Raw genomic sequence first — 129086 nt, 5'->3', positions numbered from 1 at the left:
ATCTCACGGAATACATGGAGAACTAGCCATTTGGATACAGAACTGGCTCAAAGGTATAAGACTGAGGGTAGTGGTGGAGGGTTGTTTTTCAGACTGGAGGTCTGTGACCAATGGAGTGCCACAAGGATCGGTGCTGGGTCCTCTACGTTTTATCATTTACATAAATGATTTGGATGTGAGCATAAGACGTACAATTAGTAAGTTTGCAGATGACACCAAAATTGGAGGTGTAGTGGACAGCGAAGAGGGTTACCTCAGATTACAACAGGATCTTGACCAGATGGGCCAATGGGCTGAGAAGTGGCAGATGGAGTTTAATTCAGATAAATGCGAGGTGCTGCATTTTGGGAAAGCAAATCTTAGCAGGACTTATACACTTAATGATAAGGTCTTAGGGAATGTTGCTGAACAAAGGGATCTTGGAGTGCAGGTTCATAGCTCCTTGAAAGTGTAGTCGCAGGCAGATAGGATAGTGAAGAAGGTGTTTGGTATGCTTTCCTTTATTGGTCAGAGTATTGAGTACAGGAGTTGGGAGATCATGTTGCGGCTGTACAGGATATTGGTTAAGCCACTGTAGGAATATTGCATGCAATTCTGGTCTCCTTCCTATCGGAAAGATGTTGTGAAACTTGAAAGGGTTCAGAAAAGATTTACAAGGATATTGCCAGGGTTGGAGGATTTGAGCTATAGGGAGAGGCTGAACAGGCTGGGGCTGTTTTCCCTGGAGCGTCGGAGGCTGAGGGGTGACCTTATAGAGGTTTACAAAATTATGAGGGGCATGGATAGGGTAAACAGGCAAAGTCTTTTCCCTGGGGTCGGGGAGTCCAGAACTGGAGGACATAGGTTTAGGGTGAGAGGGGAAAGATATGAAAGAGACCTACGGTGCAACTTTTTCACACAGAGAGTGGTACGTGTATGGAATGAGCTGCCAGAGGAAGTGGTGGAGGCTGGTACAATTGCAACATTTAAGAGGCATTTGGATGGATATATGAATAGGAAGGGTTTGGTGGGAAATGGGCTGGATGCTGGCAGGTGGGACTAGATTGGGTTGGGACATCTAGTCCGCATGGTCGGGTTGGACCGAAGGGTCTGTTTCCATGCTGTACAATTCTATCACTCTATAACTTACTGGTCATACCTCCTATATTCAGATCTAGACATACACTATAAAACAGCAAAGGGACCCAGCACTGAACCCTGTGGCATGCCACTGGAGGAAAGGGGCAAGGAGACTGAGTATCAGTCAGCACAGTAATAACAATTTCCTATGGTTTTTACACAATGTGGCTTGTGTTGCAATCATTGAAATGAGGCCCCTCTGTCAAAAGTCCATGTAGAGACATTCCATGGCCCTTCTTGTCAGAGTTTTCTTTTTCCCACTGTATTGACGAATACACTAAACTCTCAAGGACAGTTATTTTACAAAGATGGTTATTGGGAGACAAGGGTTACCCTCTGCACAGTTATCAGCTCCATTAGGCATCAAGGGTAAATACCATGCAGCTCACTTTGACTACTTTGGCCATATGGATCAGATTATAGGCTTGTTGAATGTGCGGTTTTGATGCTTGGATTGGTTTGGAGAACTTCAGATAGAGGGTCCTGCATAACCCTTGCATGCTGTGCTCTGCACAATGGAAAAGGCAAAGTGGGGATGTGATGGATGCTGAAAAGCTGGGAGAGTTGCAGCAGTCCTTCAAAAAGGAAAATGAGGGTATTGAACAGGAGGAACATCATCTTCTGGCATGATGGAGCACTGCAGCATCAGGTGCAACAGGCCAAACAGGACCTAACTTACACCCCATGCACTAAATGAGAGTTGGGTGCAGGGATCACTCATTGACAGTAAACTTGTTTCCGCTCAAAGGGCAAATAGTCCCTGTCTGTTCTTAGAAGACAAGTGGTCTCAGTATGTGCTCAGAACCAAATGCAACTTTTGTTGGTTGTTTCTTTATTTCTACTGCTGCTGAGTAGGAAGTGAGTGTTTTCAGCTGTCTGAAGGTTTTCTAGTGCAATGTGGCCCCATGTTGAACAATGAGAAAACAGAAAGCTACAATGGACATTGATGAAAAAGTAGCCCTCTCTAGTTGGAGTTCTAAGAAGCGATGACAATAAGAACAGGTAACCTGTGTAGCTTCAAATAGCTACGAATGTGCACTTTTATTTTGCAATGAAGTGTCAACCTTGCCACACATGTGCATTCCCACTATGTGTAGAGTGAAGGACAACTCCAGACTGGACTTTAAGGATGAGACTGGGCATCGGGAATCCCAGGAGATCGCGGCCATGTCAAGTACTTCTGCTGTTTGCAAGGAGAAAGATAGAGGAAAAGCACTGTGGAGGAGTGGTGCATTGCTAATGAAATGAGTTGTGGAAAACAGTGTGAGAAAACTCACTAAATGTTCATGGGGAGAAACCATACCTGAAACTTGCCAAAGATTACACTTATCCAATTTCTTGTAAAATTCAGCCCAATGGACCAAATAGCTATCTTCTACACCATGACAATAGTGTGATTCTACTATATGATTCAGTGGCAAATTTTACTCTATTAATGCTGCTGTGAAGTCCTTTGGGGCACTTTATTAATTAAAGACATCATGTAAATACAAGCTTCATAAAGAATAGAGAGTAAAGATAAATAACATCTAAATGGGCATGGAAATTTTGTCTCCACTTATTTGGAAACCCTATTATGATCTCTCAGAGACCATTAACTTAAAAAAAAACAAATATCCAATTGATAGCTAAAAGCACCACTGACTAAAGATTGATGTTGCAGGCAACTTATAGTTTAAACTACAGAACAGAACTTGCCCTTTTTGGTTGTGTAAGCAAGTTAAAAAAATCTGCTTCATAGGTAAACCTTACAATGTCTCATAATTAGTCATTTGATTTCTCTGGACACAATCCAAAGTGGTTCTTAACTCCTGAGAGTTCAGTTCTATTTCCCAACTTTGTACCTTTTAACCCTTTCATGATGAGAATTTGTTTTTGGAGCTTCTCCCTTGAGCTAAAGCTAGATGAATCTTCTAGCCTCCTATTAAATCCTCACAAATTTGGTCTTTTTAATCCAAACACGAGCAACTATTGTCCATTCTTTCAGTGTAAGCCATAGACTTTTGTATTCTCATGGCTCTATCTCTCAAATCTTGGTAAACTGTGTCTGAGAGCTTGTGTTATCTTAGAAATCTTTCCCCTCTCAAAGCACAACTGCATGACGACTTGAATCACCTGAGCTTTGCAAAGCTTATAACCGTACATACTTGTGTATAGGTCAAATTTTGAAGATTTTTTTTAAAGCTGAAATTAAGAGGTCGACTAATATGAGGTATTGTTTTCGAGGGAATGAAATTCATGCTTGGTATGAAGCAAAAAATGGACAAACAAGAGCCATATCTTTATATAAAATAAAAAACAACACAACGAAAAAGAATTATACCAATTATTGAATATTTATCTACAAAATAACTGTCTTCATTCTGTCTGCTATAGTAGAACAGTACTGTCGTACCATATTCCAGTTACCGGTACTATAAAGTATATGTAGGTCTACACATATGTACAAAGGTTAATAGGCATTCCAGCTGGTGGCCAGGCCATCTATCAGGGGGTATTCGTACAGCACACACTTCATGAAATAAAAACAGAAGAGCAGTAAGACAAACTACAAATACTGATAGTATTTTATTAGAAAATACCACATTGAAACTGTCAATAATATAAGATAAAAACTTTACATCAAAAAACTGGTATTAATAGCAAAAAACTTTCCTTACTGTATATCACAAATATTATGGGATAGCTGCTTAAAACAAAAGTTGCATGCAAAAATCCATTAGAATCCTTCAACTTCACTGTCTTCATCACTTGCACCACTGAGTAATTCCTTCCAGTGATCTGGGTCAAGTATATCGTTGTATGGATCATCTTCATCTGCAGTCCCAAGAGGATCATCAATTGATTTGTCATCACTTCCATCTGACCATAAATAGTCATCCTCTGTACCATCTAAAACATTAGAAGTTCCACATTTTTGAAGGCTTTCACAATAATTTCAGTTTTCATCTCCTTCCAGGACTCAACAATCCACTCACATACAGTTGCAAGTAATGGAGTAAGCGTGTTGCCACCCTTTGTGAAGCGTTTTTTCCCCTTCTTACATCTAAATGTTCCATTAAGTCCTTAAAAGGTTTTTTGATACTCATAAGGCCTCCAGGAATCATTGCAATGTCAGTATTGTTAACTCAAAGTTCACTGATAAGACTTTTCACTCTGGGTGATCTGAACATATCCCAAACCAGGAAGCCTTTTTCCTTTCTAAGTCCATCTCGTTGCATATTCCAGACCTACCTAATCCAATTCTTGCAGCCACCTTCATCCATCCACCCTTTTTCATGGATGAGGGCAATAATGCCTTTCAGAAATTTCTGTTTGTGCAGTTTTCTGATTAAAACTCATCAAAGATTTTGTTCCATCTGCCGTACAACCAAGTACCACAGTGAATTGGCTCAAAGGTAGAGGACAGAGGGTGGTGGTGGAGTGTTGTTTTTCAGACTGGAGATCTGTGATCAGTGGAGTGCCACAAGGATCGGTGCTGCACCCTCTACATTTTGTCATTTACATAAATGATTTGGATGTGAGCATAAGAGGTATAGTTAGTAAGTTTGCAGATGACACCAAAATTGGAGGGTGTAGTGGACAGCGAAGAGGGTTACCTCAGATTACAACAGGATCTGGACTAGATGGGCCAATGGGCTGAGGAGTGGCAGATGGAGTTTAATTCAGATAAATGCGAGGTGCTGCATTTTGGGAAGGCAAATCTTAGCAGGACTTATACACTTAATGGTAAGGTCCTAGGGAGTGTTGTTGAACAAAGAGACATTGGAGTGCAGGTTCATAGCTCCTTGAAAGTGGAGTCGCAGGCAGATAGGATAGTGAAGAAGGCGTTTGGTATGCTTTCCCTTATTGGTCAGAGTATTGAGTACAGGAGTTGGGAGGTCATGTTGCAGCTGTACAGGACATTAGTTAGGCCACTGTTGGAATATTGCATACAATTCTGGTCTCCTTTCTGTCGGAAAGATGTTGTGAAACTTGAAAGGGTTCAGAAAAGATTTACAAGGATATTGCCAGGATTGGAGGATTTGAGCTATAGGAAGAGGCTGAACAGGCTGAGGCTGTTTTCCCTGAGTGTTGGAGACTGAGGGGTGACCTTATAGAGGTTTACAAAATTATGAGGGGCATGGATAGGATAAATAGGCAAAGTCTTTTCCCTGGGATTGGGGAATCCAGAACTAGAGGGCATAGGCTTAGGGTGAGAGGGGAAAGATATAAAAGAGAACTAAGGGGCAACTTTTTCATGCAGAGGGTGGTACGTATATGGAATGAGCTGCCAGAGGATGTGGTGGAGGCTGGTACAATTGCAACATTTAAGAGACATTTGGATGGGTATATGAATAGGAAGGGTTTGGAGGGACATGGGCCGGGTGCTGGCAGGTGGGACTAGATTGGGTTGGGATACCTGGCTGGTGTGGATGGGTTGGATCGAAGGATCTGTTTCCATGCTGTACATCTCTATGAGTCGATGCTCCATTCATGGTCAGTAGTCTTAGCCAAAACTGTTTTTGATCCAATCTTGTCCATAGTTCTGTACCCTGGCATATCAAAGTTCATTGGGATTTTGTCCATATTGCCGATGCATGAGAATCTGTACCCATTTTTCTTCTAACTTCTGATTACAAAGCAATGGAACTCAATTAACGTTCTGCTGGTAGACAATGGGCAATCTTGGTTTTCTGTCTAAGCACTAAATCATACCTTTTCAAAAACCTATTGCACCACCTAGCACTGGCTTTGAAATCACTGAATCCACCTTTTTTTGCTTCATTTTTGTCGAGTCACTATGCTTCCGTTCTGATGACACTGAATTACCCAGGCAGCAATCTTTTCTTCTAGCTGTGGCCACTTGTTCGGCTTTCCTTGTTTGGCATACTTCTGTTTTGGATAAGCCTTTAACTGTGTGGCTTTTTTCCTCCAATCTCAAACAAATTTTTCATGTCCTCATTACTTGCCCCACCGAATAATTCCTTTCAGTCGTTTGGGTCAAGTATATCGTCACATGGATCATCTTCATTTGCTGTCCCAAGGGGATCATCAATTGATTTGTCATCACTTCCATCTGACCATAAATAGTCATCCTCTGCATCATCTAAAATATGTTGTCATTTCAGAAATACAGAAATCCCTTGCAGCCACGCTATTGTTGTTCTTCTCTGCAACTTTAATAACTTTTAGTTTAAACTGTACTTGTTTCTTCATGATGCCATTTTGTCAGAAAAATTTGGGGGAGTTTTACAATAGGTTCAGAGCACAACTGTACACGACACCTACTACTAAAGAAACTGAGGCAACAGCGAGAAGACAAGGTCAAGGGCTGCCATAAGGTAGATATTTGCATGCGCAGGTTAAATATATGTATGTAAATATTACATAAATAAATATACACTATACAGTGCGGAAACAGGCTGTTCTTGATACTTTGTCTTGGAAGTAAATAGATAATTTAAAGCATAATTTTTTTTAATGAAATAGTCTCAAAACCTTTCTGGGACTTTGCAAACACAGGTGTTGCTGTGAATACCTTGAAGCTTCCCAGCAAAACAATCTAGACAGCCCCCTCACCCCAATCTATTATCAAGTAGTCTTCAGACGTGGTTACATGACAAATTAATTTTATCCTCAATTAAAGTTTGGGAGAAGATTTGTAGCTCAGGTGCTCGTTGTTGTGGTTCTGTTCGCCGAGCTGGGAATTTGTGTTGCAGACGTTTCGTCCCCTGTCTAGGTGACATCCTCAGTGCTTGGGAGCCTCCTGTGAAGCGTTCTGTGATCTTTCCTCCGGCATTTATAGTGACCTGTATCTGCCGCTTCCGGTTGTCAGTTCCAGCTGTCCGCTGCAGTGGCCGGTATATTGGGTCCAGGTCGATGTGCTTATTCATTGAATCTGTGGATGAGTGCCATGCCTCTAGGAATTCCCTGGCTGTTCTCTGTTTGGCTTGTCCTATAATAGTAGTGTTGTCTCAGTCGAACTCATGTTGCTTGTCATCTGAGTGTGTGGCTACTAAGGATAGCTGGTCGTGTCGTTTCGTGGCTAGTTGGTGTTCATGGATGCGGATCGTTAGCTGCCTTCCTGTTTGTCCTATGTAGTGTTTTGTGCAGTCTTTGCATGGGATTTTGTACACTACATTGATTTTTCTCATGCTGGATATTGGTCCTTTGTCCTGGTGAGTTGTTGTCTGAGAGTGGCTGTTGGTTTGTGTGCTGTTATGAGTCCTAGTGGTCGCAGTAGTCTGGCTATCAGTTCAGAAATGTTTTTGATGTATGGTAGTGTGGCTAGTCCTTTGGGTTGCAGCATGTCCTCATTCCGTTATCTTTCCCTTAGGTATCCATTGATGAAATTGCGGGGGTATCCGTTTTTGGCGAATACATTGTCTAGGTGTTCTTCTTCCTCTTTTTGCAGTTCTGGTGTACTGCAGTGTGTTGTGGCCCTTTTGAACAGTGTCTTGATGCAACTTCTTTTGTGTGTGTTGGGGTGGTTGCTTTTGTAGTTGAGGACTTGGTCTGTGTGTGTGGCTTTCCTATATACCTTTGTGGTGAATTCTCCGTTCAGTGTTCTCTGTACCATCACGTCTAGGAATGGGAGTTGGTTGTACTTTTCTTCCTCTCTAGTGATAACCAGGTTTGACCTACAGAGAATGAAACCTGAAAGCAACAACACCCCCAGATTCTATGGACTACCTAAAGTGCACAAATCAGACATCCCACTCAGACCCATAGTATCACTACCAGGGACACCATCACACAAACTGGCTAAAGAACTACAGCAGAAACTAAAACACCTGATCAGCGGATCCAGACACTCTATACAGTCAACACAGGAATTCTTGGACATCATCAGAAATATACACATAGACAAGGAAGAAACTATGGTCTCATTCGATGTAACGGCACTGTTCACCTCTATTGACAAAACTCTAGCCAGAGAAACAATAGCCAACCTGCCTGACATACAGAACAGACAACAAGAAGGGGAACCTATCAACAAAGACGGCATATTCAAACTACTGGACCTGTGCCTCACAACACACTTCACATTCAACAACCAAATATATGAACAAATCACCCATCTCTGGACTCATAGCAGAAGCAGTAATGCAAAGGTTAGAACAAGCAGTCTTACTGCAAATTCAACCCAAACTCTGGGTCAGATATGTGGATGACACCTTTGTAATCATTAAAAACACAGAAATAGAGAAAACACACTGGATCATCAACGCCACACTCACAGGAATCCAATTCAGTAGAGAGGAAGAAAAGGACAACCATTCCTAGACGTGATGGTACAGAGAACACCGAATGGAGAATTCACCACAAAGGTATTCAGGAAAGCCACACACACAGACCAAGTCCTAAACTACGAAAGCAACAACCCCAACACATTTAAAAGAAGTTGCATCAAGACACTGTTCAAAAGGGCCACAACACACTGCAGTACACCAGAACTGCAAAAAGAGGAAGAAGAACACCTATACAATGTATTCGCCAAAAACGGATACCCCTGCAATTTCATCAACAGATGCCTAAGGGAAAGACAACGGAACGAGGACATGTCACAACCCAAAGGACTAGCCACACTACCATACATCAAAAACATTTCCGAACTGACAGCCAGACTACTGCGACCACTAGGACTCATAACAGCACACAAACCATCAGCCATTCTCAGACAACAACTCACCAGGACGAAGGACCTGATACCCAGCATAAGAAAAACCAATGTAGTGTACAAAATCCCATGCAAGGACTGCACAAAACACTACATAGGGCAAACAGGAAGGCAGCTAACGATCCGCATTCATGAACACCAACTAGCCACGAAATGACATGACCAGCTATCCTTAGTAGCCACACACTCAGATGACAAGCAATATGAGTTCAACTGGGACAACACTACTATTATAGGACAAGTGAAACAGAGAACAGGGAATTCCTAGAGGCATGGAACTCATCCACAGATTCAATGAATAAGCACATCGACCTGGACCCAATATACCCGCCACTGCAGCGGACAGCTGGAACTGACAACCGGAAGCGGCAGATACAGGTCACTATAAATGCCGGAGGAAAGATCACAGAACGCTTCACAGGAGGCTCCCAAGCACTGAGGATGTCACCTAGACAGGGGCCGAAACGATCCAGTTTTGCACATGTTCTCTGCGAAGCTCCTATTTCGCAAAATGAATCACAAAATTCTGATTTGTCAAATGAAATGTGCTTATCCAACTTGTGTGGGGGTCGCTGTGGCACTGTGGCATTGTCATGTTCATGTGGTGCTGTTATATAGGAACAATTGAGGCAATGTCAATTCTCCACATGTGTGTCAATGATACAATCCTGTGATTGGCCTCTGCAGATTCTGTTACATTTTTCATCATCCAATGTCTCCAAAGTTCTTAAAAGAAATACCACTGTCAGGAATTGGATTAATGTACTATTTTAGACTTAGTAAAAATGTTCAACGTGTGATAGACTGAGAAGATGGCAAAGATAGATACTGAAGAGAGTAAAAGATCAATGAAATACAAAATGGAGAATACTCGTACAAAAGTAATTTAAAAACTAAAGATGAGAGATAGATGCTATCCGTAATCTGGACGTTACAGCTGCAAATATCAGGCGTGACTGAGGCCATGAAAACATTGCTAGAACAGCAGTACAACACATTTTAAAATGTAGATGTGGAACTTCACATACTTTGATCGCCATTCTTTTAGAGCAATGCAACCCATTCACAGGACTGAAGATTTTTCTCTTATGAACAATAATGGATATGAGGCCATATTATAAACTCAGAAATAAAAAGTTTGCTAAAATTGGAAATCTGTAATTAACACAATGTTGGAAATAAACAGTAGCTTTTGAAACTGTGAAATGAAAAGATAGATTAACTTTGGGGAGGCCTTTAGTTCTTCTGGAGAGTCCATAGTCAAAACATGACTAACATATTGTAGTTATGTAAATGTTTCTTTTATACCAGAACTCTACATTGTACAGATACTTTGTGAAGAATTAGAATTAGATTTTATTGTCACATGTACTCAGAACAGGAGTACAGTGAAAAGTGTAGAAAGTCATTATTCTATGGTGCCATCTTAAAATACAAAAACAAAACTAGAATTTTTTTAAAAAGAGAAGACATAAAGGAAACAGAGCCAAGCACTGCCACAGAGTGTGATTGAGTTTTGAGAAGATTTGTAGCTCTGGTTGAGGTTCTGGATGTAAGAGAGCAAACCTACATCCAGAACAGAGTGTGGTGCAGGCAGATTCAATCAAGATATTAAAAAAGGAATTAGACTTACTTGAAAAGGAGAAAAATATACAAGGCTATGGGGAGAAAGTAGTGCGATTTTCATTTGGAAAGCTGACATAGACATAATGTCTCGTTTTGTGCTATAATACATCAGTGATTCTGATGTATACAATAAAGGAAATATTATATAGGGCATCTTTCAGGGTATCTCAAAACACTACAGAGCCAAGAGCTGTAGTTCCTGCTGTTATATGGGAAGCATAGTAGCCAACTCATACACAGCAAGGCCCCTGAAACAGAAACATTATTAGGACATTTATTTGACTCTTGTGAGATGTTAACCAGAATAATGGGAAAACTCTATCCTTTTCTTCAGAAGATTCTACATAATCTTTGAAACATAGAAACTCACTTCACCTGACAATGGAACAGTGCTCCAAAAGCGTGTGATTCCAAATATACTTCTTGGACTATAACCTGGGGTTTTGTGACTTCTGTCCACCCCTGTCCAACACCAGCACCTCCACATCTTTGAAACATCGAAGCCAGGAGCAGCCATTCAACCCTTTGAGCTTGCTCAGCCATTCTTTATAATCAAGGCTGATCATGAAGCTCAATTCCCTGATCCTGTCTACAACCTCCCTTGCACTACCCCCATATCCCTTGATCCCTTTAGCTGTGAGAGCTATATCTATCTTCTTCTTGAATACACGTAGTCTTTTGGTCTCAGCCACCTTGTGTCACTTTGTCTCACCCTCTGTCGGTGAAGAAATTCCTCCTCATCTCAGTCCTAAAAAGTTTGTCCTTTAACCTTAACACCCAGTCTGGACTCTCCCACTATCAGTAACATCCTCCCTATACCTAAACTGTCTGGTCCTGTTAGGATTTCATAGGTTTTTAAGTACAGGGTTGCTTTTCGGACTGAAGGACTGAGAAGAGTGGTGTGTGACGAAGATTGGTGCTGAATCCATTGTTTTTTGTCATTTATATAACTGATTTGGATGTGAATATAGGAGCTATGGATAATAAGTTTGCAGATGACACCAAAATAGATGGTGTAGTGGACAGCAAACAAGGTCCCCTCAGAGTACAATGGGACTTTGATCAGATGGGCCAATGGGGTGCGGAGTGGCAGAAGGAGTTTAATTTAGATAGATGCTTGGTGCTGCATTTTGGAAAGACAGATCAGAGCTGGACTTCATGATAATGTCATAAGTGTTGCTGAACAAAGAAACCTTAAAGGACCTGAGGGGCAACTTTTTCTTTGAAAGTGTAGTCCCAGGTAGACAGGGTGGTGAAGAAGGCGCTTGATACACTTGCCATTATTGGTCAGAACACTGTATATAGGAGGAGGGAGGTCATGTTGCAGCTGTACAGGACATTGGTGAGGTCATGTTTGGAACACTATGTACAATTATGGTCGCCTTTCTATAGGAAGGATGTTAGGAGAAAGTGAGGACTGCAGATGCTGGGGTTCAGCGTTGAAAATTGTGATGCTGGAAAAGCACAGCTGGTCAGGCAGCATCTGAGGTGCAGAAGATTCAATGTTTTGAGCATAAGCTGTTCATCAGATATTGAAGTGGAGGGAACAAGGGGGCTGAGAGAAGGAAGGATGTTGTTAAATTTGAAAGGGTTCAGAAAAGATTTACAAGGATGTTGCCAGGACATCCTTGGCACATTGGAGGCTGAGGGGTGACTTTATTGAGGTTCTGGGTGTAAGTTTGTTCGCTGAGCTGGAAGGATTGTTTTCAGATGTTTCATCACCATACTAGGTAACATCATCAGTGAGCCTCTGGTGAAGTGCCGGTGTTATGTCCTGCTTTCTATTTATGTGTTTAGGTTTCCTTGGGTTGGTGAAGTCATTTCTGCATCAGTGATGTTATTTTCTGTGTCGGTGATGTCATTTCATGTTCAGTTCCACTGAGAAAAAGAACAGGAAATGACATTACCAAATGGGAAATTACATCATCAGCCCAAGGAAACCTAAGTACATAAATAGAAAGCGGGACATACCATCAGTGCTTCACCAGAGGCTCACTGATGATGTTACCTAGCATGGTGATGAAATATCTAAAGACAGACTTTCCAGCTCAGCGAACAAGCTTACATCCAGAACCTCAATCTGAGCTACAAATCTTCTCAAAACTCGCTAACTTTATAGGGGTTTATAAAATCATAAGGGGCATGGATAGGGTGAATAGCCTAGGGTGGGAGGGTCCAAAACTAGAGGAAGTAGATTTAACATGAGAGGGGAAAGATTTAAAAAGGACCTGAGGGGCAACTTTTTCATGCAGAGGGTGCTGCATGTATAGAACGAGCTGTCAAAGGTATTGGTACATTTAAAAGGCATCTGGATTGGTGTATTGAATAGGAAGGGTATAGAGGGAAATAGGCCAAATGCTGGCAAATTGGATGAGGTCTAGTCAGTGCAGACAGGTTGGACCAAAGAGTATGCTTACTTATCCTATGACTTTGAGATCTGAGAGTCCTCCATTCTTCGAAACTCCAATGAATACAATCTGAACTGACTCAATCTCTCCTCACACATCAGTCCTGCCACCCCAGCAGTCAATTTGGTAAACCTATATTTTACTTTCATTTCCAATTGTAGACAGGCCAAGGATACAATATAATACATATGCTGTAAACAGAAAGTGCATATATGGTTATTGTGTACAGGTTATATAACACTATAATATTATATGGAGAACAAGCAGACAGCATCTATACTGTAGAGCACCATTCCCTCAAAGCTGTGTGGCTACATGTATGTACAGCTGCTCCAAAGGTCCACATACGCTGATCACAGCATTGTCTTTCAGCTCCAGATGTTCCTGCCATGCCGGGATCTTGGAGGCCTGCACAGCTGGGATGAGAATTACAGAGAATGCTACAGTGGAGCATAATGCTGTAACTTTATATAAAAGTGTAGACATCTAACATAATGCAGACAGAGAAAAATAAGTTATATAATATCTCTCAGGACAGTCCCAAGCAATTATGGCCAATTAAATAGTTTTGAATGTAGTCACAGCTGTAACATAGGAGATGTAGCAGCAAATTTATGCAAAGCTCTCACAAATGGCAATATGATAATGACTAGAAAACATGTATTAATAACATTGTTTTAGGGGTAAATATGGACCAGAATACCCAGTATATCTCTTCTGCTCTTCTTTGAAATAGCCTCCTGAGATCTTTTACACTCATCTGAAAGGTGGGACCTTGGTTTAATGCTTCAATTGAAAAGATTACATCTTGAACTATGCAACACTTCCTCAGTACTGCATTGGAGTGTGAGAAATGTTAATGTCCTCAAGTCTTGGTTTTGCTCCAGGCATTACAGCTTTGATCTAAATATGGACAATTGAGCTGAATTATCGAGCTGAGCTGAAAGTGATTGCCATTGGTATCAAAACAAACATTGATCAAGTGTGTTATCAAAGAATCCTAATAAACTAAATGTCAGTAGGAACTGAAACAAAACTCTCTGCTGACTGCAATCATACCTACAAGGCATAAGTCAAGGGTCTAATGGAATACTTTGCAGTTGCCTTAATAAGTGAAGCTCCAACAATACAAGCAACACAACAGGCATTGCAGTCCACTTGAACACTACTCTTTCCACCAACTTAAACATCAACTCCCTTCAGAACTGAAGCACAGTGGCAGCATTAATCGTTCACAAGGTATGGGTGTCATTAGCCAGGCCAGCATTTATGACCCATCCTTAATTGTCATTGAGAAAGTGATGGTGAGTTGCTTTCTTGAATTACTGCAGTCCATAGGGTGTGCAGCCACAATGCTGTTAAGAGTTCGAAGGTTTTAACCCAATGACAGTGAAGGAACATGATACAGTTACAAATCAGGATGGTATGTGGTTGGAGAACATGTAGGTAGTAGTGTTCACATAGTACAAAATACTCTGCTCTTACTACAGCTTCATCCAATCTATGGCCTTCTTACGGAGACAGCAAAGACAGGAGCACACCACCACCTGCAATATCCTATCTAAGTCACGCAAAATCTTGATTTGGATATATCTGGTTTACTCTGCTTCACTGTTGCTTGGGTAAAATCTTGGAACTTTCTCTCCAAGAGCACAGTGGGTGCACCTCTATATCTGGACGTAAGAAGTCCACAATTTTTCACCCAAGCAAGGCTGTACAGTAATCTATGGAAAATAAACAGACTTTCTTTTTTGAGTAGATGATATAGTATTTGAAACACGATTAGATGACGAACCACAAAGTACATAACTATAAAGATTGGAATACACAAAATATAATGAGTCGCTAAATGTAAACTCTGTTCCTACTGTAAAAATTCCAGGTCCTTATTTCTTAGTCACAAGCAGAGTGAGAGTTGCAGGAATTAGGGGAGTTTTTACCGAGTGGCGAGCTGGGGAAATTGGGACCATGGTGGTGATTCCTCCACCTCCCTCTAGCGGCGATCCCCTGCCGCCGACCGCAAATTGGGAAACTCTCAGCGCCAAAGGGCAACCGGATGATGTTGTACAAACAACACTTGCACCAGTGACATAGCTCGTTGGATTCAGGGCAAACTGTACCGCGCATTGCTGGGAAGTAAAAACACAGCCACGTCGCCTTCATTTCTCCAGGACCGGTTCGGGGCCATAAACTCTTATCTCAGAACTGTACTAATTTCACCTGTAACAAATCCTGACTCACTGAAATCTTATCTATAATCATAATATTGTGTATTATTTTAAAGAGTGTGTGGCCTGTGCCACACGACTATGTAATCCATGCAGTGAAGAAAAGTGGGTGCTGATCATCGGGGAGTGAATTCAGGGATGGTGAGTGAGTAATGGACATTGGGGGGTGAATGCAGTGATGGAGAGTTAGTGATGGTCATTGGGGAGTGAATTCAGGGATGGTGAGTGAGTAATGGATATTGGGGGGTGAATTCAGGGATGGTGAATGAGTGATGGTCATTTCTGGTCGGTACATGTTAGCAATCATAGGTAAAGGGGCTCAAACTGACCTACTTTGATTTTAAAATACTTTCTCAAACTCTTAATACGTTAATTACAGTTAGGAATGTTTGATCTATTTCTGATTGCCTTTAAGATGATGCCATTCTCAACCTGACTACAGGATTCATTAAGTAACTGCTCATAGATTAATGTTTTGAGCAGACCTTTCTGTGTTCAAATAAGACAGAACTTTCCAGTCACTTGCTTGTTTTTTTCAGCAATTGCACTGGTGACTTTTCAGTTGTGGTTTTTAATATTTGTCATGCAGATCATTGGAACTCACTCGTACTTCCAGTATCGTGAACATTTTACTTTCACTTCTTTCTCTTGTCATTTCCCAACTTTGTGGAGCACATTTTAATTTAACTCTTTAGAATCGCTGAAGTGTCCTTCAGGTAAAACAACTCAGACATTTTTTTAAATTGGAGATTTAGAATCATAAAATCCCTATGGTATGGAAACAGGCCGTTTGGGAAGCTAGCTACAAATGCAATAATGGAAAGCAAGAGTCAGTCTCATTTGTTTTTCTAAGGGTACATAACTCTCCAGTGATTGAACTGTAGCTTCAACAAAATGCATCTCAAAACTCTACTGCTATTTCCATCGAAAAGCATAGACATAACATTATGGGACTACTAATCTCAATGAATGACATGTTGGACATACATGCTTGGAAAGCTGTGGACCTATCCAATGGACCATTGGATTTCTATCCAATGAAGGCTTATAAACTGAAATTTGTGATACAATTGATTTTGCTGCCATTTTAGACTGTATTTGTATAAATATAAAATGTTGCTATTGCTTTTTCTCTCCTGGGAATGTCAAATTAGGCAGTATAAGCAGTGGTGAAGCAATTAACTTGGCTATATTCAAAGTAAGGTCAAACACTTGAGTAAGAAAGTAGGAGGATAACATGTTTTATAGGTTTACACAGAAAATATGTCATTTAAAAGGGCCATTTGGATTAACCAATTCATGCTGGTATTCAAGATTCACTCAAGCCTCTTCTCATCTTTTATCATCTTCGTCTACCTTATAACCATTATTCTCATCTCCATCTTATGCCTGTCTAATTTCCCTGTAAACAAATCTGTACTATTCACTTCAACCAATCAAATTCCAAATTCCTATCATTTGTTGGCAAATATGTTTCTTTCGAGTTTCCTATTAGATTTCTTGGTGACTATCTTATATTCATAGCCTCAAGTTATACTCTTTTCCACAAGAAGAAACATTTTCTCTGTTCTTGTTCTGTTAAAACTTTTCAGAAGTTTAAAGGCTTTCAGTACATTACCTCTCCGACCTTTAGTTTCTTGGAGAAAAGTGAACCAGTCTGTCAAACTTTTCCTGACATGCCTCCATACACGTTTCTGAGATCATCTAGAGAAATCTTTTCTACACCTTATCTCAGTGTCTCTATAGTCTATACTTTTTTAAATAATATGATGACTAGAATGGCACGCAGTATTCTAAGCATGGTTCATATAAAGTTTAACACAGTGATATAAAGGGGAATTACTATAGATGTTAGAGATTTGAAATAAAAACAGGAAGTGCTGGAGAAATTCAGCAGATCTGGCAGTGTCTGTGGGGAGAGAAATAGAGTTTCTAGCATTTGAATGATGTGAGACATGGTGAGAAATTTTGGACATTGAGAAAATCAGGTAAGACATCACACAAGGACTTTCCAGATAGAAACTAGTTGCCAGGAATTTCTGACATAAAAGTCAGAGCAGTTACTTAGTAACACCCACTCGCCATTTGTTCCTCTGAATCTCCACCTTAGATCCTTAGAAACTTTCTGGAATACACTACATCAAAGCCATTAGTGGGATTGATTCATAATGTTGCATGATGTTTTAAAGAGTGCTTCAGGCCAGGATATGTACTCACACAGTAGGTCAATATGTAAGGCCTCCATTCCTGATGAAAGGCTTTTGCCCGAAACGTCGATTTTCCTGCTCCTCGGATGCTGCCTGACCTGCCGTGCTTTTCCAGCACCACTCTAATCTGGACTCTGGTTTCCAGCATCTGCAGTCCTCACTTTTGACTAGTTGATTTTAGCCTCTCAATGTGTAAGGTTCACATAGAGCATTTTGTGATCACAGGTGTCTTTCACCTACTCTGTCTAGTGTCTGTTTAATTGCCCTTCAAGATGGCAGAGATCACATGAAAGTGGAGCCCTTCCCTCATTTACTCTATCACTCAGGGTGTGGGGCAGTCATTTTCATCTCCACACTTTCTGGTTTGATGTTGATGAAAGGAGACAGCAGTTGCAGTGTGTAACAGACTCAGCTTCTCAATCTTGGTGACCTCTGAAATCTTCAAATCTCCTTCTTGGTTGCCCTCTCTGACAAACTTATCAGCTTTGGTCTTCCCAAGTTCCCACCAATCAACATTTATTTAAATGTTCATTTTCCCACTTTCATTTCTGAGCCCCAGGCATTCCACACTGTGATGTCAGGCATGTTAGTGCACTATGGCACCATCAATGGTAGTGCTGACTATTGATTTCCCCCAAACCACTCTCCATACACAAATACATTGCCCCTTTCCCTTCCATCTATATTATTTCCACCATACATTTTGAGTTGCCCTTCTTCAGAATTGTCACTCCTCATTCTAGCATGGTACCTCCAATCCCCACTATTGAGTTCCACAGCTTCTCTACCAGAACAGCAGCCTCGAGAAGCCCTTCCTTTAACAGTTTGTGGACAGATTCCCAGGATTGACCATGAGCCAATACCTTGACTAACTTGGATGGATAGTTCCAAATGATGACTGACCAGACTTCTGACTGCTGTCTGTGCAGTTCCCTGATTTACTACAACTCCCCAACCTGGTTGCATTGGCCCTACAGGGCTGAACATGACCACTCTCTGGACAGTAATGTTATCTGACTGTCCCAAGTGACCAATTGACTGTGTTCATGCTCCTAGACTGACAGCAGACACTGCCTTTGATTTACTGTGTTGCGACTCTCTGACTGGAGACTGGATCCTGACTTGAATGAGTTCTACTCATTCATTGAGATGTGTCGATTGGATGAAGCACATACAGTTTGTTTGTCAAGGTGTAAGATTAATATAGCACTGTGCCATACAGCAATAGTCCAACCTCATGACTTTTGAAAAAATTGACAGGTTGTTTGGCTTTGTGCTCACAGTAAATGGCAAGGCAAGACAGAAGGGCTGTGAATATTTAAGCTGTGGCCATGCAGCAACAAGCAACACAATTAAGACAAGGCAAGACAGAGATTCTGAGAGCATCTAAGCAGGCACAAAGTCAGTAAGTATTAAGAGTTTAGGAGAGGAATCCTGAGATGTAGTCTGTTACACTCAATGAGTTGGGTAATTCATCCAGCCCCACTGCCGTATTACAATGAAAATTGATGGTGTGCTCCAAGCTGCAACATTGAAGTGCAGATTCATGTTGTAAGTGAGTCAGAAATGTTCTATGAGTGTGTGGTCAGCTGGTACAAGTCCAATGTCAACATTCATGTAAGGAGGTTGCATGTACTTGGAGTCGAGGGAATGTGCCCTTAGATGTTGGTGACTGCTGTACAGTATGGAGTCCTGGAGAAACAAGCAGTGAGCTGGAGTCACCAGGCACTCACTCGGACTTGCATGACAGGAATTGTTGCCATCTAGTTCCTGTTGAGTGGGTGGGAAACTGCATATTAGTGAGGTAAGATTAGGTATTAATAGTATCCAATAAACCTATTGGCGCTCCATAGCAAGATTCTCATCTCACCATTCAGCGTTTGGTTGGAGAATTAGTCTTTTTCTTCTTGATGTTGAAAAGCTCATTTCAGTCAATCTCACCTTATTTTCCTAACTCATTCACCAAGGCATGGATGGGATGGGTGGACAGGGTCTTTTCCCTGGGGTGGGGGAGTCCAGAACTAGAGGTCATAGGTTTGGAGTAAGAGGGGAAAGATATAGGAGAAACCTAAGGGGCGGCTTTTTCACGCAGGGGTGGTACGTGTATGGAATGAGCTGCCAGAAGAAGTGGTGGAGGCTGGTACAATTGCAACATTTAAAAGGGTAATATGAATAGGAAGGGTTTGGAGGGATATGGGCCAGGTGCTGGCAGGTGGGACTAGATTGGGTTGGAATATCTGCGTCGGCAAGGACGGGTTGGAACGAAGGGTCTGTTTCCATGCTGTACATCTCTATGACTGTAATACCTGTGCTGTTCAAGAGCTGGGAAAATTCTGTCTATGATCTATTAAACCAGATTTCATTTTGGAATCTGACTGGTTAAGTTGTATCATCAGCTGAATCTTACACACAATTGTAAGCAATTTAAAGGACAAATCATCAGTGTTTAAGCTCTGAGTCTAATTTAATCTGACCAAACATGGAAAATACAATTAAAAATGTTTTATCCGTTATAATTTAAAAGAAAGTTCTTGCACAAACAGTTTACCAAGAAAAGCAGAGTAGCATTCCAACTCTCACCATATCTAACACCCCAGGCAAGAAAACCCAGGCACATGATATAAATGCAGGTAAAAGGCTGCAAAATCCTTTCTGATGTTACTTTCAGTAAAGAATGGGCACGATCAAATGTTTAAAAACTATGAAGCTTGTCTGCAGGCTGACCTGGAGTGTGCAGCAGGGCTGGCAGCTTTTACTGCATTAGCAGCACAACTCATTTACCTGGGACTCCCGAGTTCCGTAGTTCAACAGCACTATGGTACAGTTAAGTTAATCTACTGTATCCTCAATTACAGCTGGATTGTGGAGTGGAGGTGGGGTTTTGATTGGGATATTGAAGGGAGAGAGAGTGGAAGTTGCAGAGACACTGGCAATAATCTTCCAATCTTCTCTAGATTCAACAGTGGTGCTGGAAAACTGGAGACTTGCAAACATTTTGCCCTTGTTAAATAAAGATTGTAAAGATAGGCCCAGCAATTACAGACTAGTCAGTTTAACATCAGTGGTGAGGAAAACATCTAAAAACAAATATTTGGGATAGAATGAATAGTGACATGAAAGGATTTTTTAATAAACGTTTGTTTATATTTTACTAGTTATCTTACTATTAATTGTTATGATCTGTGTGCACAGATGTACAACAAGTCTAGTAGACAAAGAGAGTAGATTAAGAGTGCTTCAGTCTTGAACTGATTTGTGCTTTACTTTCTTCCTCTTCGGTCGAGTCTTCCTTTTGGTTTTCCAGTCAACAATCTGCTGTGATTGCTGTTTTAACACTGCTCTTGTGACAATGTCACCACTTTCATCACTGCTGTTGCCATCATCGTCGTCATCATCAATATCATCATCATCATCATCATCATCTGCAATCAGAAAACTTGGTTACACATCACTGAACAAGAAAGAATGCAGGAAAAAGAAACTGATAGAAAAGTAAGGAGGCAGAGAGAGACGCACACAGGTATAATCTGTCTTCTATTCATTTACAGTATGGAAATGTTCCTCCTGACACTAGTAGTGGAAGACAGAGAAACAGACTAGGTCAAAAAAACTGGCATTGGCTAGCATGCTAATTTTGCAATGCTGGTCAATGTTCAGGAATGTAGAAACAGGGGAATACCTGCCAGATTCCCCCAATTATGACCAACAAAGGCCCTTCGAGAATTCAATAAGAACATACTAACAAGTGCTGTTGTGAAGGAGTAGAGAGTGGGGACTGCAGATACTGGACATCAGAGTTGAAAACTGTGGCGTTGGAAAAGCACAGCAGGTCAGGCAGCATCTGAGGAACAGGAGAATCAAAGTTTCAGGCATAAGCCCTTCGAAACGTCGACTGTCCTGCTCCTCAGATGCTGCCTGACCTGCTGTGCTTTTCCAACATCACACTCTCAACTCTGTATCAGGGTAAAGGTGAGGTAGGTTGGAGGGGAAACGTGGGTTACATGCTCTGTTGGAGCAGACCTGATGAAGGGAGCCAGTCATGACTATTCCAGGGAATTACCCTGGAGACATAAGCATTTAAATATTACAAAGGAGGATATAGTTCAAGACAAGCAGAGTGGGACAGCAAGGAACAGAAAGTTTAACCATAATTGTATATTGCTGAGTAAGGCTCATGAAGGGAATAGGGAACAGGGATTGGTTAGCTTTAGCTGATGCAGAACAATGCATATATTATGGGTTCAATTCCTGCACTGGCTGAGGTCACATGACAGCCCTGCCTTCTCAACCTCATCCCTCATCTGAGGCGCAGTGACTCTCAGGTTAAACTAACCATCGGACCTCTCATTAAAGAGAGAGCAGCCTTATGGTCCTCTAGGGACTGTGGTAGCTTTATGATGCAGAGAATAATAGCAAAAAAAACCTAAAGTCTCTTTATCTGAATGCGTGAAGGATCCACAATAAGACTGATGAACAAGTGGCATAAACAGAGGTTTACATTTAATTACTATTTTAGAGGTCTGGTTACAAGGTATAATAAATAAACTGGGGGTGGACAACATTTCATAAAGACAGATGGAATGGCAAAGGAAGAGAGGTACCCATGACAGTAAAGAATGACATTATTGAAAAAGAATCCTTTCTTACAAATTAACCAAGTGGGATTAGAGAAGTTAGGTGTTTGTTTTTGACCAGATCAGACTTGATGAGCCAAAGGGCCTTTTTCTATGCTGTAGACTTCTATGACTCCATGAAGTTGAATAAGTATAAATAAAAATCAGGAATAGCAAGGATCAGAAAAACACTGGTAAGAGTAGTTTATACTCACCTGTGCCTTTGGACACAGCAGTAAACAAAAAATTATTGGAGCTTTTAATACAGGCAGAAATGGAGAATTTTAATTTTCATATAGATTGGAACGATCAAATGGCAAAAGTAGTCTAGAAAACAAGTTTGTAAAATATTTTCGGGATAGTTTGCAGCATGTTGTGAATGGACTAGAAAAAAGTTACATTGGATCTAGTGTTGTGTAATGAGGAGTATTAATTAGTAATGTCATAGAGGGAAATGGTGACATAGTGGTAATATCATTGGATTAGAAATCCAGTAATCCATAACAATGCTCTGGGATATGCATTAAAATCCCACCGATGTAGCTACTGAAATTTAAAATCCCAGCAATGTAGCTACTGAAATTTAAAATCTCACCAATGTAGCTACTGAAATTTAAATTCTATGAATAAAACCTAGAATTGAAAACTAATTTCTGTTGTAGTGATCATGAAAGTATAATCAATTGTCATAAAACACATCAAATCCACTAATATCCTTTAGTGAAGGAAGTCTGCTGTCCTTATATGTTCTGGTCTACATGTGATTATAGATCCACAACATGGTTGACTCTGTAATGGTCTAAAAAAACTCAGTTGTATCAAACTGATATAAAGACTAAAATGAATCGGACGAACAACCTGGTATTACCAAAGCCAACAACAGCTAAATCAGCTCTGATGACCGTGCAAATTCCTCCTTCCAAATATCTGGGGGACTATGCTAAATTGGGAGAGCTGTTGCACAGACTAGTGGGAAAGCAAATGCTTGACCGTAGAGAAACTCAACAAATTGTGCCTTATAGACAACAACCCCAGGGCTTGCAGCACAATGGTAAACAGTTGGGCATGAGTTGAGAGTGTGGATCTGGAAAAGCATAGCAGGTCAGGCAGCATCCGAGGAGCAGGAAAATTGACATTTCGGGCAAAAGCCCTTCATGAGGAATGAGGCTGGGACCCTCAGGAGTAGAGAGATAAATGGGAGGGGGGATTGGGGATGAGGGGGAGGTAGCTGAGAGTGCAATAGATAGATGGAGGTGGGGGTAATGGTGATAGGTCGGAGAGGAGGGTGGAGCGGATAGGTGCGAAGGAAGATGGACAGGCAAGACAGGTCATGAGGGTGGTGCTGAGCTGAAAGGTTGGGATAAGGTTGGGGGAGAGGAAATGAGGAAACTGGTGAAATCCACATTGATGCCATGGGGGTGGAGTGTCTGAGGTGGAAGATGAGGCGTTCTTCCTCCAGGCATCAGATGGTTAGGGAGTGGTGGTGGAGGAGGCCCAGGACCTGCATGTCTTTGGCGGATTGGGAAGGGGAGTTGAAATGTTTGGCCATGGGGCGATGGGGTTGGTTGGTGCGCGTGTCCCAGAGATGTTCTCTGGAGCGCTCTGCGAGTAGGTGTCCTGGCTCCCCAATGGGAAGCAGTCTGAAATACCATCTGAAGCTAATGCCATTTGTTCAAAATATAACCTTAAATATTTAAAGTTTTCTTTCTGGTGAAACTCCGAGGTTTTGTTGTTATTGTGGAGAAATTCTTAATTTTCCTCACCATTACATACCACTTTTTCTCTAATGGCAGCAATGAACGGGGTCCCAATGTTTGGTTTAAAATATCATTATTTATGGATTGCCGAGAAAGAGAAAGAATGCATAGAGACAGTAAGAAGATATATCAGTGGCCCTGGGATTCAGGGGCCTCCACTCTTAATTTACTTGACGTGGTGTTCCTCTTCTGGCCTTACAGGAGATGGAGGCAGCCTGCTAATTTATTTCTGCTAGCAACTAAGATGCATGTGGTAGTTGTCCTTATTGTGAAGATGCCTGTAGGGACATCAAGAAGTTGCTGTATCATTGCAGGATCTCTGTCATTTGGCCCTCTAGCAGAGTCGACCACTATCAGAGGATTGGAAGTTCCTGAGGAGTAGTGCTTTAGTCCTCTTCTTGGTTGATCTACTCATGCTCCTATTTCATATGACCTTAGGAACATATAGATCACAACTTACATCCTTTCCAAAGATCACCAGTGCTACTAACAGGTTAGTGCTGCACAATGTAACAAACATTCTACACATTTTGTTCAACTGCTCCTGCACGTACTCTGAGCGCTGCCACATTTGGCTCTCCAATAAACTCACCACTCTCTTCCTGGAGATGCCCTGTATTTGTAGCCCTGGGCATTGGAGGTGCTCACAAGCTAGATGGATTCCTCCATTCTAAACCCATGCCCCTACACTGCCTCAGAGAACACTGACTTGTGGGACTGCCAAAGTTGCCTATGGTTCTGGCTTCTGTTTCTGCACACTCGTGCCAGTAACTGAATCGCTGATCATATGGGACTACGCACTGCAATAAGAATATCTGCATTGGTGGATAGTGCACTTTCAAGTATGGTGGTGCGTCCTTGGTTTCTTGCTGATGATCTTTGCTGTTGCTTGAGAGGATCTCAATGGATGGATATCTTTATCTATGGGAGACAGAAGAAAAGATCAGAGCAATAGCACTGGAGAGAAGATGACTGTGCTTACTGATTGCAATGCTCTCTGTAATCAGCTTTTCCACAGTGTCCATTTTCACCAGAGGTAACACCCAACTAGGCCACAATCCTGGCTATTTCCAATAGCCCAATCTTCCCTAGATGTTATCACTTGGATCAAGGGGTCACTTCTTCCCATTTGGGCTCTCTCTAGGGGCATTATGACCCAATTTCTTCTGCAAAGGCAAAGGAGAGAAAGATAAGGCACTGCTGCCCTGTACGTTTTATGTTTCTGCTCCAAATTATTAATAGCTGCATGTCTCTGTAGTAATGGATCATCATAGCTGCACTATGGCTCTGTGTGCCATTCTGAGGAATCCATAATTTTCCTCTGGTACTCATTTTTGAGATTTTCAGGGGGAGCATACACTCTGGGATTCCTCAGCAAGTGATTTTGCTGCAGTGGGAATATCCTGAGAGTTGGAAATGGCACTCATCTTACCAGAGCTCATGAGGTCATTGAATCATTTCCAGCACTGGCTCCAGGACTTCTTGGTGATTCTTCACTCTGTTCACATTCCCAGCAAAATCCTGCCATGTATGTTTTGGCCAAATGAGGGGCTTCCTCCTGCCACCTCATCTAGGAAGCAGACCTCTCTTATGGCTTCCATCATAGCCTCAAGAACTGCATCGGTGAAAGAGAGGACAGCCTTGCTCAATGTTCTAGGCCCTATACTAACAGAGAACATTTTGGAGATAACAGTAGGGTTAACAGCAGTCACAGTAATGTCTACCAGGATCTGTTTAAATCAGGCCCAACAATCTTCAGCTGCTTCCTCAATTACCTTCCCTCTCTCATAAGGTCAGAGGTGGGGATGTTCGCCGATGACTGCACAATGTTCAGTACCATTCTTGACTCCTCAGATACTGAAGCAGTCCGTGCTCAAATGCAACAAGATCTGGACTATATCCAGGCTTGGATCAAGAAGTGGCAAGTAACATTCACGCCACATAAATGCCAGACAATGGCCATCACTAAGAAGAGACACTCTAACCATCGCCCTTAACATTCAACGGTATTAGCATCACTGAATCCCCCACTGTCAACATCCTTGGGATTACCATTGACCAGAAACTCAACTAAACTCACCACATAAACATAGTGGCTACAGGAACAGGTCAAAGACTAGGGATACTGCGGTGAGTAACTCACCCCTGACACCCCAAAGTCTATCCACCATTTCAAGGCACAAGTCAGGAGTGTGATGGAATACTCCCCACTTACCCAGATGGGGGCAACTCCAACAACACTCAAGAAGCTTGACACCATCCAGGACAAAGCAACTTGTTTGATTGGCACCACATCTACAAACATTCAATCCCTCCACCACCGGCACTCAGTCGCAGCAGTGTGTACTATCAACAAGGTACACTGCAGAAATTCACCAAAGATCTTTAAGTAGCACCTTCCAAACCCACAGCCACTTCCATTTAGAAGGACAAGGGCAGCAGGTACTTGGGAACACCACCCCCTGCAAGTTCCCCTCCAAGCCACTCACCACCCTGACTTGGAAATATACCATCATTCCTTCATAGTCATTGGCTCAAAATCCTGGAATTCCCTCCCAACCAGCATTGTGGGTCAATCCACAGCAAGTGGACTGCAGCAGTTCAAGAAGGCAGCTCCCCACCACCTTCTCAAGGGTAAATAGGGATGGGCTATCAATGCTGGCCAGCCAGCGACCCTCAAGTCCCACACATGAACTTTTAAAAAAACTCTCCCACTCCCATGGCCTCTAATTGGATGATCAACCTGTCTCCATATCGATATATCACAGTACCAATCGTCAGCGCAGATATTATGCATCATTTTGTGTTTTCCCCGGATCAGGTTTGTGATCCGGAAACAGAACTTATTTGTATGTATTGACCTTTCTGAAAAACTTCAGCCTTAGGTGTCAGATATTACAGAATTACTTACCAGCTTTTCCAAAGTTACGAATTAGAAAGCACTGTTGCAGCTGATGCTCACATGGTACAGTCGTGAAGAAGACAGACAGTGAAGAATTTGCTCCAAGATTTGCTGTGCTCCATCTTCAGTGACTAATTGACATGATTTGAGGGAGGATCACACATATCCAGACCCCACACGACAATGCAAGTCATAAGTTATTTCATTTTCTAAGTTTGTATTCTGCTTTACTGCCTTTAGTTATGAACTGTTTCATAAAGAATAAAGTTGGTAATAAAAACAACACAGATTGCAACTGGAGCTGCAGCTTTATGAAGTCGACAGTGTAAACTTTGTGATGAAGGAGAATCAAATTTAGTTCCTCACCGTCATATGTATCGGGTTTTTGGGCTGTGGGAAGCTTCACTCTCATGTTGTAAGGTGGAAGTTTGCCTTCCACGCTGGCATGGAACTGAAACACAAGCAAAAAGATAGTTCACGAATATATTTCCACAGGAGAATGGAGATTTGCAACACGTACTTGTGGGATCCCCCGGTAATGTGGGACTCGTACAGAATTGAGTTTGAGGTCCTGTAAAGAAAATTTCGAGAGCTAAGTTGAAATTTGAAAAGCAGGGCTCTATAGGGTTATAATCTCAAGATTATCCCATGTGCTAGTAGGGCTTGAAATATGAACAAAATACAGTTGAATACGTGGCTAAAGAGCTGGAGCCAGAAGGAAGGTTTCAGATATTTGGATCATTTTAATCTCTACCAGGGAGGAGGGACCTGTACAAGAAGGATGACTTGCACCTAAATTGGAGGGGTGTTGGGTGTCTTGAAAAATATTAGGTTAGATAAATTCCCAGGACCTGATAGGATCCTATCCCAGGATACTGAGGGAGACTTTTGGGGCATTGACAGAAATCTTTGTAACCTCTTTAGCCACAGTTGAGGTCCCAGAAGACTGTTTTTCTTTTGTTTAAGAAGGCAACAGGGATAATGCAGGAAATTATCAGCCAGTGAACCTTACATCTGTGGTAAGAAAATTACTGGAGAAGATTCTTAGGGACATTTGGAAAAGAATGGACTTATTATGAGAAGTCAGCATGACTTTGTGTGGGAGAGGTTTTGTCCTGCAAATTTGATTTGAATTTTTCGAGGAAGTGACAAAGATAATTGATGGTAGGGCAGTGGATGTTGTCTACATGGACTTCATTAAACTATTTGGCAAAGCCCTCATGGCAAAGAGGTCCATAAGATTAAGTCACCTGGGATCCATGATGTGTTGGTAAATTGGATACAAAATTGGTCATTGAAGACAGAGGGTGGTTGTGGAGGGTTTTTTTTCTGATTGGAGGTCTTTGGCCAGTGGTATTTCACAAGAATCAATGCTGAGACCTTTGTTATTTAGAATTTATATAAATGATTTGGATGAAAATGTACATGGTCTGATTCATACGTTTGCAGCATGCACAAAATTAGTGGAGCTGTGGGTCGTGAGAAAGATTTTCAAGCATACAACAGGATGTGGATCAGTTGAAAAGTTGAGTGGAGAAATGGCAGATGAAGTTTAATCCAGACAAGTGTAAGGTTATGCATTTTGGGAGGTCAAATGCAAGAGGAAAGGATATAGTAAATGGCAAAATCCTTAGAAGCATTGATTTACAGAGAGATCTTGGGTGCAAATCCATCACTCTCTGAAAGTGGTAACATAAGTGGATAAGATGGTAAAGAAAGTGTGGGGTATGCATAACTTCATTGTATTGATTATAAAAGTTGACAAGTCATATTCAGTTCTGATTGCCACACTCCAGGAAGGATGTGGAGACTCTGGAGAGAGTGCAAAATAGTTAACTGGGACTTTGCCTGGTTTGGAGTGTATTAGCTGTAAAGGAGATGTATATTAGAAGTATAAAGGAGATGTGTTTTAATTATAAAAGAGAGATATATTAGAGGTATAAAGGAGAAGTATATTAGAGGTATAAAGGAGAGGTGTATTAGTGATAAGGGAGAGGTTGGATAAATTTGGATAATTTGTTTTCACTATAGCATCAGAGGCTGAGGGGCAAACTCATAGAAATACAACAAAATTTTCAGTATCCGGCACCTTTGGGATCATGAGCGTGCCTATTGATTAAGTGGTCCAGATAATCAAGAGGTCCACGTAATCAATGTAAAAGCACATGCCAAGTAATAGAAATGGAATGTGGGAGTGTACACATCACTTTTATACTTTATTTACAGCAGAAATTACTTAAATAATAACGCAACTTTACCTTAAATAAAACTTAGCGGCAAAAATCATCAAATGGCTACTTGGACATAGCAGTAGATTGCGGTCTTTGAGGAGAAATTGACTCAAAATTGAATCAGCGGTTGATATTTTATATATGAACAGGCAGGAAATAAAGGGATGCAGACCATATTCAGGTAGGTAGGATTAGTTTAGTTTGGTAGCACGGTTGGCACAGACATGGTGGGCTCAAAGTCCTGTTCCTGTGCTGTAATGTTCTATGTTCCTCCACTTCCCACCTTGCAAACTGGGGTTGCCATTTAAAACCAAATAACTAGAGGATAAAAAAACCTGCATAAAAATAAATGCACAGCGGCTGGTATCTGCTAATCAAGTCACCCTTTACCTATACATGCACTGTACATGGACTCTGACCAGCTAGCTCAGAGTCAGGCCCTAGTGTGAGGAGAAAGTGAGGTCTGCAGATGCTGGAGATCAGAGCTGGAAATGTGTTGCTGGAAAAGCGCAGCAGGTCAGGCAGCATCCAGGGAACAGGAGAATCGACGTTTCGGGCATAAGCCCTTCTTCAGGAATCCCCTAGTGTGAGGGCATGCTCTGAATCTCCTGTTTACACCTGTCAGCCAGGACCCCCTTATTGGCACAGGTTAACAACCCCAATCAGGGATTGCATACTCAACGAGATCCACCAGGTCCTTGTTCTAATCACCATACTGCACAATGGGTTATCTCACCTCATCATCCTCGATCAATTGCAATGTCTTCTTCATGTCAATTCCTTCAAGATTTCGATAAAGTTTAAGAAGTTTGTCCTCTGTTAATGACAACAAGTCCAATACATACTCATCTGATGTGGGGCTCAGTGCCACAGCTGGAATATTGCCCTTTGACTGAATAATTCAAACACAAACAAATTATGTGAAAATCTCTGAGAGCCCAGCATTAATGTAGCATCCTTCAATATTGAATATGTCATACATTTTATAAAATACATCATGTGAAAAAACTTTAATCCAATATATTATCAACATTGTAAACTAATGAAACAGAAAAGCTTTTACCACCAGTCATATCAGTAATAGCAAACAGGATCTCATTCCAACTCTCAACTAACCTATGGGTGATGGTAAAATTCCCTGCAATACTCTGGAGCTGATCAAGTTACTCACTGGGACAAAATCTCTGGAATTATTTTTTTTGTGTGTTTGGCGATTACTTACAATTTGCACATGCTTCAATTTCTCGTAGACATGTTCCACGCCTGCTTTAATGGACATGGTGATATGGCTGACATATTCAAGGTACTCCATTAACTTATCTCGTCGATTCTCCTCATTGTTCAGGTGAGTTTGTAGCTCCATTAACAATTTTTGCTCACTATGTTAAAGACCACAGGGAAAGCAGACAAGTCAAATTTAAAGCAATAATGAATGAACAGAGTGCTCAGTATGAATGGCAGTATGAATTCAAACATACAAGTAACACACATGCAGGTGCATGGTTTCATATCACAGCAAAAAGACTGAGAACACCAGACTTTGCATAAGTATAGAAAACAAGAAAGAATGAAAGTAAGTGGAAAGAAAGGACAAAGTATGAAAAGAAAAGGTAGGGAGGTCAAGAGAGAACATTGAGACAAAAATGCAAAAAGCAGAAAATAATACAGGACAGAAGGAGGCCACACAACCAATCATGTCTATGCCAGCTCTTTGAGAGAGTTATCTCATTCAAATCCATTCCCTGTTACATTCTTCAAACCCATGTTAGATTCTTCATCCAGTTTTGAGAGGTAATTGAAAGACAAAATGAGAAATAAACAAGTACCAAAAATGATTAAAAGTATAATAGAATGGGAGATCAGAAAATAATACAAACATTTCATACTGAAGTATGATGAGGAATGGGAAAGGAGAGAGTTATAGAAGGAAAGAGAAAAAAAGCTTTTTATACACTTCAATGAACAAACAGAAATAAAAAGACAATACAAGTATGACTTCACCTATCTCTGCACATGGATTATTTAATGGTTGACTATGCACTGCTTCATTTTTAGGCTGCTCTGGAGATAACCATATTTAGTAGTGACACAGACATAAATGGCACCAAGGCTTTTAAAAAATTATTTGATCATGGGATATGCACATTCCTGATTAGGGCAACATTTATTACTGATTCCCCATTGCTTTTAATAATGTGGTGAGATGCTTTCTTGAACTGCTGCAGTCCTTGGGATATAGGTGCACCGACAGTGCTTTTGGAACGGATTACTCCAGATTACTGGCCGTATTATCCTCTACCTTCTTTAGATTGTTGAGTGAGATCTTTGCCAAAACTTCTGAATGTTTCTTCGTAAGACAACTTTTGTACTAGAAATCAGCCTAATGAACCTTTGTCCTTTTCTCTTGATGCTTTTCGATAATGGAATTCTCAGAGTGCATACGGAACTATAACTGTGCATATCCAATGTCAAAATGATTTTTCAAAACTATTTATAAAATTCAATGCTATTTGTTTTGAATAGTTTCATCAATCTAAACCATTATTTTCCTAGAATGATAGAATCCCTACATTGTGGAAGCAGGCCATTCAGTCCAATGAGTCCACCCCACCCTTCCAAAGAACATCCCACCCAGACCCATCCTATTCCTGTAACCCTGTATTTCCTATGGCTGATCCACTTGACCCACATATCCCTAGACACTATGGGCGATAAATTATGGCCAATCAACCTAACCTGCGTATCTTTGGACTTAGATTTAGTTATTTTAAATGACTATTCTTTCTTCATACACACACTTCTGTGTCTGAAATATGAGCTCTACCAGAACAAGCTAAACTGAAACTGGTTGATATTGTGGATGCTGAAAATCTGAAATAAAAATAGAAAGAGCTGGAGACATTCAGCAAATCTGGCAGCATCTGCGGAAAGAGAAGCAGTTAATGTTCAGAGTGCAGTGAGACTCAGTTCTCCAAGAATCATACTGGACTCAAAATGTTAGCTCTGTTTTTCTCTCCAGAGAGACTGATTCATACTTGAAGCAAGCAAAGTTCGTAATTAATTAAAAACACTGTTCCTTTGTCTGCAATATTCATTTTATTTGAAACTCCTCCTTTAAATCTGAAACTGACCTACTGTCTCTCATGCTCTGAACAGCTTGGATTGAAACTCTTAAATTGAACTGACCTAGCTTAACTCCTGATGTTAACCACTTGAGAGATCACTTAAAGCAGAAAGGATTAAACATAAATCATGTATCTGTGTATGTTTTCTAGCTTTATAGAATGTGTCTGTTACATAGACTGCAAGTCCAAGAAACAAAGTTATTTGGGGTTACCTCAGTCACAAGGCCTAGGGTGTGGAAAACAGAGCTGTCATCTAGATACACGGTCAGGGAATATTCTTCCTACCTGGAGAGTTTTGTTTCACCAGAATATTTCAGATGGTCATATTCTGCCTGCAGTACCTCTTTCTCCACCCTTAGCTGCACCATCTGCTTCTCATTCTCCAGTTCCAACTCCTCTAAATGCTTCAAGGTCTCTTCCTGCATCACAAAGCGTTTCACTACATTCTGCAACCAAAAGCAAGACACAAACTTATACCAGAAAATCACAGAATCATAGAAACCCTACAGTGTGGAAACAGGCCCTTCAGCACAACAAGTCCACACCGACCACCCGAACAGTAACCCATCCAGACCCATTCCCCTACCCTACTATTGTATATTACCTCTGGCTTACACATTCCTGAACCCTATGGAAATTTAGCATGGCCAATTCACCTGACCTGCACATATTTGGATTGTGGGAGGAAACCAGAGCACCTGGAGGAAACCCACGCAGACACGGGGAGAATATGCAAACTCCACACAGACTGACAGTCGCCCGAGGCTGGAATCAAACCCGATTCTCTGGTGTTGTGAGGCAGCAGTGCTAACCACTGAGCCACCGTGTCAGCCATGCAAACTCCACACAGACAGCTACCTGAGGCTGGAATTGAACCCGGATTCAATTCAATTAAATCCAAATGACCCACACATTTCAAATTATTACACTACTCAGCATCACATTCTATTGCAGCATTTTTTCTATTTTATGCTTATGGATTTATTTATTGTATGATTCCATAGTTCAGACTATTCGGGTAAAGGAGCCCGAGATCATTGTTTTCAAGAATATTTTCACTCGCACATTTAGCTCCAGTTCTTCTGCAGTGTGTCTCGAAGGGCTGAATGGCCTACTCCTGCACCTATTGTCTATTGTCTATTGTCGAAATTGAACGGAGAAGCTTGTTCATTTTATTTCAATAATTTATTTTAACCTCAACCTCAGAAAGTGGCAGAAGAACATGATATTATCATCTTAGGCTCAATCTAACACGCAATTACTTAAACAGTATTGAAAACACGTAGCAGTAACCTAAGATATATAATTAAACATTTGCAATGAACAAGGAGAAAATAATTTTCTTAAATCAATCATCTTTTAATTTTCTCATAGCATTCAGGAGCTGACCAACCAAAATCTCAAAGCATCCTAGATGTGCCTTTTGCTGAGTACGTTTAAAAGTAATTAGACATTAGATTAGATTACATTACAGTGTGGAAACAGGCCCTTCGGCCCAACAAGTCCACACCGACCCGCCGAAGCGAAACCCACCCATACCCCTACATTTACCCCTTACCTAACACTACGGGCAATTTAGCATGGCCAATTCACCTGACCCTGCACATCTTTGGACTGTGGGAGGAAACCGGAGCACCCGGAGGAAACCCACGCAGACACGGGGAGAACGTGCAAACTCCACTCAGTCGCCTGAGGCGGGAATTGAACCCGGGTCTCAGGCGCTGTGAGGCAGCAGTGCTAACCACTATGCCACCGTGCCGCCCACAACTATGCCACCGTGCTGCCCACACTATGCCACCGTGCCGCCCACACTATGCCACCGTGCCGCCCACACTATGCCACCGTGCCGCCCACATGAAGGAACACTACACACAGAGTGCAGTCCCCTTATACACAGGCTGGGCCTTGGTATCTAGACTGGAGTGGCAGCTGCAGGAATCTTTAAACCACACTTCTCCCTGAATACCCCTCACCTGCATATCGCTAACACCAGTCACAGTTTTGATCCATAAGACAGATTCTTCAAATACGTTGATGGCTCTTTCCTCGGCTCCAGTTTCTTGCGTTGCAGGTCGCTCAAAGTGCAGCTCATCAGAGTGAGCACCTGCTCGCATTGCCTAAAAAAGTCAATCATAAAAACAGTTTAATTACTCAGACATTTGTTAAATTCTCCAATAATGCAAACTTCTGGTGATGTTTCACAAGATTGTGAAATAATAATAGCTTCTCCAAGAGCTACAATTACTGTCAGTACTGCATAGGGCAAGATTTTTGGATTTTGGGATGATCTTTTCTCAACTGAGTCAATAATGAACTTCAGCACAACATGATTCCCTATCTGCTATGATCTGTTTCCAGGATAATGAAAGTGATTGTATACAACCCCACAGGCCCTCGCTCAAGGTGAATGAAGTTGCCTTATTGAGCAACAGGAGACAGAGTAATTAGTTGAAGGGAGTTTCTCGAAATGGAGAAAGGTGACCAGTGGTGTTCCACAGGGGTCAGTGTTGGGGCCACTGTTGTTTGTAAACATAAATGATCTAGAAGAGGGCACTGTTGGTATGATCAGCAAGTTTGCAGATGACATGAAGATTGGTGGAGTGGCAGAAAGAATAAGGGACTGTCAGAGAATACAGGAGGATATAGATAGACAGGAGAGTTGGGCGGAAAAGTGGCAGATGGATTTCAATCCAGACAAATGTGAGGTGATGTGTTCAGGCAAGACTAACTCTCGAGTGAATTATACAATGAACGGAAGAGCCTTGGGAAAAGTAGATGGGCAGAGAGATCTGGGAGTGCAGGTCCACTGTACCCTGAAGGTTGCTGCACAGGTGGATAGAGTGGTCAAGAAGGCATATCGTATGCTTGCCTTCATTGGACAGGGTATTGAGTATAAGAGCTGGCAAGTCATGTTAAAATTGTCCAAGACATTGGTTCGGCCGCATTTAGAATACTGTGTACAGTTCTGGGCGCCACATTACCAAAAGGATGTGGACGCTTTGGAGAGGGTGCAGAAAAGGTTTACGAGGATGTTGCCTGGTATGGAAGGTGCGAGCTATGAAGAAAGGTTGAGTAGATTAGGTTTACTTTCACTAGAAAAAAGGAGATTGAGGGAGGACCTGATTGAGGTTTACAAACTCATGAAAGGTTTAGACAGAGTGGATAGAGACAAGCTTTTTTCCAGGGTGAAGGATTCAATAATGAGAGGTCACATTTTCAAGGTGAGAGGTGGAAAGGTTAAGGGGGATACACGCGGCAAGTACTTCACACAGAGGGTGGTGGGCATTTGGAACGCATTGCCAGCAGAGGTGGTAGAGGCAGGCACGGTAGATTCATTTAAGATGCGTCTGGACATATGCATGAGTAGGTGGGGAGCAGAGAGATACAGATGCTTAGGAATTGACCGACAAGTTTAGACAGTACATTTGGATCGGCTCAGGCTTAGAGGGCCGAAGGGCCTGTTCCTGGGCTGTAAATTTTCTTTGTTCTTTGTTCTTCTTTATTTGTGGAGGATTTATTCGGTATTGCGGCAAATATCTTAAGTTCAGAAACCATGTCCCGGCTAAGCTGGGAATGGAGGAGTTCACCATAGAACATTTGGATTCAAGCATGCTCATATTAATACAAAGTTAAAAATCACACAACACCCGGTTATAGTCTAACAGGTTTAATTGGAAGCACACTAGCTTTCAGAGCGACGCTCCTTCATCAGGTGATCACAATCACCTGATGAAGGAGCGTCACTCCGAAAGCTAATGTGCTTCCAATTAAACTTGTTGGACTATAACCTGGTGTTGAGGAGAAAGTGAGGTCTGCAGATGCTGGAGATCAGAGCTGAAAATCAGCTATAACCTGGTGTTGTGTGATTTTTAACTTTGTACACCCCAGTCCAACACCGGCATCTCCGAATCATGTTAATACATTTCTACAGTAGGATTGCAGCAATATACTATTCACTCGATTGAGATTCTTGCTCCATTCAATTGGATCATGGCTGCTCATCTACCACAAGACACTTTCCTGTGCCTGCTACATATCCCTTGTCATTATTACTATCCAGAAATCGATTTCTGTCTTGACCCTGCTCAACGATTGAGCTTCCACAGCTTCTGGTGTAGAGACTTCCAAAACATCACCACTCTCTCAGCGAGTAAATTCCTCTTTATCTCAGTTTTAAATGGCCTACCCTTATTCTCAGATTATATCCCCTGGTTTGGGATTACCAGCAGTGTTCCCTCTAATTTTCTTTCCAGCTATGTGGGTTCCCAGGAACCCGGCACAGCAGCAACTTCAAAAACTGCAAGTCAATGCCACATTCAGTCTGCCAACACCGATCATTCTGCAGGACCACAAAGCTGCACAGCTTAAAGGAAATATTAATCACCAGCCAAGGAAAATATTCTACCTACATCTGTATTGTAAAGATTATGTAAGTTTCAATGACATCATCTGTCATCCTTCACAACTCTAAAGTTGACAGGCCCAGTTTTCTCAATGTCTCCTCACAAAAGAAACCTTCACTGAATTACTCTGGTGACCTGCGTTGAACCCCCTTTATAGCATCTATATCCTTCCATAGAAAAGGAGACCAAAACTGTACACCATACTCCACGTGCAGTCTAACCAGGCCTGTATACATTTACCCCAAGACAACGTTTTGTCCTGTGCTCAAATACCTTTGCAATGAAGACCAACATACTATTTGCCTTTCTAATTGCTAGCAGCACCTGCATGTTAACTTTTAGTGAATTATGAATAAGGACAGCTGGGTCCCTTTGAAATTAAAGACTCATTCTATATAATTTTTACCCGTCTTTCTGCACGTTCTGCTTGTGTTCTCTTCTCCTCAGCCATCTTCTTGAACTCAGTGAGAATCCTTTCCCGTTCCCGTCTTTCCTTGTGCATAACCTCCTCGTGCTGCTGAAGTTCTGTCTGCTCAGTGAAATCACACAAGTATCATAAACCATCAAGTCCACTAAAATACAGGAGGAGGTGTGCAGCACAATCACTGAAATGGTATGCTGGATCTTTAGTGTCACTGTACAGATACAAAACAACTTCACCTCTAAAATAAACTTAGGATTAAAAGAAACAAAAACAGAGAATACTGGAGTAACTCAGCAGAACTGGTAGTTTCTGTGGAGAGAAAGAAAATCAGTTACTGCTTCAAGTCCAGTATGACTTCTTAAGAACTGGAAGAAATTCTGGGTAGGGTGTTGGCAGGGGCGGTGTCAGGTCCCCAGGGTAGAGGCGAATATTGTGTTCTGTGGCTCTGGGGGGAGAGAGGGTTATTACCTCAGGGTCTGGTGGGTGTAAGGAGTTGGGGAAGATATAGTTCAGGATGTGTGAGGTAGTCAGGGGTCAGTTTAGTAGTTATTTATGTGCTAGACAAGTTTTTAATAGTCTAACTTTTCCTGAGGAAACACCCACTTAGCTTCATTGGAATCCTCCAAATTCTCTGACTTAAATGGATACTTTTAGAGGTTTCTATGCGCAGGGGCATTGAACTTTTGATTTTCCTGGGCAATTCCTTCAGAGTCTGCTATGATGGAAATATTATACAGTCCCCATGTTTTACGACACGGGGTAAACACCTATGTTATTTTAAAGTAGCCACACAGAAAAAGTTCACCTCATGCTATAATCTGTTAAAATTTGAGAGGCAAAGAACTATCCCAAACTATCCTTTACTATTTAAAGTAAAATTTAACGATTTTATTCTTTAAGTCCAAGAGAGAATATTAAAACCAATAACTATTTACAACTCCTTTCTCTTAAACCTATTTTTAGTTCCCAACCTACAATACTGCTCTGATAAAAAGTCCTGATTAAGAATTTTTTAAAAATCATGTTTCAAAATCCACCTTCTAAACAAGCACCTGAGGGAATTCAGATAAACAAACAAATAATTCATACCATGTTCAAGTCTCAGTCTTCCTAATCCATAAATGTCTGTCCACAAACACATAATGCCAAGTCCTTCAGTAAGATGTTCAGGGTCTGGTGGGTGTAAGGAGTTGGGGAAGATATAGTTCAGGATGTGTGAGGTAGTCAGGCGTCAGTTTAGTAGTTATTTATGTGCTAGACAAGATATTTAATAGTCTAACTTTTCCTGAGGAAACACCTACTTAGCTTCATTGGAATCCTCCAAATTCTCGGACTTAAATGGATATTTTCAGAGGTTTCTATGCGCAGGGACATTGAACCTTTGATTTTCCTGGGCAGTGTTCAAGTTAGTACCTTGGCAGCATCTCGAGATAGTTGAGCATTGGTGTTCATGGCTTGCAGTTCTTTCAGTTCCTGTTGTTGCTGTAGGACTTCAGCTTCCAATGCATCAAGTTGTTTCTGAAAGGTCACACTCTCCTCCTGGAAGTAGCAATAATGATGAATATAAAACAATAGAACAACATCACAACTAAAGAATACATTGTTCCCCATACGCAAACAGACATTGAAATGCTCCCAACAAGAACCAGTAAGATATGTATATTTACACTACTTCTTCTACATACTAAAGCAGCAAATAATATGAGAGTTTTGCAGTCCTAACACATCAGTTATGAATAATACAACAGATAGTTAACCAACAAAGGAGAAGGCAAAGCTGTGTGAACATTCCAAGCTCAAATGTGAGGGTGCCCACAATGTCCATCCCAAAGCACTTGCAACCATTTTCAGTCAAAAGTGCCGAGCATCCTTCTGAGAGCTCCACAGGCCAGTCTTCAGTCAGTTCAATTTACTCTATATTATATCAAGAAATGTCTAGTGCACACCAATTCTGCCTACATCACTGAGGCTTCAGCACCAGAACATGTGATGTAGTGTATATGGATTTCAGTAAGGTGTTTGATAATGTTCCCCACGATAGGGTATTGCACAAAGTACAGATGCATGGGATTGAGTGTGATTTAGCAGTTTGGATCAGAAATTGGCTAGCTGAAAGAGGACAGAGGGTGGTGGTTGATGGGAAATGTTCATCCTGGAGTTCAGTTACAAGGGAGGGTACCACAAGATCTGTTTTGGGTCCACTGCTGTTTTTCATTTTTATAAATGACCTGGATGAGGGATAGAAGGATGGGTTAGTAAATTTGCAGATGACATTAAGGTCAATAGAATTGAGGATAGTGACGAAGGATGTTGTAGGTTACAGAGGGACATAGATAAGCTGCAGAGCTGGGCTGAGAGAGGGCAAATGAGGTTTAATGTGGAAAAGTGTGAGGTGATTCACTTTGGAAGGAGCAACAGGAATGCAGAGTTCTCGGCTAATGGTAAGATTCTTGGTAGTGTAGATGAGCAGAGAGATCTCAGTGTCCATGTACATAGATCCTTGAAAGTTGCCACCCAGGTTGTTAGGATTGTTAACAAGGCATATAGTGTGTTAGCTTTTATTGGTAGAGGGATTGAGTTTCTGAACCATGAGATCACACTGTAGCTGTACAAAACTCTGGTGCGGCCACATTTGGAGTATTTCATACAGTTCTGGTCACCGCAATATAGGGAAGGTGTGGAAGCTTTGGAAAGGGTTCAGAGGAGATTTACTGGGATGTTGCCTGGTCTGGAGTGAAGGTCTTACAAGGAAAGGCTGAGGGACTTGAGGCTGTTTTTGTTAGAGAGAAGATTGAGAGGTGACTTAATTGAGACATATAAGATGATCAGAGAGTTAAATAAGTTGTAGAGTGAGAGCCTTTTTCTTCAGATGGCAATGAGGGGACATTACTTTAAATTGAGGGGTGATAGATATAGGACAGATGTCAAAGCTAGTTTCTTTACTCAGAGAGTATTAGGAGTGTGGAATGCACTGCCTGCAACAGTAATAGACTCATCAACTTTAAGGACACTTAAATGGTCATTGGATAAACATATGGACAAGAATGGAATAGTGTAGGTTAGATGAGCTTTAGATTGGTTTCACAGGTCAGCACCACGTCGAGGGCCGAAGGGCCTGTACTGCGCTGTAATGTTCAATGTTCTAACAAGATATTCCAGTCCAGCTACAATACTGACAACTATTTGACAAATTTAAAATTGATATTTATTTTCTAATCAACCTCTTCAGAGACATTGTTACATACTCGGGAGCAGGTGGGACTTGAATTAAGGAAACTATTAGCCCAGTAGCAGGGACAGTATCACTGCACCATTGAAAACTGACAAGCTATCTTGAAACCACAAAAAGCTGCACAAATCCAATCCAGCTAGTTAACTATCTGTTCATCCAAGCTCAGTTATCACCAATGTGATAAAAGATGTCCTTGACAATTTTATCAAATGGTACTTAGAAAAATCAGCAGCTCACCAAGGGGTGAATTTTCCTTTTTGCAGTTGAAATGTGGGGGCGTGCGAGTGTCATTGCATCATGGCCTGGAACAGGTTTTCTTCTACAATATTCTGCTTTTCACCAACTAATTACATAAACAATATGTTGGGTACATTACTCACTGAATCCTGTGGTGAGCAAAATGAAACTGTCCTCTACTGCTAGCACCATATTTAAAACTCAGCTGAACACCACCTCAGAGACTAAAAGCCTGGTCTAATGAACTGGTCCTTGCACAGTGATGCTCATCCCTAAATTATGAAGGCATAGCACAGAAGCTCATTCCCTAATTCTTCAAAAAGAACCTTGAGTTTCTAGTGAGCAGGGTGGTAGGGAGAAGATTAGTACTTTTCCTAGATGACTGCAGAAAGAAGTAACCCACCAGAATCATTGGGCCTAGTCAGTGATAGCAGCAGAAGACACTGTTCCCTACACTGTCGAAAGGGATATCCAGCAGTGTCACAAGAAGGCCAATAATCTCCTATATTCCACAAGGGTAAATACCACCATCTTCTCTCTGCTACTTCATACTCAAAGGGTCATTACTCACTCTATCTTTGCCATGGCAATATCCAATTTCTCAAATAAAACATTATGTTATGAAATTCATAATATTGTTTCCATATTTCTAGTCAGCTTTCTCTCATAGTCGATTTTCTCCCTCTTCATTATTGTTTTAGACATTCTTTCCTTTTTTATATATATAATCTTACCTTCTGACTTGCCACTAATCTTTAACATCCTTAGTTAGACATGAATAGTAAGTCCTTCACCGAGAGTCTTTCATTCTCACTGACATGTATTTTGCCTGAGTGTTGTGCGATATCTTTTTAAATGTCTGCCATTGTATTTCTACTGACTCATTTCCTAACTTAATTTCCCAATTCATTTGGACAATTACCTTCATAACATCATAATTGCCTTTACTTATGTTCTCAACTCTAATCTCAGACACATTCTTCTCTCCTTCAGGTTAAGATAGAATTCAATCATGTTATGATCATCATTACCAAAACCTGCCTTTCCTGAAATTGTTAATTAATCCTATCTCATTGTATATTACCAGATCTAGAATATCCTGCTCTCTGGTTGCCTTTTGTATGTGCTGCTCTACAAAATTATCCTGAAAATACAAAATAAATTTAGGGCGGCATGGTGGCTCAGTGGTTAGCATTGCTGCCTCACAGTCCCAGGTTCAATCCCAGCCTTGGGTGACTGTCTATCACCCAAGTGCTCTGGTTTCCTCTCACAGTCCAAGGAAGTGCAGGTCAGGTGAACTGGCCATGCTAAATTGCCCATAGTGTTAGGTACGTTAGTCAGAAGGAAATGGGTCTGGGTGGGTTACTCTTCGGACGGTCAGTGTGGACTGGTTGGGCCGAAGGGCCTGTTTCCACACTGTAGGGAATCTAATTAATCTTCCAGAAGTCTTTTGCCAATAATTCATACATCTGTATGTAGATTAAAATCAGCTATGATTATCACTGCACCTTTCTCATAAGCCCCTATTATTTCTTCCTGCATTCCCTGACCTACAGAGTGGTTATAGTTGTGGGGTCTGTAAACTTTTCCCACAAGTGATCCTACACCTTGATCTTTAGAATTCATGTCGGCTCTCTCTAGTGTACTAAAGCCATCTTAATGATCAGAGATACTCTTCTTTCTAATTTTAGCTTCTTGTCCTTCCAAAATGTCAGGTATCCTGGAATATTCAGGTTCCAGCCTTTGTCATCTTACAGCATTGTCACACCTATCTACGTAATGGCCTTGTGGATCTACCTACAGCACATGGACTCCAGTTCAAAACAGCAGCATTTTCTCAAGGACAACCAGGGTTGTGCAATAAATGCTGGTCTAGCCAGTGACTTCCATTTCCCATGAGTGAACACAAAAAGCACAGCACGCATATTCATTCACATTTGATTTATCAATATATCTGAATTATTGTGAATGCTAAGTATATTTGAATACAGAGCCTTTAACTCTGTCTTTTCACCATTTTTGCAATTTCTGGGCTTGTCTTCTAGCACAATCTTAATTTTGTAATGCTACATTCTAAGTATCATTTCTCTAAATGCTACCTTGCCCCACTTTGTTTTGGTTTTGGGATCTTTGTTGCACTGCTAATGCCAAGCAGTTCTTGTGCTGTTTTATAATCTTCTGCTCCCATAATGTACTTTGCTATATTGCATTTGATACGAAAAGCAATTATTCAAATTTTTGGTTTCTGTAAAAATTCAAGCACTATGTACATTTATTTTACTGTCTCCTGGCGACACAAAACATAATGGCGTCTACAGAATCATTTCTAACAGATTCCTAACCATTTCCAGAAATAGACCTCATCTTTACTGTAGTGATAGTAATGAGGTCAGCCAGCTGAACCTCAGAGAATATGAGTTCTCTGGTTGGGGCTGTTAACCTGGTCTGTGGCTGACAGATATAAACAGGAGTGTCAGGAGTTGTGTTCACTTTGAGAGCTGGCTCTGAGGGAGCTGGATCAGTGTCAAAGACTTTCCACATGTAAATAAAGGGTGACTTGGTGACAGGATACCAGCCTCTGTGCAGTTATTTCAATCTAGAAATTGTATGATTTATCAGTAGTTTGTAGGGTTATGCAATACATAAATACATTTGCCTGTGTACACTATTCTGCTCATTGGATTGTATACAAAGGCAGGAGTGATGGATCCTGTGATTGGGAAAAAGAGGTGCAGAATCAGCATTTTCAGTTGTTTAAAGCTCTATTTTTTTGTTAAGATAAGAAAGGAGGATAGAGTAGCCACACCACATCTCAACAAGTATCTTATGGCACTAAACTTAAGAATAGATTTACTTAGAGTTGCTGTTTCTGTAATGTAAACAAATGAAGTAGTCATTTTATCTTCACAAAATCCTGAAATAAAGCTTAATTTCTGATGGAGTTGATTGCAAGATAAATATATACTTGAAACATGAGAAAACTCCTCCCCTTTATAATGGAATGCCCATGTCCACTTCAATTCCTGTAAATGCCTCATTGGAACATTCCTTTTATTGCAAACCTTCCTTCTAAAAATCCATGAGGAAAATGTGTGTGAAGTGGCAGTATGTGTGAATCTAAAGGTCCCTTTGCATCAATGCTCCCTATATTGGTTACCATTTGTAAGATTCATGCAAAATATTGGAATGGTAAACAACCAAGTCCAATCACTAGGATTCACTTTCTTAAATTTTACCTAAGACTACCTCATAAGGAGAGCAAATAATGTATTTGATCATGAGACAAAGTGATCATTTTCTGAGTTGTCTCATCTACCAAAATACACATTAGAAGTTAGGCCACATATGGCAACTGATTTTCCAACCATTTATTGCAAGTTAATAATCAGAAAATCACAACATAATATTTAAGGTGGATACTAGTCACGACGTCTGACTGACTAATAACACCGTTTCTCTTGTTCACAAAATACTGTGCTGAGGACCTGTCTAAAGCTTACAAAAAGAGACCAAATCAAGTGTGGTGAGTGAGTCCAGAACGAGAGGGCATAAGTTTAAGGTGAGAGGGGAAAGATTTAAAAGGGACCTAAGGGGCAACTTTTTCACACAGAGGGTGGAGCGTGTATGGAATGAGTTGTCAGAAGAAATGATGGAGGCTGGTACAATTGTAGCATTTAAAAGGCATTTGGATGGGTTTATGAATATGAAGGGTTTAGAGAGATATGGGCCAAATGCCGCCAAATGGTACTAAACTAATTTAGGAAATTTAGGACTGAAAGGTCTGTTTCTTTCTGTACATCTCTACAACTCTATAGAAGTAGACTTTTATGAAGCCAAGGTTGATTACACATTAGCAATTCAAACAAAAGAAGATTTTGATGTAAAAAAAAATCTTGATGTTCCTTCTTATCATCAAGGAATGATATGTTAGAGACTAGGCAACATGCTGCTTTTACAGTCTGTGTTTCCACAGTAGAATATTGAAACGAAATCAATTGTTAGATTGTTAATTATATATTTTTGACATCAACTGTTTTAAATTGTCTTTAACTTATATTTCACGGTAAGACCATAAGACCATAAGACATAGGAGCGGAAGTAAGGCCATTCGGCCCATTGAGTCCACTCCACCATTCAATCATGGCTGATGGGCATTTCAACTCCACTTACCCGTATTCTCCCCGTAGCCCTTAATTCCTTATGACATCAAGAATTTATCAATTTCTGCCTTGAAGACATTTAGCGTCCCAGCCTCCACTGCACTCTGTGGCAATGAATTCTACAGGCCCACCACTCTCTGGCTGAAGAAATGTCTCCGCATTTCTGTTCTGAATTTACCCCCTCTAATTCTAAGGCTGTGTCCACGGGTCCTAGTCTCCTCACCTAACGGAAACAATTTCCTAGTGTCCACCCTCTCCAAGCCATGTATTATCTTGTAAGTTTCTATTAGATCTCCCCTTAATCTTCTAAACTCCAATGAATACAATCCCAGGATCCTCAGCCGTTCCTCATATGTTAGACCTACCATTCCAGGGATCATCCGTGTGAATCTCCGCTGGACACACTCCAGTGCCAGTATGTCCTTCCTGAAGTGTGGGGACCAAAACTGGACACAGTACTCCAAATGGGGCCTAACCAGAGCTTTATAAAGTCAAAAGGTACTTTTGATCATGCTGAGATTGGTATTTGAAAAGATGGCTAACTAGATGGCATAATTTTCAGCTGAGAGGAGAAAGATTTAAAAGGAAACTGAGGGTCAACTTTATCACAAAGAGGGTGGTTCGTATGTGGAATGAATTGCCAGAGGGGATGGTAGACGCAGGTACAGTTACAACATTTAAAAGACATTGGACAGGTAGCTGAATACAATCAGTTTAAAGGGATATGGACCAAAGGCAGGTAAATGGGATTAGATTAGTTTAGAAACTTGGTCAGCATGAATGAGTTGGACCAAAGGTTCTGTTTGTGTGCTGTATGTCTTTATGACTCTATCAGACTAGAGTTCTTGTGCCCATATCCAAATACTCCACAATTCTGGAGGCGGTTATGCTTTTAAGAGATGGTGCAACAATAGTTAAATAAACATTATTGTTTTGGTTAAGTACAAGATAGAATATAGAACAGTACAGCACAGGAACAGGCCATTCATATTGTGATGCTGTGCCAAACATGTTACCAAATTAAACTACTTCTTTCTTCCTGTCCTTGGTCCATATCCTTATTCATGTGCCTTTTTAAAAAGCCTCTTAAGCATCCCTGTCTTATCTGCCCCCACTACTACCCCTGGCTGTGAGTTCCAGGCACCCACCATTCTGTGTAAAAAAAAACAAAAAAATTTGCCCATCACACCTCCTTTGAACTTTCCTCCCCTCTTACCTTAAATACATGGCCTCTAGTATTAGTCATTTCAACTCTGGGAAAAAGTTCTGACTTTTAACCCTATCTGTTCCTCTCATAATTTTATAAATTTCTATTGGGTCTCCCCTCAGCCTCTACCACACCATCCTCTCCTTAAAGCTCATACCCTCTAATCCAGGCAGCATCCTGGTAAACTTCTTCTGCACCCTCTCCAAAGCCCCCAGATCCTTCCTGTAATGTGATGACCAGAAATGAAAGCAATACTCTTAAGTGTAGCATAACCAAAGTTTTATAAAGCTACAACATGACATCCTGACTGTTGTACTCAACGCCCTGACTAATAAAGGCACATATGCCATATGTCTTCTTTATCATCCTATCTGCTTGTGTGGCCACTTTCAGGGAGCTATGGACCAGGAGCCCAAGATCCCTCTGTATATCAATGCTGGTCAGGGTCTTGCCATTAACTGCATACTTTCCCTTAATGTTTGATCTCCCAAAGCACACCTTACAGTTACCCAGAGTAAACTCCATCTGCCATTTTTCCACCCATATCTGCAATTGATCTATATCCCACTGTATTCTTTGACAATCTTATACATTATCCACTAATCCACCAATCTCTGTGTCGTCTGCAAATTTACTAACCCAACCATCTTTGTATTCATCCAAGTAATTTATATAAATCACAAACAGCAGAGGTCCCAGTACAGATCGCTGTGGAACACCACTAGTCACGGACCCTCCAATCAAGGATATTTTATGACCTCTGCTTGCTCTTGTAATTTCCTATTTGAGTTCTTTCATGCTTTGTTTATATTCCTCATGGGCCCTGTCCAATTTTAACTTTCTAAATGTTACATCCGCTTCCTTTCTCTTTTTGACTAAATTCTCAATCTCCCTCATTATCCAAGGGTCCCATACCTTGCCATCCTTGTCCTGCCTCCTTACTGGAATATGCTGATCCTGAACTCTGATCAGTAGGTCTTTAAAGAACTCCCATACGTCAAATGTGGACTTGCCCAATAACAATTGCTCTCAATTAACACTCCCTAGCTCCTATATAATTCTGACATAATTTGCCCTCCCCCAATTTAGTACCTTCCTGCATGGTCCTGACTTATCCTTATTCATAGCTTTCTTAGATCTTAAGGAGTTATGATCACTATTTCCAAAATGCTGTCCCAATGAAAAGTCAGTCACTTGGATAGGCTCATTCGCCAATACAAGATTTAGTATTACCCCTCTTCTAGCTGGACATACTATTTCAAAATAAACCCTCTTGGATGCACCTTATAAATTTTGCCCTGTCTGAGCCTCTTGCTCTAAGAAAGTCCCAGTCAATATTGGGGAAGTTAAAGTCACCCACGATGATAACCCTGTTATTTTTGCATCTATCCATAATCTGCCTACATATCTGTCCCTCGATGTCCCAGTGGCTGTTGGGCTACTATAATCCCATCAGAATGATTGCATTTTTTTAAATTTTTGAGCTCTACCCATATTGCCTCAGTGGATGACATCATGCAACTGTGACGTTCTCCCTGATAAATAATGCAACACCTCCACCTCTTATACCTCCCTCTTAGACCTATTATGTCTAAAACATCAAAACCCTGGAGCTTTGAGCAGCAAGTATTGTCCGTCTCGCAACCCAATCTCTGTAATGGCCACAACATCATAGTCCCATTTACTGATCCAGAATCTAAGCCCATCTACCTTACCCATAACACCCCTTGCACGCTTCAGCTGATCAACTCCATTGTGCTCATTAACCTGTCCCTGCCTGTCCTTCATTTCAGACTTGTTGGTCATAACATCTACCTTTCCTCAGTCCCTCCATCTGCTGCTCTGGTTCCCAGTCTCTGAATTAGCACTAGCGAACTTCCTTGTGAGGATATTTGTTCCCCTCTAGTTTAGATACAATGTATCCTTTTGTACAGGTCACCCCTGTCCTAGAAGAAGTCCCAGTGATCCAAAAAGCTGCAACCCTGTCCCCTGCACGAGCTCCTTAGTCATGCGTTCATCTGTCCTTTTTTTCCTATTTCTGTACTCGCTTGCATGTGGCACCAGGGGTAATCCAGAGATTACAACTTTTGAGGTCCTGCTTTTTAATCTACTGTGCACCTCTCTGAATCCTTGGTGCAAGACTTCATTCTTCACTTTGTCCATATCATTGGTGCCAACATGTACCATGACCTCCATCTCATCACCCTCCCTTTTCAGGTTGCCCTGTAGCCATTCAGGGACATCCCTGACCCTTGCATTAAGGAGGCAACACACCATCCTGGAATCATGTTGGCTGCAGAAATGCCTGTCTGCTCCCCTGACTAAAGAATCACCCATCATTATTGCTCTTCCTCCTCCCCCACTGTACAGTTGTGATGTCAGACTCTTGGCTCAGACCTCACTCCTCTGAGGTGCCAGCACCCACATCAGCTTCCAGAATGGAATTCCGGTTAGTGAGCGTGACCCCAGGGGACTCCTGTACTACCTGCCTGTTCTTTCTGGACTGTTTGGTAGTCACCGATTCCCTTCTTTTTTCCAGTCCCTATCATGCACCATTTCACCAATTCACCAATCAGCAGATATCTGCTGAATGACTGGTATCCCATGTGCCCATGCCACTATGCATCCGGACAAGTGTTGAAAAATCTGGCATTGCCCTTCACTGGCAGTATAATGGCAGAGCAGGTGGCACAGTGGTTAGCACTGCTGCCTCACAGCAGCAGAGACCCGGGTTCAGTTCCCGCCTCAGGCGACTGACTGTGTGGAGTTGCACATTCTCCCCGTGTCTGCGTGGGTTTCCTCTGGGTGCTCCGGTTTCCTCTCACAGTCCAAAAATGTGCAGGTTAGGTGAATTGGCCATTCTAAATTGCCCACAGTGTTAGGGGCAGGGGTAAATGTAGTGGAATGGGTCTGGGTGGGTTGCTTTTCGGCAGGTCGGTGTGGACTTGTTGGGCCAAAGGGCCTGTTTCCACACTGTAAGTAATCTAATCTAATACCACATTACCTATAGCACATAATTGGCAAGGTTGACATTGCTTTTCACATACAAACCCTATTCTCTTACCCTAGTCACGGTGTAACCACCAGGTCATATACTTTACCTGTCCTTAAACACCTTCTGTCTACATATCTCTCTAGGTCACCGCTACTCTTTTCCCAAAGCCCTATGTAGACCCCACAGTTTACCATTGTCCATTAAGGGAACATCATATACAGGATATACAAACAATTGGATAGCAATTCAAATCAGTATATCTCAGTTGGGAATTATATCAAAGATGGGAAAAGCAAGAAATAAGGATAAGACTTTGCTCAACCAAGATCTGATGATAGCAAAACAGACTAGACAGAATTGCATCCTTCTGTTCCTGTGAGTCCTGTCTAAGTGCTTGCAATGTACTTGATCAGATGATCTGGTGCGAGATTACATTGCTCTGGGAAATTAAGTTGCCAATACAAATCTACAGCTAACCACTTTGCTACTTTCCTTAATAGAATCAGTGTGAGGACAGGTTTCGATAATATAAATACTGTTAATATTCATCACCCACTTAATATTGTACTTTCAATGGAGTAAAGAAAGCATTTCTCAAGATTTTTGATGTCCCAGTTTAACCAGTTTGAGCTGATAATCAAAACAGAATTTGTTAATGTCCCTCTGATGTAATGATGTTCTGATCAACTTTACCCTTTTCCATCATAGCAACGCTGGGAATTGCAAGGCTACCAGGTTATGTTGCAAGTAAAAGGTGGTCATACCTGCAGATGCCCCTTTAGTCTCTGATACACTTTCATCACATGAACTGCTTCACGATACTTTAGCTGGGTCTTCTCCAAACGATTCTCCAGGAGCCGCAAGGTCTGAAGTTAGTGACATCAGAGATAACTTAAGGGTTTACTTAGCAACTCATGTAAAACACATTCAATAAAACCATAATGTTCAGTGGCAACGACAAAATAAGCAGCGAGTAATTATCTTGTGACAACCTGAAAGGTTGTATCAAACAGCTTGCTCCCTACACCCTGACAGGGGTGAGAACGTCACTCTTAGGAAATGATGTGAATGCTAACAGGCATCCAGCTTTCATCCCCTCTTTTAGAGGACTTTTTTTTAAAGTTGATGTATTAAAAATTGCCCAGTGGCTTTTCCTTGAACTGGCAGTTTCACCTGTGCATCCTCGGACATGTCCTCCATGACGTCTTGCAGGGTTTTCACTTCCTGCATATTCTTGCTGTATTTTATCTCAAGATCCATCTGAATTTTCTTCTTCATCTCTGTCTCATGCTTAAGAGCATTCAGGCGCTTAATCTTATCACAAACTTTCTGGTCCAACACCATAATGACATCCTGTGCAATAAATGAGGCATGAAAACATTTAATTAAATTCATATTTTGTTATAAATTGTTATATTAGATGTTAAAAAGGATGTTATTCAATGAAAAACTAAGTGTTGCATGTTTTGGGACTTAGCCAAACATTTTCTTGTACTTTATACTAAAAAAAACTTATTAAAATTGGGTTGCCCAGAAAAATAGTTTGGGAGGCATTGACCTGTGTGAGTAAACCTTTGGTGCCATATTTCCAACAGCCTTCATTCTAAGGAAGGGTCAATTGACCCTAAATTTTAACTCTGATTTCTCTCCACAGATGCTACCAGAGCTGCTGAGCTTTTTCAGCAATTTCTGTTTTAGTTTCTAAAGTTCTATTCACTGTGATTGTACAGAATCTCAAAGGGCCAAACCCTTCCTATTCCTTCTTATTGTGCAGAGTCCCACTTCATCAAACTGCTTCCTTTTAGCTCCCATGATGTATGATTCCAATGGTTCAAGTTGTGAGTGGCTCACTGAGGCATCCAATAGCAATTCATTTAAGGCTTTAATGCTAAAGCAAGCTGATGTTGAAATAGGCATGGAGTTTGTAGTCATTCTAAATTTCAAATATCTTAATCAGCAATGATTACAAGATTGGCTGATATTAGTCTCATCCCTGGCAGTATGTAGTTTCCAACTGGCAGCAAATTTCTACATTTCAAAAATCTTTCCCCTCACAACAACCTCCTGGAACAAAGCAAACTTCACAGAGTTTTGAGTTTACCACAGCTTGAGCCCTCTCTGACAAAACACAATTAGAAACATAGGTACAGGAGGGGGCAATTCAGCCCCTCAAGCCTGTTCTCCCATTCAGTGAGATCACAGCTGATCTGTGACCTAACTCCATATCCTTGCCTTATTATCCCTTAATATCTTTACTTAACAGATTTAAAACTAACAACTGCCATTGAAACAATTACCATTTGTGGAACAGCATTCCAAACCTCGACCACTCTTTGTGTAGAAGTGCTTCCTACCATCTCTCCTGAATGGTCTGGCCATATTTTTTTAGACTATGCCCCTTAGTTCCCCATCCAGTGAAAATGGTTTATCCACCTTATCTTTTACAGTTGATATCCTGAAGATTTTGATCGTGTGTTCCTTATCCTTCTAAATTCTAGAGAAAATAGGCCTAATTTGTATAATCTCTCCTCATAACATAATCCCTAAAGTCAGGGTATCATTCGTATAAACATGTGCAACAAATGTCTATCTCGTGCTCAGGATCATGGGATTAAAAATGAAGCATTTTGGTTTGTGTTTCTCTTTTCACCTTTAACCATTTTCAAGAGGTTTGGAACCACATTTGATTTTGCTATCGCTGTCATGAACATCCACTAAACAATCACCTTTCCACTCTTATTCCTCAGTGCTGCTTTCTCATGACGATCTTGAAATGATTCTTTGACAAGTTTCTCATCACTCTGAAACACAAAATTCAAATGCATTCCCATAAATTAAGGAATTAAGCCATCCCATAAGATGGAAAGATACACAAAAACATCAGATAAGGGTAAGATCTGACACAAGGCAGAGGAATGAATCTGAGACAGGACAGGGTGGTGGGAAAGGAGAACCCTGCCACAGTGAGGAATGATGGACCATCAAACGTGTGGGTAGGGGTGGAAATCTGTTGGCAATTGTTGTAAAATCAGAGAGATTCACCTCCATGCCTACGGTACACTGAAAATATTCTTGCTCTAGAATGATATAGATAAGTTGAGCAACAGGTGTGCAAGGTTATGTGTTAAATTAGGGTGGTTAGCACTGCTGCCTCACAGCGCCAGAGACCCGGGTTCAATTCCCGCCTCAGGCGACTGACTGTGTGGAGTTTGCACGTTCTCCCCGTGTCTGCGTGGGTTTCCTCCGGGTGCTCCGGTTTCCTCCCGCAGTCCAAAGATGTGCAGGTCAGGTGAATTGGCCATGCTAAATTGCCCGTAGTGTTAGGTAGGGGGTAAATGTAGGGGTATGGGTGTGTTTCGCTTCGGCGGGTCGGTGTGGACTTGTTGGGCCGAAGGGCCTGTTTCCACACTGTAATCTAATTTCGAATAATTTCGAAGTGTGCAGGCTGGGTGGGTTAACTTTAGTAAACATGGGCTTACTGGGAGGGGGGATGCTCTTTGGAGCATCAGTGCAGACTTGATAGGTCAAACAGCATCTATCTACAGTATAGGGATTCTATGAACAGGTTAGAAGCTAAACCAAACTTATGTGCATTTTTCACACTGTCCGTTTACCTTCTAATTCCTGACCTTGATTACAGACTAGGTATTAAGACTAGGGTCTCCTCTCTCTGGCAAGATGGACACATCTAGCCACAATGGCTAATGAACAATATTCACTAACCTACATTCATTCAGTCTACCAATCCATTAAACTTACAAGGTTCACCTTCAAATGTTTCCACTGTCTCAGTAATTCCACAAACTCTTCCAGCCAAATACCGACAAACTTCATTTTCTTAAAACTTAACTTTTCAACCAAGTCTTTCAACAACCTTTCTAATTTATTCTTCAATAGTTCAGTGTACAGTATTTGTAATATTCTCAGTTATTCCCTTCCTGTCTCTGTGAAACATTTTTGCACACTTTCTGTTTAAAATATGCTGTGAAGATACAAGTTTATTGTTACTCCATCATTGTGATGAAGGCAATTAAAAGCACATATACAACTTCTATGGAAATTTGTTATAATAAAGGAGAATTACTGAGCCTGTGAGAATGACAGTGAAATCAAAATCCAAGGCCAACAAGTCAACATATCCAACCAGACCATAGGGCTGCTCTCTTGATAGAGAGCTGACTGGTGATGATTTAACTTGAGATTTATTACACTTCAGGCAAAGGGAGAAATTGAGAAGGATTTCATCTTACCATAAATGCTCCTGCAAGCATTCTGCGTAGGCGTTTATTTTCTTCTCTGACATTTTGAATTGTGTCCTTGTTCTTCTTGATTTTGCACTGTGAATTTTCATAGTAAGCCTTACGATCACCCTCTGAAATAAACCAGTCAATGAGGTTAGGATGTTCTGCAACTGTGAATAATCTTATTCTGTTCAGGAAGCAGTAAGATAGAGTAAAGTCACCATAGTCCTACTGAGCATAGGGCTGCTCTGTCATTACAGACAGACTACAGGTGGTGGTTTAACCTGAAGTCACCACCTCAGGCAAAGGCAGAAAACCTAGGTCTGGCTCTGCCCTGTGCAACTGGATCCTCAGCTTGCTGACCCATAAACCGCAATCAGTGAAGATAGAAAACTGCAAGCTCTCCACGATAACACTCAACGCTGGAGCCTACTGTACTTCCTGTGCTCCCATGACTGTGTTGCCAAACTCCAAACAACCGCCATCTATAAATTTGCTGATGGTATCACCGTGGTAGGATGGATATCTAACAACAATGAGTCAGAATCCAGAAAGGAAATAGAGGGCTTGGTGATGTGGTGTGTTTCGACATGGGGTACACCCCTCTGCTAATTTAAACCAGCAACACAGAAAGGATTTACCCCGTGCTGTAATGTGTTAAAATTTGAGAGGCAAAGAACTATCCCAAAAATCACTATTTAAAGTAAAAATTTAAGAACTTTATTCTTTAGGTTTAATAGAGAATATTAACTAACAAGTATTTACAACTCCTTTCCCTTAAACCTATCTTTTAGCTCCCACTCTACTAGTCCGATAAAAAAATCCTGATTTCGATTTACAAAAAAAAAATCATGTTTTAAAACCAGTCAGCTTTGCCGAGTGTCCTCTGTAGATTTTCCTTTGTAGATTCTCTCTCCAGGTTGGCCTCGATGTTCTGTTGCACAAATTTATAGACAGGTACCTCTCTGAGAGCTGTTCTGCTGGTAGTCTATACTTGTTGGTGGCTTGACAGTTCTCCCACTCAACTGTTCAAAAATATCCTGTTTTATACCCCAAGACATCAGATCATTTCACAAACTTGATTGGAGTTTGGTATCTTGGGGCATAATTTAAACTGGCTGAATTTGAATTTGTTTTTGTCATAGAAAGCATACAGTCTGGGTGCATAGACGCCTGGTACGGCAACTGCTCTGCCGAGGACTGTAAGAAACTACAGAAGGTTGTGAGCATAACTAAGACCATCATGGAAGCCAATCTCCCATCCAGAGACTCCATTTACATGTCTCATTGCTGCAGAAAGGCTGCCCACATCATCAAAGACCCATTCCACCCCAATAATGCTCTCCCACAATCTCTTCCAACAGGCAGAAGATACAGAAGCTTGAACACTTGCACAAGCAGACTCAAGAACAGCTTCTTCCTTGTCGTTATTAGACTGATGAATGGACTCTAACTTCAAATATCGCTGATCTTGTTAATGTTGATATTGCTTAGCGCACATACTGTGCAGTATATCCTGTATGCCTCACTCTGTCCAAGTTTTTTTCACCCTATGATCTGTATGTCCTTGCTTACTATGATCTGCCTGTACTGCTTGCAAACAAAGCTTTTCACTTTACTCAGGTACATGTGACAATAAATCAAATCAAAATGGAGAATCAAAGCAAATCAGGAAATTGGAAAGAACTTGGGCTTATTTTTTGCCACAGAAAATTTATAAAGAATTACAGAGGGGTTCCATATTACAGAGGAGGAAGTGCTGGATGTCTTGAAACACATAAAAGTGGATAAATCATCAGGACCTGATCAGATGTACCCTAGATCTCTGTGGGAAGATAGAGAAGTGATTGCTGTGCCTCTTGCTGAGATATTTGTATCATCGATAGTCACAGGTGAGGTACCGGAAGACTGGAGGTTGGCTAATGTGATGCCACTGTTTAAGAAGGGAAGTATGGACAAACAAGGGAACTATAGGCCAGTGAGCCTGACGTCAGTGGTGGGCAAGCTGTTGGAGGTCTTCCTGAGGGCCAGGATGTACATATATTTGGAAAAGCTGATTAGGGATAGTCAACATGGCTTTGTGCATGGGAAATCATATCTCACAAACTTGATTGAGTTTTTTTAAAGAAGTTACAAAGAGGATTGATGAGGGCAGAGCAGTAGACGTGATCTATATGGACTTCAAGCAAGGCATTCGACAAAGTTCCCCATGGGAGACTGGTTAGCAAGGTTAGATCTCACGGAATACAGGGAGAACTAGCCATTCGGATACAGAACTAGCTCAAAGGTAGAAAACAGAGGGTGGTGATGGAGGGTTGTTTTTTCAGACTGGAGGCCTATGACCAGTGGAGTGCCACAAGGATCGGTGCTGGGTCCTCTACTTTTTGTCATTTATATAGATGATTTGGATGCGAGCATAAGAGATATAGTTAGTAAGTTTGTAGATGACACCAAAATTGGAGGTGTAGTGGACAGCGAAGAGAGTTACCTCAGATTACAACAGGATCGTGATCAGATGGGCCAATGGGCTGAGAAGAGGCAGATGGAGTTTAATTCAGATAAATGCGAGGTGCTGCATTTTGGGAAAGCGAATCTTAGCAGGACTTATACACTTAATGGTAAGGTCCTAGGGAGTGTTGCTGAACAAAGAGGCCTTGGAGTGCAGGTTCATAGCTCCTTGAAAGTGTAGTCGCAGGTAGATAGGATAGTGAAGAAGGTGTTTGGTATGCTTTCCTTTATTGGTCAGAGTATTGAGTACGGGAGTTAGGAGGCTATGTTGGGGCTGTACAGGACATTGGTTAGGCCACAGTTGGAATATTGCGTGTAATTCTGGTCTCCTTCCTATCGGAAATATGTTGTGAAAATTGAAGGGGTTCAGAAAAGATTTACAAGGATGTTACCAGGATTAGAGGATTTGAGCTGTAGGGAAAGGCTGAACAGGCTGGGGCTGTTTTCCCTGAAGCATCGGAGGCTGAAGGGTTACCTTATAGAGGTTTACAAAATTATGAGAGGCATGGATAGGATAAATGGATAAAGTATTTTCCCTGGGGTCAGGGAGTCCAGAACTAGAGGGCATAGGTTTAGGGTGGGAGGGGAAAGATATAAAAGAGACCTAAGGGGCAACTTTTTCACGCAGAGGGTGGTACCTGTATGGAATGAGCTGCCCGAGGAAGTGGTGGATGCTGGTACAATTGCAACATTTAAGAGACATTTGGATGGGTATATGAATAGGAAGGATTTGGAGGGATATGGGCCGGGTGCTAGCAGGTGGGACTATATCGGGTTGGGATATCCGGTCGGCATGGACGGGTTAGACCGAAGGGTCTGTTTCCATGCTGTACATCTCTTTGACTCTAATTTTAGGTTCCTGTTTAATAGCAACTCACTGATGTAATAGGTCATCCTTGGCAACTATCACTAAAGGGATCATCACTATCTCTTCTATCCTCTAACTGACAGGATGAGTACAGCTCAGACTATTGCATCCTTGTCCGCACTAATTTGTACCTCTTCAGCTTCGTTTATCTCACATTCATTGCTCTTTCATCTCTCCGTTTTTATTTCCTTCCTTTCCCATTCTCCATTTACCCTATTATCTCGCTTTTAATTCTCGCAAATCGTAGGAATCAAATGAAGAGTTTCTCCTACACGTCCCGAATGAAAATATCTGAACAGTTCGAGTCTCCAGAAATAATATCATTAGGGACATGAAGTGTCAGACTGGTGTGCTCATTCTCCTCCATTCTATTGCTTCGATACATCCAACCAAACTTACCCAACAATTGGATTTTTTTCTGCAAATCCCAGATCTGTTCCTGTACGGGGACTCGCGAAGGTCCGAACATGGTGAACCCTGGACCGTCCTTTCTGTTGTGTCTACCCTATTCTCTTTATCCCAGAACCTGCTGAGCTTCCAGTCTTTGCAACCGAATGTTTCGGAGCTTATTTCTCTCTTTGGCTCGACATAATATCTTTCTGCCACTGAACTGAAATCTCTTTCCAAATTCACCCCTCTCCCTATCTTCGCCGCTCTGAGTCGATTCCCCGCTCCGTGCTCAGCTCCTCTCTCTCCCTTTTCTGCTTCGTTTCGTTTGCTTGATCTAATCTCCCGAGCAACAGTTGCTGAGAAACCCTCATTTCCGTTTCCCGTCTGCCCTGTTGTGGTTCCCAACCAGGTTGAGTTTTCTGCGCCCTCGGACGAACTGGGAAGGGACCTATGAGTTGACAGTACCCTGACTCATGCCATTTCTCCCCTCTCGTCAATGCTATATTGTACCTCCGACAGAACTGTGCTCGAATCAGCAAACCCGCCCCCTCCAATCCCTCTGTTTGCTACCTGATTTCAAACATAAGTTCCTTCTTTTACCAGTAGCTTGCTGCCTGTAACTAAGGTCTATTGATATTGAGCAGGGATGGTGTGAGTGTTGGGAGCTGCTGTAGCACTCCTCATGTGACTGTGAAATCTGGAGGGAGCACCTGTAGATGCATCTGCTGCCCCCAGGATAGAAATGCCTGGTTCAGAAGATGCTGTTGAAGGCAGCTTTGCAAACTTGTTGCAGCACATTCTGTAGTTACATTGCAGCCATTGTACTCTGGTCCTGCTAGAGGTACTGAATGTTAAAGGTGGTGAATAGGATGTCAGTAAAGGGGCTGTTTTGTCCTGGATGGTATTGAGCTTCTTGGGTATTGTTGGAGCTTTACTCAGCCAGGCAAATGCAGAGTTTTCTATCACACTCCTGGTTTGTGTTTTGTAGATGGGGGGCAGGCTGTAAGGAATAAAGGGATGAAATACTCGTTACAGAATTCCCAACTTCTGCCGTACTCCTGTAGCCATAGTTTTTATATGGTTGATTAGATTATCTTTCTCATCCTCATCCATTTGGAATGGCAGTAGAATGGACATCATCAGATGGGAGAAGAAGACCTGGCAAAGTACATTTAATGGGGACCTTCAAGGCTCAGACACCACCTGGGCTAGACCAAGAGATGACAATACATCAGGTCTAATGACAGAGTATTGATGCCCATTATCCCAACTGGGACCAGAGGAATTAAGTCTTAATTTTCCAGCCAATAGTCCTCAAAGGCTGTTAATGATTGAGAGTTCAACAATGATAAATGCTGTTGAAGGTCCAGGGGAATTTGTTTGATTCTCTGTTATTCGAGATGGCAATTGCCAAGCATGGCACTATTGTTACCACTGTTAGCATGTTATTTTCTAAGCCACAGCCTAATCCTGACTTGAAACTGTAATGCCATTCCTACTGTTGCTGGATGAAGAACCTGATAGTCAACACTGTGGATCTACCTGCGCCAGACGAACTGTGGTGCTGCAAGAAGGTGAGTTATCATCATCTTTTCAAGGAGTGTTGTAACTGAAGATATTTTAGTCTTGGACACGACCCTGTAGAACTCCTCCATCATCCACAACCATCTTCCTTCTGCTCATTATGACTCCAAACAGTGGAGAGTTTCCACAATTCTCATTTTGCCTGGGCTCTTTGATGCCATACTGAGTCAAAAAGCTGACTTGATATTGAAGGGCAGCCACTTTCACCTCACCTTTATTATTCAGCTCCTTCTCCATACTTGGGCTGTTTTAAGGATTGGAGCTGAATGTTCCTGATGGAATGAATGTTCCAAACTGAGCTTTGGTGAACAGATTATTGCTGAGTAAGTCCAACTGGAGAGCACTGTCAATGACACCTTCTATCACTTTGCTGATGACTGAGAGTAGACTGATGGGGTGATATTTGCAAAGAACATACCTGGGAAATTTGAACCTTGTTGGGTTGATGTCAGTGTTTGTATCTGTACTACAACAGCTTGAATACATGTGTGATAATTCTGTATCACAGCCAGGTTGTTGTCGAGGCCTAGAGTTTTTGCTGTGTCTGGTGTTGGTTATAGAGTCATAGAGATGTACAGTATGGAAACAGATGCTTTCATTAACCAGTCCAAGCTGAACATAATCCCAAACTAAACAAGTCCAACCTGCCTGCTCCTGGCCCATATCCCTTCAAACCTCTCCTATTCATGTACTTATTCAAAAGTCGTTTAAACAGTGTAATTGTATCCACATAGAACATAGAACATTACAGTGCAGTACAGGCCCTTTGGCCCTCAATGTTGCGCTGCCTGTGAAACCAATCTGAAGCCCATCTAACGTACATGATTCCACTCTCGTCCATATGCCTATCCAATGACCATTTAAATGCCTGTAAAATTGACCAGTCCGCATCCGCCACTTCCTCAGGAAGTTCATTCCACACGCGAACCACCAAATTTGCTCCCCATGTCTTTTTTAAATCTTTCTCCTTTCACCTCAAAAATGTATCCCCTAATCTTTGAAATACCCCATTCCCCCTACCATTAATCTATCTATACTCATTATTTTATGAACTTCTATAAGGTTGCCTTGAGGATCTGAAACCTGAATACAGGCTGAAGTGACAAGTTGTTGTCAAGGGCAACCACTTAACAGATGCTCTTAATAACCTAGGTGGCAACAAGATGGCTTCTCGATGCAAATAACATGACAAAATGACTTCTAGGAGAAAGTGAGGTCTGCAGATGCTGGAGATCAAAGTTGAAACTTTATTGCTGGAACAGCACAGCAGGTCAGGCAGCATCCAGGGAACAGGAGATTCGACGTTTCGGGCACAGGCCCTTCTTCAGGAATGAGCAGAGAGTGTTCAGCAGGAGAAGATAAAAGGTAGGGAGGAGGGACTTGGAGGAGGGGCGTTGGAAATGTGATAGGTGGAAAGAGATCAAGGTGAGGGTGATAGGTCGGAGTAGGATGGAGGCGGAGAGGTCAAGAAGAAGACTGCAGGTCAGGAAGGCGGTGCCGGGCTGGAGGGATCCGGCTGAGACAAGGTGGGGGGAGGGGGGATGAAGAAACTGGTGAAGTCCAAGTTCATCCCCTGTGGTTGGAGGGTTCCCAGTCGGAAGATAAGACGCTCCTCCTCCGACCGTCGGGTTGTTGTGGTTTGGCGGTGGATGAGTCCAATGACCTGCATATCCTCGGTGGAGTGGGAGGGGGAGTTGAAATGCTGTGCTACAGGTTGGTTGGGTTGGTTCGTCCGGGTGGCCCAGAGGTGCTCTCTGAATCGCTCCGCAAGTAGGCGGCCTGTCTCCCCAATATAGAGGAGGCCACACCGGCTGCAGCGGATGCAGTAGATAATGTGGGTGGAGGTGCAGGTGAATCTGTGGCGGATATGGAAGTTTCCTTTGGGGCCTTGGAGAGAAGTGAGGGGGGAGGTGTGGCTTCTAGGCAGCAAACTGACAATTCTGCTAAAGCTGCATAAAATGGCTTTTAAGTTACTAAGTACTAATTCTGCTAGAGCTGCATAAGTAACAAACCACAGTCTGCTTCAATAGAGATTAGCAGACAATGCGCCCTTTAAAGCATAGAAATAACTCAACTAGATAAGAAATTACTGGCCATCCTAACTGACCTTCAGGTGCCGGTGCAGTGGCTCAGTTTGTGAGAACAGTAGCCTAAGAGTTGGAAAATAAAGTGGTTTCCCAGGAAATATTACTGGACCAAGTAACTGTAAAAGCAGTATCGCATATTGATTGGTAACTGTTGAATGTACTATGCGATCACGGTCTGTAACCTTCTTTAAGGCTTTTTGTTTTAAGCCATGTAGAACATAGAACATAGAACATAGAACAATACAGCACAGAACAGGCCCTTCGGCCCACGATGTTGTGCCAAACATTTGTCCTAGCTTAAGCACCCATCCATGTACCTATCCAATTGCCGCTTAAAGGTCACCAAAGATTCTGACTCTACCACTCCCACAGGCAGCGCATTCCATGCCCCCACCACTCTCTGGGTAAAGAACCCACCCCTGACATCTCCCCTATACCTTCCACCCTTCACCTTAAATTTATGTCCCCTTGTAACACTCTGTTGTACCCAGGGAAAACGTTTCTGACTGTCTACTCTATCTATTCCTCTGATCATTTTATAAACCTCTATCAAGTCACCCCTCATCCTTCGCCGTTCCAATGAGAAAAGGCCTAGCACTCTCAACCTATCCTCATACGACCTATTCTCCATTCCAGGCAACATCCTGGTAAATCTTCTCTGCACCCTCTCCAAAGCTTCCACATCTTTCCTAAAGTGAAGCGACCAGAACTGCACACAGTACTCCAAATGTTGCCTAATCAAAGTCCTGTACAGTTGCAACATCACTTCACGACTCTTGAATTCAATCCCTCTGCTAATGAACGCTAATACACCATAGGCCTTCTTACAAGCTCTATCCACCTGAGTGGCAACTTTCAAAGACCTATGAACATAGACCCCAAGATGTGTGCAGCTCCTCCGAGGAATATGGAACACTTTTGTGTTCCCGGTTGCTTTGTACCTGGCCATATGAAGAAATAAAGAGTGAAGTCTTAAAGAACCAAACTGATTGTGACTGCTAATTGACCGATCACAGAACCAAGAAACCCTCCCCCACCCCCCACCCTGGGGGTCCAGATCTTCAGCCTTTCAAACCCCTATGCACCAGTGAAAATGTCCCAGCCTATCCAGCCTTTCTTTACAACTCAAACCTTCCATACCTGGCATCATCCTGGTAAATCTCTTCTGAACTCTCTCCAGCTTAATAATATTAGGGTGTCACGGTACCCCATCCAAATACCTCTTTTTATATTTCCAATATTTGTAACTTCATAGTTAATTCTTAATATGACACAGAGTGATTTGGCTAAAGATTGGCATCTATGATATCAAATAAAAATTGATTCCCATCTATGATGAAAAAGAACATTGAGCAGTTTTGGCTGATCATTGATTGCAAATATTTCAGCCTTGTCTTTTGCACTGATGTGTGTTTATCCTCAGGTTTAATGGTAATGGTTGATTGAGGGATGTACTGGGCCTTGGGGTTAAAACTTAGGGTTGAATCCAAAATCTTCTGCAGATGGTAGAATTCTGTGGAAGTAGCTACAGAAATATTGGATGCATTGGTCATAATCTTTCAAGAATTCTTAGATTCTGGAAAACTCCCAGAGGATTGGAAAATACCAACAAAACATTCAAAAAGAGTGGGACAAAACAACAGGTATTATAGGCCAGTTAGTTTAACATCTGTCATGGGGAAGACATTAGAGTCTATTATAAAGGATGTAATAGCAGAGCATTTAGAAATGCATAATAAAATTTAGCAGAGTCAGCATGGCATCATGATGGGGAAATCACAGTTGACAAATTTATTACATAGAACATAGAACATTACAGCACAGTACAGGCTCTTCGGCCCTCGATGTTGCACTGACCTGTCATACCAATCTGAAGCCCATCTAACCTACACTATTCCACATACGTCCATATGCTTGTCTAATGACGACTGAAATGTACTTAAAGTTGGCAAGTCTACTACCATTGCAGGCGAAGCATTCCATACCCTTACTACTCTCTGAGTGAAGAAACTATCTCTGACATCTGTCTTATACCTATCTCCCCTCACTTTAAAGTTGTGTTCCCTCGTGTTTGCCGTCCCCATACTTGGAAAAAGGCTATTCTTGTCCACCCTATCTAACCCTCTGATTATCTTATATGTCTCTATTAAGTCACCTCTCAACCTTCTTCTCTCCAACGAAAACAGCCTCAGGTCCATCGTTCTTTGAAGAAGGAGTAAACAGGATAGATGAAAGGGAACCAGTGGCTGTAACATATCTGAATTTCCAAAAGATGTTCAATAAGGCATTGTACATAAGACTACTTGATAAGAGCCCACGGTGTTGGGGTTTGTATATTAGCATAGATAGAGGATTGGCTAATAGGAGGCAAAGAGTTAGACTGAATAGCAAATTTTCAGAATGCAACCTGTGATCAGTAGAGTGCCAAAGTGCTGGGGCCACAATTCAGTGAGGTTTATTTTTGTTCTGTCAGAAGGTGAATTTGTGGAAACTAAGTTGTTATGTATACTCAAGGCTGAGATAGACAGACTGTTCATCAATAAGAGAATAAATGGAGGCGGACAAAAGGCAGAAAGTGGAAATGAAGGTTATTAGATTAGCTATGACTTTGTTGAATGCTGGAGTTGGCTCAATGCTGAATGGCCTTCATACCCGGTATCAGTCTAGCGCAATGTTTCTCAAACTTTCCAGTATCCAGGCACACTTCAATAAGACAAACAATTCCACATTGCACCCACTTCTTTTCAGCTGAATGGATTGCTCATAAATGTCACATTTATTTGCATTGACCATGTTACAGTTTTACGACAGTCGTTGTAACATAGAGGTAAAGAAAGGTCAAATGCATTAATGTTTCAAATTCACCAGCAAAAATATATCATCTTCCACTGCAAGCGTCTGACACGTTTTCAAAATCTGCTCCTCAACTATTTCTGACTATTCATGCATGATGGGTCAGAGCAAAATGCAAACTAAATTCCAATGTCCTAGGTTGGGTGGGAAATCTGCACCTGCCCGTATGATCAGTCTTTTGATCAGGAGGGGATTTGATGAGAAGGCCACCCACAAATCCTGCTCCACGGACAAGCACTCTTTGTTTAAATGTGTAGAAAGTGCTAGTTCGCAGAGGTATATTGTTGCAAGAGTACAGCAATAGCATGGTCAGAAATCGTCGAATATTTAGTTAGTTAAGCAAAAAACACACACACACAGACACCTCTCCAAATTTCAGCGTCATTGTACAGTCCATCCATAGTTCTGAATATTCCACTTTTTCTTTTAATCTCAGTTTTTGTGATGAATCAGAAGACAGTGAATTTCACAATCCCAAGTTTGCGAACAGTTCTGTTCCGGACTTGGTTCGCAAGTCGATTTGTATGCACGTCGGAACACAATGCAACACAATATAAAGTAGCTGTTTGTAAGTAGGGGAAAGTATTTCAAAATGTCGAATCTTTAAAATTAAACTCGTGGATAGGATCGTGGTCGTAAGTACAAGCTTTCTTAAGACGGACGTTTGTACACTGGGGACGTTTTTTGAAAGGTAACAGAATTTGATCTTCTCCTGCAGTGCATTGAGATGTTTGAATATGAGGCAATGCTTCTGTGATGGTCTACGTTTTATTCTTAGGCATATTCAGAGGCTGAAAGTATCTGTGGGATTTGCGAACTTGTCCCAACAGTAATCATCTTTACAAGACAGTTCATGCAATGCTGAAAACTCCATCAGTTCTCTCCGGAGCTCGATGAACACGGGAGAGACCCCTCTCTAACAATAACCGTGACACGTGTTTTGTAACAGTAAACCTTGCACACAAACAGCGAACAAATGCGATTGCAATGGCTATGATATTATGTAATTCACAATTCTTACAGCTTTCTCAAATACCGCAGCTAACTTTGGTGACATTGTTTTGGCTACAAGAGCTTCACGGTGAGGGATGTGGTGGATGATTGGAATGCCAGGATTTTGATCTTTCATCTTACTGACAAATCCTTTGAGTTTCCCCATCACGGAGGCAGCTCTGTCGGTGCAAATATTTCAACAAAAGGCCAATATAAGTTTGCTTTCCCTCGAGTAGGTATCTGTTACATAAAATATTTCTTCACCAGTCGTATCCTTAACATTAGTCACCATTTATATCGGTGGACTGGTCAGTCTTCCCACTTGTAGCGCATTTCTCTTTCAGCACCTTCTTGCTGTCAGCTGACCGGTCGTCAATTTATAATCAATGGATCATCACATTTTGTTGATCTCTTTTACAGCAGCGCTTCCTGACATAAAAGCTATATTTTTTTTTGTATACAGGCATGATTAAGGTTTCGGCCTTTACTACAAAATCAGTCACCAAATAACTAGGCTTTTGATCTTTATCTGACACCTGCACACACTTCATCAGATTTTAGGTCTACTTGATATTTTCTTCTCCCAAGTTCTTGAAGTACTAAATGTATATGTTCATAAGAGTTTGATATTTAGTCTGTAAATGGCATGTTAATTTAGTTGGTACCATTGCAATGTTTGCCAATTTCACTCTGCAGATGAAACATTCACGTAAGGGGCAAGTACTATCTCCTGTCCATAAAAACGCCAAAGGCCAGATATCTCTCATTGTTCTGTCTCTGATCAATTTTTTGCTTTATTCCCTTTTGGGTTCAGATAGCTCAGCAACTGAATGAGACCTCTTTTGACAAGAAACATACTGATTTCTTCTTAGAATCAAAGACTTGGATCAATGGCATTACTAAAAAAAATCCAAAAATATTCACTTTAAAATCTAAGCTAGCATGAAAGTGTGTTCAGGCAGTCAGGCAGGTTCTAGAGCCATTTCGACTGAATGTATCTTTACTGCACATGCAGTTTGTTTTCATGAAAAATGTTTGGTCCTTTGCATGTGCAGGTTCTGATTCTCTGCACATGGGCAGTGCTGATTCTCCACACATGCAGAATACTAACATGTATGGAGCTGGCTCTCTGTGCTTGTGCAATATTGAATATCTGCACATGTACAACGCTGAATATCCACACATGTGCAGTACCATTTCTCTGCAGCTGTAATGTCTGTATATGTGCAGTACCAATTCCCAGTAAATGTAAAATCTATATATACACAATGCCAATTCTCTGCATGTGCAGTGCCAAATATCCATGTATAAGCAGTGCTCATTCTCCTCACATGTGCAATGCTCATTCTGCACACGTGCAGAGCCAAATATCCTCACATATGCAGTACTAATTTTCCCCGTATGCTTTGGGATTCTCAATGCATGTGCAGTGCTATTCTCTGCACATATGGTGACAAATGTTCATGTTTAACCTGATGCCATGAGATTTCATAGGGTCCAGAACAATGTTTCCGCTCAGCTGTGCAATGGCTCTGATGTTTTGTGTGGACACATTAATCACAGCATTGACTTCCAGTTCTAGAAATGCACAGGCCTCAGAGACACATTCAGCCTAAAATAAAATTAAGAGAGAATGCTGTGACAGAGGTTATGTTCTGGAGTTCCCAAAGCAATTCCATCTAGACTCTGTCTCACTTTGTTTCCACCTCTGTATTCAGGGATGGTGATGTGGTTGTCTGTGAGGTATGATTCTGAGTGTGATTATGTCAGGCTGTTGTTTAAAGTGGAGAGTGTGATGCTGGAAAAGCACAGCAGGTCAGGCAGCATCCGAAGAGCAGAAGAATCGACTTTTCGGGCACAAGCACTTCATCAGGAATGATGCTTGTGGTTCGGGGCTGAGAGATAAATGGGAGGGGACTGGGGCTGGGGGGGAAGGTAGCTTGGAAAGTGATAGGTGGATGAAGGTGAGGGAGAAAGTGATAGGTCAGGGGAGCAGAGTGATGGATGGGTCTGGAGGGCAGTGCTGAGTTGGAGGCTGGGACCTGGATAAGTGGGGGGAGGAGTGCAAATGAAGAAGCTGTTATAATCCACATTTATCCTGTGTAGTTGCAGGGTCCCAAGGCAGAATATGAGGCGTTCCTCCTCCAGGCATCAGGTGGTAACAGTTTGGCAGTGGAGGAGGCCCAGGACCTGCATGTCCTTGACTGAGTGGGAGGGGGAGTTGAACTGTTCAGCCATGGGGCGGTGGGATTGGTGGGTGCGGCTGTCCTAGTGATGTTCTCTGAAATGATATGCAAGAAGGTGTCCTGTCTCCCAGATGTAGAGGAGACCACACCGGGTGCAACAGATGCAGTAGTTGACATTGGTAGATTTCTGATGGATGTGGAAGGATCCTTTGGGGCCTTGGACAGAGGTGAGGGGAGTGGTTTTGGTGCAGGCTTTGCACTTCCTGCAGTGGCAGGGAAAGGTGCCGAGAGTGGTGGCATGGGGTGGTGGGGTGTGTGGAACTGATGAGGGATTCGCGGAGGGAATGGTCTTTTTGAAATGCTGATAGGGGTGGGGAGGGAAATATATCTCTGGTGGTGGGGTCCGCTTGGAGGTGGCGGAAGTGGCAGAGGATTATATGTTATATGCGGAGGTTGGTGGGGAGGAAGGTGGGGACCAGGGAGGTTCTGTCCTTGTTGCATTGGGAGGGGTGGGGTTCAGGAGCAGTGGTGCATGAAGTGGAGGAGATATACGGGAGGGCATCATCAACTATGTGGGAAGGGAAGTTGCGATCGTGGAGGAAGGAGGCCCCCTGGGACTTTCTGAGGTGGAATTGGTCACCCTGGGAACAGATGCGGCGGAGGCGGAGGAATTGGGATTAAGGGATGGCAATTTTACAGGAGGTAGGATGGGATGAGGTCTGGTCTAGGTAGCGGTGGGAGTTGGTGGGCTTGTAGTATATGTCTGTGGGTAGTAGGTCACCAAAGATGGTGTTGGAGAGGTCCGGGAAGGGGACGGAGGTTTCCGAGATTGTCCAAATGAATTTGAGGTTGGGGTGGAAGTTGTTGGTAAAGTTAATGAAAGGTTCAACCTGTTCAGTCATCGATGTAGTGGAGGAACAGGTGGGGGTTGGTGCCGGTGTAACTTCGGAAGTGGACTGTTCCACACATCCAACAAACAGGCATAGCTGGGTTCCATGCAGGTGCCCATGGCTACCCCTTTGGTTTGGAGCAATTGGGAGGATTGGAAGGAGAAATTGTTGAGAGTGAGGATCAGTTCAGCCAGGCGGATGAGGGTGTCAGTGGGAGGGTATTGGTTGGGACAGTGTGAGAGGAAGAAACGGAGGTCCAAGGTGAAGATGAGGCGTTGAGGACCGGGAAAACGAAAATCTTGGAGGAGGTGAAGGACATGGGTGGTGTCATGAACGTGGGTGGGGAATTCCTGGACTAAGGGGAACAGCACAGTGTCAAGGTAAGAAGAGATGAATTCAGTGGGACAGGCGCAGGCTGAGACGATGGGTTGACCGGGGCAGTCAGGTTTGTGAATCTTTGGAAACAGGTAGAATCAGGCGGTGTGGGGTTCACAGACAATGAGGTTTGAGGCTGTGGATGGGAGATCCCCAGAGATGATGAGGTTGTGGAAGGTCTGGGAGATGATGGTTTGGTGATGGGGGGTGAGGTCGCGATCAAGGGGTCAGTAGGAGGAGGTGTCTGCGAGTTGGTGCCTGGCCTCAGCAGTGTTGGTGCACCACTACTACGGCACCCCACCACCCCCCCCCCCCCTCCCCCTCCCCTCCCCTTGTCTGCGGGTTTGATGATGAGGTTGGGGTTGGAGCTGAGGGAGTGGAGGGCTGCAGGTTGTGAGAATGTAGTGCTGGAAAAGCACAGCAAGTCAGGCAGCTTGGGAGAAGCAGGAGAATCGACGTTTCAGGCATAAGTCCTTCATCAGGAAGTTTAAAGTGACAGCTCTCCCAGTTTTGGTCTCTAATGTTAGTAAAGAGTCAGACTTGCGGGGTCAAATTTCTGGATTTGCCTTAGACATGATCGGTTCTGGAGTCAAAGTAGGTGCTGAGTGGTGCTCAGCTTCTCTGCTTTTCTTGGACTTAATAGCAATTTGATGTGATGTTTTCTTGGTAATTCCGGAGCACATAAGAGTTAACGACATAGCTGTGATCTAAAGTGATACATTGGTCAAGTCGGGTGAGGACAACGGATTTCCTTCGGGCTTCCCTCCTCTCTGGAGATATTGAATCTTGCTGCATTAAGCACATCGCCAAACATCAACGAGTGTGCGTGGGATAGTCACCTGTTTGAGTTTCGCTTTCACTGAAGAATCGCTCCTTCCCGAGTCATTAGATATAGCAGGGGCAGATATATGAGTACTGAGAGCAGGACTGGAACACAGAGTAAGTTTCCTGCTTTCTGGGCTTGGCACTACTTCAGGGAAGGTGCAGAGAGCACCGCTTGGTGTTTGTCACGAAAACAAACAATAATTGCAGAATCTGCACAGAGGGAGAACCAGAGCTCAGGTCTGGAACTAACTGGGACATTTCTGTTGGTGACGGGTCTTGCTGCTGGTACCTCTGGGAGACGGAAAACTGCGCTCAGCCCCACTTGTATCTGGGACTGTTCAGTGAAAATTGAGTAGGCTGGGGCGTGGGCAAACACCAACTCACGGACAGATCCGGAATAAAAGGTGAGAGCGTGAATTTACTGGGAGTCTGTGGTCTGTGAGTTACTTTCTGTTTCGTGGTCACGGGAACAGGAGCAGGAGCAGGGCTGGCTGTTCGATCGGGACCGAGCTGACGTTTGAAGCAATCATTAGTAAAACTCGGAGGTGACGGGTTCTTTAGGGACCCAGCGGTTTGTCTGTTTAAACTTGTTCCAAACGGAAGTTTCCGAACACTATATCAGCAGCTAAAGGCGCTAAGGCTGAAGGCGAAACGCAGAGTCAAGCGTCGACCGCTTCCTGCAGCACCTTGTGAGTTTTTGAATTTTCAGAATTGGGATTTGGTGTTAACGCTAATTTAGATTGAGAACTTTTATCTATCAGACGGCAAGAGTTTGGGGAAATCTCAGGAAAGAGACAGAAACCCATTTAATTTCACTTCCTCCAGACTGCATATACGTGTTACTTTGGCGGGGAATGTCTGGAGTTTTGTAGTGAGAGTTTTTTTTACCCCTTTCTCCACAAGCATACTTGGGCTGGTTATCACAAAGGCCTCCTCCATCCCAGACCCTGCCCACACGACGTCTGGAGGAAGAGCGCCTCATTTTCTGCCTAGGAACCCTCCAACCACACGGGATGAATGTAGATGTCTCCAGCTTCCTCATTTCCCCTCCCCCCACCTTATCTCAGTCCCCCTCCCCCCACCTTATCTCAGTCCCCCTCCCCCCACCTTATCTCAGTCCCCCTCCCCCCACCTTATCTCAGTCCCCCTCCCCCCACCTTATCTCAGTCCCAACCCCCGGATTCAGCACCGCCCTCTTGACCTGCAATCTTCTTCCCGACCTCTTTGCCCCCACCCCCTCTCCGGCCTATCACCCTCACCTCCTTCCACCTATTGTATTCCCAGCGCCCCTCCCCCAAATTCCCTCCTCCCTCCTCCCTACCTTTCATCTCAGCCCACTTGGCACACCTTCCTCATTCCTGAAGAAGGGCTTATGCTGGAAATGTCGATTCTCCTGCTCCTCGGATGCTGCCTGACCTGCTGTGTTTCTCCAGCCCCACATTTTTCAACTCTGGTTATCACAAACACATGAAAAGCTGCCAGCCAATATTCTATACTTCTGCGCCTCTGTCTTCATCTCAATAAAGCCGGAAAATAAAGGGGAGAAAGTCATGCTTCAGTGTCAGGAAGTGTTGGTTGGGTCAGTTTTAGAGTACAGAGGAATCTCGATTATCTGACAAAATACTTCCCGCTCGTGTTGTTTGGATAATCGAGGCTCCTCTGTATTCTGAAATGAGTGTTCCTTACCGGCTCTCGGAGATATGGACAAGTGCAAGTATTTCACACTTAATGCAAGGATAGCCGGCCAACTAGAAACCAATCACTTTAATCATGTGATGGGAAGCCTGTAGAAATAGTATTTCAGGATAAAAGTAAGTTCACATGGGCAAATATAAATGAATTAAGGAAAACCAGTGCGGATTTATAAAAGGGGAAATCACATTTCTCTAGCTCGAATGCATTTTTGATGAGATAATGGAAAGAGTTCACAAGGTAATGTGGTTGATGTGATGTGCATAGAGTCCAAAAGATGGAGTTGCCAGAAAAACTGAAGGTCTTGAAATAGAAGGAAGCAGTGACAGCAGGTAAATGAAATTGGTTGAGTGCCAGAAATACAAAACATTGGTAAGTAAACAATAGCTTTATCAAGTGGTTGGAAAAACACCGCTGGAGAATGAATGAAGAAGGGGCCCTGTCAAGCCCTGTGAGAACGTCGTATGTTGGAATCAGGTCATTTCTCATTGTTCTAAACTCCATTAAAGACCTAGTTTGAAGCAGCTCACTATCTTCTCCAAGGGCAACATGGAGTGAGCAATAAATGCTTGCCCTACCAATGACGCCTACATCCCTGGAGTGAATTTAAGAAAAAAAAGTGATGCTCCCTGCCAGGGATTGGTGCTAGAGCCACTATTTTATTGACCTTTAATAACCACATAACTATGGATTTATAGGGCAGAATTTCATAGTTTTCAGATCTCATAAAACATGCAAGTATCACAAACTGTCAGGTAGATAGAGCAGGGAAATGATCAGACAGGTCATAGAGCACAGAAATGGACCCTTCACTCCAACTTGTCCCGTTTAAATCTTTCCCCTTTCACCTTAAACCAATGCCCTCTAGTTTTGAATTTTCCTACCCTTGAGAAAAGACTTTTGCTGTTCAGTTTGTCTATGCCCTTCATGACTTCATAAACCTCAGTAGGGTCACCTCTCAACCTCCTATGCTCCAAGGAGCAGTCTGTCAAGCCTCTCATGATAATACAAACCCTCCAGTGCTGGTACATCCTTGTCAATCTTTTCTGTACCCTTTCCATGGTGTACTGTGCCACGCATACAAAAGTGACCTCACCAATGTCCTGTACAGCCACAACATGATGTCTCAACTCCTGTGCCAAATGTCTTCTTCATCACCCTGTCTACTTGTGACACCACTTTCAAGGAACTATGCACCTGAACCCGTAGGTCTCTCTGTTTGATAACCCTGCGCAGTGCCTTACCATTAACCCTGTAAGTCCTGCCCCAGTTTGTCTTACCAAAATGCAACCTCACATTTATCTAAATTAAACTCCCTCTGCCACTCTTCAGCTGATTGGCTCAACTGTTCAAGATCCCATTACACATTCAGATAACCATCTTCACTGTCTGCTATACCATCAATTTTGGGATCATTTCCAAACTTACAATATGCTTCCTATATTCTCATCCAAATCGCTTATGTAGAAGACAAATAAGAGGACCCAGCACTGATCCCTGTGGAACACTGCTGGTTACAGGCCTACAGTCCAAAAAACAACCCTCTATTATAACCCTCGTGTCTCCTCTATTAGAACCAATTTTATATCCAATTGACTAGCTCTCTCTGGTTCCCATGTGATGAACTTTACTAAGCAATCTACCGTGTAAAACCTTGTTGAAGGCCTTAAAGTCCATGTAAACAACACCTGGCACTCTATCTTCATCTGTCTTCTTGGTCACATCCTCAAAAAAACTCTAACGTTTGTGAGACATAATTTCCCACGCTGACTATCCCTAATTAGTCTTTGCTTCTCCAAATGCATGTTAATTCTGTCTCTTAGAATCCCCTCCAACAACTTTTTTTAATAGATATTTTTATTAGAAATTTAACATTTTTACAAGTTTACAAAAATAAACAAAACGCTCAAGTACAAACATTGATATACAATTAAATCTTAAATAAATAATAACCAAAATTTAACAAAAGAAAAATACCGAGAAAAAAAACAAAACTCAACTAACTACTAATCTAACCTACAACTAACCAGAGTGTATATTTAAGTCTCTTACATTATTCAAATAAGAGAAAGAGAAAAAAAAAATGGATAACACAGAAATTGGGTAGTGAGATACATGCTTGGAATGTGTTAACATCAAATGTAACAAAACCCGTATTCATGCGGGATTCCTCTCCCAAGGGACCCCGGACCAGCCAGGTTCGCAATCTCAATTAAATAAAAGCCCTTGTTAGGATAGCCGAAATATCTGTATTCATATAATTCAAGAAGGGCTGCCATATTTTATAAAATAATTCGGTCTTTCGGTGCACCATATTTGTAAGGAAGTAAAGGGGAATACATTCCATAATTAATCTGTGCCAATTTGAAAGTCCAGGGGGGCCCTCAGCCACCCAGTTTACCAAAATATTTTTCCTTGCACAGAAAGAGAGAATAGAAAATAGTTTCTTCCCATGCATGTCCAGGGAGGATAAGTTCGAAAAGCCCAAAAGGAGAGATACGGGGTCCACTTTAATTTCCGTTCCTAAAATTTCTGTCAGGGCACTTGCTACTTTAGTCCAGTATCTATGGATCTTATAACAGGTCCATAGGCAATGTACAAGAGTGCCCACCTCTATTTTACATTTGGGACACATTGGAGATGCTCCTGCCTTAAATTTTGCCAATCGATCTGATGCTATATGGGCCCTATGAAGTATCTTCAGCTGGATAGCCTGATTAGATTAGATTAGATTACTTTACAGTGTGGAAACAGGCCCTTCGGCCCAACAAGTCCACACCGACCCGCCGAAGCGCAAACCACCCATACCCCTACATTTACCCCTTACCTAACACTACGGACAATTTAACATGGCCAATTCACCTGACCTGCACATCTTTGTGACTGTGGGAGGAAACCGGAGCTCCCGGAGGAAACCCACGCAGACACGGGGAGAATGTGCAAACTCCACACAGTCAGTCGCCTGAGGCGGGAATTGAACCCGGGTCTCTGGCGCTGCGAGGCAGCAGTGCTAACCACTGTGCCACCGTGTTCTGTTACAGATGGTGATTCTTTTGGCGTTTTCCCAAATCTCATTCCACGTTTCTATAGAGATTTCTAGTCCCAATTCCTGATGCCATGTTTTAAGCAGATTGTCCATATCTCCCGATACTTCATCATGTGGTAAATGATAAATAGTACTAATGGAGGATACCCCATTGGTCGTAGTACTCTACATTCTCTATCTGATTTATAAAGACTATCTAATAATGTAGTCTTCTTCTGTATATAGTCTCGAATTTGGAAGTATCGATAGAGGTCTCCATTAGGTAATCCGAATTTCTAACGTAGCTGTTCAAAAGACATCAGGACCCCATCTTCAAATAGGTCCCCTAGACATGAGATATCCCTGCATCTCCAGAGTTTAAAAGTGACATCTGTAAACCCCGGTTGAAATCCCCATGCTCCCACTATCATTGCATAGGGGGATGTTTTATGTGAGTTGCCCTCATTTTGCCGCATTATATTCCAAGCTTTAATTGTATTTAGTATTATAGGGTTTTTACAGTGATCCGTAATGATTTTCCTCTTGTCTGAAAATAAAAGGTTAATAAGTGGGTATTTTACTTGAGAGGCCTCGATGTCCAGCCAGATTGATTGTGCCCCCCAACAACTTAACTACCACTGATGTCAGACTCACATCGTTCCCTGGCTTTTCCTTGCAGCCTTTCCTAATTAAAGCCACAATATTAGCCACCCTGCAGTATTCTGGCACCTCACCTGTGGCTGTAGATGATACAAATACCTCTGCTAGGGACCCTGTAATTTCATCCCTAGCTTCCCACAATGTCCTCGGATACTTGATCAGGTCTTGGGGATATATGTGCATTTTAAGACCTCGAGCACATCCCCCAAGTTCCCTAGTTTCCATGTCTTTCTCCACAGTAAATACTGATGTGAAATGTTAATTTAGTATTCTACCCATCTCCTATGGTTCTACATATAGACTGCTCTGTTGATCTTTAATGGGCCCAATTCAACCCCATTGCTCTTTTGCCCTTGTAGAATTTCTTTGATTCTCCTTAACCTCATCTGCCAAAGCCATCTCATATCCCATTTTTGCCCGCCTGACTTCCTTCCTCAGTGGTGCCCTTGTACTCTTTGAGGGATTCATTGATCTTAGCTGTCTGTACCTGACACATGCCTCCTTCCTTCTCTTGATCAGAGCCTCAATATCTCTAGTTATTCAGTGTTTTCTACTCCTAACATCCTTACCCTTCCCTTTTACAGGAATGTGGTAAATGAAATTTTAATGTCGAGAATTGTAACAGTTTGTTAGGCACAATGACAAACAAAACACAAAGTAAAGCAAATGATTTGCAAAGGGATGCAGGAACAGTGACCTGAGGGTTTTAAGTGCACAAATTGTTTTAAGGTGGCAAGGCAGATCAAGAAAGCAGTTAAAGCATATGGAATCCTCATTTTTAAATAGAGGCAGAGAAGGTGAAGGAAGGAAGTTATTATGAACCTTAATTAAACACTGGTTCAGCATCAACTGGAATATTGTGTCCAGTTCAGACACCATATACTAGGAAGTAGGGGAAGCTTTAGGTAGAATGCAGAAAGCATTTACAAGAATGGTCCTACAATATGCGATAATCAGTTACATAGCTAGTTTGGAGAAGCTGTGACTCTTCCTTTCTTAAAAAAAAGAGAAGGGTTGAATGGAGATCCAATGAAAGAGTTCAGAATCAAGAGGCATTTATATAAAACAGAGAAAAACTATTCTTATTGGCAAGAACTGAGAGCTAGACAACATCAGTTTCAGGTAAATGGAAAAGTAACAGTTGGCAACATGGAAAAATATTTTATGCTGACTGTGGTTAGGGTTTGGAATCAATTGCCTGAGAGTGTGTAGGTGGCAAAATGAATCATGAATTTCACTAGGAAAATGGATAAGCACTTGAAAAGAGAAACAAAGCCACAGGGTTGAGGACAAACCAAATGTCGTTTTTTGTACTGCAGTCATTCTATAATTTTACAGGTGTGGAAATGTAACCCAATCTCCCATCAGTTTGGTTTCTAAGGCTTTAATAGCAGTAAATGTCCTTCAGAGAAAAGAATATATTGGTTTTACCTGGTCGGACAGCAATTTTGTTGATTCTTAACTGTCCCTGGAAATGGCCTTGCATGCCACTCAATTGTCATGAACCATTACAATTTAAGAAAAAGAAATTTAAATCAGATGGAGTATCCAACATGGACCTTGGCATCAAAAACAACAATGGTAAACTCAGCTATGATGAATCTACAAAGTACTCCTTACTCACATCTGGGGTTTGTCTCAAAATTGGGTATGCTGTCTCACAGATTAGTTAAGCAACAGTCATATTTCCAGAATTGTATTTTACAATTAATGTCCTAGCCACCACTGTCACTACCTCTGAGTATGTTCTGTCCCATTGGCTGGACAAATCCACCAGAGGTGATAATGTAGTGCTATGCAGTTGAGATGGGGTTTTCCTGGGAGTCCACAACATTTACCCCAGACCTTGCAAAGTCTTATAACGCAGGTCAAACTTGGGCATAGAAATCTCCTGCTGATTCCACCTACCACATCATCTCATAAAGATATAGCCATACTCATCCATGCTGAACATCAAATGGAAGAATCAATGAGGATGACAAAGGCACAGAATGTGGTCTGGATGGGAATTTCACTAGAAATCTCCGACAAAGGCTCAGTAGAAGCACTACTGATTGAATATTAAAGGGCATAGCTGTTAGACTGGGTCTGCAATAGGTGATCAGGGAACCAACAAGAGGGAAAAGCTACTTAGTCCAATCCGCAATGATCCACCAGTTGAGTATGACAATGTTGATAAGTGACAATTGCACAGGCATCTCGTGTGGCACTGCCACAGTGCTAAATAGGAAATGTTTTGAACAGATCCACCAAGTCAAAATAGTATAAATAAGAGATGCCGTGATCATTAGAAGCAGCAAAATTGTATTCAACCAAAATTTGTAACTTCATGGACTGCTTTGCCTCCCACTCCTCCATTTCAATTAAGGTTGGGGATCAATCCCTAATTCACTGGAGAGTGCAGGCCAGGAGCAGCATCAGACATATTGAAAAATGGGGTGCCAACCTGGTGAAGCTACAACACCGGATTACTTGCATGCAAAACAGTTGAAACAGAGAGAGCTAAGAAATCCCACGATCAGTGGCTTGGATCTAAGCTCTGCAGTTCTATCACATCTAGCTATGAATATTGGCAGATAATTACTCCTCATAGGATGAGGAAACTCCTCAAATATCCCCATCCTCATCAAAGGGGGAGCTCAGTGTAACAGTTCAAAAAGCAAGGCTGAAGCATTTGCATCCATCTTCAGCAACAGATGAAAAGTGGATGATCTCTCTTGACCTTCTCCTAATGCCACTGTGACCGTTACCATATATAAGCATAAGGGCAGCAGATGCATGGAAATACCACCAGCTGTAAGTTCTCCACCAAACTACACACCTTCCTGGTTTGGAGCAATTTCACTGTTCCTTCATTGACACTGGGTCAAACTTCTGGAGCTACCTTCTGAACAGCACTGTGGGTGTACTTAGGCCATAAGGACTGAAGTGGTTCAATAAGACAGCATATTGCCATCTCTTAAGGGAAATTGGACAGGAAACAAATGCATCTGGTTTCCAGCATCTGCAGTCATTGTTTTTACCTCATGGATTTTAACCCTACTGTGAATCCTCCTTCAAGGATGCCTGCCTTGAAGAAGTTTTCCTCCTCTCTCTACAAGAATCTCAGGGAGTCCCTCTCCCACTGCAACTCCCACTGCATTTCCTCTGCCCTGAAGCTCTTCAACCATGTCGTGAAACAAACTCGCTATCACAGCTACATTTGCTTCCTTTCAAACTTCCAGCCTGCACTGTCCCCTTGACCTGTCTGGACTTGTCCGACCTGCCTAGCTCCTTTTCCACCTATCCACTCCACCCTCTCCTCCCTGACCCTATTACCTTCATCTCCTCCCCCACTCACCTATTGTACTCTATGCTACTTTCTCCCCACCCCCACCCTCCTCTAGATTATCTCTCCACGCTTCAGGCTCTCTGCCTTTATTCCTGATGAAGGGCTTTTGCCCAAAACGTAGATTTTGCTGCTCGTCGGATGCTGCCTGAATTGCTGTGCTCTTCCAGCACCACTGATCCAGAATCTGGTTTCCAGCATCTGCAGTCATTGTTTTTACCTCGTTGAAACAAATGCTGGCCTAGTCAGCAATGCCAACATCCCATAAATGAATTTAAGAAGACGGGAAGTTCAGAGAGTCAGGATTTGGAATGACCCTTTGCATCTCTTGGAAAATTATGCAGACTTGCCATTTAGCTTCACTATTTCACACAATCACTGGTTACCTAAACCACATATACACTGTGCAAATAATGTTAACCTGAAAGCACCCATCAATCCCCCCTTTTCTCCAAGGAGAACAGTTGTGAATTCTCCAAACTATCAATAGAACTGACATTCTTCATTACTTGGGCCATTCTCAATTATCTTCCTGCAGAGTCTCTAATACCTTCACATCTTGTGCTTCCCAGAATTGGATACATGTTTGGTTTTGGCTGAAATTGTGTCTTACTAGGTTTACTACAACCTCCTTACTTTTAGACTTGAAACATTCTCAGCTTTATAAAGAAAGGCATAGTTAACCCAATTTCTCAACCTGTCCTGTCACCTTCAATAATTTGTGCATATACACCTGCAGGCCCCTGTCCTTCTACACTCCATTTGGAACTGAACCCTTTATTATTTGTTTTACTGCTGATCATTCTTCTTACTAAATTTCATCATTTCACTTCTCTGTATTAAATTGTACTCTTGAAGTCAATCATTGTCATCCTGATAGTTCACAGCACTTCCAAGTTTTGTGTCAACTGCAAAGTTGGAATTTGTGCCCTGTACGCCCAAGTCTACATCATTAATGTAGATCAAGTAAAGCCGTGGTTCTGATTCTACTCTTGGGAAACTTCATGTAACACCTTCCTCAAGTCTGAAAAACAATTGTTCACCTTTGCTATTTCCTGCCACTCAACTTTCGATCTATGTTGTCATTATCCTTTTATCAAATGACCTCTGGAAATCCATGTGCATTAATTACTTTACTCTCACTGACTCTCTGTTACCTTCTCAGAAAACTCAATTACATTGGTTCAATATGATTTGTCTTCAACAAATCCACAATGGCTTTCTTAATATGGTTTTTCTTAAATTCTATTCATCCTTAAAATCAAATAAACAGGTATAGTTCCAGAGAAGGTGGGGAGGGTGTGAGTGTTAGGGATCAGATATTGTTGAATAGGTTTGGAATTGGGAAAGAACAAAATGTTAAGTACATAGTCGGAACAGCAAAGTCTACAATGTTTTACTTCTGCTTTGTGAAATATATATTGGAGAGATGCAGTGCAGACACACTAGAAGATATCAGGGCCAAAATGGTTAAATTGGGGAAGGGTTGAAAAAAAAACTTGGCTTGTATTTTCTTGTGTTTAAAGCTGTGAGGTAATGTGATTGAGGGTTTTAAAATGATAAAGCGGGACAATAATTATCTTTTTATTTCTTCTCACAGGAATCCAGATCAAAAGGCTATAGTGTTTCCTTTATTTATTTTGGGTACCTTGCATGAAAAGCCTTGCAATGCAAACCATTACGGATTGCACTGTTTTAAGTCAGCAGGAATTATTGAATAAGCTGAGTCAGTCAACATGGGATGTGATTAATACATAAATGATCAAGTTGAACTCTGTTCCAGGGCAGAGTCCAAATGTGCTGTTCGAGACTACTTGAGAAGAACTAGTTAGTAACAAAAAAGCACATGAGTAAAATCCAATCAAAGTCTGTTGCAAATAAATCCAGCAGTGGTGGTGGGAATGAGTCAACACTGTTTTGGAAAAGGTTCAATATAGCTGTTGGTCTGCTACAAATTGTAAATCATGCACATTTAGAGTTGTTGTTACAGAGAAAAAAAGTCCTTGGGATTTAAGTGTTTCTTTGGGTGAATCCTACTAAATTATTTGCATTGTTTCAGTTTCAGATGATGGTGTTTCCGATCCACACAATGGTGCACCTGATCATTTTTCAGACTGTGATATCAGTCACCAATTCAGCTCATGTGATGGGTAAGAATTGTCAATTCTGCTATCTCTGTCATGCCATGACAAGCAATGTGGATATGTTTTGCGATAAGTTGGGAGATTTTAAAGCAATACAAATGTTTGTGTGTTGTGTTAGTGTTAAATGTGAGTGGTTTGTGTATATTTTTATTCCGTCCATTAATAAGAGTGGGTTACTTTCAACTGACAATGGAGCAGCTCTCCAAAATTGTGATTTCAAATAAATCTGGACTGTAATCTGGTGACTTGTGCCTTCTGACTCTGTCCACCCCAGTCCAACACTGGCCCCTCCATATCAAGTCCAGTTCAGTAACAGCTGTTAGACAGTCAAAAGATTTACAGGTCATTCTGCTATAACGTGCATTTCATTCAGGCAAATTTGCTGTCATGTGATTGACAAATTGGGGACACTTTCTAAAGCTCAAACATTTAAAACGTATGTAAGCTATGATGCGATTACATGCCAACACTTTAAGCAGTTTCTAAAGTGCAATTTTTCTATAATGCGGGGTTGCACAAGTATGCAACTATAGTCACAGAAGAACTATCTATATTATAAAGCAGAGGTTTGAAAATGCAAATGGACACTGTCTCTTAAGGTCCAAAGAAAGATTTCTCACTTTCATAGCATTCCTATACCTGACAAGGGTTTTACCCAATTCCTTATCTTGGGAGTCTGATTTTCTTACTTTCAGACTGTGTGGGGATGGGTAGTGACTAACACCCACACTATCTCAGCCTAATGCAGGCCTTGAGACATTAAAAGCTGTCTGCCAATCAGACACTGGCATCTTCTGAATCCGAAAGACCACTTGCTGAGATCTATTCCTTTTGGGATACAGAGGCAAGAAAGTAAGATTTTCAGTTGTCAGGAAGGGTGGCGTCCAGGGGTTTGGAGGCAGGGGCAGGAGTATGGCTTTCAGAGACTTCTACTTTGCCCCCACCTATGCTTCAGTGCGCAAATAGAGATCTCTCGTCCAGTCTGGCAGGCAGCTCATTCTAGTTTCTCAGTCAGGAACTAGCCAACTTCCTCATCAGTCAAGAAGGCACTTACATGGCCAATCATTTACCAATGAACGGCCCCAGTTAGTGGTGGATTAAGCATCTCCAATGATATTCTTGCCCAGAATTTAAAGGTTAATTTACAGGAAAAAAAGGAGGAAAGTATTTACTAAGGCCAACTCTCCTTCTCACCTTCTACAAGAGAGAAAAATTCTGGTGGTGGACTTGTTAAATGGCTTGCAAGGGTCCAGCAAATTCATGCTATACCTGAACCAGCTGAAGTAGTTAATTTGCTGTTCAGGTGCTCAACAAGAGACAGAAGCTTCCGGTCAGAGTAATTATTAATTGGCATTTAGCTGCAAAGTGGGGAAATTATTATTAATTCCTGGTGGGATGGGGCAATTATTTTGAAATTCTTAGCGTCCAGGAGACTTTGGATTTGAAAGCTCAGATTAAACTTCTTTGTTGAGTATTTGAATCTTAGATGGGTACAAGTGATTTGGTCCTTTTACATTGTCATTTAGTTCAAGGTTCCAAACCTCCCTGTGGTAATCAGTTTGGGAATTTATAAGATGTGCACATTCTGATGGTAGGAGAGAATGAGAGAGGGATAATCAGTTTAAGGCACCAGATCAAAAGATTGCTTTTAAATGATGTAACCACTTTGAAAATTTCTCCTATAAATTACATCAGACAACAAGGCTATTCAAAGCTATACTCTTGCACATAGCTTTTCAATTGGCATCTGCTAATTTGCTGACATCTTTTGTGTACAATATTTGTAACCTTTTTCCACTTAAATTTTGGCACAGGTCACTCCAAAGTTATTCGTTTCTTGGCAGTTGGAGATTGGGGTGGGCTCCCATATTCACCATTCACCACACCTGTGGAGAAAAGAACTGCACAACAAATGGGTGTTGTGGCTGAGATGATGGGTGCTGACTTTGTTCTCTCTCTGGGGGATAACTTTTATTACGATGGAGTTAATAGTGTAACTGATAAAAGATTCCAGGTAACATTATCAAATTCTCATTTTCTCAAATGCATACATACAGCTGAAGGCTTGAGGAGAACCAAAATTGGTTTATGCCTGGGCCTATTTTATAGAGTTACAGTGGGATGGTATGCAGATGTGATTGGGCCTGCGAATGTCATTAACACTCAAACAATCTTGAAAATGGGTTGACATAGTGGTGGATGGCAGGAACTTCTATGAACATCTAGCACTGACCCAAACAACAATTAATTGTATTATATAGAACATTTTACAATATTAAAGGCTCTGACAACATTTGGCAGCATTTGTCAAACAAAGTTTGATGAGGTATTTGGACAGATGACTAAAAAGCTTGGTCAAGATGTAGATTTTCAAAGGAGTATCTTAAAGGAGGGCAGATAAAAATATCAAGGTTTAGGCAATAATTTCCAAACCTTGATCCTGGACAGCCATAAATGGTAAAGTGATTAAAATCAAAACGTACAAAAAAATCAGAAGTGAATTAATGGAGTTGATTTGGAGGTGGTATTTGGTGGGGTAGGGAGGGGATGGAGAGGGCCTTGAAATTAGACTTTTGCCATGGATAGATACAGGTATATATCTATTATTGTCAAATGGATTACAGCTTGATAGTATCAAATGTCTGGAAAATAAGCAACCTCAGAAACTAACACTGAAACTTGATGTGAAAGAATATCTGCTTCAAAGCCTCAAAGGTTTAGCTTTGTTTGAGGCAAATAGATTGATAATTTGAGGTTGCAGTGTTCTTTGTAATCACAGGAAACATTTGAGGAAATCTTTTCTGCCAAGTCACTGAAGGACGTGCCCTGGTTTGTTGTAGCAGGAAACCATGATCATTTGGGCAATGTAACTGCACAGATCGAGTATTCCAAGGTTTCCAAAAGATGGTGAGATGGGTTAAGTTTCCTGTAGTTTCCCATTTCTCCAATATCACAACTGTTTTTGATTAATTTGTCTAAACAGTACATGGTTTGATTTCCAGGAACTTTCCACATTATTACTATGACCTAAATTTCACCATCACAGACTCAAACACCACTGTTACAATCCTGATGCTCGACACTGTCCTTCTTTGTGGAATTTCTGATGACTTCCAGGGGAAGGGACCAGAAGCACCAAAAGACTATACTGTGGCTAACACACAACTTGAGTGGGTCAAAGACAAGCTGAAAAATTCCAGGTATGTACCCTGTGTGCTCTTCCCTATGTAAAGAGGTTATTTTGTGAATGTGTAATATTATTTAACTGGCTGTGTTTAAAGAAAAAGTCTTTCGTACCCTCAATATCTCAGTGCTTCAGTACTAATTAATTGCCCTTGGAAATGTGAGCACTGTTGTTATACAGCGGTCGTAGATTGGGAGGAACAACATTAACAATATTTTCCTTTAAAAACAACTCCTATTTCTTATTTTTAAATTGGTCCTCAAGCCTGCTGAATCATTCAGTATTTCCATGCCATATATTTTGCCCCATCTGCTTTTTTTACCTGAGACACTATCTCTCGGGCTTGTAAACATTCAAACGGAGCATCCACAAACTTCAGAATTTCAAATTTTCACAAGCCTTTGCATGGAGAAATTTCTCCATCCAATTCTAATTAATCAAAGACTGTTCTAGATTCCCTAGACTGAGAGACAGTCCACAATTTCAAAAGGAAATTGGTCTGGTACTTGCAAAAACTAAACTTATAGGCTGGAGGGACAGTGGAGGAGTGGGATTAACTTGATTGTTCTACAGAGTGCTGGTATGGACTCGATAGGCTGAATTGTTTCCTTTTGTGGTTGTAATGGCTGTTGGGCCAAATAATCTTTTAATATTTATACTATGTCCCTGTAGAATTTTGTGTTTCAATGAGAACACTTCAATGAGGACAACTTTGTGTTTGTTTCAGTAAAGACTACCATGTGAAAACATATTGTTTTTTAATTTCAGATGAAATTATATTCTCATATCTGACTTGTCTAGTAGTGGCATCAGTTTGGAATCATTAAAAAAACTCCATTAGTCATACAGTACAATGCCAAACCGAACGGCTTGCTGGAACTGCATGTAGTTATAGACCAGACCAAACCCCTTAAAATGTATTAAAGAGATAGCCTAGACCCTAACTTTTACTTAACAGCAAGTGTAATGTATAGTACTGTGTTCCAGATTTTGATTTGATTGGTCTACCAAAAGGCTTTAAGCAGAGCACACTTTATTCTTGCAACACAGTTAAACACAAAAAAAGTATAACTTTAACTCTACTGAAATACTTAGTTAAAAGGTATTATTATTTAACTACTAATCATCAACTGTTCTAATATGGCAGCATTCCATAAGCACACCCTTGGCAAAGGCAAATTCAACAAAACAGATTTCCTTGTGCTATCTCCCTTCCAGTACAGGAGAATGGATTCTGAAAAAAAATCTAGCAGCATAGGAGAACTCAAACTTTTTGTTGTAGCATAGAGAGAGCTGCAGAAGTCCACCCTGTACTCGTGGGAGATAAGTTCCAAGACTTACTGCGGAAGCCCGAAACAGCAGATATTAGCGAACCCATTTATTTAAATGAGAAATTTAATTCCCTGGCAGCCCGCTCATCCAAAGTTCTGGAGTGTTCCATGTGATATGTTAGGACTGTGGGTAACTGAAACTGTGGAAGCCGACTCCATGGATACAGCGGTATCTATCGGTTTCACACTGCAGATTAGAGTGGTGCTGGAAAAGCACAGCCGGTCAGGCAGCATCTGAGGAGCAGGAAAATCGATGTTTCGGGCAAAAGCCCTTTTTGGCCCAAAACATTGATTTTACTGCTTCTCGGAGGCTGCCTGACCTACTGTGCGTATCCAGCACCACTCTGATCTCGACTCTGATCTCCAGCATCTGCAGTCCTCACTTTTGCCCTATTGGTTCCAAACTCCAAGTGAAAGCAAAATCATAACCTGGGTCTTTGTGAATCTGACTCTACCCACGCATACTTCTTTTGTTTAATTTAGAAAAAGCACTTCTGGAGTTCAAAGCTGTTTACCCATTGCTCCAGAAGCAGATAAACCAACACAACCATGGCAACAGCTCTCTACAAGAGAAACAGCACAGAACAAATCTCTCTCTCTCAAAGGCACAGTACTGTCATAATTCTAACTCCATCTTCCTTATAGAAGAACACTCTAGCCTCTGAGTACTAAGTTTTGCTTTTATTATTGTTACCAAATTGAACAAGCTCACACTTGCCGACTGATCCCAAATATACCCTGCTTCCTCCATCTACATAAATCTATTATGCCCAATTCCTTGGGTACTGATGAAGTCCATGTTGAAATGCAGCAAGACCTAAGTGGTAAGTATCACTGGCAAGCCACACAAATACCAGCAGTGACCATTTCCAACAATTGTGAATCTAACCATCATCCCTTGACATTCAATGGTATTACTATCACAGAGTTGCCTGCTGTTAACATCCAGGGGGTTACCATGGAGCAGAAACTGCACTGGACTAGCTACATAAATACAGTGGCTACAAGAATAGTTACTCACTGCATGTGACTCCCTGAATCTTGGCCATCAACTCAGGAATACTCCTCACTCACCTGAGTGTGTACAGATCCAACAATACAAGCTTGACACCTTTCAGGACAAGCAGACCCCTCAGTTGATCAAGATCCAATTGTACATTTAGATTACATTCACTGTCCACTATATCACAAATTTGGTGTCATCTACAAACGTACTGATAATGCCTCCTATACTTTCATCCAAATTATTTATATAAATGATGAACAACAGTGGACCCACACCATTCCTTACAGCACACCACTGGTCCCAGTCTTCAGTCTGAACAACCCTTTACCACTACCCTTTGTCTCCTACCATCAAGCTAATCTTGTATCCAATTAGCTAGCACTCCCTGGATCCCATGAGGTCGAACCATTCTATCATGTAGCACCTTGTTAAAAGCCTTGCTAAAGTCTTTGCAGGTCTTCTGCTCTGCCTTCATCTATTTTCTTGATCACCTCTTGAAAACACTCAAACTCCTCCCCCACTGAGTTGAAGTCTTTCTGAGTAACGTTAGCAAATCTCCCTGCCAGCATATTAGCCCCCTTCCAATTCAGATGCAACCCATTCTCCTTATGCAGGTCACTTCTACCTTGTTGGTACCAATGTGTATAAAGACCTCTTGCTGGCTCATTTTCCCCTGTTTTAAATGGTTCACCAAAAGACCTGGTCAATGGTGTTTAAGAGGGACTTTGAAGAAAGAGGATCTTGCAGATTAGGAATGGAATTCCTCAGAATGTTTGACTCAAAAAGCTGAAGGCATTAGTTTAAGAATGACACAATGGTGGAATTCACAAAATCAGGGACTCATGATAGCAGCTTTCAGTCATTTAGATGATACCCTCTAAAACTCCTTAACCAAAACCTCTTCAGCTTTTATTTCCCTACCATATCAAATCTTTAATTTCATTCAATCAAAACTTTATTATTATTCACTTCGATCTATTTCCATTGCATAAATGCCTTGAGATGTTGTGTGTATCTCTGGATGAATTAAAAATATTCAGTTGTGCTGTTTCTGTTTTTCTTGATGTTTTCTCTGTTTTATTCACTGTGTAAAGTGAGCAGCTCCCTTTCTTACTTCCTGCAGATCAGACTTCCTGATTGTCGCTGGACACTACCCAGTTTGGTCAATAGCTGAACATGGACCCACCAGCTGTCTGGTAGAAAAGCTGTACCCTCTCCTCACTCAGTACAAGATCAGTGCATACTTCTGCGGGCATGACCACAACCTACAGGTAAGAAGCAGTCAATACTGGCAAGCAATTGAATGCCATGATAAAGCTCAATACAAGTCATTTTTCATTCACTCAACATCTCAAAGGGCTTCCATACTTTGTAGAAAGTCAATGTGAATATAAATACTATAAAGTAAGTAGTAGATGCTTCCTTCCTCCAAGTGAACAACTGGTAACGTGTGTTCTGTAGCCAGATTTGCAGGTGACACAAAAATAACTAGAAAGGCAAGTTGTGATGGGGGATTAAAACAATTTAGAGAGAGATTGATAGGTTAATTAAGTGGGCAAAAAATTGGCAAATGGTGTATAATATGGGGAAATATGAAGTTGATTGTATGGAATGAATAACAAAAAACTGAATTATTTAAATGGAGAAAAGCTGCATAAGGATGCCACACAAAGGGACCTCATGGAAAGCTAGCACACAGGTGCAGCAGGTAATTGGGAAGGTGAATGGAGTATTCGCCCTTATTTTAAGGAGATTGGAATATAAAAGTAGTAAAGTCTTTCTGAAACTGTACAAGCTGCTGCTGAGACTATGTCTGGAGTACTGTCAGCAGTTTTGGTCCCCTTAAGGAAAGGTATAATTTCATTGGAGGCAGTTTAGAGAAGATTCACTAGAATGATCCCTGATGTGGAGGAATTGTCTTATGAGCAAGCCTAAACAAGTTGGGACTCCATTCACTGCAGTCAAAAACGAGAGATGATACGATTAAAACATAGGATATGTTCTATAGGGTGCTTAAGAGGCTTGACAGGGTAAATCTGAGAGGATGTTTCCACTCATGGCAGAGTCTAGGACCAGAGGATACAGTCTCAGAATTAAGCGGTGCAAGACTAAGACTTTCTTCTCTGATAGTGAGAGTCTTTGAAACTTCTTGTCACAAGGAGCTGTGGCAGCAGTGTCCTTGTGGATATTTAAGGCTGAGAGATTATTGATGCGTAAGGGAATCAAGGGTTAAGGGAAAAGGCAGAAAAGTGGTTTTGAAGAATGTCAAATCAACCATGAACATGTTGAATAGTGGAGCAGGCTCAAGGGGCTGAATGACCTACTCTGGTTACTATTTCTTATGGTCTTATTACTGTTCAGTATTGATATAGAGGCGAAAAAAGTGAGGACTGCAGATGTTGGAGATCAGAGTCAAGAGTGTGCTGCTAGAAAAGCACAGCAAGTCAGGCAGCATCTGAGGAGCAGGAGAGTCGACGTTTCAAGCATCAGCTCTTCATCAGGACTGTGATGACAAAGAGCTTATGCTCGAAATGTCGACTCCTATTCCTTGGATGCTGCCTGACCAGCTGTGCTTTTCCAGCACCACAATTTTTGACTCTGACTCTGAGTATATTTATGACTCCCCAAAACCTGTCCACAATCCACAAGGCAAAGTGGAGTCTGGTAGAATAATCCCAACTTGCCTGGATGTGTGCAGTTCCAACAACATAAGAAGCTTGACACCATTCAGGATGAAGCAGTTGACTCTACTGGCACCACAAATGTTCATTCCCATCACTGCTGATGCTCCGTGGCAGCAGTGTGTACTAGATCTATAAGGTACACTGCAGAAATTCACCAAAGATCCTTAGAAGTACCTTCCAAACGCACGACCACTTCCATCTAGAAGGACAAGGATAGAAGATACATGGGAATACCACCAAGTTCCCTACCAAGCTACTCACCATCCTGACTTGGAAGTATATCACTCTTCCTTCAGCATTGCTGGATTGAAATCCTGGCATTTCCTTCTGAATAGCATTGTGGTACCAGACTGCAGTGGTTCAAAGAGCTCACCACCACCTTCTGGAGAGAAATTAGGGAGGGAAATCATTGCCCAGGTGCTGCTGCCCAAACCCCATGCATGAATGTAAAAAGAACTCCATGAGTATTTGATTATTATCCTTGTGTGGCACCTTATCAATTGCCTCATGAGCCCAACATCTATTGTCTACATATCATGAATGAATTGTTAAATGAATATCTCTACAGTACTGAGTTTATCCACAGAGCAAATGGGTGAGGGTTGATTGGTGGGGATTGGGGGATTTGTGCCCATAAAATATTTACATTGACATTTCAAGATAAATGTTGGATGCAATTCATAAAATGACAAGTTTCTTGATTTTTCTTCCACCTTTTTAATTTAGTTTATTCAGGATAGCAATGGTATTGGCTACGTCCTAAGTGGAGCTGGAAATTTCATGGAAAATTCAACGAGGCACAAGGACTGTGTTCCAAAGGAGTGGCTTAAATTTTTCTACACAGACATCAGCTCTTTGGGAGGCTTTGTTTATGTAGAGATCACCTCAGATGAGATGCTGATCACATTCATTGAGGCTCATGGTAAATCCCTTTATCAGACCACTATCCCCAGACGCTCAAACAGATGAAGCAACTTAATCAGCTATTGCAAAAGATAGTAAAAATGCATAGTGCTGAATGGAAGATCTCATTGCTTTTACTGCTTTAAATGTAACAAGTGGCTCTCTGCTTTCTTTTCATGTACACTTAAAAAGATGTCTGTTTTTATTGGGACATTCTCTTTAGTCTAACATCTGCCAAGTTAACCCTCCATGGTTTCAAAATTAACCCTCCATGGTTTCAAAATCTTGCACTGAGTTGCTAATACATGCAAATAGAAAGACTGGTGCCTAGGCTTCTTCCACATTTTAGCTCCATAGACTTTAAGTTTACATTTCTAAAGTCCATTGTTTGTTTGAATAACAAGATATCTGTGCAATAAACTTGTTTCAACTTGTATAAAGGATATTGCTGATCGAAGCACAAGTAGTATTTTCTCAGTGTTTGGCTCAGCTACGTCAACAAACCAGGAGCAAGAGGAGGAAATGATGCAGAATGAGTTTGAATAAAGTATAAGGGGGAAGTGACATAGCTTCAGCCACTCTGGTCAAGGGATCTCCTACTTCTAGAGAAAGTTTGCTGGAATACTTACACTGCAAAAAAAAAATTCAACAGGCTTTGCTAGCACACCATTTTCAGCTGGAATTGGAATGATATCAAGTGAGAGTTTCAACTATAAACAGGCCCCAACCATATATCCCATAGCACACATGAGCTAGTGGCATGATTCAACTCTAGTTGTTTGTATAAAGTTGGTTTAATAGACATAACAACAAAAATTATGTCGGCAGGAGTGAAGGAATAAAGTGGCCAGAAAGCTTCTTACTGCATGCAAGGCCTTCTCTGATATTTGAATTAACCTGATGTTTTCTGAACCTATTTTCTGATGTAAAGTGTTCTTAACATTCTGTAATTGTTTTTGTATGATTCTTGATGTCTAAATTTGGGAGTAAATACTGAAGTAACTTTTTAATGTTGGCAAGTTATTTTTACAGCCCCCCCCCTAATATTACATAAACACAGAAGGTTCACATCCGCATCTAATATTAACATCAGCATCAGGTGTTTCGGTTTTAGCACTGCCCATGTATACCTCCCTGCACTGCATTGCATTCCAAGGGCGCACAAATTCTGTTCTATTTGGTTCTGACTGAAGTACAGAAACCAAATACAAGGAAAATTGCATTTTTTATTAGCTTCCGTTGTTCTAGACTACTGCACTCCTCCTAAAATAAATTTAAATAGCGGTAGCCACATAATATATCCACACTACTCATTATACTTCATTTGCAGCTTGATTAGGAGGGAATAAAGGGTTTGCTGAAACCAATGTTCTCTAGCACATGCTTGGTTACAGCAACACTATTTATATACTCACTAATACCTGGAAAGGCACTTTGAATGGAAAGATGCCTACAGTGAGACTTGATATATATATTAAGAAACATAATGCCTACCATTTAGTAACCAAGGAAGTAAAGCACTCAACAAATAAAAAAAATTATCACACTTAACAAGATTAAAAAGTAGTCGCATACAAAACACATGACGAACAGCAACTAATACAGTTAATTATTAATCAAACAATTATCCTTTTGGCATTTTAGTGCATTAATTATTATACAATCACACATAATCTTCATAGAATCAGAGTATAGAAGAAGACCTTTGGCCTATTGAGTCTGCATTGACAAATAAAAACTACACGAAACCACCAGAGAGTGGTGAATCAATGGACTTCATTTCCACAGAGGGCTGTGGCGGTCAGGCCATTGAGTATATTTAAGACTGAGGTAAACAGGTTCTTGATTAAGGGGATCAAGGGTTCTGGGGCGAAAGTGGGAGAATATGGTTGAGAAACATGATTGAATGGCAGAGCAGACTCAATGGGCTGAATGGCCTAATTTCTGCTCCTATGTCTTATGGTCTTAAGCTTTCTAGTCATAGTCATAGTCATAGTCACACTTCAAATGCTTTTCCAAGTACATTTTAACAGTCATGAGGTTTTCAAACTCCACTACCCACCCAGATTGTGCATTCCAGATTCTCACCGCCCTCTGGATGAAAAAGAATTTCCTCATTCCCTCTAAACCTCCTGCCTTTCATCTTAAAATGATTCCTCCTTGTTAGTGACCTTTCAACTAAGGGGAAGAGCTGCTTCCAATCCATGTCCCTCAAATCTATACACCTCTATCAGATCCCTAAAGAAAACAACATAAACTGATTCAGCCTCTTTTCATTACTAAACTGCTCCATTCCAGGTAACATCCCGATGAATCTCCTCAAAAAAAAGGGATTATTTCAGTTTAGGAAACCTGGCCAGCATGGACACGTTGGACCAAAGGGTCTGTGTCTGCGCTGTACAACTCTATCCCCTCCGATGCAATTACATCCTTCGTGGAGTACAGTGACTAAAACTCTATGCACTGCTTCAGCTGTGGCCTAAACAAAGCCACGTGCAGCTCCAACAGAACTTCCCTGCCCTTATAATCTATACCATGACTGATAAAGACAAGTGATCCATATGCCATCTTAACTAACCTTTGAACCTGTCCTGTTGCCTTCAGGAACCTGTGGGCAAGCACTCCAAAATCCTTCTGTTCCTTTGAGCTTCTTGGTGTCCTTCATTAAATATTCCCTCATCTCATTACTTCTTCCAAAATGTATCATTCCAGGGATAAAAGGGCTATGATATGACGAGGGCTTGAATAGCTTTGGCTTGGACTCACTGGAGTTCAGAAGAATGAGGGAGGTTCTGATTGAGGTACAGTAACTGTGGGGGATATGTTCCAAGACCTACTGTGGAAGACTGAAACCGCGGATAGGAGCAAACCCATTCATTTCAATGGGAAAAGTATCTTCCCAGCAGCCTCCTGGTCCTCTGTAATATGTTCCATCCACAGGTAAATGAAATTGCAGAAAATGATTCCGCAGACACAGGGAAGTGCTAAAGGGGATTGATAAGGTGGATGTTGAACAGATGCTTCCCGCTTGTGGGGAACAGATGCCTCTATTGCCCACTGATTATTGTACACTCCCAGCAGGGTGATTACCCATTTTATTCCTAAACTCTACCCATAAAATCCCATTTAAAAGGTTCTTCTAGGATATCATCCCACCTTACTACAGAAATGTAATTGCAGTGACTCCTTAGCTAATAATATAACACCACCTCCACGTTTACACACTTGGCTATCCTGCCTGAAGATTGTGACACCACCTCCACGTTTACACACTTGCTTATCCTGCCTGAAGATTGTGACACCACCTCCACGTTTACACACTTGCCTATCCTGCCTGAAGATTCTCTGCTCTAGGACGTTCAATTGCCAGTTCCTGCTCTTCCCTCAACCACATCGACAATGACTCTAACCTCACACCTTTAATGCATTGTCTGAGCTGAGATGTCAATTTTTTTTATAAAACCTTACAGTATCTCAGAACTATGACTTGAAGGAAGTTCTGGGATTTACATATTAATGAATCCAAACCTGCAATCCATTCTAAAAGATGAAAGACTTAACAGTAATCAACTTTGTTCAATACATGAACAGCTCGTTGTCGCGGTGCATATAGGCACCAATGATATAGGTAAAAAAAAACGGGATGAGGTCCTAGAAGCAGAATTTAGGAAGTTAGGAGCCAAGTTAAAAAGTAGGACCTCAGAGGTAATAATCTCAGGATTGCGACCAGTGTCTAGTGCTAGTCAGAGTAGAAATGAAAGAATAGGCAGGATGAATGCATGGCTTGAGAGATGGTGCAGGAGGGAGGGGTTCAGTTTTTTGGGACATTGGGACCAGTTCTGGAGGGGTTGAACTGTTATAAGTTGGATGGTCTACACTTGGGCTGGACTGGAACCAATGTCCTTGGAGAGGGTTTAAACTAATGTGGCAGGGGGCTGGAAACCAACTGAGGAGGTTAGTGGACAGTAAAGAGATAGTAACTAAAACCTGTAAGGGACTAGATAATGAAGTCAGCGTGACTAAGGGGAAGAGTATGATGAAGGGCTTCCTGATGAAGTCTTATGCCTGAAATGTCGATTCTGCCACCCCTCGGATGCTACCTGACCTGCTGTCCTTTTCCAGCACCACACCCTCGACTCTGATCTCCAGTAACTGCAGTCCTCACTTTCTCCAGGAGGGAGTAGGCAGGGAGCAGATGATGAATGCAAAGGGACTGGTGGTCTGAGCTGCATTTGTTTTAATGTGAGAAGTGTGTTAGGTAAGGCAGATGAACTTAGAGCTTGGATTAGTACCTGGGAGTATGATATTATTATTGCTATTACTGAGACTTGGTTGTTGGAAGGGCATGATTGGCAACTAAATATCCCAGGATATTGATGCTTCAGGCAGGATAGAGAGGGAGGTAAAAGGGGTGGAGGAGTTGCATTACTGGTCAGAGAGGATATCACAGCTGTGCTGAGGAGGGCACTATGGAGGACTCGTGCAGTGAGACAATATGGGCAGAGCTTAGAAATAGGAAGGGTGAGGTAACAATGTTGGGGCAGTACTACAGTCTCCCAATAGTGAGTGTGAGATAGAGATACAAATATGTAAACAGATTATGGAAAGATGTGGAGCAACAGGATGATGGTGATAGGAGATTTTAATTTTCCCAACATTGACTGGGATTCACTTAGTGTTAGAGGTTTAGATGGAGCAGCATTTGTAAGGAGCACCAGGAGGGCTTTCTAGAGCAGTATGTAAATTGTCCAATTCGGGAAGGGGTCATCCTGGACCTGGTATTGGGGAGTGAGCCTGGCCTGGTGGTCAAAGTTTCAGGAGGGGATTACTTTGGAATAATGAACATAATTCCGTAAGTTTTAGAATACTCATGGACAAAGATGAGAGTGGTCCTAAAGGAAGAGCTAAATTGGGGGAAGGCCAACTATACCAAAATTTGGCAGGAGCTGGGGAATGTAAATTGGGAGAAGCAATTTGAAGGTAAATCCACATTTGATATGTGGGAAGCTTTTAAAGGGAGGTTGATTAGAGTGCAGGAGAGACATATTCCTGTGAAAATGAGGGATAGAAATGGCAAGATTAGGGAACCATGGATGACATATGAAATTGTGAGACTAGCTAAGAGGAAAAAGTAGATATACATATGGTCTAGCCGACTGAAGGAATTATGAGTGCTAAAGGATGTCATGACATATCTTTAGCAAACAGGGTTAAGGAAAATCCTAGAGCTTTTTATTCATATATAGGGGAAGCAAGAGGGTAACTAGAGAAAGGGTTGCCACTCAAGGACAAAGGAGGAAAGATATGCGTGGAGTCAGAGAAAATGGGTGAGATTCTTAGTAAGTACTTTGCATCAGTATTTACCAAGGAGAGGGACACGATGGCTGTTGAGTTTAGGTCAAGTCGGCATATAGAGGGAGGAACTGTTGGATTTTAAAAGGCATTAAAGTGGACAAATCCCTAGGTCTGGATGGGATCTATCCCAGGTCACTGAGGGAAGTGAGATAGGTAACAGTTGGGGACTTAACAGATATCTTTTCAGCATCCTTGAACACAGGTGAAGTTCCAGTGGACTGGGGACTTGCTAATGTTGTCCCCTTGTTTAAGAAGGGTAGCAGGGATAATCCAGGTAATTATAGACCAGTGAACCTGACATCAGTGATAGGGAAGCTGCTGCAGAAGATACTGAGGGATAGGATCTACCTGTATTTCCATTTGGACACAAATGGGCTTATCAGTGATAAGCTACATGGTTTTGTGCAGGGAAGGTCATGTCTTACCAATTTAATAGAATTATTTGAGGAAGTGACAAAGTTAATTGATGAGGGAAGAGCTGTAGATGTCAGATACATAGACTTCAGTAAGGTGTTTGATACGGTTTCGCATGGTAGGCTGATGGAGAAAGTGAGGTCATATGGGATCCAGAACGTACTAGCTAGATGGATAGAGAACTGGCTGTGCAATAAGGGACAGAGAGTAGTAGTGGAAGGGAGTTTCTCAAAATGGAGAACCGTGGCTAGTGGTGTTCCACAGGGATCTTTGCTGGGACCACTGTTGTGATATACATATATGATCTGGAGGAAGGTATAGTTGGTCTGCTTAGTAAGTCTGCAGATGATACTAAATTTAGTGGAGTAGCAGATAGTGAAGGGGACTGTCAGAGAATGCAGCAGAATATAGATAGATTGGAGAGTTGGGCGGAGAAATGGCAGATGGAGTTTAATCCGGGCAAATACGAGGTGATGCATTTTGGAAGATCCAATTCAAGAGAAAACCATACAGTAAATGGAAAAGCCTTGGGGGATGTTAATGTACAGAGAGATCTGGGTGTTCAGGTCCATTGTACCCTGAAGGTGGCAACAAAGTCGGTAGATTGGTCAAGAAGGTATATGGCATGCTTTCCTTCATCGGACGGGATATTGAGTATGGGAGTTGTCAGGTCAGGTTACAGTTGTACAGGACTTTGGTTCAGCCACATTTGGAATACTGCGCACAGTTCTGGTCGCCATATTACCAAAAGGGTGTGGATGTTTTGGAGAGGGTGCAGAAGAGGTTCGCCAGGATGTTGCCTGGTATGGAAGGCGCCAGCTATGAAAAGAGGTTGAGTAGATTAGGATTATTTTGCTTAGAAATACAAAGGTTGAGAGGGGACCTGATGGAAGTCCACAAAATCATGAGAGGTATAAACAGGATGGATAGCAAGAAGCTTTTTGCCAGAGTGGGGGACTCAATTACTAGGGGTTACGAGGGGATGACATTTAGGGGAGATATGTGTGAAAAGTTCTTTAAGCAGAGGGTGGTGAGTGCCTCGAATGCTTTACCAATGGAGGTGGTAAAGGCAGGAACGATAGCGTCATTTAAGATGCATCGAGGCAGATACATGAATGGGCCGGGGGCAGAGGGATACAGACCCTTAGAGAAAACGCGACAGGTTTAGATAAAGGATATGGATCAGTGCAAGCTTGGAGGGTCGAAGGGTCTGTTCCTGTGCTGTAATTTTCTTTGTTCTTTGTGTATTGCATCGTGGTGGAAGCTGGTACAATTCCAACATTTAAAAGGCAACTGGATGGGTATATGAATAGGAAGGGTTTGGAGGGATATGGGCCGGGTGCTGGCAGGTGGGACCAGATTGGGTTGGAATATCTAGTCGGCATGGATGGGTTGGACCGAAGGGTCTGTTTCCATGCTGTACATCTCTGTGACTCTATGACTATGATCTTTTGCTATAAATTCTGCGTCCTATGTTTCTACTCCACTAGCTACCTGATGAAGGAGCAGCGCTCTGAAAGCTTGTACTTCCAAGTAGACCTGTTGGACTACAACCTGGTGTCTGTGATTTTTAACTTTGTCCTTCCCAGTCCAACACCAGCACCTCCACCTCACATCTATGATGACAGCAACACTGCAATTTCATGCATTAATCAATGCTCTTAACTCATTTGTCTTACCCACAATACTAGCGTTAATGTAGAGGCTGGGGTCAAGAGTGTGGTATTGGAAAAACACAGCCAGTCAGGCAGCATCAAAGGAGCAGGAAAGTCAATGTTTCGGGCATAAGCCCTTCATCAGGAATGAGGCTTGTGGGCCAAGGGGGCTGAGAGATAAATGGGAGGGGGGGTGGAGTCAGAGGAGGGTAGCTGAGAGCATGATAGGTAGATGAAGTTGGGGGTGAAGGCGATAGGTTGGAGAGGAAGATGGAGTGGATAGGTTGCAAGGGAGATGGACAGGTAGGACAGGTCAAGAAGGTGGTGCCGAGTTGGAAAGTTGGATCTGTGATAAAGTGAGGGAGGGGAATTGAGGAAACTGGCGAAATCCACATTGATCCCATGTGATTGGGTCCCAAGGTGGAATATGAGGCCTTCTTCCTCCAGGCAGCGGGTGGTGTGGGTTTAGCGATGGAGGAGGCCCAGGACCTGCATATCCTTGGGGGAGTGGGAGGGAGAGTTAAAGTGTTCAGCCATGTGGCGGTGGGGTTGCTTCGTGCATGTGCCACGGAGATGTTCTCTGAAGCGTTCCACAAATAGGCATCTTGTCTCCCCAACATAGAGGAGACCGCATCGGGAGAAACACTACAGTAAATGATGGAAGTGCAGATGAATCTCTGACAGATGTGGAAGGCTGCTTTTAGGCCTTGGACGGAAGGGAAGGGGTAGGTGAGGGCACAGTTTTGCAATTCCTGCGGTAGCAGGGGAAGGTGCTGAGACTGGTGGATGAGTTGGTGGAGGGAAGCGTGGATCTGATAAGAGAGTCACAGTCTTTACAGAACGCAGATAGGGGTAGGGAGGGGAATATACGGCAGGGTCTGTTTGTAGGTGGAAATGGCAGAGGATGATGCAATCTATCTGGAGATTGGTGGGGTGGAAGGTGAGGACGGGTGGGTTCTGTCCTTGTTGTGGTTGGAGTGGTAGGGTTCAAGGGCAGATGTGCTGGAAATGGATTAGATGCCTTGGAGGGCGTCATTGTCCACGTGGGAGGGGAAATTGCGGTCTTTGAAGAAGGAGGCCATCTGTTGTGTTCTATGGTGGAATTGGTCCTCCTGGGAGCAAATGCAGTGGAGGCAGAGAAATTGGGAATAAGGGATAGTGCTTTACAGGGAGGCAGGGTGGGATGAGGTGTAGTCCAGGTAGCTGTGGGAGTTGGTGAGTTTGTAGAAGATATCAGTGTTGAGTTGGTCACTGTTGATGGAGACGGAGAGGTCCAGGAAGGAGAGGGAGGTGTTTGAGATTGTCCAGGTGAACTTAAGCTCGGGTAGAATGTGATAGTGAAGTTGATGAGCTATTCAACCTCCATGAGATGGTGTGGATTCAGTAGTCAATGTCTTGGAGGAAAGGTGGGGAATGGTGCCGGTGTAGCTGCGGAAGATGGACTGTTCCATGTACCCAACAAAGAGTCAGGCATACCTGGGGTCCATGCAGGTGCCCTTGGCTACCCCTTTAGTCTGGAGGAAGTGGGAGGATTCAAAGGAGAAATTATTGAGGGTGAAGACCAAACAAATGAGTGTCGCAGAGGTAATGGTCTTTATGGAACACAGTGTCGCAGAAGGAATGGTAATGCTGAGCTATCCAGCCATGCCAACTTCCTCGAGACACAGCATGGCTGAACTCTCTGTGCCTTGATTCCTTTAATAAAGTATACTGTATCCCTATGGTTTGAACACGGTGTCCCCTCCTCCTACCAAGCTAGTTTAAACTCCTCACAACAACATTACCAAGTTCACCTGCAAGGATGTTCCCTGAAAGGTAAAATTCCCATATTCCCAGAGAACTGCTCTCTCATTAGTGGAAGACAACTGGTTGTGAGTTTAACCTGAGGGTCACCACACCTCAGTCAAGACCTTAGCAATGCAGTGTGTATTCTTGTATAACATTTTCCCTTTTTGTAATTTATGCATGTCATTTGGTAAAACTTTAAGAGATCTGACTAAATTTAATGAAGGCTAAAATCTACTCCAAAGTGACAAGAATCCAAATAATTCCAATTCTGAAGAGGGGTCCGGAGCTCAATAGTTAACTCTGATTTCCCTCCACAGATACAGCCAGACCTGTAGAGTTATTTTTCAGCAAGTACCATTTCTGATGTTGATTTAAAGCGATTGTTTACAACAAACAGAAATGTCAATCCAAAATATCTGGACAAATTAACAGTATGGGTGTGGGGCAGGGCTAGGTGAGTTGGAGGGTGTTAGGAGATGATTGAGTGTGAGGGTGTGAGTGAGGATGTTGGGAGATGATTGAGGTTGAATGTGTTGAGAAATTAGTAAGGATGAGGATGTCAGGAGATAATTGAGGGTGAGGGTGTTGGAAGATGAGTGAGGGTGAGGGTGTTGGGAAATGATTGAAGGTGAGGGTGTTAGGAGATGATTGAGGGTGAGAATGTTGGGAGATGGGTGAGGGTGAGGGTGTTGGGAGATGATGAGGGTGTTGGGAGATGAGTGAGGGTGAGGGTGTTGGGAGATGATTGAGGGTGAGAATGTTGGGAGATGAGTGAGAGTGAGGGTGTTGCGAGATGGGTAAGGGTGTTGGGAGATGATGACGGCGTTGGGAGATGATTGAGGGTGATGGCGTTCGGAGATGCTTGAGGGTGTTAGGAGATGATTGATGGTGAGAATGTTGGGAGATGAGTGAGGGTAAGGGTGTTGGGAGATGAGTGAGGGTGTTGGGAGATGACTGAGGTGATGGTGTTAGGAGATGATTGAGGGTGAGAATGTTGGGAGAGGAGTGAGGGTGAGAATGTTGAGAGATGATTGAGGGTGAGAATGTTGGGAGATGAGTGAGGAGGTGGGGAGATGATGAGGGTGTTGGGAGATGGGTGAGGATATTGGGAGATGAGTGATGGGGTTGGAGATGAGTGATGGTGAAGGTGTTGGGAGATGATTGAGAGTGAGGGTGTTGGGAGATGGCTGAAGGTTTTGGGAGATGAGTGAGGGTGAGAATGTTGGGAGATGAGTGAGGGTGAGGGTGTTGGAAAATGAATGAGGGTGAGGGTGTTGGGAGATGAGTGAAGGTGTTGAGAGATGATGAGGATGTTGGGAGATGGGTGAGGGTGTTGTGAGATAAGTGAGGGTGTTGTGAGATGGGTGAGGGTGAGGGTGTTGGGAGATTGGTGAGGGTGTTGGAGATGGATGAGGGTGAGGGTGTTGGGAGATTGGTGAGGGTGTTGGGAGATGAGTGAGGGTGTGGGGAGATGGGTGAGGGTGAGAGTGTTGAGAGATTGGTAAGGGTGTTGGGAGATGAGTGAGGGTGAGGGTGTTGGGAGATGAGTGAGGGTGAGGGTGTTGGGATATGGGTGAGGGTTTTGGGAGATGAATGAGGGTGTTGGGAGAAGGATGAGGGTGTTGGCAGATGAGTGAGGGTGTCGGGAGATGGGTGAGGGTGAGGATGTTGGGAGATGAGTGAGGGTGTTGGGAGATGAGTGAGGGTGTTGGGAGATGGGTGAGGGTGAGGGTGTTGGGAGATGGGTGAGGGTGAGGGTGTTGGGAGATGGGTGAGGGTGAGGGTGTTGGGAGATGACTGAGGTGATGGTGTTAGGAGATGATTGAGGGTGAGAATGTTGGGAGATGAGTGAGGGTGAGAATGTTGAGAGATGATTGAGGGTGAGAATGTTGGGAGATGAGTGAGGAGGTGGGGAGATGATGAGGGTGTTGGGAGATGGGTGAGGATATTGGGAGATGAGTGATGGGGTTGGAGATGAGTGATGGTGAAGGTGTTGGGAGATGATTGAGGGTGAGGGTGTTGGGAGATGGCTGAAGGTTTTGGGAGATGAGTGAGGGTGAGAATGTTGGGAGATGAGTGAGGGTGAGGGTGTTGGAAAATGAATGAGGGTGAGGATGTTGGGAGATGGGTGAGGGTGTTGTGAGATAAGTGAGGGTGTTGTGAGATGGGTGAGGGTGAGGGTGTTGGGAGATTGGTGAGGGTGTTGGAGATGGATGAGGGTGAGGGTGTTGGGAGATTGGTGAGGGTGTTGGGAGATGAGTGAGGGTGTGGGGAGATGGGTGAGGGTGAGAGTGTTGAGAGATTGGTAAGGGTGTTGGGAGATGAGTGAGGGTGAGGGTGTTGGGAGATGGGTGAGGGTTTTGGGAGATGAATGAGGGTGTTGGGAGAAGGATGAGGGTGTTGGCAGATGAGTGAGGGTGTCGGGAGATGGGTGAGGGTGAGGATGTTGGGAGATGAGTGAGGGTGTTGGGAGATGAGTGAGGGTGTTGGGAGATGGGTGAGGGTGTTGGGAGATGGGTGAGGGTGTTGGGAGATGGGTGAGGGTGAGGGTGTTGGGAGATGGGTGAGGGTGAGGGTGTTGGGAGATGGGTGAGGGTGAGGGTGTTGGGAGATGACTGAGGTGATGGTGTTAGGAGATGATTGAGGGTGAGAATGTTGGGAGATGAGTGAGGGTGAGAATGTTGAGAGATGATTGAGGGTGAGAATGTTGGGAGATGAGTGAGGAGGTGGGGAGATGATGAGGGTGTTGGGAGATGGGTGAGGATATTGGGAGATGAGTGATGGGGTTGGAGATGAGTGATGGTGAAGGTGTTGGGAGATGATTGAGGGTGAGGGTGTTGGGAGATGGCTGAAGGTTTTGGGAGATGAGTGAGGGTGAGAATGTTGGGAGATGAGTGAGGGTGAGGGTGTTGGAAAATGAATGAGGGTGAGGATGTTGGGAGATGGGTGAGGGTGTTGTGAGATAAGTGAGGGTGTTGTGAGATGGGTGAGGGTGAGGGTGTTGGGAGATTGGTGAGGGTGTTGGAGATGGATGAGGGTGAGGGTGTTGGGAGATTGGTGAGGGTGTTGGGAGATGAGTGAGGGTGTGGGGAGATGGGTGAGGGTGAGAGTGTTGAGAGATTGGTAAGGGTGTTGGGAGATGAGTGAGGGTGAGGGTGTTGGGAGATGAGTGAGGGTGAGGGTGTTGGGAGATGGGTGAGGGTTTTGGGAGATGAATGAGGGTGTTGGGAGAAGGATGAGGGTGTTGGCAGATGAGTGAGGGTGTCGGGAGATGGGTGAGGGTGAGGATGTTGGGAGATGAGTGAGGGTGTTGGGAGATGAGTGAGGGTGTTGGGAGATGGGTGAGGGTGTTGGGAGATGGGTGAGGGTGTTGGGAGAAGGATGAGGGTGTTGGCAGATGAGTGAGGGTGTCGGGAGATGGGTGAGGGTGAGGATGTTGGGAGATGGGTGAGGGTGTTGGGAGATGGGTGAGGGTGAGGGTGTTGGGAGATGGTTGAAGGCGTTGAGAGATGAGTGAGGGTGTTGGGAGATGAGTGGGGGTGTTGGGGGATGAGTGGGGGTGAGGGTGTTGGGAGATGAGTGAGGGTGTTGGGAGATGAGTGAGGGTGTTGGGAGATGGGTGTGGGTGTTGGGAGATGAGTGAGGGTGTTGGGAGATGGGTGTGGGTGTTGGGAGATGAGTGAGGGTGTTGGGAGATGAGTGAGAGTGAGGGTGTTGGGAGATGAGTGAGAGTGTTAGGAGATGGGTGAGGGTGAGGGTGTTGGGAGTTGATTGAGGGTGAGAATGTTGGCAGATGAGTGAGGGTGTCGGGAGATGGGTGAGGGTGAGGATGTTGGGAGATGAGTGAGGGTGTTGGGAGATGAGTGAGGGTGTTGGGAGATGGGTGAGGGTGTTGGGAGATGGGTGAGGGTGTTGGGAGAAGGATGAGGGTGTTGGCAGATGAGTGAGGGTGTCGGGAGATGGGTGAGGGTGAGGATGTTGGGAGATGAGTGAGGGTGTTGGGAGATGATGAGGGTGTTGGGAGATGGGTGAGGATATTGGGAGACGAGTGATGGGGTTGGAGATGAGTGAGGGTGAAGGTGTTGGGAGATGAGTGAGGGTGAGGGTGTTGGGAGATGGCTGAAGGTTTTGGGCGATGAGTGAGGGTGAGAATGTTGGGATATGAGTGAGGGTGAGAGTGTTGGAAAATGAATGAGGGTGAGGGTGTTGGGAGATGAGTGAAGGTGTTGGGAGATGATGAGGATGTTGGGAGATGGGTGAGGGTGTTGTGAGATAAGTGAGGGAGTTGTGAGATGGGTGAGGGTGAGGGTGTTGGGAGATTGGTGAGGGTGTTGGGAGATGGATGAGGGTGTTGGGAGATTGGTGAGGATGTTGGGAGATGAGTGAGGGTGTGGGGAGATGGGTGAGGGTGAGAGTGTTGAGAGATGGGTGAGGGTGTTGGGAGATGAGTGAGGGTGAGGGTGTTGGGAGATGGGTAAGGGTTTTGGGAGATGAATGAGGGTGTTGGGAGAAGGATGAGGGTGTTGGCAGATGAGTGAGCGTGTTAGGAGATGGGTGAGGGTGAGGATGTTGGGAGATGAGTGAGGGTATTGAGAGATGGGTGAAGGTGTTGGGAGATGAGTGAGTGTGAGGGTGTTGGGAGATGGGTGAGGGTGTTGGGAGATGAGTGAGGGTGTTGGGAGATGGGTGAGGGTGAGGGTGTTGGGAGATGGATGAGTGTGTTGGGAGATGAGTGAGGGTGTTGGGAGATCGGTGAGGGTGTTTGGAGATGAGTGAGGGTATTGAGAGATGGGTGAAGGTGTTGGGAGATAAGTGAGAGTGTTAGGAGATGAGTGAGGGTGAGGGTGTTGGGAGATGGGTGAGTGTGAGGGTGTTGGGAGATGGGTGAGGGTGTTGGGAGATGAGTGAGGGTGTTGGGAGATGGGGTGAGGGTGTTGGGAGATGGGTGAGGATGAGGGTGTTGGGAGATGGGTGAGGGTGTTGGGATATGGGTGAGGGTGTTGGGAGATGAGTGAGGGTGTTGAGGGATGGTTGAGGGTGTTGAGAGATGGGTGAGGGTGTTGAGAGATGGGTGAGGGTGTTGGGAGATGGGTGAGGGTGTTGGGAGATGGGTGAGGGTGATGGTGTTGGGAGATGGGTGAGGGTGTTGGGATATGGGTGAGGGTGTTGGGAGATGAGTGAGGGTGTTGAGAGATGGGTGAGGGTGTTGAGAGATGGGTGAGGGTGTTGAGAGATGGGTGAGGGTGTTGGGAGATGGGTGAGGGTGAGGGTGTTTGGAGATGAGTGAGGGTGTTGGGAGATGGGTGAGGGTGAGGGTGTTGCGAGATGTGTGAGGGAGAGAGTGTTGGGAGATGAGTGCGGGTGTTCAAAGATGGGTGAGGCTGAGGTTGTTAGGAGATGGGTGAGGGTGTTGGGAGATGAGTGAGGGTGAGGGGATTGCGAGATGAGTGAGGGTGTTGGGAGATGAGTGAGGGTGTTGGGAGATGGGTGAGGGAGAGGCTGTTGGGAGATGGGTGATGGTGGGAGATGGGTGAGGGTGTTGGGAGATGAGTGAGCGTGAGTGTGTTGGGAGATGGGTGTTGATGAGTGTGTTGGGAGATGATGAGTGTGTTGGGATAAGAGTGAGGGTGTTTGGAGGTGAGTGAGGGTGAGGGTGTTGGGATATGAGTGAGGGTGAGGTTGTTGGGAGACGAGTGAGGGTGAAAATGTTGGGAGATGAGAGAGGGTGTTGGGAGATGATGAGGGTGTTGGGAGATGGGTAAGGATATTGGGAGACGAGTGATGGGGTTGGAGATGAGTGATGGTGAAGGTTATGGGAGATGAGTGAGGGTGAGGGTGTCGGGAGATGGCTGAAGGTTTTGGGAGATGAGTGAGGGTGAGGGTGTTGGGAGATGGGTGAGAGTGAGGGTGTTGGAAAATGAATGAGAGTGAGGGTGTTGGGAGATGGGTGAGGGTGTTGTGAGATAAGTGAGGGTGTTGTGAGATGGGTGTGGGTGAGGGTGTTGGGAGATTGGTGAGGGTGTTGGGAGATGGGTGAGGGTGAGGGTGTTGGGAGATTGGTGAGGGTGTTGGGAGATGAGTGAGGGTGAGGGTGTTGGGAGATGAGTGAGGGTGAGGGTATTGGGAGATGGGTGAGGGTTTTGGGAGATGAGTGAGGGTGTTGGGAGATGGGTGAGGGTGTTGGGAGATGGGTGAGGATGAGGGTGTTGGGAGATGGGTGTGGGTGTTGGGAGATGAGTGAGGGTGTTGGGAGATGGGTGAGGGTGTGGGTGTTGGGAGATGGGTGTGGGTGTTGGGAGATGAGTGAGGGTGTTGGGAGATGGGTGTGGGTGTTGGGAGATGAGTGAGGGTGTTGGAAGATTGGTGAGAGTGAGGGTGTTGGGAGTTGAGTGAGAGTGTTGGGAGATGGGTGAGGGTGAGGGTGTTGGGAGATGAGTGAGGGTGAGAGTGTTGGTAGATGGGTGAGGGTGAGGGTGTTGGGAGATGGGTGAAGGTGTTGGGAGATGAGTGAGGGTGTTTGGGAGATGTGTGAGGGTGAGGGTGTTGGGAATTGGGTGTGGGTGTTGGGAGATGAGTGAGGGTGTTGGGAGATGGGTGAGGGTGAGGGTGATGTGAGATGAGTGAGAGTGTTGGGAGATGGGTGAGGGTGAGGGTGTTGGGAGATGAGTGAGGGTGTTGGGATATGGGTGAGGGTGAGGGTGAGGGCGTTGGGAGATGTGTGAGGGTGTTGAGAGATGGGTGAGGGTGAGGGTGTTGGGACATGGATGAGTGTGTTGGGAGATGAGTGAGTGTGTTGGGAGATGAGTGAGGGTCAGGGTACTGGGAGATGAGTGAGGGTGTTGGGAGATGGGTGAAGGTATTGGGAGATGAGTGAGGGTGAGAGTGTTGGTAGATGGGTGAGGGTGAGGGTGTTGGGAGATGGGTGAAGGTGTTGGGAGATGAGTGAGGGTGTTTGGGAGATGTGTGAGGGTGAGGGTGTTGGGAATTGGGTGTGGGTGTTGGGAGATGAGTGAGGGTGTTGGGAGATGGGTGAGGGTGAGGGTGATGTGAGATGAGTGAGAGTGTTGGGAGATGGGTGAGGGTGAGGGTGTTGGGAGATGGGTGAGGGTGTTGGGATATGGGTGAGGGTGAGGGTGAGGGCGTTGGGAGATGTGTGAGGGTGTTGAGAGATGGGTGAGGGTGAGGGTGTTGGGAGATGGATGAGTGTGTTGGGAGATGAGTGAGTGTGTTGGGAGATGAGTGAGGGTCAGGGTACTGGGAGATGAGTGAGGGTGTTGGGAGATGGGTGAAGGTATTGGGAGATGAGTGAGGGTGTTGGGAGATGAGTGAGGGTGAGGGCATTTGGAGATGGGTGAGGGTGTTGGGAGATGGGTGAGGGTGTTGCGAGATGGGTGAGGGTGAGGGTGTTGGGAGATGGGTGAGGATGAGGCTGTTGGGAGATGGGTGAGGGTGTTGGGATATGGGTGAGGGTGTTGGGAGATGAGTGAGGGTGTTGAGAGATGGGTGGGGGTGTTGAGAGATGGGTGAGGGTGTTGAGAGATGGGTGAGGGTGTTGAGAGATGGGTGAGGGTGTTGGGAGATGGGTGAGGGTGTTGGGAGATGGGTGAGGGTGTTGGGAGATGGGTAAGGGTGAAGGTGTTGGGAGATGGGTGAGGGTGTTGGGATATGGGTGAGGGTGTTGGGAGATGAGTGAGGGTGTTGAGAGATGGGTGAGGGTGTTGAGAGATGGGTGAGGGTGTTGAGAGATGGGTGAGGGTGTTGGGAGATGGGTGAGGGTGAGGGTGTTGGGAGATGAGTGAGGGTGTTGGGAGATGGGTGAGGGTGAGGGTGTTGCGAGATGTGTGAGGGAGAGAGTGTTGGGAGATGAGTGCGGGTGTTCAAAGATGGGTGAGGCTGAGGTTGTTGGGAGATGGGTGAGGGTGTTGGGATCCCCTGACCTGTCTGGACTTGTCCGACCTGCCCAGCTCCTTTTCCACCTATCCACTCCACCCTCTCCTCCCTGACCTATCACCTTCATCTCCTTCCCCACTGACCTATTGTACTCTATGCCACTCTCTCCCCACCCCCACCCTCCTCTAGCTTATCTCTCCACGCTTCAGGCTCTCTGCCTTTATTCCTGATGAAGGGCTTTTGCCCGAAACGTCGATTTTGCCTGTCCTCGGATGCTGCCTGAATTGCTGTGCTCTTCCAGCACCACTGATCCAGAATGAGGGTGTTGGGAGATGAGTGAGGGTGAGGGGATTGCGAGATGAGTGAGGGTGTTGGGAGATGAGTGAGGGTGTTGGGAGATGGGTGAGGGAGAGGCTGTTGGGAGATGGGTGAGGGTGGGAGATGGGTGAGGGTGTTGGGAGATGAGTGAGTGTGAGTGTGTTGGGAGATGGGTGTTGATGAGTGTGTTGGGAGATGATGAGTGTGTTGGGATAAGAGTGAGGGTGTTTGGAGGTGAGTGAGGGTGAGGGTGTTGGGATATGAGTGAGGGTGAGGTTGTTGGGAGACGAGTGAGGGTGAAAATGTTGGGAGATGAGAGAGGGTGTTGGGAGATGATGAGGGTGTTGGGAGATGGGTGAGGATATTGGGAGACGAGTGATGGGGTTGGAGATGAGTGATGGTGAAGGTGTTGGGAGATGAGTGAGGGTGAGGGTGTCGGGAGATGGCTGAAGGTTTTGAGAGATGAGTGAGGGTGAGGGTGTTGGGAGATGGGTGAGGGTGAGGGTGTTGGAAAATGAATGAGAGTAAGGGTGTTGGGAGATGGGTGAGGGTGTTGTGAGATGAGTGAGGGTGAGGGTGTTGGGAGATGAGTGAGGGTGTTGGGAGATGAGTGAGGGTGAGGGTGTTGGGAGATGAGTGAGGGTGAGGGTGTTGGGAGATGGGTGAGGGTTTTGGGAGATGAGTGAGGGTGTTGGGAGATGGGTGAGGGTGAGAGTGTTGAGAGATGGGTGAGGGTGTTGGGAGATGAGTGAGGGTGAGGGTGTTGGGAGATGAGTGAGGGTGAGGGTGTTGGGAGAAGGATGAGGGTGTTGGGAGATGAGTGAGGGTGTCGGAAGATGGGTGAGGGTGGGGACGTAGGGAGATGAGTGAGGGTGTTGGGAGATGGGTGAGGGTGAGGGTGTTGAGAGACGGGTGAGGGTGTTGGGAGATGAGTGAGGGTGTTGGGAGATGAGTGAGGGTGTTGGGAGATGAGTGGGAGTGTTGGGTGATGAGTGAGGGTGAGGGTGTTGGGAGATGAGTGAGAGTGTTGGGAGATGGGTGAGGTTGAGGGTGTTGGGAGATGAGTGAGGGTGTTGGTAGATGGGTGAGGGTGTGGGTGTTGGGAGATGGGTGTGGGTGTTGGGAGATGAGTGAGGGTGTTGGGAGATGGGTGTGGGTGTTGCGAGATGAGTGAGGGTGTTGGAAGATTGGTGAGAGTGAGGGTGTTGGGAGATGGGTGAGGGTGAGGGTGTTGGGAGATGAGTGAGGGTGAGAGTGTTGGTAGATGGGTGAGGGTGAGGGTGTTGGGAGATGGGTGAAGGTGTTGGGAGATGAGTGAGGGTGTTGAGAGATGAGTGAGGGTGTTTGGGAGATGTGTGAGGGTGAGGGTGTTGGGAGATGGGTGTGGGTGTTGGGAGATGAGTGAGGGTGTTGGGAGATGGGTGAGGGTGAGGGTGATGTGAGATGAGTGAGAGTGTTGGGAGATGGGTGAGGGTGAGGGTGTTGGGAGATGAGTGAGGGTGTTGGGATATGGGTGAGGGTGAGGGTGAGGGCGTTGGGAGATGAGTGAGGGTGTTGAGAGATGGGTGAGGGTGAGGGTGTTGGGAGATGGATGAGTGTGTTGGGAGATGAGTGAGGGTGTTGGGAGATGAGTGAGGGTGAGGGTGTTGGGAGATGAGTGTGGGTGTTGGGAGATGAGTGAGGGTGAGGCTGTTGGGAGATGAGTGAGGGTGTTGGGAGATGGGTGAAGGTATTGGGAGATGAGTGAGGGTGTTGGGAGATGAGTGAGGGTGAGGGCATTGGGAGATGGGTGAGGGTGAGGGTGTTGGGAGATGGGTGAGGGTGTTGCGAGATGGGTGAGGGTGAGGGCATTGGGAGATGAATGTGGGTGTTGAGAGATGGGTGAGGGTGAGGGTGTTGGGAGATGGATGAGTGTGTTGGGAGATGAGTGAGGGTGTTGGGAGATGAGTGAGGGTGAGGGTGTTGGGAGATGAGTGAGGGTGTTGGGAGATGGGTGAAGGTATTGGGAGATGAGTGAGGGTGTTGGGAGATGAGTGAGGGTGAGGGCATTGGGAGATGGGTGAGGGTGAGGGTGTTGTGAGATGGGTGAGGGTGAGGGTGTTGGGAGATGGGTGAGGGTGTTGGGAGATGGGTGAGGGTGAGGGTGTTGGGAGATGGGTGAGGGTGAGGGTGTTGGGAGATGAGTGAGGGTGTTGGGAGATGGGTGAGGGTGAGGGTGTTGCGAGATGTGTGAGGGTGAGAGTGTTGGGAGATGAGTGCGGGTGTTCGAAGATGGGTGAGGCTGAGGGTGTTGGGAGATGGGTGAGGGTGTTGGGAGATGAGTGAGGGTGAGGGGATTGCGAGATGAGTGAGGGTGTTGGGAGATGAATGAGGGTGTTGGGAGATGGGTGAGGGTGAGGCTATTGGGAGATGGGTGAGGGTGTTGGGAGATGAGTGAGTGTGAGGGTGTTGGGAGATGGGTGTTGATGAGTGTGTTTGGAGATGATGAGGGTGTTGGGAGAAGAGTGAGGGTGTTTGGAGATGATGAGGGTGTTGGGAGATGGGTGAGGGAATTGGGAGATGAGTGAGGGTGTTGAGAGATGAGTGAGGGTGAGGGTGTTGGGAGATGAATGAGGGTGTGGGTATTGGGAGATGGGAGATGATGAGGGTGTTGGGAGATGAGTGAGTGTGTTGGAAGATGAGTGAGCGTGTTGGGAGAAGAGTGACGGTGTTGGGAGATGAGTGAGGGTGAGGGTGTTGGGAGATGAGTGAGGGTGAGAATGTTGGGAGATGATTGAGGGTGACGGTGTTGGAGATGGGTGAGGGTGTTGGGAGATGAGTGAGAGTTAGACTGCTGGGAGATGAGTGAGGGTGAGGGTGTTGGGAGATGGGTGAGGGTGAGGGTGTTGGGAGATGTGTGGTGTTGGGAGATGAGTGAGAGTGTTGGGAGATGGGTGAGGGTGTTGGGAGATGGATGAGTGTGTTGGGAGATGGGTGAGGGTGTTGGGGGATGAGTGAGAGTGTGGGTGTTGGGAGATGAGTGAGGGTGTTGGGAGATGGGTGAAGGTGTTGGGAGATGGGTGAAGGCGTTGTGAGATGTGTGAGGGTGTTGGGAGATGAGTGAGGGTGAGGGTGTAGGGAGATGTGTGAGGGTGTTGGGAGATGGGTGAAGGTGTTGGCAGATGGGTGAGGGTGTTGGGAGATGAGTGAGGGTGTTGGGATATGGGTGAGGGTGTTGGGAGATGAGTGAGGCTGTTGGGAGATGGGTGAAGGTGAGGGTGTTGAGAGATGTGTGAGGGTGTTAGGAGATGGGTGAGGGTGTTGGGAGATGAGTGAGGGTGTTGGGATATGGGTGAGGGTGTTGGGAGCTGAGTGAGGGTGTTGGGAGATGGGTGAAGGTGAGGGTGTAGGGAGATGTATGAGGGTGTTGGGAGTTGCGTGAGGGTGTTGGGAGATGGGTGAGGGTATTGCGAGATGAGTGAGGGTGTTGGAAGATGAGTGTGGGTGAGGGTGTTGGGAGATGAGTGAGGGTGAGGGTGTTGGGGGATGGAAAATGGTGAGGATGTTGGGAGACGATGAGGGTGTTGGGAGATGGGTGAGGGTATTGCGAGATCAGTGAGGGTATTGCGAGACGAGTGAGGGTGTTGGGAGATGGGCGAGGGTGAGGGTGTTGGGAGATGAGTGAGGGTGTTGGAAGATGAGTGTGGGTGAGGGTGTTGGGAGATGAGCGAGGGTGAGGATGTTGGGAGATGATTGAGGGTGAGAATGTAGGGAGATGATTGAGGGTGAGAATGTTGGGAGATGAGTGAGGGTGTTGGGAGATGACTGAGGGTGATGGTGTTAGGAGATGATTGAGGGTGAAAATGTTGGGAGATGAGTGAGGGTGAGGATGTTGGGAGATGATTGAGGGGGTGGGGAGATGATGAGGGTGTTGGGAGATGGGTGAGGATTTTGGCAGAAGAGTGATGGGGTTGGAGATGAGTGAGGATGAGGTTGTTGGGAGATGGCTGAGGGTTTTGGGAGATGAGTGAGGGTGAGAATGTTGGGAGATGAGTGAGGGTGAGGGTGTTGGAAAATGAATGAGGGTGAGGGTGTTGGGAAATGAGTGAAGGTGTTAGGAGATGATGAAGATGTTGGGAGATGGGTGAGGGTGTTGGGAGATGAGTGAGGGTGTTGGGATATGGGTGAGGGTGTTGGGAGATGAGTGAGGGTGTTGGGAGATGGGTGAGGGTGTTGGGAGATGGGTGAGGGTGTTGGGAGATGGGTGAGGGTGAGGGTGTTGGGAGATGGGTGAGGGTGTTGGGAGATGAGTGAAGGTGTTGGGAGATGATGAAGATGTTGGGAGATGGGTGAGGGTGTTGTGAGATAAGTGAGTGTGTTGTGAGGTGGGTGAGGGTGTTGGGAGATTGGTGAGGGTGTTGGGAGATGGGCGAGGGTGAGGGTGTTGGGAGATTGGTGAGGGTGTTGGGAGATGAGTGAGGGTGTGGGGAGATGGGTGAGGGTGTGAGTGTTGAGAGATGGGTGAGGGTGTTGGGAGATGAGTGAGGGTGAGGGTGTTGGGAGATGAGTGAGGATGAGGGTGTTGGGAGATGAGTGAGGATGAGGGTGTTGGGCGATGGGTGAGGGTTTTGGGAGATGAGTGAGGGTGTTGGGAGAAGGATGAGGGTGTTGGGAGATGGGTGAGGGTGTTGGGAGATGAGTGAGGGTGTTGGAGATTAGTGAGGGTGTTGGGAGATGGGTGAGGGTGTTTAGAGACGGGTGAGGGTGAGGGTGTTGGGAGATGAGTGAGGGTGTTGAGAGATGGGTGAGGGTGAGGGTGTTGGGAGATGGGTGCAGGTGTTGGGGGATGAGTGAGGGTGTTGGGAGATGAGTGAGGGTGTTGGGGGATGAGTGAGGGTGAGGGTGTTGGGAGATGAGTGAGGGTGTTGGGAGATGGGTGAGGGTGAGGGTGTTGGGAAATGAGTGAGAGTGTTGGGAGATGGGTGAGGGTGAGGGTGTTGCGAGATGGGTGAGGGTGTTGCGAGATGGGTGAGGGTGAGGGCGTTGGGAGATGGATGAGTGTGTTGGGAGATGAGTGAGGGTGAGAGTGTTGGGAGATGAGTGAGGGTGTTGGGAGATGGGTGAAGGTATTGGGAGATGAGTGAGGGTGTTGGGAGATGAGTGAGGGTGAGGGCATTGGGAGATGGGTGAGGGTGAGGGTGTTGTGAGATGGGTGAGGGTGAGGGTGTTGGGAGATGGGTGAGGGTGTTGGGATATGGGTGAGGGTGTTGGGAGATGAGTGAGTGTGAGGGTGTTGGGAGATGGGTGTTGATGAGTGTGTTTGGAGATGATGAGGGTGTTGGGAGAAGAGTGAGGGTGTTTGGAGATGATGAGGGTGTTGGGAGATGGGTGAGGGAATTGGGAGATGAGTGAGGGTGTTGAGAGATGAGTGAGGGTGAGGGTGTTGGGAGATGAATGAGGGTGTGGTTATTGGGAGATGGGAGATGATGAGGGTGTTGGGAGATGAGTGAGTGTGTTGGAAGATGAGTGAGCGTGTTGGGAGAAGAGTGACGGTGTTGGGAGATGAGTGAGGGTGAGGGTGTTGGGAGATGAGTGAGGGTGAGAATGTTGGGAGATGATTGAGGGTGACGGTGTTGGAGATGGGTGAGGGTGTTGGGAGATGAGTGAGAGTTAGACTGCTGGGAGATGAGTGAGGGTGAGGGTGTTGGGAGATGGGTGAGGGTGAGGGTGTTGGGAGATGTGTGGTGTTGGGAGATGAGTGAGAGTGTTGGGAGATGAGTGAGGGTGAGGGTGTTGGGAGATGGATGAGTGTGTTGGGAGATGGGTGAGGGTGTTGGGGGATGAGTGAGAGTGTGGGTGTTGGGAGATGAGTGAGGGTGTTGGGAGATGGGTGAAGGTGTTGGGAGATGGGTGAAGGCGTTGTGAGATGTGTGAGGGTGTTGGGAGATGAGTGAGGGTGAGGGTGTAGGGAGATGTGTGAGGGTGTTGGGAGATGGGTGAAGGTGTTGGCAGATGGGTGAGGGTGTTGGGAGATGAGTGAGTGTGAGGGTGTTGGGAGATGGGTGTTGATGAGTGTGTTTGGAGATGATGAGGGTGTTGGGAGAAGAGTGAGGGTGTTTGGAGATGATGAGGGTGTTGGGAGATGGGTGAGGGAATTGGGAGATGAGTGAGGGTGTTGAGAGATGAGTGAGGGTGAGGGTGTTGGGAGATGAATGAGGGTGTGGGTATTGGGAGATGGGAGATGATGAGGGTGTTGGGAGATGAGTGAGTGTGTTGGAAGATGAGTGAGCGTGTTGGGAGAAGAGTGACGGTGTTGGGAGATGAGTGAGGGTGAGGGTGTTGGGAGATGAGTGAGGGTGAGAATGTTGGGAGATGATTGAGGGTGACGGTGTTGGAGATGGGTGAGGGTGTTGGGAGATGAGTGAGAGTTAGACTGCTGGGAGATGAGTGAGGGTGAGGGTGTTGGGAGATGGGTGAGGGTGAGGGTGTTGGGAGATGTGTGGTGTTGGGAGATGAGTGAGAGTGTTGGGAGATGAGTGAGGGTGAGGGTGTTGGGAGATGGATGAGTGTGTTGGGAGATGGGTGAGGGTGTTGGGGGATGAGTGAGAGTGTGGGTGTTGGGAGATGAGTGAGGGTGTTGGGAGATGAGTGAGGGTGAGGGTGTTGGGAGATGGATGAGTGTGTTGGGAGATGGGTGAGGGTGTTGGGGGATGAGTGAGAGTGTGGGTGTTGGGAGATGAGTGAGGGTGTTGGGAGATGGGTGAAGGTGTTGGGAGATGGGTGAAGGCGTTGTGAGATGTGTGAGGGTGTTGGGAGATGAGTGAGGGTGAGGGTGTAGGGAGATGTGTGAGGGTGTTGGGAGATGGGTGAAGGTGTTGGCAGATGGGTGAGGGTGTTGGGAGATGAGTGAGGGTGTTGGGATATGGGTGAGGGTGTTGGGAGATGAGTGAGGGTGTTGGGAGATGGGTGGAGGTGAGGGTGTTGAGAGATGTGTGAGGGTGTTAGGAGATGGGTGAGGGTGTTGGGAGATGAGTGAGGGTGTTGGGATATGGGTGAGGGTGTTGGGAGCTGAGTGAGGGTGTTGGGAGATGGGTGAAGGTGAGGGTGTAGGGAGATGTATGAGGGTGTTGGGAGTTGCGTGAGGGTGTTGGGAGATGGGTGAGGGTATTGCGAGATGAGTGAGGGTGTTGGAAGATGAGTGTGGGTGAGGGTGTTGGGAGATGAGTGAGGGTGAGGGTGTTGGGGGATGGAAAATGGTGAGGATGTTGGGAGACGATGAGGGTGTTGGGAGATGGGTGAGGGTATTGCGAGATGAGTGAGGGTATTGCGAGACAAGTGAGGGTGTTGGGAGATGGGCGAGGGTGAGGGTGTTGTGAGATGAGTGAGGGTGTTGGAAGATGAGTGTGGGTGAGGGTGTTGGGAGATGAGTGAGGGTGAGGATGTTGGGAGATGATTGAGGGTGAGAATGTTGGGAGATGATTGAGGGTGAGAATGTTGGGAGATGAGTGAGGGTGTTGGGAGATGACTGAGGGTGATGGTGTTAGGAGATGATTGAGGGTGAAAATGTTGGGAGATGAGTGAGGGTGAGGATGTTGGGAGATGATTGAGGGGGTGGGGAGATGATGAGGGTGTTGGGAGATGGGTGAGGATTTTGGCAGAAGAGTGATGGGGTTGGAGATGAGTGAGGATGAGGGTGTTGGGAGATGGCTGAGGGTTTTGGGAGATGAGTGAGGGTGAGAATGTTGGGAGATGAGTGAGGGTGAGGGTGTTGGAAAATGAATGAGGGTGAGGGTGTTGGGAAATGAGTGAAGGTGTTAGGAGATGATGAAGATGTTGGGAGATGGGTGACGGTGTTGGGAGATGAGTGAGGGTGTTGGGATATGGGTGAGGGTGTTGGGAGATGAGTGAGGGTGTTGGGAGATGGGTGAGGGTGTTGGGAGATGGGTGAGGGTGTTGGGAGATGAGTGAAGGTGTTGGGAGATGATGAAGATGTTGGGAGATGGGTGAGGGTGTTGTGAGATAAGTGAGTGTGTTGTGAGGTGGGTGAGGGTGAGGGTGTTGGGAGATTGGTGAGGGTGTTGGGAGATGGGTGAGGGTGAGGGTGTTGGGAGATTGGTGAGGGTGTTGGGAGATGAGTGAGGGTGTGGGGAGATGGGTGAGGGTGTGAGTGTTGAGAGATGGGTGAGGGTGTTGGGAGATGAGTGAGGGTGTTGGGATATGGGTGAGGGTGTTGGGAGATGAGTGAGGGTGTTGGGAGATGGGTGAGGGTGTTGGGAGATGGGTGAGGGTGTTGGGAGATGGGTGAGGGTGAGGGTGTTGGGAGATGGGTGAGGGTGTTGGGAGATGAGTGAAGGTGTTGGGAGATGATGAAGATGTTGGGAGATGGGTGAGGGTGTTGTGAGATAAGTGAGTGTGTTGTGAGGTGGGTGAGGGTGTTGGGAGATTGGTGAGGGTGTTGGGAGATGGGCGAGGGTGAGGGTGTTGGGAGATTGGTGAGGGTGTTGGGAGATGAGTGAGGGTGTTGAGAGATGGGTGAGGGTGTTGAGAGATGGGTGAGGGTGTTGAGAGATGAGTGAGGGTGTTGGGAGATGGGTGAGGGTGTTTGGAGGTGAGTGACGGTGATGGGAGATAGGTGAAGGTGTGGGAGATGAGTGAGGGTGTTGGGAGATGAGTGAGGGAGTTGGGAGGTGAGTGAGGGTGTTGGGAGCTGAGTGAGGGTGTTGGGAGGTGAGTGAGGGTGTTGGGAGATGAGTGAGGGTGTTGGGAGATGAGTGTGGGTGTTTGGAGGTGAGTGAGGGTGAGGGTGTTGGGAGATTGGTGAGGCTTTTGGGAGGCTGAGTGAGGGTGTTGGGAGATGGGTGAGGGTGTTGTGAGATGAGTGAGGGTTCTGGGTGGTGAGTGAGGGTGTTGGGAGGTGAGTGAGGGTGTTGGAAGATGGGTAAGGGTGTTGGGAGATGAGTGAGGGTGAAGGTGATGGGATATGCGTGAGGGTGTTGGTAGATGAGTGAGGGTGTTGGGAGGTGAGTGAGGGTGATGGGAGATAGATGAAGGTGTGGGAGAGGAGTGAGGGTGTTGGGAGGTGAGTGAGGGTGAGGGTGTTGGGAGGTGAGTGAGGGTGAGTGTGTTGGGAGATTGGTGAGGCTGTTGTGAGGTGAGTGAGGGTGTTGGGAGGTGAGTGAGGGTGAGGGTGTTGGGAGGTGAGTGAGGGTGTTGGGTGGTGAGTGAGGTTGAGGATGTTGGGAGGTGAGTGAGGGTGTCGGGAGATGAGTAATGGTGAGGGTGTTGGGAGATGGGTGAGGGTGTTGGGAGGTGAGTGAGGGTGAGGGCATTGTGAGGTGAGTGAGGTGAGGGTGTTGGGAGATAGGTGAGTGTGTTGGGAGCTGAGTGAGGGTGTTGGGAGATGAGTGAGGGTGTTGGGAGATGAGTGAGAGTGAGGGTGTTGGGAGATTGGTGAGGCTGTTGGGAGGTGAGTGAGGGTGAGGGTGTTGGGAGATGGGTGAAGGTGTGGGAGAAGGGTGAAGGTTTGGGAGATGAGTGAGGGTGTTGGGGGATGAGTGAGGGTGTTGGGGGATGAGTGAGGGTGAGGGTGTTGGGAGATGAGTGAGGGTGTTGGGAGATGGGTGAGGGTGAGGGTGTTGGGAAATGAGTGAGAGTGTTGGGAGATGGGTGAGGGTGAGGGTGTTGGGAGATGGGTGTGGGTGTTGGGAGATAAGTGAAGGTGTTGGGAGATGAGTGAGGGTGAGGGTGTTGGAAGATGGGTGAGGGTGAGGGTGTTACGAGATGGGTGAGGGTGTTGGGAGATGGGTGAGGGTGTTCGGAGAAGGGTGAGGGTGAGGGTGTTGGGAGATGGGTGAGGGTGTTGGGAGATGAGTGAGGGTATTTGGATATGGGTGAGGGTGTAGAGAGACGGGTGAGGGTGAGGGTTTTGGGAGATGAGTGAGGGTGTTGAGAGATGGGTGAGGGTGAGGGTGTTGGGAGATGGGTGCAGGTGTTGGGAGATGAGTGAGGGTGTTGGGAGATGAGTGAGGGTGTTGGGGGATGAGTGAGGGTGAGGGTGTTGGGAGATGGGTGAGGGTGAGGGTGTTGGGAGATGGGTGTGGGTGTTGGGAGATAAGTGAAGGTGTTGGGAGATGAGTGAGGGTGAGGGTGTTGGAAGATGGGTGTGGGTGTTGGGAGATGAGTGAGAGTGAGGGTGTTGGGAGATGAGTGAGAGTGATGGGAGATGGGTGAGGGTGTTGGGAAATGGGTGAGGGTGTTCGGAGATGGGTGAGGGTGAGGGTGTTCGGAGATGCGTGAGGGTGTTGGGAGATGGGTGAGGGTGTTGGGAGATGAGTGAGGGTATTGGGATATGGGTGAGGGTGTTGGGAGATGAGTGAGGGTGCTGAGAGATGGGTGAGGGTGTTGAGAGATGGGTGAGGGTGTTGAGAGATGGGTGAGGGTGTTGGGAGATGAGTGAGGTTGTTGGGGGATGGGTGAGGGTGAGGGTGTTGGGAGATGAGTGAGTGTGTTGTGAGATGGGTGAGGGTGAGGGTGAGGGTGTTGGGAGATGAGTGAGGGTGTTGGGAGATGGGTGAGGGTGAGGGTGTTGGGAGATGGGTGTGGGTGTTGGGAGATGAGTGAGAGTGTTGGGGGATGGGTGAGAGTGAGGGTGTTGGGAGATGAGTGAGAGTGATGGGAGATGGGTGAGGGTGTTGGGAGATGAGTGAGGGTGTTGGGAGATGAGTGAGGGTGTTGGGAGATGAGTGAGGGTGTTGGGAGATGGATGAGGGTGAGGGTGTTGGGAGATAAGTGAGGGTGTTGGGAAATGGGTGAGGGTGTTGGGAGATGAGTGAGGGTCAGGGTGTTGGGAGATGGGTGAGGGTGAGGGTGTTGGGAGATGGGTGAGGGTGTTGGGAGATGAGTGAGGGTGTTGGGATATGGGTGAGGGTGTTGGGAGATGAGTGAGGGTGTTGGGAGATGAGTGAGGGTGTTGGGAGATGGGTGAGGGTGTTGGGAGATGGGTGAGGGTGTTGGGAGATGGGTGAGGGTGAGGGTGTTGGGAGATGGGTGAGGGTGTTGGGAGATGAGTGAAGGTGTTGGGAGATGATGAAGATGTTGGGAATTGGGTGAGGGTGTTGTGAGATAAGTGAGTGTGTTGTGAGGTGGGTGAGGGTGAGTGTGTTGGGAGATTGGTGAGGGTGTTGGGAGATGGGTGAGGGTGAGGGTGTTGGGAGATTGGTGAGGGTGTTGGGAGATGAGTGAGGGTGTTGAGAGATGGGTGAGGGTGTTGAGAGATGGGTGAGGGTGTTGAGAGATGAGTGAGGGTGTTGGGAGATGGGTGAGGGTGTTTGGAGGTGAGTGACGGTGATGGGAGATAGGTGAAGGTGTGGGAGATGAGTGAGGGTGTTGGGAGATGAGTGAGGGAGTTGGGAGGTGAGTGAGGGTGTTGGGAGCTGAGTGAGGGTGTTGGGAGGTGAGTGAGGGTGTTGGGAGATGAGTGAGGGTGTTGGGAGATGAGTGTGGGTGTTTGGAGGTGAGTGAGGGTGAGGGTGTTGGGAGATTGGTGAGGCTTTTGGGAGGCTGAGTGAGGGTGTTGGGAGATGGGTGAGGGTGTTGTGAGATGAGTGAGGGTTCTGGGTGGTGAGTGAGGGTTTTGGGAGGTGAGTGAGGGTGTTGGAAGATGGGTAAGGGTGTTGGGAGATGAGTGAGGGTGAAGGTGATGGGATATGTGTGAGGGTGTTGGTAGATGAGTGAGGGTGTTGGGAGGTGAGTGAGGGTGATGGGAGATAGATGAAGGTGTGGGAGAGGAGTGAGGGTGTTGGGAGGTGAGTGAGGGTGAGGGTGTTGGGAGGTGAGTGAGGGTGAGTGTGTTGGGGGATTGGTGAGGCTGTTGTGAGGTGAGTGAGGGTGTTGGGAGGTGAGTGAGGGTGAGGGTGTTGGGAGGTGAGTGAGGGTGTTGGGTGGTGAGTGAGGTTGAGGATGTTGGGAGGTGAGTGAGGGTGTCGGGAGGTGAGTAATGGTGAGGGTGTTGGGAGATGGGTGAGGGTGTTGGGAGGTGAGTGAGGGTGAGGGCATTGTGAGGTGAGTGAGGTGAGGGTGTTGGGAGATAGGTGAGTGTGTTGGGAGCTGAGTGAGGGTGTTGGGAGATGAGTGAGGGTGTTGGGAGATGAGTGAGGGTGAGGGTGTTGGGAGATTGGTGAGGCTGTTGGGAGGTGAGTGAGGGTGAGGGTGTTGGGAGATGGGTGAAGGTGTGGGAGAAGGGTGAAGGTTTGGGAGATGAGTGAGGGTGTTGGGTGATGAGTGAGGGTGTTGGGAGGGTAAGTGAGGGTGAGGGTGTTGGGAGATGAGTGAGGGTTTTGGGAGGTGAGTGAGGGTGAGGGTATTGGGAGATGGGTGAAGGTGTGGGAGTTGGGAGATGAGTGAGGGTGTTGGGAGGTGAGTGAGGGTGAGGGTGCTGGGAGGTGAGTGAGGGTGTTGGGAGATGAGTGAGAGTGAGGATGTTGGGAGGTGGGTGAGGGTGTTGGGAGGGTGAGTGAGGGTGAGGGTGTTGGGAGATGGGTGAGGGTGTTGGGAGATGAGTCAGGGTTTTGGGAGGTGAGTGAGGGTGAGGGTATTGTGAGGTGAGTGAGGTGAGGGTGTTGGGAGATGGGTGAGGGTGTTGGGAGGTGAGTGAGGGTGAGGGTGCTGGGAGGTGAGTGAGGGTGTTGGGAGGTGAATGAGAGTGAGGATGTTGGGAGGTGAGTGAGGGTGTTGGGAGATGAGTGAGGGTGTTGGGAGGTGAGTGTGGGTGTTGGGAGATGAGTGAGGGAGAGGGTGTTGGGAGGTGAGTGAGATTGTTGGGTGGTGAGTGAGTGTGAGGGTGTTGGGAGGTGAGTGAGGGTGTTGGGAGGTGAGTGATGGTGAGGGTGTTGTGAGATGGGTGTGGGTGTTGGGAGGAGAATGAGGGTGAGGGTGTTGGTAGATGGGTGAGGGTGTTGGGAGGTAGGTGAGGGTGAGGGTGTTGGGAGGTGAGTGAGGGTGTTGGGTGGTGAGGGTGAGGCTGTTGAGATGTGAGTGAGAGTGTTGAGAGGTGAGTGAGTGTGAGGGTGTTGGGAGGTGAGTGAGTGTGAGGGTGTTGGGAGATCAGTGAGGGTGAGGGTGTTGGGACATGAATGAGGTTGTGGGTATTGGGAGATGGGTGATGATGAGGGTGTTGGGAGATGAGTGAGTGTGTTGGGAGATGGGTGATGATGAATGTGTTGAGAGATGATTGAGGGTGAGGGTGTTGGGACATGAGTGAGGGTGAGGGTGTTGGGAGATGAGTGAGGGGGAGAATGTTGGGAGATGAATGAGGGTGTTGAGAGATGATGAGGGTGTTGGGAGATGGGTGAGGGTATTGGGAGATGAGTGAAGGTGTTGAGAGATGAGTGAGGGTGAGGGTGTTGGGAGATGAGTGAGGGTGTTGGGAGGTGAGTGAGGGTGTTGGGTGGTGAGGGTGAGGCTGTTGAGATGTGAGTGAGAGTGTTGAGAGGTGAGTGAGTGTGAGGGTGTTGGGAGATCAGTGAGGGTGAGGGTGTTGGGACATGAATGAGGTTGTGGGTATTGGGAGATGGGTGATGATGAGGGTGTTGGGAGATGAGTGAGTGTGTTGGGAGATGGGTGATGATGAATGTGTTGAGAGATGAGTGAGGGTGAGGGTGTTGGGACATGAGTGAGGGTGAGGGTGTTGGGAGATGAGTGAGGGGGAGAATGTTGGGAGATGAATGAGGGTGTTTAGAGATGATGAGGGTGTTGTGGATGAGTGAGGGTGAGGGTGTTGGGAGATGAGTGAGGATGTTGGGAGATGAGTGAGAGTTAGAACGCTGGGAGATGAGTGAGGGTGAGGGTGTTGGGAGATGGGTGAGAATGTTGGGAGATGAGTGAGAGTGTTGGGAGATGAGTGAGGGTGTTGGGAGATGGGTGAGGGTATTGGGAGATGAGTGAAGGTGTTGAGAGATGAGTGAGGGTGAGGGTGTTGGGAGATGAGTGAGGGTGTTGGGAGATGAGTGAGGGTGAGGGTGTTGGGAGATGGGTGAGGATGAGTGTTTTGGGAGATGATGAGGATGTTGGGAGAAGAGTGACGGTGTTGGGAGAAGAGTGATGGTGAGGGTGTTGGGAGATGAGTGAGGGTGAGAATGTTGGGAGATGATTGAGGGTGAGGGTGAGGGTGTTGGGAGATGAATGAGGGTGTTGGGAGATGAGTGAGAGTTAGAATGCTGGGAGATGAGTGTGGGTGAGGGTGTTGGGATATGAGTGAAGGTGAGAATGTTGGGAGATGAGTGAGAGTGTTGGGAGGTGATGTGGGTATTGGGAGATGAGTGATGGTGTTGTGGATGAGTGAGGTGAGGGTGTTGGGAGATGAGTGAGGATGTTGGGAGATGAGTGAGAGTTAGAACGCTGGGAGATGAGTGAGGGTGAGGGTGTTGGGACATGGGTGAGAATGTTGGGAGATGAGTGAGAGTGTTGGGAGATGAGTGAGGGTGTTGGGAGATGGGTGAGGGTATTGGGAGTTGGGTGAGGGTGAGGGTGCTGTGAGATGGGTGAGGGTGAGGGTGTTGGGAGATGAGTGAGGGTTTTGGCAGATGAGTGAGGCTGTTGGGAGATGCATGAGGGTGTTGGGAGATGAGTGAGGTGGTTGGGACAAGGGTGAGGGTGAGGATTCGGGGAGATGAGTGAGGGTGTTGGGAGATGAGTGAGGGTATTGGGAGATGAGTGAGGGTGAGGGTGTTGAGAGATGGGTGAGGGTGTTGGGAGATGAGTGAGGGTGAGGGTGTTGGGTGATGGGTGAGGGTGTTGGGTGATGAGTGAAGGTGTTGGGAGATGAGTGAGGGTGTTGGGGGATGAGTGAGGGTGTTGGGAGATGAGTGAGGGTGAGGGTGTTGGGAGATGGATGAGTGTGTTGGGAGATGAGTGAGGATGTTTGGGGATGAGTGAGGGTGAGTGTGTTGGGAGTTGAGTGAGGTTGATGGGAGACGGGTGAAGGTGTTGGGAGATGAGTGAGGGTGTTGGGAGATGAGTGAGGGTGAGGGTGTTGGGAGATGAGTGAGTGTGTTGGGAGATGGATGTGGGTGAGGCTGTTGGGAGATGGGTGTGGGTGTTGGGAGATGTGTGAGGGTGTTGGTAGATGAGTGAGGGTGTTGGGATATGGGTGAGGGTGTTGGGAGATGGATGAGGGTGTTGGAGGATGAGTGAGGGTGTTGGGAGATGAGTGAGGGTGAGGGTGTTGAGAGATGGGTGAGGGTCTTTGGAGATGAGTGAGGGTGTTGGGAGATGGATGAGGGTGATGGGAGATGAGTGAGGGTGTTGGGAGATGAGCGAGGGTGTTGGGAGATGGATGAGGGTGTTGGGAGATTGGTGCGAGTGTTGGGAGATGAGTGAGGGTGTTGGGAGATGAGTGAGGGTGAGGGTGCTGGGAGATGAGTGAGGGTTTTGGGAGATGAGTGAGGGTGTTGGGAGATGGATGAGGGTGTTGGGAGATGAGTGAGAGTGTTGGGACATGGGTGAGGGTGAGGATATTGGGAGATGAGTGAGGGTATTGGGAGATGAGTGAGGATGTTGGGAGATGCGTGAGGGTGAGGGTGTTGAGAGATGGGTGAGTGTGTTGGGACACGAGTGAGGGTGAGGATGTTGGGAGATGTGTGAAGGTGTTATGAGTTGAGTGAGGGTGTTGGGAGATGGATGAGCCTGTTGGGAGATGAGTGCGGGTGTTGGAGATGAGTGAGGGTGAGTGTGTTGGGAGTTGAGTGAGGTTGATGGGAGACGGGTGAAGGTGTTGGGAGATGAGTGAGGGTGTTGGGAGATGAGTGAGGGTGAGGGTGTTGGGAGATGAGTGAGTGTGTTGGGAGATGGATGTGGGTGAGGGTGTTGGGAGATGGGTGTGGGTGTTGGGAGATGTGTGAGGGTGTTGGTAGATGAGTGAGGGTGTTGGGATATGGGTGAGGGTGTTGGGAGATGGATGAGGGTGTTGGAAGATGAGTGAGGGTGTTGGGAGATGAGTGAGGGTGAGGGTGTTGAGAGATGGGTGAGGGTCTTTGGAGATGAGTGAGGGTGTTGGGAGATGGATGAGGGTGATGGGAGATGAGTGAGGGTGTTGGGAGATGAGCGAGGGTGTTGGGAGATGGATGAGGGTGTTGGGAGATTGGTGCAAGTGTTGGGAGATGAGTGAGGGTGTTGGGAGATGAGTGAGGGTGAGGGTGCTGGGAGATGAGTGAGGGTTTCGGGAGATGAGTGAGGGTGTTGGGAGATGGATGAGGGTGTTGGGAGATGAGTGAGAGTGTTGGGACATGGGTGAGGGTGAGGATATTGGGAGATGAGTGAGGGTATTGGGAGATGAGTGAGGATGTTGGGAGATGCGTGAGGGTGAGGGTGTTGAGAGATGGGTGAGTGTGTTGGGAGACGAGTGAGGGTGAGGATGTTGGGAGATGTGTGAAGGTGTTATGAGTTGAGTGAGGGTGTTGGGAGATGAGTGAGGGTGAGGATGTTGGGAGATGGATGAGTCTGTTGGGAGATGAGTGAGGGTGTTGGGGATGAGTGAGGGTGAGGGTGTTGGGAGTTGAGTGAGGATGATGGGAGATGGGTGAAGGTGTTGGGAGATGAGTGATGGTGTTGGGAGATGAGTGAGGGTGTTGGGAGATGGATGTGGGTGAGGGTGTTGGGAGATGGGTGTGGGTGTTGGGAGATGTGTGAGGGTGTTAGTAGATGAGTGAGGGTGTTGGGATATGGGTGAGGGTGTTGGGAGATGGATGAGGGTGTTGGAAGATGAGTGAGGGTGTTGGACGATGAGTGAGGGTGAGGGTGTTGAGAGATGGGTGAGGGTCTTTGGAGATGAGTGAGGGTGTTGGGAGATGGATGAGGGTGATGGGAGATGAGTGAGGGTGTTGGGAGATGAGCGAGGGTGTTGGGAGATGGATGAGGGTGTTGGGAGATTGGTGCAAGTGTTGGGAGATGAGTGAGGGTGTTGGGAGATGAGTGAGGGTGAGGATGCTGGGAGATGAGTGAGGGTTTTGGGAGATGAGTGAGGGTGTTGGGAGATGGATGAGGGTGTTGGGAGATGAGTGAGAGTATTGGGACATGGGTGAGGGTGAGGATATTGGGAGATGAGTGAGGGTATTGGGAGATGAGTGAGGATGTTGGGAGATGCGTGAGGGTGAGGGTGTTGAGAGATGGGTGAGTGTGTTGGGAGACGAGTGAGGGTGAGGATGTTGGGAGATGTGTGAAGGTGTTATGAGTTGAGTGAGGGTGTTGGGAGATGAGTGAGGGTGAGGATGTTGGGAGATGGATGAGGGTGTTGGGAGATGAGTGAGAGTGTTGGGACATGGGTGAGGGTGAGGATATTGGGAGATGAGTGAGGGTATTGGGAGATGAGTGAGGATGTTGGGAGATGCGTGAGGGTGAGGGTGTTGAGAGATGGGTGAGTGTGTTGGGACACGAGTGAGGGTGAGGATGTTGGGAGATGTGTGAAGGTGTTATGAGTTGAGTGAGGGTGTTGGGAGATGGATGAGTCTGTTGGGAGATGAGTGAGGGTGTTGGAGATGAGTGAGGGTGAGGGTGTTGGGAGTTGAGTGAGGTTGATGGGAGACGGGTGAAGGTGTTGGGAGATGAGTGAGGGTGTTGGGAGATGAGTGAGGGTGAGGGTGTTGGGAGTTGAGTGAGGATGATGGGAGATGGGTGAAGGTGTTGGGAGATGAGTGATGGTGTTGGGAGATGAGTGAGGGTGCGAGTTTTGGAAGATGAGTGACGGTGTTGGGAGAAGAGTGATGGTGAGGGTGTTTGGAGATGAGTGAGGGTGTTGGGAGATGGGTGAGGGTGTTGGGAGATGAGTGAGGGTGTTGGGAGATGCGTGAGGGTGTTGGGAGATGCGTGAGGGTGTTGGGAGATGGGTGAGGGTGTTGGGAGATGAGTGAGGGTGTTGGGAGATGGGTGAGAGTGAGGGTGTTGGGAGATGAGTGAGGGTGTTGGGTGATGAGTGAGGGTGTTGCGAGATGGGTGAGATGAGAGTGTTGGGAGATATGTGAGGGGGAGTGTGTTGGGAGTTGAGTGAGGGTGTTGGGAGATCAGTGAGGGTGAGGGTGTTGGGAGATGAATGAGGATGCGGGTATTGGGAGATGGGTGATGATGAGGGTGTTGGGAGATGAGTGAGTGCGTTGGGAGATGAGTGAGGTTGAGGGTGTTGGGAGATGGGTGATGATGAGTGTGTTGGGAGATGATGATCGTGTTGGGAGATGAGTGAGGGTGTTGGGAGATGGGAGGGTGTTGGGAGATGGGTGAGGGTTAGGGCGTTGGGAGATGGGTGAGGGTGAGGGTGTTGAGAGATGGGTGAGGGTGAGGGCGTTGGGAGATGGGTGAGGGTGTTGGGAGATGAGTGAGGGTGCGGGTGTTGGGAGATGGGTTGATGGTGTTGGGAGATGAGTGAGGGTGTTGGGAGATGAGTGAGGGTCAGGGTGTTCGGAGATGGGTCAGGGTGTTGGGAGATGAGTGAGGGTGTTGGGAGATGAGTGAGGGTGAGGGTGTTGGAAGATGGGTGAGGGTCTTGGGAGGTGAGTGAGGGTGTTGGGAGATGAGTGAGGGTGAGGGTGTTGGGAGGTGCGTGAGGGTCTTGGGAGGTGAGTGAGGGTGTTGGGAGATGAGTGAGGGTGAGGGTGTTGGGAGATGACTGAGGTTGTTGGGAGATGAGTGAGGTTGTTGGGAGGTGTGTGAGGGTGTTGGGAGATACGTGAAGGTGTGGGAGATGAGTGAGGGTGTTGGGAGATGAGTGAGGGTGTTGGGAGGTGAGTGAGGGTGAGGGTGTTGGGAGATTGGTGAGGCTGTTGGGAGGTGAGTGAGGGTGTTGGGAGACGGGTGAAGGTGTTGGGAGATGAGTGAGGGTGTTGGGAGGTGAGTGAGGGTGAGGGTGTTGAGAAGTGAGTGAGGGTGTTGGGAGGTGAGTGAAGGTGTTGGGAGGTGAGTGAGGGTGACGGTGTTGGGAGGTGAGTGAGGGTTGGAAATGTGTTGGTGGAAAAGCGCAGCAGGTCAGGCAGCATCCAGGGAACAGGAGAATCGACGTTTCGAGCATAAGCCCGAAGATTCCTGAAGAAGGGTGAGGGTGTTGGGAGGTGGGTGAGGGTGTTGGGAGGTGAGTGAGTGTGAGGGTGTTGGGAGTTGGGTGAGGGTGTTGGGAGGTGAGTGAGGGACAGGGTGTTGGGAGGTGGGTGAGGGTCAGGGTGTTGGGAGGTGGGTGAGTGTGTTGGGAGGTGGGTGAGGGTGAGGGTGTTGGGAGGTAGGTGAGAGTGTTGGGAGGTGAGTGAGGGTGAGGGTGTTGGGAGGTGAGTGAATGTGAGGGTGTTGGGAGGTGTGTGAGGGTGTTGGGAGGTGAGTGAGGGTGTTGGGAGGTGGGTGAGACTGTTGGGAGGTGGGTGAGAGTGTTGGGAGGTGGGTGAGGGTGTTGGGAGGTGGGTGAGGGTGTTGGGAGGTGGGTGAGGGTGTTGGGAGGTGAGTGAGTGTGAGGGTGTTGGGTGGTGGGTGAGGGTGTTGGGAGGTGAGTGAGTGTGAGGGTGTTGGGAGGTGAGTGAGGGTGAGGGTGTTGGGAGGTGGGTGAGGGTGTTGGGAGGTGAGTGAGTGTGAGGGTGTTGGGAGGTGAGTGAGGGTGAGGGTGTTGGGAGGTGAGTGAGGGTGAGGGTGTTGGGAGATTGGTGAGGCTGTTGGGAGGTGAATGAGGGTGTTGGGAGATGGGTGAAGGTGTTGGGAGATGAGTGAGGGTGTTGGGAGGTGAGTGAGGGTGAGGGTGTTGAGAAGTGAGTGAGGGTGTTGGGAGGTGAGTGAAGGTGTTGGGAGGTGAGTGAGGGTTGGAAATGTGTTGCTGGAAAAGCGCAGCAGGTCAGGCAGCATCCAGGGAACAGGAGAATCGACGTTTTGGGCATAAGCCCTTCTTCAGGAATCTTCGGGCTTATGCTCGAAACGTCGATTCTCCTGTTCCCTGGATGCTGCCTGACCTGCTGCGCTTTTCCAGCAACACATTTCCAGCTCTGATCTCCAGCATCTGCAGACCTCACTTTCTCCTCAGGTGAGTGAGGGTGTTGGGAGGTGAGTGAGGGTGTTGGGAGATGAGTGAGGGTGAGGGTGTTGGGAGATGAGTGAGAATGTTGGGAGGTGTGTGAGGGAGTTGGGAGATGGGTGAAGGTGTGGGAGATGAGTGAGTGTGTTGGTTGGTGAGTGAGAGTGAGGGTGTTGGAAGGTGAGTGAGGGTGTTGGGAGGTGAGTGAGGGTGAGGGTGTTGTGAGGTGAGTGAGGGTGTTGGGAGGTGAGTGAAGGTGAGGGTGCTGGGAGGTGAGTGAGGGTGTTGGGAGATGAGTGAGTGTGAGGGTGTTGGGAGATGGGTGAGGGTGTTGGGAGGTGAGTGAGGGTGATGGGAGATAGCTGAAGGTGTGGGAGATGAGTGAGGGTGTTGGGAGATGAGTGAGGGTGTTGGGAGGTGAGAGGGTGTTGGGAGGTGAGTGAGGGTGAGGGTGTTGGGAGGTGGGTGAGGGTGTTGGGAGATAGGTGAAGGTGTGGGAGATGAGTGAGGGTGTTGGGAGATGAGTGAGGGAGTTGGGAGGTGAGTGAGGGTGTTGGGAGATGAGTGAGGGTGTTGGGAGATGAGTGTGGGTGTTGGGAGGTGAGTGAGGGTGAGGGTGCTGGGAGGTGAGTGAGGGTGTTGGGAGATGAGTGAGAGTGAGGATGTTGGGAGGTGAGTGAGGGTGTTGGGAGATGAGTGAGGGTGTTCGGAGGTGAGTGAGGGTGAGGGTGTTGGGAGGTGAGTGAGGGTGAGGGTGTTGGAAGGTGAGTGAGGGTGAGGGTGTTGGGAGGTGGGTGAGGGTGTTGGGAGGTGAGTGAGGGTGAGGGTGTTGGGAGGTGAGTGAGGGTGAGGGTGATGGGAGGTGGGTGAGGGTGTTGGGAGCTGAGTGAGGGTGAGAGTGTTGAGAGGTGGGTGAGGGTGAGGGTGTTGGGAGGTGAGTGAGGGTGTTGGGAGGTGGGTGAGGGTCAGGGTGTTGGGAGGTGAGCGAGGGTGTTGGGAGGTGAGTGAGGGTGTTGGGAGGTGGGTGAGGGTGAGGGTGTGGGGAGGTGAGTGAGGGTGTTGGGAGGTGGGTGAGGGTGTTGGGAGGTGAGTGAGGGTGTTGGGAGGTGAGTGAGGGTGAGGGTGTTGGGAGATGAGTGAGGGTGTTGGGAGGTGAGTGAGGGTGAGGGTGTTGGGAGGTGAGTGAGGGTGAGGGTGATGGGAGGTGGGTGAGGGTGTTGGGAGCTGAGTGAGGGTGAGAGTGTTGAGAGGTGGGTGAGGGTGTTGGGAGGGGAGTGAGGGTGCAGGGAGGTGAGTGAGGGTCAGGGTGTTGGGAGGTGAGCGAGGGTGTTGGGAGGTGAGTGAGGGTGTTGGGAGGTGGGTGAGGGTGAGGGTGTGGGGAGGTGAGTGAGGGTGTTGGGAGGTGGGTGAGTGTGTTGGGAGGTGAGTGAGGGTGAGGGTGTTGGGAGGTGAGTGAATGTGAGGGTGTTGGGAGGTGTGTGAGGGTGTTGGGAGGTGAGTGAGGGTGTTGGGAGGTGGGTGAGGCTGTTGGGAGGTGGGTGAGAGTGTTGGGAGGTGGGTGAGAGTGTTGGGAGGTGGGTGAGAGTGTTGGGAGGTGGGTGAGAGTGTTGGGAGGTGGGAGAGTGTGAGGGTGTTGGGTGGTGGGTGAGGGTGTTGGGAGGTGAGTGAGTGTGAGGGTGTTGGGAGGTGAGTGAGGGTGAGGGTGTTGGGAGGTGGGTGAGGGTGAGGGTGTTGGGAGGTGGGTGAGGGTGTTGGGATGTGCGTGAGGACGAGGGCGCTTGAGGGGTGGGTGAGGGTGTTGGAAGGACGGTGAGGGTGTTGGGAGGTGGGTGAGGGTGAGGGTGTTGGGAGGTGGGTGAGTGTGAGGGTGTTGGGAGGTGGGTGAGGGTGTTGGGAGGTAGGTGAGAGTGTTGGGAGGTGGGTGAGGGTGAGGGTGTTGGGAGGTAGGTGAGAGTGTTGGGAGGTGGGTGAGGGTCTGGGTGTTGGTAGGTGAATGAGTGTGAGGGTGTTGGGAGGTGGGTGAGGGTGTTGGGAGGTGGGTGAGGGTGTTGGGAGGTGAGTGAGTGTGTGGGTGTTGGGAGGTGGGTGAGGGTGTTGGGAGGTGAGTGAGGGTCAGGGTGTTGGGAGGTGGGTGAGGGTCAGGGTGTTGGGAGGTGGGTGAGGGTGTTGGGAGGTGGGTGAGGGTGAGGGTGTTGGAAGGTAGGTGAGAGTGTTGGGAGGTGGGTGAGGGTGAGGGTGTTGGGAGGTAGGTGAGAGTGTTGGGAGGTGGGTGAGGGTGTTGGGAGGTGGGTCAGGGTGTTGGGAGGTGGGTGAGGGTTTTGGGAGGTGGGTGAGGGTGTTGCGAGGTGGGTGAGGGTGAGGGTGTTGGAAGGTGGGTGAGGGTGTTGGGAGGTAGGTGAGGGTGAGGGTGTTGGGAGGTAGGTGAGAGTGTTGGAAGGTGGGTGAGGGTGTTGGGAGTTGAGTGAGGGTCAGGGTGTTGGGAGGTGAGTGAGGGTGAGGGTGTTGGGAGGTGAGTGAGGGTGAGGGTGTTGAGAGGTGGGTGAGGGTGTTGGGAGGTGAGTGAGGGTCAGGGTGTTGGGAGGTGGGTGAGGGTGAGAGCGTTGGGAGGTGAGTGAGGGTGTTGGGAGGTGGGTGAGGGTGTTGGGAGGTGAGTGAGGGTGAGGGTGTTGGGAGGTGAGCGAGGGTGTTGGGAGGTGAGTGAGGGTGTTGGGAGGTGGGTGAGGGTGTGGGGAGGTGAGTGAGGGTGTTGGGAGGTGGGTGAGGGTGAGGGTGTTGGGAGGTGAGTGAATGTGAGGGTGTTGGGAGGTGGGTGAGGGTGTTGGGAGGTGGGTCAGGGTGTTGGGAGGTGGGTGAGGGTGTTGGGAGGTGGGTGAGAGTGTTGGGAGGTGGGTGAGGGTGTTGGGAGGTGGGTGAGGGTGTTGGGAGGTGAGTGAGTGTGAGGGTGTTGGGTGGTGGGGGAGGGTGTTGGGAGGTGAGTGAGTGTGAGGGTGTTGGGAGGTGAGTGAGGGTGAGGGTGTTGGGAGGTGAGTGAGGGTGAGGGTGTTGGGAGGTGGGTGAGGGTGAGGGTGTTGGGAGATGGGTGAGGGTGTTGGGAGGTGGGTCAGGGTGTTGGCAGGTGGGTGAGGGTGTTGGGAGGTGGGTGAGGGTGAGGGTGTTGGGAGGTGGGTGAGGGTGTTGGGAGGTGGGTGAGGGTGTTGGGAGGTAGGTGAGGGTGAGGGTGTTGGGAGGTAGGTGAGAGTGTTGGGAGGTGGGTGAGGGTGAGGGTGTTGGGAGGTGGGTGAGAGTGTTGGGAGGTGGGTGAGGGTCAGGGTGTTGGGAGTTGAGTGAGGGTGTTGGGAGGTAGGTGAGGGTGAGGGGGTTGGGAGGT

At 45.3% G+C, this 129086-nt stretch overlaps 2 protein-coding genes across 7 annotated transcripts; one reads left to right on the top strand and one right to left on the bottom strand.

Moving 5' to 3' along the window:
- Positions 1-19692: 19692 nt before the first annotated feature.
- odad3 (outer dynein arm docking complex subunit 3) lies at positions 19693-56818 on the bottom strand. Its single transcript, XM_043675491.2, has 13 exons — positions 56554-56818; positions 52788-52909; positions 51264-51338; positions 49711-49890; positions 49302-49403; positions 38120-38245; positions 36689-36811; positions 33853-33996; positions 32165-32325; positions 29977-30133; positions 29491-29646; positions 26890-26974; positions 19693-20673 (listed from the first exon to the last, which is right to left on the bottom strand). The coding sequence occupies exons 1-13, from the start codon at positions 56621-56623 to the stop codon at positions 20489-20491; spliced, it is 1686 nt and encodes a 561-aa protein (XP_043531426.1). The 5' UTR covers positions 56624-56818; the 3' UTR covers positions 19693-20488.
- On the top strand, positions 30005-89304 carry LOC122540165 (acid phosphatase 5, tartrate resistant a). 6 transcript variants are annotated; one of them, XM_043675494.2, is made up of 7 exons: positions 30005-30099; positions 79102-79192; positions 81001-81200; positions 81966-82093; positions 82189-82386; positions 85831-85978; positions 88118-89304. In XM_043675494.2, exons 2-7 carry the CDS (start codon positions 79108-79110, stop codon positions 88358-88360), a joined length of 1002 nt encoding a protein of 333 aa, XP_043531429.1. In that variant the 5' UTR covers positions 30005-30099; positions 79102-79107; the 3' UTR covers positions 88361-89304. The 6 variants fall into 6 exon arrangements, with proteins under 6 accessions (XP_043531429.1, XP_043531430.1, XP_043531428.1 ...); XM_043675495.2 differs by lacking the exon at positions 30005-30099 and adding an exon at positions 68414-68451; XM_043675493.2 differs by lacking the exon at positions 30005-30099 and adding an exon at positions 68471-68741.
- The last annotated feature ends 39782 nt before the right edge of the window (positions 89305-129086 follow it).

Source organism: Chiloscyllium plagiosum, unplaced genomic scaffold (genome assembly GCF_037043375.1).
Source record: "Chiloscyllium plagiosum isolate Xiang-an unplaced genomic scaffold, Cpla_swu_hap1 HiC_scaffold_45, whole genome shotgun sequence".
Lineage (NCBI taxonomy): Eukaryota > Metazoa > Chordata > Chondrichthyes > Orectolobiformes > Hemiscylliidae > Chiloscyllium > Chiloscyllium plagiosum.
Note: the sequence above shows the minus strand (reverse complement) of the source record. Positions and strands in the feature narration are given on the sequence as shown.

Bases quoted from the DNA above. Each gene is read 5' to 3' on its own strand.
- odad3 (XM_043675491.2), bottom strand. From the start codon at position 56,623: ATGTTCGGACCTTCGCGAGTCCCCGTACAGGAACAGATCTGGGATTTG. The intron at 26,975-29,490 runs GTGAGATAACCC...CTTGTGTTTCAG, and splicing joins AATTGATCGAGGATGATGAG to TTCCATGCCAGCGTGGAAGG. The intron at 20,674-26,889 runs GTGAGGAACTAA...TTCTGATTGCAG, and splicing joins AAAACCCGATACATATGACG to ATGATGATGATGATGATGAT.
- LOC122540165 (XM_043675494.2), top strand. From the start codon at position 79,108: ATGATGGTGTTTCCGATCCACACAATGGTGCACCTGATCATTTTTCAG. The intron at 81,201-81,965 runs GTAACATTATCA...TTGTAATCACAG, and splicing joins TAACTGATAAAAGATTCCAG to GAAACATTTGAGGAAATCTT. The intron at 82,387-85,830 runs GTATGTACCCTG...TACTTCCTGCAG, and splicing joins GACAAGCTGAAAAATTCCAG to ATCAGACTTCCTGATTGTCG.